Raw genomic sequence first — 144,179 nt, forward strand, 5'->3', positions numbered from 1 at the left:
GAAGATTAGCAGCGGGGTTTTTTCCGGTGCTCTTCTCATATCCAAGAAATGCGAGAACAAAAAAGGTAGTGTAAGTCACACCATCAAACAGGCCATATGCTAACACAGCCGCTAGTCCAAGCTTCGCCACTTTTGCTCTCATTTCCGCAGAGTGTACCTAATCAAAATAGCCAATACAGTAGAAGAATAATATTTTATTAGTAAGAACTTTGGGAAAATAGGTGAAGTTATAATTGTGCAAAGAAATATAGAAAGCAAAAAATAACAAAAAGGAACTATCGTACACCTAATGTGATCCACAGAAGAATTGCATGACAAAACAATCACTAGAGAATGGAACATGAAATTAGAAACTCACCATCCATTTTCCCAAGAAACCAATATCCTTTGTGCTTGATTGTTCCTACAAAAGGAAATCATTCAATTAATTGAGAAAAAACAACTTATTCAATATTGATCTTTACGAGTAACAAAAACTCATCCAATTTACCATTTAGATAAATAAACAACTGCATACACCCGAGATTAAGCATAAACATATAATCAGATCAAATTTCTATATTCTGCGCTTGTTAATGCAGTATATAATAAAAATTATTCCAAATTCAGCTAGCAAGGGCTACATTTGGTTTAATTAAGCAGGTGTCTGAGTCGCATTTTGACAAGAAAAGATAGAGAAAAAAAAAACAAAAGTAAATCCATAAATAGAATAAAATGAAACCTGAGAAGGATGGTTGTTGGAATCGAACTGTCCGACAGCAGCTTGGCCAGAGGAGCAACGAAGGATAGTATGCCTGCGTGAGGACTTGATGAATGACTTCTTCAAACTGTCCCCTGTGAATGCCTTCTTCCTCTGGACGGGTAAGAATTCCCGTTCTCTCGGAAGAGAGAAGAGACTGGGAATTGCTACGCCTACGCTGCGCATCAGATCTCACTACCGCTGCCACTGTCACTACCAGGATAGAGACTGGTCTGGGCTTACTCTCAAGTATGAAGTCTTGACCATGTAATTTCAACGAGATTGTTGAAATGGATCTGGCCCAAAAATGCAGACGGTATTATTTAGTTCCCACAACAGCGCCAGTGAACGTTTCAACATGTTCCCAGAACAGCGCCAGAATGAATCCAGCCCGTCCCATTCGTGTTGACACAAATATTAAAGATGCCTCTTGCATTTTACCTCAGACAGGATTAGCCTGAATGCGCCAGTGCATATTCCCTTCTAACCTAAGACTTGGAAAAAGAAAGACTGAATCAATTCAGAATGACGAATAGAAGCACCATGTGCTCATTTTTCATTTTCTTTCACTTGGTCTTATTTTTTTGTTTTAAAACTTTTTTTTTTAGAAACCTATTTGAAAAGTCTGTATAATTTAGAGTCTATCTGATTAGCACATTTATATAGGGTAATTAAACATCAAGTGTAACTGTGTAAGCTGATAGAAATATTTACCCAATATATTGATTGTCGTTTCGATGAATTGAAATACCAACTTTTATTGTCATATTCTGAAGCTAAGGGCTATAAAAGAAGAAAGTAAACAATTCCACACAAAAAAATGCATACCCAAAGTTATACGTGCTTCCATTTTTCTGAGTTTGTATTTTGTTTTTTTTTTACATCTCTTAATTTTAAAATTATGCTTGATTTAAGTTTTTTGCAAAACTTGATATTTATTATAATTATTGATAGTTAGCTATTTGGATGTAGTGTAACTGATTAAAATGAGATTTAAGGCAAAAAAAACAACTTCATATGTTCACCGTTTGAATTTTACTTCTGGCCTTGAACACAAACAAAGACCAGCAACAACAATATCAGAAGATGAAAAGTACTACAAATGCATTCTTCCCAATCCCAAGTAGTTACAATATCCCATATCTTCCCCTCAAGTTACGAAATTCTTATTTTATTCAATTAATCCATTGAACTTTAGTAGATTATTTTTCACATTTTTATTTAACAAAATTCTGATTTAATAATTAATTCCCACAATAATGAAATTATTAAAAGTATTCCAACAAATTGAAGATTCAACTAGGGTGTTCCTAAGTTCACCAAGCTCCTTTTGATCACAAATATTTCTCACTTAATTTGGATCTACTCCTATGTTGTTACTATTTTACATGATTAAGCAAAGTTCAATTTCTGATCAATTAATATTATGCTCTTGCTGTTGTCCTAAATGGTTATTTGCGAATAGTAATATTGACAAATATTTGCAAATGAATCTGGTAAGCTTTTCTTGTGTTTGCATTTTAACAGTAAATCTGCATGTACACAATGGGAAATCGTCATGCATACATACTCTACCTGAGCATGCCTTTGTGCTTCAAACATAAGCAATTCAATTACTGCAGTACTGTTATGCTAACAATAGTATTGACTTCCTGGTGCTTCTTGTATGTTACTAGTCTGAGAACCTAAATACATCATTAATCGATGTGGACCGTTCAATTAAAATTGGACGATATAGGTGAAAGTTTTTTAATAACAGTAGTATTGACTTTGCTGATTCATGTTCTAATATGAGGGTAAAATTGTCATATTTAAATAGAATACAAGTTCAAATCAAAACTTACCCCGCAAACTTCTTTACCTCTATAAACAATTGTGGAGCAAGTAACTCCGATCCATTTAAATTGTCCCCTCCCCTCCCCCTCTTACATACTTTATGGAGCACAGCCTAAGAGAAATTTTATACCAAGTTATCTTTCTATTAAAAACATAACTCTTCCAGTAAATATGAATAAACATGCATTTATTTTCTCTAGAAGAATAAAACACCATGTCTATTTGCTGATTCAATATAATTTTATATACAAATATAATTGAAGTGCTTGATATCTACTTCTTTGCATTTGCTTGCTGCAATTTTATGTTCAACTTTACCATCCCTACCACAGCACGCCTTACCAGGTCAGTTGACAAATGTATCCATAGAATGTTGGGTTAATGGGTCTTTTGCTTCCCCGATTTGTGAGGATGTGGGTTTTGTCATAAAAGAGTCCTCACATCTGGTAAAATTTGGTGTGCATCAGCTCGGTCTTTTTCCCCATTTCATATGGAGGCAGGGCTTCTCATGGGAATGCAATTGGTGATACAACTAAATTGCACTTCCTGTACATTTTGTTTGGACTCCTTACAGCTGGTACACACACTGCTCTCTTCCTCTGATCCGATTAGTGTTGATTGAAGCTTACACAGAGGTCATGACCATCTGGTACACACAGAGCTACTGGCACGACATCCTGCTTTCAGATGCGTTCATATCAGCAGAGAGTTCAATACTGAGGCTTGCATTTTGGCACACACAGCTCGACAAACTCAGACTTCATATGATGTTTTCTTGTACCCATCAATTCTGCCACCTGATGTTACCTAGCCTCTTATGCAAGGTTGTGGTTTTTGTATTTCCACCTATTTTTCTGGTTTCTTTTCATGTATAATACAGGGTTTGTTGTAAGTATTGTGGTTATTATAAGGGGTTTTTGGTAATTACACCCTGTTTGTAAAACCAAGGGTGGAACTGGGGTTCAGGGGTTTTTCTGTTTTTTTACAGAAACGGATATAGTGTATCTCATTGGGGGTTCAGGGGCTGCATACTGGTATTGTTTGCAGGGGTTATTTTTGCATTTTGTCAGAAACATTGTCAGCTCCCACAAATTCTATTGATGGCTTAAGTTGGCTTATGTGAATACTGGTATTGTTGCTTAGGGGTTTTTTTTGTCATATAATCAGAATTTTGTCAGGTCCCAGATATACCACAAATCACTTCAATCAGGCTTCTGGATGCGTTACATGGAGATCAGAAATTAGGGACCTATATGTCATGAATGTCATGCTTCTTGTAATAGGCTTTTTACAGATGACGCTTATGAATAAATTGTCTATTTTACATATGACGGCTTATGATGAATTAGATTGGTATTATCGAATAGGGACTTAATGTGTCATGCATGCTGTAATATGCCTTTTCATGTGCTGGTAATGCACAAAAACTGATGTAACTGCTGGTAATAGCATGTGCCTACGGGCTTCTTGCGAAAAATAAATAAATTATACGTTCAACTATTTAAATAACATTTGTAAATGTGTTCTTCGACATTTAAGCATGACACTTGTCATATTATAACTAAATTGAAAGTCACTTAAATGTTCTATCAAATTAATTGATTTTTTTTAATTAATTATTGTTAACAATCACATTAATATTTAATCTATGGATCACATTAATTTATCTCAGTTCTCAATAATCAAAATGGCGCTCTCAAAATAACACCTCCCTAAATTCAAACATCTCAGATCAAGAAAAAGAAACAATAAAAAACACTCGACAATATTCATCCTGCATTCTATATTTTTTTAATGTTAGTTGACGATTATCAACCAATAATGTCATTTAAAAAAAAGGTGTTTAGTATATATTACAAATTACTGAAATGGGAACAAAGGATAAAATTTCCCTCCACTTTTATAATAAAACTACACAATATAAATGGGATTTCCACACACTAATAAAACAAATACTTGCTCATAACGTGCATCAACCAAATTTATACACAAGCGGGTGCCTTGAGGAAAAAAAAAAAAAAAAAAATTCATGCATCATGACTTAACACAAACCAGTTACTTATATTTTTTGAAGCAGCAAACCAGTTTTTTTATTTTTAGATATAAGATATCCTGATCAGGTACTCTCCTACATTGCAAGACATGATTAGTTAGTTTTAGTGGTAATGCAGGGGTGCTGGAGTCTGGCTGAGTTCCATTCCTTGATGATGAATGTCCTGTAATTAATAATCAAAGATTTGCATTACATACCTTATTAAACAAAACAATACAAAATCTAGTTCTGATCAGTTAACAAACAAAATTGGTTTGCACTTAGCAGTTAACATTAGACTACTATAATATTTCACAACTGACAATATTCGTGGTCTTATTAAAGGTGGGTGTAAATTATTGACACTTTGCACTACAAGCTCCTGTTATTCACTCAAGGAAAGTTGTTTTATGTGGAAAATTTGAAGTAGATAGGAAAACCAAGAAAAACAAGACACAAATTCAACTAAAAGAACAATTAAGAAAATGTTCACAGTAATAAAGAAATGTTAATGATATAGTTAACGAACAATTAACTTAAGAAATAATCCAACTCAAACTTACTGAGGCAAAGTGATTAACATCACGGTGGTGTGCCTCATCAGCTCTGACAACAGTGACAACATCCTTCAAAGTGGCATTAGCTGGTAAGCGCCAGTAATCAATGGCAATAGCTGGTGCTGGCACATTCTCGATCTTTCCGTCCTCGAGGTCCTTGAGAAACTCGGTGTATGAGTGAATGGCCTCCTCCTCTAGGTATCCCGTCATACGGTGAGCAAACTTCGGGGAGATTAGATATCCCAAGAAATATGCATTGAAAAATACTCCCTGCAAGTTGCCGTGTTAAATTGTTCAGTTCTCAGCGACAATATTTATTTTGTAAATTTTTTGTATATTTGACATGTTGAAACAAAACCAAAGAAAACATTAACAAATATGTCCAAGACTGAGATTGCTTTTCTTTTTTATCTAATGGAGAAATTACACCTATCACATGTTGACATTTTTGCCCTTTTAACTAATAATTTATACGTAATGTTCTCAAGTTCCAATTCCATTGAAATCCAATCTAAAGATGTCCTATATATTACCAAAAAGTTTAGCAAGTGATGTATTATAATTACAAAATAAGAGCGACTCATAAATTTGGAGTTGACCGATCTCAATATGAACTATCCAGTGTTATTTGCAAACTACCAGAAAAAATTCACACGTTCCATACCTGAACAAGCATGACAAGGGCCCGCTCGTACCAGTAAGGATTGGCAACCTCCATAAAGGTCATCAGATGCATGCGCTCATTTTCAGCCTCCTCCAGTAGTGCACGGATCCATCCACCACTGTGCTCAAAGCGACGCAGTGAACGCAAGTGCAGCAGCATCCCACCGACCATGCCCGGAACAGCTGCTACCGTCTCCAACATCATTGCACGACATCCGTACCGCCTCTACAAAATGGAGCTAATAAGTTATATACAATAAAGCAAGCCGAAGAACAACAATCTTCACAACTAAATGGCAAATTGTTCTAATATCACTTTATATTTGAATGCTCCTAAATATCAGTTCTAAAAACAACAGAAATAAGAAACACCAATTTGCCAAATTAAACAAACATATAACTGTTTGCGATCCTAAAACTTGTTATGAGCTTCCGACCAAATGTTCATCATGCAGATCAAGCAAGAAAAGGAAACTTGTTCCTAAAACTGGCATAAAGTAGAATACATGGGTAACGATCTGTAAAGCAATTGGATCTCATACAAGTAATGAAATATCCAACTTTAAACTTACAAATGAAAGGAAGAATGCAAATTACTTCTTGTGAAATATTTAACTTTTGTATATGGCACAATATTCTCCGGATAAATTAATAAGAGTGAGGGGACACCACACAAAGCCATAGGGGACAAATACTATCAAAGGAAAAAGAAAAAGAAAAAAAAAAGTGACTTGATTTCCCCCAAGCTGTCTTTTAGTATATAATTTCCTTATAATTTCCCTTTCTCAAAAAAAAAAAGTTCCTTAAAATTTCGGCCATTTTGTGAACAAGTTTATACTATTTCCAAATCCTTTGTATTGCAAAAAAAATGATGCATATAAACTTTGATTCTCTCAAAAAAAACAAAAAAAAAAACAAAAAACTTTGATTTATTGTCTGCTCGGGTTATCCTTATATCCTATTTTGGATTGGAAAGCAATATTACCCACTAATGCCCTAACCCCCATTGGCCCACAGGCCCCACACCCAAACAAAGCAGGTTGATGGAAGTTAAAATTACGCGTCGGGTCCCGCAAATATTGCCACATCGCCCCAATCACAACCATAAATCGCATTCTTATGAAAAAGAAATTATTATACATTTCTATAACACGAGATTGCCACACTAAATCCTTATTGATCGCACCGGGTTTCTCGCAACGTGCGTAGAAAAGTCAACAAATTAAATTCCCAGTTTCTTGGGGAAGGGGGCAAAGATAAAAAAAAGAAACGGATTCCCTACAGCTCAAAATTAAACGTAAAGCTTAAATATTCTCCTGAAACTTAGCAGCCGGGCCCACAATAACATAAAAAGCAGCTCCAAGCCTCCAACTTCCCATCGAATTGCCTACGGGCTTGAAACATGCAAAAAAAAAAAAAAACTTCCCATCGAATAGAAAAACATTTTTTTTTAATCAGAGAAAATTGCCGTAGGCTTATTGGAGATTCGACGTAATCAAGCTAACCAATAAAAAGAAAACACTACTGGCCGAAACTTCGCATAATCCCATGTGATATTTTTTTTAAATAAAGAAGACGTCTGTATCCTCTCCAGTTAGCAACGAAGCGGGACTCTATATCTTGACCATTAACGGAGAATTGTACCAAGTAAAAAGCAACGGAGGTGTACCTGGAAGAAGATATCGGTGGGTACACGGAGTGATTTGACGGTCCAGTATGCGACCTTGTCCATGAGAGTTGTCGGGGCATGGTGCTTCGTTAAATCTATCGTCACATCAGCTTTATATGCATCCCATGGCTGTAATTTACACACACAGATCAAACACCGATCAGGTTAGAATTAACACTGGGGAAATCTTCAAATAAGCATATATAGACGAATAAATATTGTGTGAATAAGCTCCAATGGCCATTTCATACGAATCAATCACAGATCATAAGCAAGTTCAAGAAAATTTCCAATAGAAGGAAATGAAGCACTATCACATTATATTGAACAAAAAACTTGTCTTTAATTTTTATACCTTGAAGCAAGACCACTTCCACTCGGTGCCATCTTCCTTTACAAGCTTAGTTGGAGGGATGCCCCAATAGCTAGTGATATCCTTAGTAGATTGTCGTTCGGGGGCTGTCGCTGCCTTCCTCTTTGCCACGGTTTCCTCTTGTGCAACAGAGGCTGATGTGTTAGCGAAGCGCATCCATACCACCGAGGATCTGGTGGCAGCGCCGTTGAGAAAGGTGGTGGCAGTGGTGGTGGAGGAGGGGGAGAAGTGGTGTGTGAGGTGCCTGACGAGGAGGGAACCCGCCATTCGTGAGCTATTCATGGTGCCAAAACAGAGAGAGAGAGATCTTTGATCGAAAAAGAGAATGAATTAAATTGATTGAATACGAAATTGATATTTGGTATCTGAAGAGGAGTGGGGGTTTTATGCTTGTGCGGTGTTTTCTGATTTTGTTTCTGCTATGGATGGAAGGAAATTGAAAAGGAAGGTCAGGCGGCGTAATATAGGAAGCTGGATCAATCTATATCTGGATTGTCTGTGACATCTGGTCTGACCCGTCAAACCCGGACTAGACTGAGATGAACTATGAAATGCAACCTGCGACAAAGTCAACACTTATGTCTAAGACATAGTCAATCCTGTAGCTGGAGCTATGTCGGTTTATGTGTAGAGCTGAGTTGTGTTACGCTGCGTGCGAGTTGATCCGCTAGCACAGACCTTGGCTGGAGAAAAGTAAAAGAAAAGAAAAAATTCGTTTGTAACATTGAAAAAAATTCCGCGTTATATGTTTTGCTCTATCTGTCCACCAATTTATCCATATAGAATTTATTGTTACGTGAAAGTCCAGAATTTATTTTTTCAGTACTAATTGGAGATTTGGAGGTTAAGTTATTCGAACATTTAATATTTATAAAAGATTTTTTTTTTGGATTTTAACTTTGTGACCTCTTATACAAGTATTGTCTTTGTCACTAGATTAAAAATTAGTTTAAAAAATTCAGAATATAAATAGTGTGTGAATTAAAGAATAAAATAAATGAATACCGTTCTCATGGGTTTGGAAGCTCATCTGGTGTATGAAAAATATACAAAACAAACGGCCATTTTTATTAATATCTCTAAAAAAAAACTTAATTTTAAAAATGCCCATGTGTGCAACTTTTTTTTAAATATGCCCTGACCGCCTGGACTTCGGGCGGCCCAAAAACCCTGTGAGGCGCCAGGCCCTGGGGCGCCCCATAAGGCAAGTGAGGCGCCAGCCCCCAGGGCACCCCATGGTGTTTTTTTTTTTTTATTATTATTATTATTATTATTATATAGATCTTAGTATTTTGATTTGAAGAATTTTGTGAAGAAAAACGGATTAATCTGGACCGCACATCTTAATGGATAATTTGACTAATCTGGACCGTCGGTTAAAGGATTTTCATGCAATTGACTTCTCTGAAAATAAAATTCTCCAGCCTCAGACACCGCTCGCAGGGGGCTGTCGCCCCCCTGCCACCCCCCGCATACTCCTAGAATCAGGCCCACATACATAACATTAAGAACTTGGCATTTATTATGGTTTTTATAATATATGTATAATATATATATCCTGGAGAATTTTATTTTCAGAGAAGTCAATTGCATGAAAATCCTTTAACCGACGGTCCAAATTAGTCAAATTATCAATATAAAAGAGATTAATTTAAAATTTGAACTTTTCCACACATTATGTAATTAAAATTTTTGCAGGGGCTTGTTTATAAAAGAGACAATCTTAAGTGCAACTGCCACCAGACGGCAGACACCAGTGCTTGCGCGATTTTCCAAACAAAGCGGAATCAATTGTGGCGACTAGACTGAATTATTTGAAAGCTCTGGTAGTCAGATTAATATTGATTCACGAAAGATACCATTTGTTACCACAAGATATCTGGACCAACAACAGTGGTGTGTTGCCTCTATCAGTTGCGCAGCCCCCCTTGTGCAGAATTCGTATCCTCTGAGATATCTCAAACTTTGCGTGACTTTATAGAAAATCAAAACCGTTTAAATACGCTCCGCACGAATCTCAAAGCACACATAATACTGACCCCTACATCACCCCCGAATAGGCACCGGACACGTCGGTCACGCAAAAGTTGAGATATCTCAGAGGATACGCACTCCCTTGTGCATTGGTAATTTGGTATCGATGAGCTACAACAGAGAAAAGGCCACGTGAAAATCAAACTTGAGAGACAGCAAACTATGATGCATTATGCATAAGCAGCATAATGGTTCGTATAAAATTGAAAAAAAAAAGGATAGACTTTTCTTAAGACCCATTCAAACAGCCCGTCCGAATAAAAAGATCAGGGAAAACTTTTCTTAATAGATGGCAATTAACAGCTTTGTTTCGCATTTTTTTTTTAATTCTCAAGGTACAGTCCAGAGTGTATCGAATTAGTATGGGTCATGTTTGATTGTGGAGAAAAAATTATGAGAGTTAAATTGTTTATTTTATTTTACTCTTTATATTTAATATATATTATTGCTTAAATTAATTTATTTAGAAGAATAGATATTGGAAAATGAATTTTTGTTTGTAAAAGTGGGTTCTACAAATAATTTAAATATAAAGTAAGTTAATATGTTTAAAAAAGTGAATAGAGATGGAGTAACTTATTTCATATTTACTTATAAAGTAAGTTAATATGTTACAACATCTTGCAACAATTTAATTTTGCGATTTTTAAAGTCCAAACAGTCGATTCAAGCCGTTCAACATGTTAATCTCTACTAAAATGTGGTTGAAGATCAAATTATATATTTTTTTGAATTTTTATACTATTTATCAAGTATTTTGTAAAATTACTATTTTTCAGTTGTCCAAAATTATTTAAAAACAACAGTTTTATAAAATACTTAATCAACAGTGAAAAATTAAAAAAAAATGTAAAATTTGATCTCCAAGCATATTTTGATACACATTACATGCTGTACGTTTTGGATCGACTTTTGAACTTTAAAAATAACAAAACTAAATTGTTGCAAGATATTGTAACTTTCAAATGTTGTAAGTGGATCCCCCTCTTTTAAAAATAATATTATATAATTTAGAAATTAAATTAAATTGCAACAATATCTAATTTAGAAGTTAAATAATAAATAAATTGTTCATCACATTCAAATGCTAATACAAATAAGTTGTTCATTACATATTACGTAATTTAAAAAAAAAAGACACAATATAAGTTATGCAATCTAATTATATGAATTAATTTATAACGGCATAAGTGATTTATTTCAAATACTATTTTATTACACTTTGTTTATATTTAACAATATAAGTGCAGAATAAAATAATTATTACATGACTTACCCCACAGTCAACCATGGCCATAAATAATAAGGGAGAAAACGTTACGATGCAACACCAATTAATATCAATTGATAAACAGAAGATATACAGAAGAGTACAGACGAAGACGATGACAACTAGTAATGCGCGTCATTGTTTACATCCGCAAGTCGCCTTGACTCTATGAGGCTGTCAAGATGGACAGAATTGTGTGACCTTAATTTTTTCATTATTTTTTTGAGGTGGTGTTGTATCAAGCACGTGGGTGTCTGGAATGTGGTCCCCCGTGAATTAAAGCCGCCTTTATATTAAAAAGGCTATAACCTACAATAATGTTTTGTGTGGCAAATTAATCATCTTTGTTTAATCCGCGGCTGCTTGGAAGATTCTTTTTTACAGTTTCGGTATGTTAAATCGCGATCATTCAAATAAAGTTAACCGTTGATGTTATCTTATGTCGTCTGTCCTAAATCTTATTTGAACATTAATTTTTTTTTTCTATTTTCGTTATTTTTCAGTTAGGATATTTAGTTTAGTTTTTTTTTTAATATAAATCAGATAAAGTTTTTTTATAGAACCATAAGACGAAACTTCGGTCTGGATCTCTACAGCAAGCAACGGCTACATTTTTTTATTTTATTTTAATAGATACTGCTTTATTGTTTATCTTACTATCCATCTGTATCTAGTTTTTAACAAATCCACAAGTAAATATTTATCGAGTTTTTTTTAATTGTAAGGAAAAAAATTTAACATATATTCATTAAAAATGATCTGTAGATAAATTAAAATAAAATCATAAATATTATTTATGTAAACACTTGAATACTAAAAAAAAATATCTTCGGAATTTTATGTGTTAAAATAAATTACAAAATATAAAAAAATACCTAAATCTTGACTAATTATTGAAGTGTTTACAAATATATCATGTTAAAAAAAAATTGATCATACATTCAGAAATAAATTCTTAAACTCCTCTACACTTTTTACAATGTCATATCATCCCATTTTTTTCTTAAAAGTTACTTTTATTTTTTCAACCCACCTTTAATTATTCAATGTATTACTTTTCTTATTTTGAATCACCGGAACTCCGTGACCGTGGGGAGATGTTTAACCTCACAACAATTTATGAATCTTCTTAATTTAGATTAATTTGGAAAGTTAACGAACGTCGTAGAGGTTTCTGTATAATTCATTTACGATACTCTTTCGAGAAGTACATACAAAAACATTAAATTTGAGGTGCTTGGGAAACAAGTCAGGCTCAAATTAAATTATTTAACGGAGACCGGTCAGAGCAGGCGTGTGATCCTCTATAAAGATTCCTTTCTCATAACCGGTTGATCCTCTATAGATATTCCTTTCTCATTAATTGCGAATTTCTTTCTAAATATGGTTTTAATTATGAATCCCCCACTTCCATCCCTTATCATCCCCTATCTCTTAAACATATTTTAAAGATGATTTTTTTTTTTCAATGTCGTCCACATTTCTCACGATTTATAAGGAATTTTGCGAATCTAAAATCACGAACGTATTTTACGCAATTTTATCTTTCAAATGAGATCCATGATGACATACTTTCGGGCTCATCATCACACAAGTATTTATACCTCATCGTGCAAGTATTTATACATATACTTGTAAGTATTTATCTCCAATCGTGGACCCCGCATGTTCCCATCATCCCCTCATCTCTTAAATATATTTTAACTTCCATAAACTAACTTAACTAACTAGTTTAATTAAATTTATTCAAAATAATGTGGTCTTCTAAGTTTAATTAAATTTATATGTATAAATACTTGAAAGATAATAAATTAATACTTGCATGTCTAACTTCTTTTTTTTTTTTTTTTTTTTTTTTTTTGTTGCGTTCAAACATGCCTGTAGGCTTTCCATTGATAAAAAGAAAACTCGAGTAAAATCAATTTTTGTGATTACACTAATCATTCTCTAAACTCTTACATTCATCTTGCTAATCCTAGAATAAAGGAAAAGTATGACCTGTATAGCTCCAGTCCGCACCTTCCCTTCTTCCTTTTTTTGCCAGTAAATCCGCCAGTTCATTATGGCTTCTACTGACATGGGATATTGCAAAAATTTTGTTCCTCCTGATTGCCATCCAGCATTGATAGATTTCATGTGCCACTCTCCAATCAGCATTGACAGGTGGTGAGACCACTTAAACAATATGGAGAGAAGAATCATATACGTTTTTAGATATGAGTTTTTTTTTTTTTTTTTTCAATGTCGTTCACATTTCTCACAATATATGAGGAATTTTGTGAATCTAAAATCACGAACGTATTATACGTAATTTTATCTTTCAAATGAGATCCATGATGACATATTTTTGGGCTCATCGTCACACAAGTATTTATACCTCATCGTGCAAGTATTTATACCTATACTTGTAAGTATTTATCTTCAATCGTGGACCCCGCATATCCGCATCCACCTTCCCCAATCGTCCCTGCGTCAACATTTCTCTAACAAAAATAGTTGACCACACAGGTATAAATACTTCAGTGCATAGGTATAAATACTTGTAATACTTGATATTAATAATTTTAAATGTCAGTAGTGTCATATGTGAAAAATACTAGATATAAATATTTAGATGACGATGTATAAATACTTGTGTGACGACAAGCTCGAAAGTATGTCATCATGGATCTCATTTGAAAGATAAAATTGTGTAAAAAACGTTCGTGGTTTTAGATTCGCAAAATTTCTTGTAGATCGTGAGAAATATGGACGAGATTAAACTAATAAAATTGAAGAAATAATGGAGAGATAGAGAGTGGAAAACAATTATCATGGCTCTTTAATTATATCCGGCCTAATAATTATCCCCAAAATCTCACTCCAATACATCAAACTCGTTTCAACTGAATAAAAAAGTTAACCTGTTCCAAATTTACTCAAGGTACGGATTCATTTTTAGCTAAAATAATTAAACAGTTGTTTCAGTTGCAATACGTACTTGACAGAACCGAATTGAAATATCAAATAAGTACTTATTTGTTTTTGTATTTATTTTTATTTTTAAAAGTTGTACCAAATTCACATATACATCGTTAAAGAAATAAAGACACTGGAAGTAACAATAACATTCTAATTTAATTAAACCGTAAGGGAAGAAAAAGGAAAAAAAATCATCGGTGTGGAGAAGAGACATCTTCTACCCTTCTTATATATCATGTTTTCCATTTATGTTAATAGTAAAGTCTTATTATATATAAATATAGGTATATCTTCCTAATGTAACAGTGTGTGTTGGTTTGTTATATTGAAGATAAAATGCAAAAATTCACGAAGGAACTAAACAAAATTTAGTATGGTGAGGTAGTAGTTAGCGTGGTTGATTAAAAAGAAGTCCTTCGTTCGATTCACGCACGATGAACAAAAAAATCTCCAAAAAATATCACCAAGGAATTTGACAAAAGTATGGCGTCAATCCTGCTTATAGTCTTATACTCTAACTGCGCAACACATTGCACCAATATTGGTCGGGGTGTTCATCAAGTCCGGATTAATCGGTTTTAAATCTAACTAAAAGAGTTTGGTTTAAATGGTTCAGTTTTTCTGATTAAATAGATCGGTTCGGTTCAGTTTTTTTCGATTAAATAGATTGGTTTTGTTTATTTTTTAAAACCAGTTTAATAGTTCAGTTTGGTTTGGTCTAGAAATTTTTAAACCGGTTAGATCGAACCGACCGAAATTCTTAAACTCATCCCCCGTCTGAACTAAACATTTAAAAAAGTCAAAAATTACGACATAATGTATATTGCTTGGTTCGGTATAAAACCGGTTAAACCGAACCAAACAAGTATTTTAAATCTATCTTTAAAAAAAATAAAAAATTAACCAAATAAATAAATATTTCTATGAGTCATATTCTATTTCGGATCAACTGAACAAATTAGAATTTATTTCGGTTTATTCGATTCGGTTCTTATTTTATTCCAGTTTGATTTGATTTGATTTTTAAAAACCAAATAAAACTTTAATTTACCTATTTTAATTCGGTTTAGATCAAACCGAACTGATGAATATTAATGACTTTACAGTTTACACAAATATTGATAAATCTTATTTGTCAGATCCTCTCCAGAATCCAACGACCTACTAATTTATTATTTTATTCTGCTGATTCTTTTTTGGCACCATTATTATTTTTTTTTAAATAGAGGTCTAGTTACTTTTTAAATTTCAATGTCCGTACTCCATAGAGAACCCATAAATCCACGGAAGTGATCCCCTCAGATATTACATCATGCAGTAAATAAGGACCGGGGGTTGTTTGCATTCATCCGTACGGTGCTGTGTGTGATTTTAAAATGTTAGTTATGTATATAGAAATTCTTTTTTCTAAATTTTTTTTTTAGCTTTTTTATAAAATATCACATGTCTACTTGTTAGTTAGAACTTACTCTGTGACTGTGAAAAGTTTGAGTTCAATTCCCATCAACAACATATTATTTATTTTAATTTTAGCACTCCCTATTATAAATTTCTAGTTCCCACCACAAACAATTGGTATTTAATCTCAACCGGATAAAAGAAAAACAGTGTCTACTGTAACTATAAGGGGTCGCACTGAGATTCGTGTCAGATTAAAAAAGGGTATGAAGTTAATAATTCTATCTCAAATAACCTGAGAAAATGTTAATTCTAAAGAAAGAATGTTGTCTTTTGCCTATAAACCAACGATGTAGAGGCGGAGGGAGTAAGAGTCAATGGGAGTCAATTGATCTCCATTATTTTTCAAAAATTTTGTATTTATACACAGTTTTCTATATAATTTAGAATAAAATACTACGGGTACGGTAAATTGATCCACATTCACAGCATAAAAATTTTATATGATTGACCCATTCACGATTGACCCCCATAGTCAGAAAGTCTAACTCCGCCCTTAAATGACTGACTCTTTCTTTTTCACACATTAATTAGTTAAAAAAGAAACACATATATGTATTATTTTGATGAATATAAAAAAAAAAGTTCATGGTATAAATGATTTTTGTATCCTAAATGGTCATGTTTATGATACCTATTATAATAAATTAAAATTTCATAGGTTTTCATCTGTGCGTAGAAGGAATTGTGTTATACATGACTAATAAAATTAGTCGGAGACTTAGAAACATTATATAATTCTAAAACTAACTAATTAATTTTGGCTGGATCTACCTCATGAAGTCTAGGAGCATTAAAATAAATTGAATTTATTTTGTTTGAAGACTTAAACTAATTTTATTTTGAACATATCAGATCAATAGTTTGATTTAATTAATTTAGTCAGTTTTAAAATTATTATAGTTCGGTGTCTAATTTACAATTTAATTTTAATAATTCATATGAAATAAATAATTTGACAATTTTAAGTTAGCAAAAAGTACTCGGACTTTTAAAATCGAATCCTATTTCTCTTATAAATATAAAATATAAAATATAAAATATAAAATTGAATCTATAGAAAAATACTAGACTAATTTAAATATTTAGACATTTCCATGTCTAAAATTCTCGTCCTACTTTTTTTTATGGGAATCAAATTTTGATAAAAACAGAAAGTGTTAAATTTTTAAATCACGGTTCCTGGAATTAGACTTTAAATTCCGTTATTTCAAAATTTCTAACTTTAGAAACAATACAAAATTACGTAAGATGTTGAGGTGTATAAAACTATATAAAAAAAATTCTACAATTAGAAGTAGCATCTAAATGCAGATTTAACAAAAAAAAATTGAAAAAAAAAATTATTTGTTACATTATTCAAATAAAAAAGGTTCACATTGTTATACGACAAGTTTTACAAATTTCAAAATAATTAAAAGTAGCATCAAGTTGCAGATCTAAAAAAATAAAATTTTGGAAAAAAAAATTACTAGTTTACAATAATAGGAAAAATGTTTTACTGAGAAATATGTTATAAGGTTTATAGAATTCAAAACAATTGGAATTGAAAGTAGCATCTAGATGCAAATTAAATTTTTTTTTTTTGAAAAATATACCAATTTATAGTATTCAAATAAACAGTTTACAATGTTATATGATAATGTTTACAAAATTCAAAATAATTAGAAGTAGCATCTAGATGCATAAGTTTTTTTTTTTTTTGAAAAAAAAGTAAAATTTTGAATTTTTTTACCGGTTTACAGTATTCAAAGAAACTGTTTACAGAGTTATTTGAGAAGGATTACAAAATTCAATACCATTATAAATATCATCTAGATACATATTTAAAAAAATTGATTTCTTTACCAATCTACAGTTTTCAATGAAATGGTTTATAGAGTTATGTGATAAGGTTTATATAATTCAAAACAATTGGAAGTGATATCTAGATGCATATTTATAAAAAATTTAAATTTACCGGTTTACAAAATTCAAAGAAAACGTTTATATAGTATAAAAGTGGTTCCGATTAGTTACTAATTTTGAAAAGTTATTAGATATTTTTTAGATATAGTCATAGTCAAAAGTTTACAAATTAAGTTATTAGATATTTTTTAGATATAGTCATAGTCAAAAGTTTACAAGTGGTTCCGGTGATTCCGGTCAAAGTTCACTAGTTTTACATAATTTGTTCAATCCGTTAATTTAAAAAAATTGAATATTAAAGTTTACAGAATTATGAGAAGTGACTTATAAATATTGTTCAAGTGGCAACGGTTAGTTTGAAGAATTGGTGTTGGAGGCAATTAGCACCTTTCAACAAAAAAAAAATACAAAATGTCAAAACGTACGAGTTAAAGTTGATTGGCTCTCACTTGTACTTCCACAATTTTTTCTTTTAAACAAATATAGAGTATGCCTACCAATTTCATTACGAAACTAACATAAAGTTGATACAATTGTACTTCCACGAAATAACTCTATAGAAAAGAAAAATCCGATTAGCCGAATGGCTTCACAAGTTCACACATGCACTAGTAACGATTTTGACTTCCAATAACCAATTTTGTCTTAAAATAAGAATTAACCAGTTACATCACATCACGTCATAGGATAGGATGCCGTTAATGCATCCAAAAGAATTCATGATATCCAGTCAACTACATGATCTAATAAAATGAAATCTGAATAATTTATTTGAATTTATTTGAATCTAGTACGATTCTTAAAAGTTCATGTATATCTAAGATTGATCTGAAGTCCCTCTTACTGAGATTAATTCATACTCTTCCCATCCAAAAGCCATACACGTAACTGAATTTAATTGGGGGTTTAATATTTTTCTAAACTTATCTTTTTTATGATATAAATAAATATATATTAAAATATTTGGCTATATGGAAGTAACTATACAAACCTCTTCATGAAGGAGTTAAAATAATATAAATTATTGGGGATGGTACCAGCACTGATATGGTGGACTTTACAAATACCTTTCAAAATAAGAGTTTATAGTCCGGCTAGTATGACATCGGTCTCATATAACACAAATTCTAAAATTGATTGGATAGACTTCAAATAATTAATCCAAACCATTCAAACCGATTTACTTTATGGGTGATGCATTTACATGCACTTTTTTTTTATATATATATTTTGTAGTTATTTTAGTATCAAATCAAGTGGTCAAAGATGCTGAAAAATTAATGCATTAAAATTAACTTAAAAACCCATACATTTGACCGCTTGACTTGATAATAAATGAATTCAAAAAGTTATAAATTTTGCACGTAAACACACAACTAATGAAATAGATAGGTTTGAACGGTTTGGATTCATTATTTGAAGTCAATTTAATAGATTTTGAAATTGATGTTATATAAGCTGAAATGACACTGATATCATACTTGCTAGACTCAAGAGTTTATATAGTTGGTCTCACACAACACAATACTTACCAAAGATACTAGCCATTGGAGGATGGAATGGGGATCAAACTTGCCAATTTAATTTGTCAGAAGCTTGAAATTGTACTTGCACATCTTTTTCTGACACGTTCACTGACACAATAAGTGTGGTTTTCGCTTGGTAAAAGCCAGGATTATATGCATGAATGGCATCAGTTTGAGGATATCATGCATTTTGCATTGCACTTACCTTTAACAGAGAAAAAAATATTTTTTTATTAGTAATCAGTGTTGTTTGCTGGATTTTTTTAAAACATAGAATGATAGATGTTTCAATAATTGCCCAGTTAAATCAGTTAGATCACTTATATTTTTAATTAAATCTCTTCTTTGCTATTGGCCAGGTAACATTAAGGAAGGAGCTTAGAAGGTAGTTGAAGATTGGATGCCAGTAATTGAGGATGCTATCTCCCAGACACTTACATGCCTATAGACATTGTGGTGTATAAGTCACCAGAGCTCCCAAGCCAGCAGTGAAAATTGCTAAAGGACCATTTTTGTATTTAATTTATATCCTTAGCCACTTGTGTGGCTTAATTATTGCTACTTTAGTTCACTTTTAGATTTAGACTCATCACAAGCTGAGTATATAGCTTGGTTATTTTGTTGTTGCATATTAAAGTATTATTCTTAATTAGTCCAACTGATTATGTAATTATGGTTTCATTAACGAATTTTTGCCTCTTTAAAAAAAAAAATTGAAGTTACAAGAATACCAGCCGGGACAAATTATGTACGCTTACAAGAGTTGACTAAGTCAAACTCATTCCTTAGCTGTGTAACAAATTAAGTTAGCCGTACGTAGCTAATCAATATGTATGAGATACAAAGAGATTAACACTGTTCTTACCTGGAAAGAGATACAAAGAGATTGATCGACACAATTTCCTTACCTGGAAATTCCAAATCTAGCAAATTGTTGATGGCTTTCAGGCTTTGGCTTAGCAAATCGTCTGAATGCCTCTTCTTCGCCAACGGCACAGAATCTTGATGTTGAAGGCCGATCAATTCCAAATCCAACCTATCTGAATTGATCAATGGTTCTCTCTATCATCTGATAATTAAATGTTTGATATTCGCATGGACAATTTAATTATAGCGGATCAATTACAAAATCTTCAATTTCCACCAGATCCAAATCCGACTGATGGGCACTATAGAACCTACGAAGGATGAAATCTCTCTGCGCTCGGCCCTCTTTGGTTTCTCTTCAATATATGGAAATTTAAAAATTTTCTGGGCCTGTTGGTTATTTTTCCTTAAGCCTGTTTATCAATTAAGCTCTTAGATTGCCTTGATATAAAGAGAATTCAACACCTAAAATTTCAACCTTTTACATCAGGGGATATTTAATATCAGGGAGAGTGTAAAGTGCGCAGCTCATGAGATATATGCATGGAGCTATGCTGGTGCTAATAAAATACAACTTTTCTATGTTTATAATCATAAAAATTATCAAGTAATGTAAAAAAAAAAACTGTCGAATTATTCAATATACTCTTTTACATAATTCTGATCTCTCGAGTGTAGCAATATTAGTGAAATCTTATCTAGGCATATCATGGCGAGAACGGATGACAATTAATGTATCTGAAGCAAAACAAGGCACAAGTACATTACAAAGGCATTCTAGGAACCACAAGTACATTACAAAGGAAAAAAAAATGATAAACATATCTGAAGCAAAACAAGGCATCTGAAGTGGTGCAGTGGTGTTGTAAGAGATATAAGTGAGTGAAATTTTTTTTTTTAATTTTTCTCCTTAAGGAGCAATATTATTGTTGTTTTGAGATTCGTACATAAAGAATTTGAACGGTTCAATTTTTTCACATATCAGACTCAAAATTTGAAATATCTTAGATGATGCAAATTCAAAGTTTAGCTGTTAGGTCGAAAACTATCTAAACATATACCAAAAAATAAATCAGAAAAAATACCCAAAAAAATTACAGAAAAGTATAAAAGCAAGTTGATTATCATTGATATAGTTGACACTTCGACACATCACAAATACTCAACATAAAGGCCGAAGCCAGCCCATGAAATATTACCCAATCCAATGGCCCAAAAAAGCAATCACAGAGAACTTATGGAAAAGGATGGCCAATTGGCCATAGTGCAAAAGCGATTCAATGCTAATGATTGCCGGATCCGTATCCTCCCAGGTACCTGACTCAACACAATTGAAACGGACGGCTCAAATTTACTCTCAGCCGGTCGGGATTCGGGATGACAGAGGGGGCAGTATTATTTGTGCTTTGAGATGCGTGCCAATCCATTTTCTGACCGTCCGATTCAATTCTACTCAGTCAGGTAGCCTGAGGGGATACGAATTCAATGATTGCCCCGGTACATGAATAAGTGGTTCTTTCTCCAATTAAGTAAATCAATATATAAATCTTGCTTGTTTCAGTTTTTCCGAAGTTCCACCTCCTGCTCTCTCCTCTCAAAATTATCAATCTGTTCGGGGCTCTAGGGAATGGACGGCCGTGATCTGTCGGCATCTCAGGCAGCGAAGGAGACAAAAGGAAACGAAAATAGAGGGGAGCCCTCGTGCAATTCTAAAGAAATCGAGTGCGTTCAAAAACCATCGGACGGTCAGAAGGGGATATCCAACTGCAGCGGTCTCATGGCTGATGAGGCGGGGAAAGAGGTTAGCTTTGAATTTCTAATTTTGTAAGCTGTTAGATATATATTCGGGCATTAATAAAACACCGAAACATATGAAATTTTTAATAATTTAATTGAGCATCATATATAGCATTTAGACTGGGATGAATGGGATAGTATGAAGGTGACATCTTGCTGTGTATTAAATTGTAAGTTTTAGGCTGCCGAAATTTTTAAATATACCATAACCAAACCACCACGGTTTTTGAAAATTTTGAATTTTGATACGGCTGCATCGTCTAGATGTGGCCACTTTATAAAACATACGAATTCACCACTTTTTTTTTTGTCTCCTTCTCACAGTTCAATCTGAATGAAAAAAGGGTGACCACATCTAGGGAATGCGGCTCTAGTCGCATTGACTAGATGCGGTCTGCAAAAAGGTGACCGCACCTTGGGGATGCGGTCGTGTCAAAATTCGAATTTTTCAGAAACCGTGGTATGGCTGGGCAAAAAAGCTCAAACTCGTAACTCGCTCGTAAACAACTCGTTTAACTCGGCTCATTTACAGCTCAGCTCATTTACAACTCGAGTTGGCCAACTCGTTTAATAAATGAGCCGAGTTCGAGTTGGCCCCAACTCGCTCATTTATAACTCGAGTTGCAAATTATTGGTCACAATAAATTCCAAAATAATCAAATCCGAATCTCTAGACTGTTATTTGTGCTTTGAGATTCGTTTAAAATATGTTTGAACTTGTGTTGTAATACTATCACTGGTTAAACGAGTTATAAACGAGTTGTGAGCCAACTCGAGTTGATAACGAGCTGAGTTTGAACTTGTGTTGTAATACTATCACTGGTTAAACGAGTTGTGAGCCAACTCGAGTTGATAACGAGCCGAGTTCTAATTGGCTCTACAACTCGTTATTACCATCTCAACTTGAGTTGGCTCGCTCCTTTATTAAACGAGCCGAGTTCGAGTTGGGGGTAACTCGCTCAAACTCGGCTCATTTACAGCCCTAAACCGTGGTAGCTTGATTTATCTTTTTTGGGGTATGGTATATTTAAAAATTTCGGCTTAGATTGTGCTCTACAATGGAGGGTAAATCTCTCATTAAAGAGAAGGAAAGGGAGACGAAGGCAGACCAGAGCTGCCCACCACGGTTACTCACTCTAGAACTTAAGAAATCGGAGAGGAGAGGAAGGGGAAACGCTAATGTTGCAGGGTAACTCTACTTTCAAAGCCTCTGAAATTCGTAACCCCGATTCGGGGTGTAGACAGAGTAACACGAGCGCGTTTCTCTTTCTTCGTCTCCTGTCCCCTTCCTCTGTGCGATAAGCATCTGGAACACAGCCTTAAGGGATGATATGTTCAAGACGAGCATTTTTGACTTTTGTCTCCGTGCTTAAAGTTAACGCTATTTGTTTTTTGTTGATTTTTTGTCATTTTTATTATTGTAAATAACGGTATGCAGTTGTCGGACGAATAATATACTTCTAAATTATTAATTGAGAATAATGAAAATAATTAAAAATAATCATCCAATTAATCGGATAAATCCATAACGATTTGATCACTGTCAACGACTACTCGGCCTAAACAAACATTTTTTACAATTAACACTGGAATAGTTTATGGTCGCACGTGATTGAACATGGATTTTGCCCAACGTAATTTAATTAATCGTTTCTAAGAAAAGCTTTCAAGATATTGCAAGGAAAAATGTCATTCCGATGTTACAAGAAAAACATGTAAAAAAATGAGAGAAAATAAATCTTTTCAAAGAGTTCAGTGCAAATATCTTAAAATGCTATGGAGCCAGAATAAAATTTAGAGATCGACTAACTATTCCTCAGTCAATTTTCTCCATTCATCCCCCAGTTAATAACTACTTGTGGGGATTATTAACTAACTGAACTTCATTAATTACTTGGGGACCACCTAATATTTAATAGATTTTATAACTAACGCGTGCAAATATGGATACCTATGCGCACAAGTGTTAATATATAATATATCAAGTATTCATACCTAAGATACCAAGTATTTCGAAAAAAAAAATGGACACATCACACACACATCTTTTACACGTTTTTAGAGTTGAGTTTTTTTTTCTTTGTTCAATTTCATCAATATTTATGACGATATGTGAGAAAATTTATAAATCTAAAACCATGGACATCTTCTACGTAATTTTATCTTTCAAATGAGATCCATAATGACATACTTTCAGGTTGTCCGTCGTGCAAATATTCATACAAATATTCATACGTTGTCGTGTAAGTATTCATACCTCGTAATGCATTACCTGTGGGGACCGCTAATTAAGTGGGAGATTACTAACTACTTAGGTAACCACCTAATATTTTATAGATTTTATAACTGTCACGTGTAAATATGGATGCATATGCGCGCAGGTGTTAATATATAATATATCAAGTATGAATACTTGCACGGCGGACAACTCAAAAGTACTTTATCATGGATCTCATTTGAAAGAGAAAATTAAGTAGAAAATATCTGTGACTTTAAATTCGCAAAAAAATTCACAAATTATCAGAAATATAGGCGACATTGAAGTAAGAAAAAAAAACCATAAAATGTGTAAAAAATGAGTATGTGATAAGAAAAATTGTTTAAAGAAATACTTGATATCTTACATATGAATACTTACTATATTAGACGTTAATATTTGAGTATATAAGTATATATATTTATGCGCATCAGTTGTAAAGTTTTTCAAATATAAGTGGTCCCCCAGTTAATTAGCAATTCCCTACATTATTAATGACTGATACACGTTTTTTTTTGTCTTTTTGTGTTGAAAGTTGTGGTCCCCTCATATAATTAATGATTGGGGGATGGATGTGGGAAATAAACTGGGGGAAATAAATCTTTATTCTAAAATTTAAAGCTACGGTCTTAGAGTTGCAAATAAGTTTAGAATGCATATATAATCGGGGTCAAATTGATGTACTAATTAAAATTCTAAAATACTAAAACATATATAGCAAAGTCCGGAATAATTAAACTTAATTTAGGGACAGACGGTTATGAATTTATTATCAATGCTATTGAAAACTTCAGCTGATAGCATCCTGAACCTTATGATAAAAGCTTAGCATCCTAAATCAGTCCCTTATAACTGTTAGATAACCTAATATTGCCTAGGGTGATTTGAAAACTAAAATATTAAAGAAAACAAAAAAAAAAAAAACTAATATCATATGCTCTTTTAATGGGCATCAGCCGGTTACAAAAGCATGTTAGTTTAAGAGAGCGGGTTTCTAATGACCATCAGATTAAAATCTGTCCAATATCTAATCTAAATTGTACAATTTTTATCGGAATTTATACAAAAGAATGCTCGTAAATCCAACAGATTTTGATCCTATGCATGTTAGAACCTCTTTTTTTTGGTTGAAAGTCCGTAGATAATTATATTAATTTTTAAAAAAATTACAAAATAGTTGTTATATTATATTAGATAACGAGTGCTTTTAAAATTATTCAGCCATAAATAAAATAAACATGATTCATTCGACATTCAACTCAGAGAAAGCACTCTTCGCTGACAGTGAAATTTGACGACTCCAAAAGCAATTCAAAAAAGTTAGGGTTTTCACAGCTGTCACCATCTTTCTTCTCCCTCTACCTAACTTCCCAATTTTCACATCTTGTAATTCTCATTCCAAACACAACATCTTCCCTCTCTCTCAGTTCTATCTTCTTGAGCGAAAAGGAGAATGAGGGAGAGGGAGGAACCGGAGCCGATCAGAGTCGAGAGTGTTGTATCGTTGGAGTTCGGAGTGTAGAGTTTCCATCTCGATTGGAGCGCGATGGTGAGTAGATCTAATCGTTGTCGAAGTGCGGCGACGGTTGAAGAAGCAGATCCAGTTGTCAGGGGTGAATCTACATGTTGGATTTAATGCCAACATTGAGCATATATGTAATCTAATTATACATTGTTTACTGTCATATATAATTGTCAATTAAAGTGATCAAATAAGGTAATAGACAATTAATATATTCATTAGGATGTGGCCTATAAATGTGTAGAACAATTTAGGCAAAGATCAAATCATTGATGGACTGATTCTGAAATTTGCAATTAAGGAAATCGATTCTCCAGCTGCTGCACAAATTTTGATGCAGTTGCACGCTTTTGGATGCACATTTTTTTTAAGTTGGCATGTGGTCAGAAAATCGGTTTAGGGTTAGGGTTTGGCAATATATCGACTCTACATATCTATATATAATGATTGGTCCCCAAGGCACAAGGTAACCAAGAAAAGCACAGAAACTAAACATATGTTTTTCTCTTAAGAAAAATACAGTTCTGTGTGTCTTCTCTTCTTCTTCCACCATCAAAGAATAGAGAAGAGAAATCCATTAGGAAAATTTGGAAAGAATTTCTCAAGGACCACACCTTGCTGTCTTGGAAGACTTATTCCTCGATCCGACGACAAAAGGCGAGAATGACTTCTTGCCATTGAAGACTTGTCTCGTGCTCACGGAGACGGCTTGCTCTGCTATGGCTTTGGTTATTCCATGACAAACGACATGAAATCAGGTATTATGTTCCGCACTTATGATTTATGTTTTGGGTTTCTTTGGCATAGGACAGTCCTTAGGTTAAGGCGAGGAACTGTTTCTTCTTCTCCGGGGTGTAAGTGTTTGACCCCTAGATGAGATGTAATTGTTTGATCTCTAGATAAGGCGTAATTGTTTGGCCTTTTATGATTCCCCAACACTACAGTGTTCCAGGGGAGGCAATTGACAAGCGAGATTTTGAGTTTTAGTGGAGTTCGGGATGTTCCGATCGACTTTGCCTCTCTCTGAAATTTTTTTTGCCCCCTCTGAATGTTTGAATTGTACTTCGGGTTAAATTTAGAGTTAAAATTAAAATAAATTTCTTGAATTATAATTGATAATTAGAATTATAGGTTAGAGAATCAGAAATTACAAGTCAGAGTATTGGAAAGTATAAGTTAAAGCAATGTTTTTTTATCGAGTACCTAATTAGTTAATGGATTTAAACCCGGTTCGATATTTTTGTCCTCCTCTGACAAAAATTTTGGGTCCACCCCTACCTGTCGTAGAGCAAGATGGCGATTAATTATGGCGATCAACATCTCGATTGGAGTGAGACAGTGAATATCCGGTTGCCGTTAGAGCGCATCAGCAATGGAAGATGCAGATCCGGTCGTGGAGTGAGATGATTGTTAGAATACTATATTAGTTTATAATATTTTATGAGAATAAAAAAAAAATTTAAAAATTACGATGACATTATAAATATGTTTTTTTATTAATGAAATTATTAATTGACATTTGAAGCCGTTAACTTAAAAAAATTAAAAATAAAATAAATAAACACGCACAGATTATCTGTATCCCGTATCCCGTATCCGTGGACAGACTTTTATAATTACATGTCAGAAGTCAGAACCTCTCCTCTCCCGTTAGATCAAAGGCATGACTACATCCGTTTCCATTTTTGGGCCTTGGGCAAGCGAACAATTCCGGCCTGCTAATGTTATCCGAATTTGCCAATTCGGCTTGCTGTTTGACGGAGAAAAACTATCTCGCAGTCGCAGCCGATCGAACAACTATTGCGAAACGGAATAGTATCGACTTACGAGTGGGCATGCCGGCGGGATCACAGGTGTCGCTTTCCCTAGAACTCTTCTATGGTACGTGGCTCTCGCCTTTCTCCACCCGTCCCAATTCTCTCTCTCTCCACTTGTCTCTTTCCATTATAACACGGTGAACCGATTCAGTTATCTACTAAACCATCTGGGAGGGGAAAAAGGTGAAAGAAATAAATAAACATTTATTAATACCACCACGACCTCGCTCCTTGCTTCACAAGGAACCACTTGATTGAACAAGCCTTATTCTCTCTCTATCAATCTCTCGCCTCATGTTGGTAATTTACGAGGAGTCTCCTTCTTCCTCTTATCGCGCGTGGCTATTTGGATTCGTTGTTTCAAACGATTCCTAGCACTTCCGCATATTGGTGGGTGTTCTTTCCTCCTATTTGTATTTCCGTGACGGGATCTATTTTGCCTAGCGAGACATGGGTATAAAAGTTTGACACCTCATTTAAGCGTAGTTTAGGTTGGATTCAGTAATTTAATCGAAGATTGTTGATTTTCTCGAATCTAATTTTATTCCTTTTGCTTCTACTTGTAAATGTTTTTGGAGGAGATTTTGTTAGATTTACATTATGTAAATCTAAATTGGGAATCATAATCTATGATATACAAAGGATTAATTAGTTGCGTACTGTCTGATTTAAGCATCATTCTGACCGATTGGTCTAAGTACTGTGCCTCCTGACTAGGCAGTGGCTACTACACTCTGAGACAGTACACAATTCTTGCTATTTATTTTGGTGCTGATAAACAAATAAATCCATCGGTTGAACTTATTTTTATAATCTAAAATATTGGAAGTTGATCTCATATTGCATAGTATCAGTCACAATTTAACTAGTTTGACATGCACCTTTCGAAATTTTTGTGCTTCACCAATTTTCTTAATTACTTGCAGAGGCTGAGGTATTCATCTAGCACTGACCCCAGCTCCTTGACTTCAGATTCAATGGGTGAAGCAGCTAATGGGTATCATGGTCTTGGAGAAGAGCATGTCGCACCAGCCTCAAACAATCTCCACAAAGTCTCCATCATCCCCCTCATATTTCTAATATTTTATGAAGTCTCTGGAGGTCCCTTCGGCATAGAAGACAGTGTGCAAGCTGCAGGCCCCCTTCTATCGATTCTAGGGTTTTTACTCTTCCCCTTAATATGGAGCATACCGGAGGCACTCATAACTGCTGAAATGGGTACCATGTTTCCCGAAAATGGTGGGTATGTGGTTTGGGTCTCCTCAGCTTTGGGCCCTTTTTGGGGCTTTCAACAAGGCTGGATGAAGTGGCTTAGTGGAGTCATTGACAATGCTCTGTACCCAGTCTTGTTCTTGGATTATCTGAAATCAGCCATACCAGCCGTGGGTGGGGGTTTACCTCGGATTTTTGCAGTTCTAGCTTTAACTGTTGTTTTAACCTATATGAACTATCGTGGTTTGACCATAGTAGGCTGGGTTGCAGTCTGTCTTGGAGTTTTCTCCCTCTTGCCATTTATTGTTATGGGGCTGATAGCCATCCCCAAGATTCGCCCTTCTCGGTGGCTCAAGGTTAATCTACGTGGTGTTGATTGGAATTTATATCTGAATACTTTATTTTGGAACTTGAATTATTGGGACTCAATCAGTACCTTAGCAGGAGAAGTTGAGAACCCGATCAAAACCCTTCCAAAGGCTTTATTGTATGCTGTTATTCTGGTAGTAGTGGGTTACCTCTATCCTTTACTCGCTGGTACTGGAGCTGTTCCTCTGGACAGGGATCAGTGGACTGACGGGTACTTTGCTGATATAGCAAAGATGATTGGTGGGGTCTGGCTCATGGGCTGGGTCCAGGGCGCCTCAGCCCTGTCTAACATGGGCATGTTTGTTGCTGAGATGAGCAGCGACTCATACCAGTTGCTTGGTATGGCTGAGCGAGGAATGCTGCCGGCGTTCTTTAGCAAGAGGTCCCGCCATGGAACCCCACTAATTGGCATCTTGTTCTCAGCATCTGGTGTTCTTCTTCTCTCCTGGCTCAGCTTCCAAGAAATAGTGGCAGCTGAGAATTTTCTCTACTGTTTTGGCATGATTTTGGAATTCATAGCATTTATTGTGCTCAGAGTGAGGCACCCAAATGCACGCAGGCCATACAAAATACCATTCGGCACAGTCGGATGTGTACTCATGCTTATACCACCGACGGTTCTTATTATGGTCGTTTTGGTGCTCTCATCTCTGAAGGTGGCAGTGATTAGCCTTGTGGCTGTTTGTATCGGGTTTGTGCTGCAGCCTTGTTTGAAGCATGTGGAGAAGAAGAGGTGGGTGAGGTTTTCAATTAATTCAGATTTACCGGATTTCAAGGAAGAGGAGGAAGAGGAAGAGGAGACATTGGTTGCTTAGGTTGTTTTTACATATAGTTTTGTTTGAGGGAACTGAATAAGGCAACAGTTTGCATGTGAAACCCTTCCACTTACCTGGGAAGTCCTTGTACTTTTCATGAAGATCATCCCATATTATATTAGCCTTTCCTTTTTTTTCATCTGTGAAATGGGGTTTCTTGTTTCTTATAGAAATTAGTCTACTTTGCTATAGGTTTCTAATACTTGTAATAGAAACAAATGGTCATGGTTAGAAACTTGCAGTTCGCAAATTCCGTCTTCACCGTGTACCCTATCTCAGAATATCCAGTGATGTTGCTCTGTTCTGTCTCAGTAAAGCGGCAAGATAAGGAAGCAAAAATGTCAAGGATTATTATGTTTCCTTAACCCTAAACTCTCTCCAACATTTATTCTTTTAATGGTTACTGATACAGTTGTCTGGTACCCTTTCATATCATGCATTATCTGTGAAATGTTGTGGTAGATTTTTCAGAAACCCTACTTTTTCATATGCGTGAGACGTCGCATTGAATGGAAATGTTCAAAGGTTAATGGATGAATTTCTCTTTTGTATTTCATAGACTTTCTTTTATCTTAAGATGAAAATGCACTGATTGAAACATCTGTTGTATTGATTATTTGTCAGAGATGCATGGTTGTTCATTTACTACTTGAAGGATGAAAATCCAGAGATTGTAGATAAGCAAATCGGGCGTTGTTCATTTACTAAAAAGGAAAACCAAATTAATTGCTTGCTCATATATAACAAAAGAAAACATTTAATATCTTAATCTTACACGTAAGTTCTTATGGAAATTTTTTTTTACTACTGCCTAGAGAACTAAACTTGCTGCATTTTTCATTTTTATTTTTATGTTAGATATGCAAATACCAGTAAATAATTGTAGTACCCAATCCCACAAGCTTGTACTAGTGATAACTGTACCCCCAGGCCCCAGAAACCACCCCAAGTCCTAGTACCTCAGTAACCCGCAAAATAAAAAGAGGAATAAATGTTCTATGGGGATAAATTTTCAAAAAAGAAAAATAAGGAGGAAAAAAGCCATGATAAAACTCTGAAAAATGATACTTTTTATCATAGCGGCCTTATTGCTTGTTGATCTTCGAATATCAGTATTATAATAAGAAAGATAGTTAAATCTTTTTTGAAGATCACTGATCATGCCAAGGTTTTTATGCCTTAATTTAAACTAGTTAAGATTTATTAAATAAGAGTTGAGATTTATTGACAAACAAAATAAATTGACAGTCTCGACAACCATTAAAATAATTTTTAATTTATAATCCGTTAAAAATAATTTGCAATTTAAAATTAACAAACAACATTGAAACTTGAAGTTCTACAGTTTATTAAATGATATGAAATTTACAATTGTTGATATTTAATGGTATTTTATGAATTATCATAAGATATAAATTACTTAAAATTGATACATAACATATCTATATAGCAAAGAATATGTTGGCAATTTTTTCTATGTTTAAATTAGAGGTGCTACTTTTACCCGATTACCCGGATCCGATCCGGAACCGAACCGGATCCGACCCGGATCCGATTAATTTGGATAGGGTATGGTTTAAAAAATATAACTAATTAAATTATGGGTATGGGTACAAAATTAATAATTTAATATCCGACCCGGATCTGAACCGGAACCGATACTGTAATGGGTAGGATATGGGTATCATTTAATTATCCGACCCATAACCGGACCAGACCCGATACCCGTATAAATACCCGATAAAATATATATTAATAACTCTGCATCAAGTTTTTGTGTTAGATAATATATTTCAACTGAGCTATAATTTGATAAAACTTAACCAAATTTATGCTACTGTTTTACACTACCCTTTAATTACATCCTTAACTAGCCCTTTAATTACGTCCTTTAATTTTTGTTCTATATTATACACATGTGACACATGACACATGATTGTCAAATTTATTCTTCCATAACCAGCTTATTTTATACCTTTTTTCTTCTATTACATTCAATTCATAGATTTTTTTTTAATTATAAAAAAAGGAAATCATCATCTCCAATATTTTACTTTCTAAAAATTATATCTCCCCCATCCTCCTGAATTCAAAAGCTATTAACAAAAAACTGAATTCAATATTTTTTGTTACACCATGAGTACTCCAAACAACCAACAACAAACTAATAATTTAGAGTTATTATTTTTATTTTGCTATGTAGCATGATATATTTTATTATTTATAAACATGATTAATAGTATAATTTTTATTTTGCAGTAGTTTTTAATTTATATTGTAATGATTTATTATATAAGATGTTTAAGAAATTATAATTATATTTAAATGTAAATAATTTCTCGAATACTTTGGAGTTGTGACCTATACCCGCTCTAGATCCGAAACCGCCCCGTATCCGAACCGGACCCGATAATCCACAAACAAGTTACGGGTATCTATCTACCCAGAACCGAAAGACTGGACCCGAAATATCTACGGGTAGATAGGTATCCGGATCCGGACCCGACCCGATTTGAAACAAATAAGTATATGGATCGAAATTTGGACCCGAACACTTTTAGGGTCCGGGTCCAAATATAATAGTACCCGGACCCGACCCGATCCGATAGTACCTCTAGTTTAAATTTTATTTTTAATTTAATTTGAAAAGACGTTATTAGAATTGCCGGGTAAATTAATTTTAAATGAATCTAGATTTTGAAATGAAAAGAAGAAAACTGACCGTACCCAGCAAAAAGTGAGAAAACTCTTTCTATACATATATTATAACATTTTCCCATCCATATAGTTGTAGTAGTTTGATATATGATATAGAGAAATAGTTCAGCGAGGTTTCTTAATTTTGTAAATGTAAAATTATGGTTTTATAGTAACTGATAATTCTACCTCAAACAAAATCTCCAAACGTGTTCCTCAGATAGTTTAACAAAAAAAAAAAAAATTTCAATATTATCTAACTTTCATTTCTAGTGCTAATATCCAAACATTTAAAGCTTTGTTTATAACATTTTACAATGTTTCTCGCAAGCATTAAAATTCTAAATCTGTATAGTTTTAACTCCCAACTACTTTTGTTTTCAAACAAAAAACAGAAAGATTCCTTTCACCTACTTTTTTTTTCTTTGATCATTCTCATTCATTTTCTCGACGATCCGTGATGAATTTTGCAAATCTAAAAATATAAACATTTTTTATCCGATTTTCTCTTTCAAATGAGATCCATGAAGAATAACTTTCGAGTTATATTTGTGTCATAATTTTTTTTACAACTTTAAATCTTCGTGACTTTCAGTTTTTAATTTTGCTTCAAAATAATTTAAACTTCTGTTTACAAGCATATAAACCTCATGTACAAGCATATAAACCTTATTAATAACACTTTAAATCTCTAGAATAAAACATATAAACCTCATGTACAAAGAATTAAAACCTCAACAATAACATTTCAAAGCATATAAACCTTAACAATAACACTGCATTTACAAAGCTTATTTACAAAGCATATAAACCTCATGTACAAAGAATTAAAACCTCAACAATAACATTTCAAAGCATATAAACCTCAGAAATAACACTGCATTTACAAAGCATATAAATCCCATGTACAAAGCCTTGAAAATTTTAATGGTTGTAGACTGAGATTTAAAAACTTGAAAATTTAAATTGCTCATGAGTTTTACTTTAAAAAAAAAATGACTTTAAAATTACTCAAAAGTATTTCTTCATGGATCTTATTTGAAAGATAAAATCAAATAGAAAATGTTCGTATTTTTAGATTCGTAAAATTCATCACGGATCATCGGGAAAATAAATTATAATGATCAAAGAAAAAATAAAAAAAAAGTTGGTGAAATGAATCTTTCCGTTTTTGGCTTGAAGACAAAAGTAGTTAGGAGTTAAAACTATGCAGATTTAGAATTTTGATGCTTTCAGACAGAGGTTTACATGCTTACGAGGAGCATTGTAAAATGTTATAAACATAATTTTAAATGTTTTGATATTAGCACTGGAAATGGAAGTTAAACAACATTGAAAGTTTTTTCTGTTAAACTACTTGAAGACGCGCTCAGATATGATAGCTCGGGGTACCAAAACATTTCTCTTATAGTAGAGATAGGAGGTTGAATCATTCAACTATCTAATATCTACAATAAATTATCATCCGAATTTCAAATCTGTGACCTCCTGCATGGAGGACATTGCTTTAGCTTTCTTTGAAAAAATATAATAAAAATATCAATCAAATTAATGTTCATTAACCCTTTTGAGATTAATTGCACCTTTTCTAATTAATTAGTTCCCATGATTTATCATGTCTAACCGAAGTAACAAAATGAAGTCAACGTAAACCAACTTCAAAAGATAGGAAAGAAATGTTTTTTTTTTTTTTTTTTGTATAACAGTTTAGACATGTAAAATGCACAATACACTACCGGCGAAAATTTGCACGGTCCTGTTATTTTATATTTGTTTATGCTTATGCAATCTTAGAGAGACGTTAAAGTCGTGGTGATTTGATTACAAGATTTGAAGGTAAAAAACTGTTTGTGTATATTGATAATAATGATTCAAGTAGGGGTTGCAGTAATTTACCCGATTTTTTTATTTATATCCAAAAATTAAATCAAATTACAAAAAATAACCGAAGTATCGTTGAATTTCGATTTCTACCCAATCCGGTTATCCAATAACCGGATTTGGGATAAATGTCCGGTTATCCAACAACCGAACTCAAGAAATATAACCGGTTATTGGATAACCGGAAAGTTTTTTTTTTTTTTTTGAAAACCAGAAATTTCGAATTTTTTTTATTTTTTATATTAAAATATTAGAAATGTTGATTATATTTCTTTAAAAATAGATGAAATACAATATAATTTGATTTATTAGAAAGACTGCAACAAATAACCCGGATTAATATTTTTCAGACCGGATTTTTCGCGGCTGTAAGAAAAATTAATATATTTCTTTATGTGCTATTGGAAAAAAATAAAAATGCTTAGATTCTGAGTTATTGATTCCGGTTCAAAAGTCACTTCTAGGTAATCTAGAAAATATTGTGATCCATCTAGTAAATTTAATTAATAAAAAGTTGTTTCTATTTTGATAATTCTTTTTGAAAAATAATTATTAAATAAATTAAAGTTTTTTATTTTTTTCAAAAATAGAAACAACTTTTTATTAATTAAATTTACTAGATGGATCACAATATTTTCTAGATTACCTAGAAGTGACTTTTGAACCGGAATCAATAACTCAGAATCTAAGCATTTTTATTTTTTTCCAATAGCACATAAAGAAATATATTAATTTTTCTTACAGCCGCGAAAAATCCAGCCTGAAAAATATTAATCCGGGTTATTTGTTGCAGTCTTTCTAATAAATCAAATTATATTGTATTTTATCTATTTTTAAAGAAATATAATCAATATTTCTAATATTTTAATATAAAAAATAAAAAAAATTCGTAATTTCTGGTTTTCAAAAAAAAAAAAAAAAAAAAAACTTACTTTCCGGTTAGTGATTAACCGGGTTTTCTTTAAAAAAAAAAAAAAAAAAAACATAACTTTCCGGTTATCCAATAACCGGTTATATTTCTTGAGTTCGGTTGTTGGATAACCGGACATTTATCCCAAATCCGGTTATTGGATAACCGGATTGGGTAGAAATCGAAATTCAACGATACTTCGGTTAGTTTTTGTAATTTGATTTAATTTTTAGATATAAATAAAAAAATCGGGTAATTTACGCTAATCAAATTATACAATGTAGTGATGTTTTTTCAAAGTGGTCTACTTAGCACAATATATCGAATAAAATAAACAAAATGAAATGCAAAGTAAAATTTGTCCATTGAGAGTTTGTATTAAACCCATTGATTCCAAGTATTAGAACTTGACACGTTAATTAAAGAAAAACAAACTCTTATTTTGTATTAATTTTGGTTCTTTTATTTTCTTAAATCCAGCTAAACACTTAACAGCTATAGCTAAGATACTAGTAATCGTGTCCGTGCACAGCAACGGGAGCAAATTATGTAGTAGAAAACATTATGTTCCTTAATAAGGAGGAGAGATAATTTAAATCAAATTTATAGAAAAAAATAGTTAAATACTATATTTATCTACAATATAACACATGTGAACTCTAGTGTAATGGTAAGAATTTTGGCACCAACAAAACCCAACTGGGTTCGAATCCCGCCTTCAGCAGAAAAAAAAGAAAAAGGGTGCGCGGTGCACAGGCTTGGTCCGCAGGTGCCGTGCGTGGTTCAGAGGCGCGGTCTACGGGCATTGAGATCATATGCGGCGCAGCACTGAGATCATATGCGGCGCGACCAATGCATACTTAAGTGTTGAAGCTCATAATTTAAAAAATTCATCTATGTGCGATCTGGAAATTCAACGGCTGAGCATCATTTCGAAAAAAAATATTAATATAACATGCTAATTACACTGGAAAAAAGAAATTCGAGAACAAAACAGTAGATGCGCTGAGTACTTTTCTCAAACTAAAAGAATTTCCTTATGATAAATTTTAGAAAGAAAATATGCAACTTAGAAAATTTCAATTCAAGCAAACAAAGTAATATATTATAGTCCCGCTAATTATATAGTCTCAACTAATTATTATTCTAAAATTCCAGTAGTATCATTTCTCTATGGTCCCCACTAATTATATAGTTTTATTTTTACAATCCCCGCACTCATTCTCGCGTCAACTTTCTCTAACAAAAATAGTTGACTTTATAGGAATAAATACTTCAATGCATAGATATAAATACTTTTAGTACTTAAATATTAATACTTTCAGTATCATATGTAAAAAATACTTAGATATATATATCTTCTTAGTTATAAAATACTTTCAGTGTCATATGTAAAAAATACTTAGATATATATATCTTCGTAGTTATAAATACTTAGAAGATAATATATTAACACTTAAAAAAATATTAATACTTTGATGCGTTACTTGTTATGATTATATTTTTTGGAGTTCTCCAATCATCCCCGCGTCAGCCTTCTTCTAACAAAAATAGTTGACATCATATGTATAATACTTTCAATACTTAGATATTAATACTTTCAGTGTCATATGTAAAAAATACTTGCAAGTATAGGTATAAATATTTGTGCGACGACGAGTCTGAAAGTACGTCATCGTGGATCTCATTTGAAAGAAAATATTACGTAGATATTAATAATATGGAAAAAAAATTAAAATTATGGAGATTTTGCAGTCACTGTAGGAAGTTATCTTTCTGCATTTAATTTTCGGTGGTCCCCGCAGGTACAGTGATGCAGGTACTATTATCTTCGCGCTACAGTACCCGCACAATAAATAATTGTTCACCTCATAGGTATAAATACTTCTGTACATAGGTATAAATACTTTCGGGCATAGATATTAATACTTTAGGAAAAAAATTTAAATTGTGAAGTTTTTGTGATTCCCACAAAAAGTTATTTTTTTCACATTTAATTTTCAGTGGTTCCCCTGCAAGTACAGTGCGAGTACTGTTATCAGCTTCCAAATAAATTTTAACCTAAAATATTTGGAATTTAGACCAATTCTTTTTAGAATTGGTTTCACCATGGCAGCCTTGGATCCTTTTATTAAATTAATATCACCTAAGGTAATAAAATATTTCTGTTTAGATCCGTACCGTCCGATCAGAATAAGCACATCACCTAAGGTAATAAAATATTTCTTTTTAGATCCGTACCGTCCGATCAGAATAAGCACGAATACTAAAGAGACCCCATACATTCTAGACGGTCCGGATCTAAACAGAGAGATATTCTGATTTACCTCTATGCGACCTGACATGATTCCGAAATCAGATTCGTTGGTGTTCACAGAGATTCGTGCAAGTTAGTGATTATATTTTCCAAGTTCGTGCTCTCCTTTCGCTGAACGCTCCTCCGTTCCTCCCTCTCTCCTCTCCTACCCCCATGGCCATGGATTTCATCTGACTCAGCTCTCTCTCTCTCTCTCTCTAATGGATCCCTCCGATCCGTCAAAGGATCGATCCGAGGATGAAAAAGAACCCGAAAGAGAGAGACAAACAGGAGTAGAAAGAGGAGATCAAAGAACCAGAAAGAGATCACTGCGAATCCTGATTCGTTGTTTCGTGAGCTTCAGCTTCTCTGTTGTCGGTTCGTTTTTGTTGTCGCTTTTGGTAGGGATTGCAGCACTTTCCATTGGCAATCTATCAGCGTCTACCTCGGTTTCTGTGCCCTCCACTTGCAAAATCCTCTCCAGTAGTGAGTAACTCAATTCTTCTCAGTACTCAACCCTTCTCAATTAATTTGCGTACTTCGGATTGGATCTTTAGTTCTTCATGATTTAGCATGGCTTGGAAAGACCAATTTCCACCTAATATAAAATCAATATATTGTTATGTGCGAGTATGGGTGAAAGACACTAATTCCTACTTACATTCACAACAAATTCCTCAATTAAACACTGTTACAGATAAGTAATTTCTCAATTCACTTGAACCCCTGTTGATTTTTTCATATTTGGTACCAGGAAGTGTTTATCTGTTACTAAACCACCAGGTGTCCTTCTTTCCTATGGTTCTCTTCGGTCTTCAAAACTTTCTGTTATTCAAACCATGTGTGAAATGATTATAAGTTAGAAATTTTCGACGTTTTATATTTGCCTACCTTTTGTTTCTGCTTAGATTGACATTGTAGACCATGAGATTTTTTCCTTCCTAATTAGATGTAGTGCAAGATAGCATTTAGCAGCAGCAAATAGAAAGTGCAATTGGGGGAAGGGGCAGTTGTATTTAGTCTTTTTACAGTACTAGTGAAATTATTTAAGGTCTTCATATACAAGATACTTTTTCAATTTAAGTGGGGTCATTGAACCATAGGTCTAGCGGAGATGGTATAGTGATAGGTCTTGCCTCTCTACGGAGGGACGCAGGTTCAATTCCCGCAAAGGGCATCTTATAATAAATGGATGCCGAGGATACGAGAAACCTTAAAAATACTGCTATTGGCATTTAGGGTTGCAACAGGAGTGTTATTTTAAACATGCTTTTCTTTCCTTTGTTTTTATTAAACTCAGTTACCACATAGCAGTTTTTTTATTCAGTATGATGACATATGTTGTAGGCGTGGACATTAGATCTTCAAAAATATGCGAGCTGGGCTTGCTGAATTATAAAGCCAAGCATGTATTTTATCCTTCTGAGAAGAGAAGATTCCGGTGCCGTGATGATTATTATTGGGCCTCTATCTTTCAGGTAATAATTGCGTTCTATACTTGGTTGAGTTCTTTATGAGTTGCAATTCTCTATGTGAAATTTAGGAAGGACCATGGCTTTAGTTGGTTCCACATTGTCAATCATATGTGGATGTCCTGGACATTGTTAGATAGTTATATTGTACGATTATCTATAATTTTCTTCGTCTGGATACACATATAAGATATGGTAAGTCATAATCTATGGTTCAGAAGTTGAAGCATACATATGCTCAACATGTGGAATTCTTCAAAACAAGATTTAATGTGAGCTATTGGGGAAATGTTATCTAATATGTTACTAGCTCTCATGTTTAGCATATCTGCGAACACTTGGACTTCATCCTTATTTGTATCGATCCAGATAGAGATAAATTTCACTACCAGTTTCTATCATTTCTTAGCTAGATATACTGCCATACTTGGGAATGGATAACATCCTACCTGTTTGCACCTTCCCTAGAGTCAGTCCAGTACCTTGTAATATGGCTATCCTAAGTTACCCCAAATCTAGTAACTCGTGGGCTCCATCTTTTTGATCGTGGGGCTGGGAACAATTTGCACCTGTGGAGATGGGGACGGCTTAACATCTGTCACACCCCAAAAATTCAGAGTGATCCATGCATTTTCTTCTGCATCGACCCATGTATGGCCAATCTATGTCGTAAACAAAAGAAAATAAGCTACAAAGAAAGTAAGCTGAAGGCTCAGTAATTAGTTATTTTTCTCAATGCTGCTTCTCTATAACAGGTTTAATAAATAAATGATGCTCTAAACTAAATGCCACATAGCAAATATGTAAATTTCTTTTGCAAATTTACCGAGACGATTGGAGCCTTTTGGATTTACACTACAAAACATGCGTGAATCCCGTACCAGATTCCACACACCACTTCAAATAAATCATAAGACCTGCAATCCAAACCTTCTACATATACCATCATAAAACCACAGATTTTACTTTATAAATTAAGAACCACAAAATAATAATAGTAATAATTGAAAGTCAATGATAATACCTTTAATTGAAACATATGGTCCTGAATATACAATACACAATGAAGGATAATGCTTTGGGGAAAATATGGTGATATTTATTAAAATCAGATTATAAAGTCCTTGCAATTTTGGTGGGAAGGTCCCACTTTTGTCAAAAAATAAAAATAAATAAATAAAGTCCTTACAGTTGCTGCTCTTACTTGGTTGGCACAGAGAGGGGTAGAGCAAAGAGTGTGTTAACTTTTCATCCCCCTTTTGTACAAAAAGGAAATGACAAAATGGTCTATGGAGCAAGGGTGGGACCAATGGGAATAGACCAAACAGATATAACAAAACGGTCTATGGATCAAGGGTGGGAAATTTTAAAACAAATTATTGGAGAACTTTAAAATCTTGCAAAAAGGTCCTCAAGGTGTTAAGAAATTCCAGCTATGTGAAAATTCAGGATATAACAAAATCCCTCCCTTCACATGGAGTGGCGAAGGAGATGGAATGGTTATTGCTTTTCCCATTTTCATTTCCCTGTTTTGATAGGTCCATTTGTTTAGTTATATATATGGCTTACATCACATTTCTGTTTGTATTATTGTTATCTACAAAATTTAACCCATGTAATAACTAAATATCACTGCTCCCAGTTGTAACCTTCATTCTCTAATACAATATCTGTTTATGTAATTTGTACAATCTTTAATATACTTATTGGGGCGCCAAATCCCTATCCCTTATGAACTCGAGGATGGTGATGGAGAGTGGGAATGCAGTTTTCCCTTGGGGATGGAGATGGTATTATTGTCCCCTTACCAACTAGCCATGCTGTCTTCCCCATTACTCAGCTGGTCCCTGGTGCTATTATTATGCCCATGAAACAAGGCTTAGATTATATTTTTTCCATTATTGTCATCAAAATATAGATTAAAAAAAGCATTTTGTGCTCCTTGATTGGTGTTGAATTATGTTGTTATATTGTTTATAGGTGGAATACAGAGAATATTTCTCAGGCCAAACATTTCAAGCAGTCGCCGAGGCTCCAAAAGAGGCTCTTCCTCATTATTGTAGACCAGATTTCAACACTGCTTGGTTGGCACAATCAAAATTTAAGGTACATTATATGTATATTGTGCAAAAGATGTGGTGTTAGGATAGGGTGGTAAGAAATCAGGTTGACTTTAACCTGTCAGCTGGTAAGGAATGTTGACCAAAACTGGTTAATTTACTGGATCATGGGTTAATTTTCGTTCCTATACATTATTATTACCAAATTGCCTAATAATATTTTCTATTTGGCAAATATTTAATTTTTTTTTATTTTTCATTTTAATTGTTTGCTGGAAGTTGAAATTGTGGACATAGATCCGTTACCTAAAGCAAAAGCATTGGGGGCAGGTCTGCTCTAATAAAACCAGATGGAGGGGGGTGGGGGAGTCCACAAGCTGCCGACTTAATATTTTTTTGGTAGTAACCTTCTCTCTCCTCCCCTTGACACTTGGAATACAAAATTAAATCCGAAACATCATGAAGGGTTTCAACAGGGCCGCTCCCTCGCTAACCGTATCCTCCCTCCTACTGTAACCTTAACCTGGAGATAACAATTATTTTGGTCCCATTATACTCCAGGTTTTGTTTTTTCTTTAATTCGTTATTATTTTCTTTTTCTTTTCATAGGTGAATGAGACATACAACTGTAGATATACGCTAGGTAATTGGAAGGCCGACATTTATTCAGATGATAATCTTTTCAATTGTCAAGCGGAGGAACCTTCCCTTATAGAGTTGATCAAAAGGCTTTCCATTTTGTAAGTCTCTCCTTCTTTCTCTCATGTTTTGGTTCAATAGCATCACAGATCAGAGAAATTACTTTTGTAAAAACTTGTTTATCATAATTACCCTTGTCGATAAATCCATAATACCTTAAAGACAATAATTGACAAGAGGTCCTAAATTAATTTGCAAGTTCTTTGTTTTCTTCTGAAATTAATAATTCCATTATTGTATCAGATTTATCCAGTCCTCCTTATCCTACAATGTGGATTCAAGACAGATGCTTCTATACGCATTTATTGGTGTGGTAGCTGGTATCTTGAGTGGTTTGTTGGCTTCATTTTTTGGCATAGTTTTGCGCAAAAGCATCCATGGTTTATTCTTATGCATCTCCAGTAAGCACTGCATAGATAGAGCCTTTGCAACATGGCTTAAGCGCATTTGCCTCTTTGTTGCATATTTCTCTGCCTTAGGGTGGCTTACAATACAATATGGTCAGTTTATCGGCTTGAAACAACTTGTACTGGGTTCTGGATTAAAAGATTGGCTCATATAATTATATCTAGGTGGCTATTTTTGGATTCTCTAGAGTCGCAGGTAAGTGAGGTTGCTCTTAGCAATGGTATTTAGTGTGATGTGCAGCTACCACTAGTTTGGATAAGTTGCCAGCTGATCTTTTTAAAGAAAAATGGAAAAAAGGTTCTTTTGTGAGACGTAGTGAATGTAAAATCTGAGATATGTGGAGATTTGTAGATAACAGTAAGTGAAGGGGATGCCCTGATTTCTCAACGCCCAAACCCAATTATGAGGTCTACTTTGATTCAGTGCTATTAGATTCTCACGCAGTGTGCATTCTACCAAAATATAAGCTGGTCTTATCATATATATATATAGGGTCCGGCTAATTTGCTGCCGGCAGCATTTTAGCCAGAAGTGCTGCCACTGTTTTTTCTATTTTTTGATGTTCAAATGACAAATCTAAACCGTTAGATGTTTAATCTATATTATAATCTACTTGGAGACCAAATTTTACATTTTTTGGAATTTTTTTACTATTTATTAAGCTGGTTTGAAAACCGCTGATTTCAGTAAATTTCTGCACCGTAAAAAACAGCGGCTTTCAAACTATCTTAATAAATAGTAAAAAAATTCCAAAAAATGTAAAATTTGGTCTCCAAGTAGATTTTAATATAGATTAAACATCTAACGGTTTGGATTTGTTGTTTGAACATCACATGTGCTAATATAGCCCCGGAAGCACCTCGGTCGAAGTGTTTCCGGTAGCAAATTAGCCACACTCTATATATATATATATATATATATATATATATATATTTTATCATTGATAATTTGAGCTGCTTGAGGTAAAAAATCGCCCAAACATAAAGAAACAATTAGATCAGTAAAAATGACCTTGGTTTACTTGGTACTGAACTTTGATATTGTTTCTCGTGGTAGACGTGTACTGAGAAGTTTACATTACCAAACAACAACAATGATCTATTTTGTTGATTTTGTAAAAAAAATTGACTTTCTTAAACTTGGGAGAAAAATTATGACTGACGCCAGTTATTTCCTCTGTTGGTTTCGATGAATCCAAAGGAGCATTGTCGCCTTCCAATGAAACACTTGAGACTGGCCAAGCTTCATCTAACAATTTGGTTAATTTTTTGCGCACTAATTAATTAGCGAATCAACCAAACAATTATAGTATTATACCCATATAGTTTAAATGCCAAACAACTGACAGTGCATAAATATTTTTATAGCAGTAGAGTACATTGATAATTGAGTAAATTTTTTGAGACCTGCGTAAGACCCGGACAGGTAATTAACAGAAAACACCCATTTAGGAAAACTGATAACCACCCAAGTTTACTAGCCATAAATAACTACATAAACAGCCAGAACCTACCTGGCGGTATACCTTTTTAACGATTACAAGTTTCCATTCAGTCAAAAACAATAGAAGGAGAATAGAACATATAAATCACAAACGCAGAGCACGCACTCTTTCTTTCTCTCTATTGCATAAACAATGGAGGGAAAAGTTGTTCTTCTATTCTCGCTGCTCTCTCTTTTTCTCCTTCCTTCGACAGCCCAATTTTTCGGTTTATCTGGGCTTCCACCATGCGTACCTGTATTGTCACCATGCTTGAGTTACTTGCATTCAGATACACCACCTCCCTCCTGCTGCATTCCTCTTGAAAATGCAATGGAAGAACAGGGGGATTGCCTCTGCTCAGCTTTTAAGGACCCAAATTTGCTTACTAAGATAAAGATGACACAAGATGAGATGCTTAAATTCCCTAGCAAATGTGGTCTCTCGTTGCCGGAGAATTCGAACTGCTCAGCTTTATCCAGTGAGTCCCCCTTTCTTTGGTTCTTGTTTACTAGACTATGTGTGTGTGTGTGTGTGTGTGTGTATGCGCACAAAATCCTTTATATGGAAACGAAGCTCTCGTTAAGGACATTGGTTTGAACAGTTTAGATTTGTCATTTGAAGACGATTTGATAGATTTTGAAGAGCCGGAAGTATATTGTTGATATACTAGAGGAAGCGCGTTAGCCGTACTCTCTCTCTCTCTATATATATAACTGGTGTGTTTCATTTATGTTCTTATCCAATTAAACAAATTCAGATTCAAAATGACAAACTAATTTTTATGTAATATAGAAGGGAATTGTCCAACACTATGTCAGTATCCTCTATCAACTAGTTCTCAGATTCACTATCAAAAGTTCATCTATAACACAAAGTTTGAACATATTTAGTCTTTTGTAAATCAATGAAAGAAGACCATTTAAAAAATTGAGCACGAACACGGTTTTAAATATAATTGGCTGTGTTGTTTTTTTCTTCTTCTTTTTCATTTTGAATTATTGTCTTCTATGGCAATCCGCCTTCCAAACTTTAGAGATAAAAAAAAAACCTTCATTCTATTATCTTCCTGAATATATATACATGAACTAAAAATCATTTAGATGAACGTAAAATGATAAAAAATAATAGAAAAAGTATGGTGGATTTGATGTCCTTGCAAACATCAAAATATAAGAAAACCAAAATGGAAATTTATTAAAATAAATCTTTTATACGGATAAGAATATGCACAAAGATTATCAGTCTCTGCTTTCTTGCAAGTAATGCATTATTCTAGGTTTTTATCTAAATTATTTCAATTGCAGGCCAACATGACAAAGTTTCACCTGCTCCTAGCGACGCTCCTACTGGTAGCAAAGCTAAACTCACTCCCCCACCTACCGGTAGCCTCTCTCTCTCTCTGTTTTTTTTAAAAAAAAAAAAAAAGCTTTGCAGAAGCTGCGAAGTTGTGATAGGGGCTCAAACTCTCGACCTTTGGGTAACCACAATCCTAAGACTTTTTCTCCTAATCAAGTGCTACCGCCCATCTCATCTCTCTCTCTCACACACACAGAGGAAGCAAAGCTGAAATAAATTTTTGTTCGACCTTTGCAGCCATACCAACCTTTATTTTCTCTGATTATACTGACCTGATCATGAAAGAAATAGCAATCACAAGTTAGCATTTCTCTAGTGATTTTTGAAAAACATTAAAACAGTAAACCTCTGGAAGATCTGGATACAATTCAAGTAAAGTACAGAGAAACCAAATGAAAGAACTCTCATGTAATTAAACCAAGATGTGCCAATCTTTTTATAGATTAAAAGATGCAATGACATCCTCTTGAAAAGAGAACTCTCATAAACTCCTGCCAATCAAAATAGTCTTATCGAGTGAATTCATAGAAAAAGTAAGAAATGGAGATGTTTGATGTATCACATATGTCTCAACTCATTTACTTGGATATTTTATGAATTTTCTCCTTCAATGTGTGTATCAGGAATAATAGCTTATTAAGTAAGATGATCTATAGTTCATAGGTGTAACATTACTTCACCCTTTTACAATTACTAACATTAGCAACCACTTTAATTTCTTGAAGCAGAAGCAGCACCCTCAGATGAAAGTGGAGCTCATGGGAAATCATTGCAAAGCTTGACAATATTATTTTCGGCAGTGATCCTTCCAATAATTGCAGTTTTTCATGTTTAAGCCAATATGCTTCTCAGTTTAATACTCTTTTTTTTTTTTTTTTTTGAAAAGCCTTCCGGGGACCTAATTTGCAGTTGCAGCAGTTAATTCTTTTCTTTTAGAACAATGTGCTACTTATTTCAATTTATTTATGCTCAATTTATCTTTTAATACTGTAAATTGTAAGTATACACCATTCTTTGTTGTGCTCAAAATGAATATCCAAAAGATGATTCACTGTTTTTTTGGTTGCACAGATCTTGACAATTTCTGGAACTTCTTTTTTTTTTTTTTTGGTGTGTGTGTGTGTTGTCATAAATTTAAAATATGTGGTGGAAAAAATACCAGGTTACAAAGTATCTAAAAGGATATCTATTTCGGGACTTTGTGTTAGAAATAATACTTCGCCTTTTGAACTTTCATCTGATTGCCAGTAAAGATACCCATAGGAAAGGGAAATAACACATTACCTAAAATTTGGCATGAACGAGAAAAAGAAAACCATTGCATTTAACTTAAAAAAAAGGGACTATCAGATCCTTACAAGTACACAGGAGCATCAAGAAAAAAGAAATTAATGACTTCTCCCTTGCGTACATGATCTCAAAGTTTACAACAATATGTATATTTCCCCGTCAAAACCGAAATCTAGACAATATATAGTGTGCTCAAGGCATTTGCATGCTGGGTAGGGGAACTTGACTTCTTCCCCTTTTCCTTCTCCACCTCTTTTGCACCATCAGTTCTCATCCTCTCTGTTCGGCATTCATCAGAGCAGAACCGCATATCACTGATTAACAATTAAGAAAGAAAAATGCTTATAGATAGAATATGGCAAATAAAAACTACCACTTCATTTGGATTTCCTCGCATAATTTTAAAAAAAGGAACACTAAATAACACAATACTGTATGTTCTGGTATGGTAATGGTGCTGTTCAGAAACAGGCCTGTGCTGAATTCATCTGATGCTGATTACCAGTAAAAGAAGGTAGCTTTGTTGGCTTGGAGCCACTTCTCACAAAAGGAACATCCAAATCCATTAAGGAATAGATGCAAATTATCAGCAGCCTTGGATGAATGCTGATCAAAGATTGTGGGCCCTCTTTCAAGATCTGGCCCATTGAAGGGAATAGCACGGTTGCAGTGGTCAAATTTTATCCAATGCTTGCTCAAATTTATCACAACTGGGAAGAAAACCATTGTGCAGCTCAGGAAGAAGAAAATCATGACTATTTCCATATTTTTGAAAAGCTACCTGTAAATTATCACAAAAATGTTAGTCCCTGATTTTACTCTTAAGAGAAAAAAATGCCTTTTTTTTTTTTTTTCTTCTGTAATCTAGTGAAGCTGTGAAGAACTCAGACTATATTTTGGGGAGAAATTGAGTTGGAAGTACACATAAAATTACTGTTAAAAGTTAAATGGATAAATGTTTCAACATCTAAGTTTCCTTTGGAAATCTCAGATAATCATCATTTGTTGAAAAAATGTATAGAATTCCAACAATTCAGTGTTTGTTTTTTCTTTCTTTGTTGGAAGAATTACAAAATTCATGCATCTTCTTTCATTAATAATTGATGAGATAATGTGCATTGTAAAAAATTTAGGTATAAACAAAGAATAGTTCAGATAAGAATAAATTGATGTTCCATTGAAATCCCCTCCTGCTAAAAAAACAAGTAAGATTAAAGAACAACACAAAGAAAGAAGAAGATTTATCTGACATACTAAATTAATGGCTCACTTATTTCTATTGCATTGAAGCTTTCCAAAAAGAAATCTAGTTTTGTAACAAGTACTTAAACTATCCAAAAAGGAAATTTTCATCTCAACTTACAGTATATATATTGTGGGTAGAAGAACAGACTCTTTGATTGAACAGACCGTGAGAAAGGGAGAATTCTATGGAATTGAGGAACAAGGGAGAGGTGGATTAAAGGATGGTTAGTTACTCTGAGAGAGAGGATTAATGCTTTATATCGAGCTAACCTTGTACTCTCTTTCTTTATTCTCTGTTGTTCTTGTTTTTTCAAATTTTCCAAAAGCTTATTTTTTGAATGGCTAACTAGGCGTGACTGCGTGAGAACTGAGAAAATTAGCAGTTCGGCCCCTATTTATTGTTTATTTAATTGTACAATTCAAATTTGGGGTGATATTTGTATCTTTATTTTGGAAAGGGTGGGGGCATACTCTCAAAAACCTCAAAATTACGTACTTCTCTTGTAAAATTCATAATATCATATTTACCCTTCAAAATTTTATAAAGCATACAAATTTACCTAATTTATTAAATTTTCTATTAAAATTTATTTTAAATTTATAAAGTACCCACTTTATTTTTTACTAAATTTTTTTAAAAAGATGCAGCATATTTGAGAAATATTTAGTTTTTTCAATTAATCAGTTTTGAGAGCAAATAATTCATTTCTTACATATAATGTAAATACAAGCACATATGCTTAAATGCCATCATGTATGTCTCACAAATATAAAAATGAATCATTTATCTTCGGACTACATAGGCTATATATAGTCTATATTTTTATTTTTAATAAATAATAAAATTAGTACTTCTAATTTAAAATGAGTTTTATTAAAAAAAATCAAAAGGTTGGTTAAATTTGTTAGTTTTTTTAAATTTAGAATGGTAGATATGATATTACAAATCGTTGAAATGATCTAAGGAAAATGAAATTTCCATAAAACTACATATAATAATGAAATTCAATATCTTTGCGATCAAATACCGTCTTTTTGTATCAAGATTGGCTTCCTCAATTGAAATTCGCATCTATTTAAATGCAAAAAAAATTCTAATATATATGCGCTCTTTTTATAGAGTACAATTTTCAATAACTCATAAAGAAGCCAACAGAAAATCCTTTCTAGTGCACTCTTTATATTTTGACCTGGAACAAGGATATCATAATATACATATTACAGATCTAACTTGTGTTATATTACAGATCTAATCTGTGTTATGAATTCATATCTTTATTTTGAAGTTCAAACTGAACCATTAAACATGATCTCCATACAGAAATATACTTGCACACCAAGATTTACCTTTTTTTTAATATTTTATTAAAATAAATAGAAAATTAATACTTTAGAATGGTCCAGAATTTTTAAATCAAGAAGTGATTTTTCTACTTATCTAAAAAATATAAAATTTGGTCTCCAAAAGCATATATTTATATAGAGCTCATGTTTAATAGATCAAAGTAACTGTTTGAACTTTAAAAATAAATATATGAATTCAAAATATGAATCGATCCATAATACACATATTAATTACTATAGCCTCACTATTTTGACCTGTTTATATTACATATGAACACACACATGAAAAAGGATTTATACCACTGAAGATCCATATGCTGTGGTATAATTAAATGGCATGCACTAAATTATAAGAAATTTTTTTATTAATTTTTGGCAGTAGGATTGTGCGAGAAGATAACATGAAGGGTATATAGTCAACATTAAAAAAATCATGGGGAAATGCAACTTGGGAGGGTTGTTGGCTTAACACCGGTTCATGCCTAGTTAAAGTATTATTACACATAAGATAGATTTTTTCTATTTAAAAATTAATTTTTAGTCTAGTAATAAAAACAATATTAAAAGATCGCATGTTTGAAATTTATAAAAAATAATTCTTTGTATATATTAAATAGTTTAGTAACTTGACCTTCAAATTTTACTAAAAAAATAAACAGATTTTCTGTTGCGATTATATATATCCATTCTTTTGCAATTAATAATCTAGTATAAATAATTGTAAAACATGCAAAATGCATTGGGCTATGTACACCACGATAAATAAAGTTACGGCGTATATATTGTAATCTACGTCTAAAATTGTTAGTTAATTAAGATACATATCTTCTATTACGTACGGAACATATTAGGTACAAAATTCTGCACCAGCTTAGTTTATAATTAACAAAAAAGAAAGAACACGTAGGTTTGTTTTCTTAAAAGCTCTTTTAAGAGCTAATATCATCAATGTTGTTCATTATTCTATATCTGCAGAGTCCGAATTTGCTGTAATTTCGGGAGGAATTACAGGGCCCTGGAATTTCAATATCAACCGTTCAAATTTTTTTTACACAGATCTCGAAAAAAGTAAGTTTTTATGCACAAATCTCAAGAAATACCAACGGTTCGGATTTGGATTACAGGATCCTGTAATTCCCCAAGAATTACAGCAGATTTATTTTTTTTCATATCTGCATGTATCTTTGATTCTCGACATATATATATGAACCTTCTTTAATTAAAAATATACAATAATTCTTTTTTATGTTCGTTCACCGATTGCCTCTCTTATATTTCCAGTATACTGGTACGAAAAAAATGAAATCCATAAATATGGGAGACATATAATATTTTCACGCACGTACGATAATTAGCATTTTGAACCATAACGCCGATTAATTTATTAACAAAGAGAACCACATAATAAATTGTCCTAATTAACAAAAATCTATTCACAAAATCTGTTATATATATATATATACCCTTACTAATATATATACCAGCCACGTTAACCCACTAACCATACCAAACTAACATCCATCTCGTTCTCGTTTTTCTCCACATTAATTGAAATACATACATTCAAAACCTACCTTCTTACTTCTGTGACATGCATCTTAAGATAATAACAAATTAATAAACACGAACACAGACAGACACAGACCCACGTCCCCTTTTCAGATGCTCAATATAATCCGCTCACCAATATTAGAGAAATTGTCCGAGGAGAGAGAAGAGTACCTATCACAATTAACCGGGTACTCTCTCAAATATGTTTCGTATCTGAAATATGAGAACAAAAGTTGCTTAAAGTTTAATCAAGATGTTAAAATTTTAGATACCAATAACGGTTAGAAATGTCTTACGGGCCAAATTATTTGGGCCGAAATTAATATGATAATTTCTAAAATTAAATACGGATCAAATAGTGTAAAACTATATCTATATCCACTTTTATTTTTTGAATATGAATATGGATCGGATATTAGACGAATACAAATACGGATTAGATATCTTGTGATATATACATAATTTTTTTCATAATATATGTTAAACTATATGGTATCTCCATTATTATATTAAGCACGTAGATGTCATGATCCGCCAATAAATGTGATGAAAAGATGAAATTTCAAATTAAATATTAGTCCTTCCAGGACAAACCTAGACTTTATGACTATGGGTGTCAATCGTTAATGGGGGTCAATCATATAAAATTTTCATGCTGCGAATGGGGTCAATTTTATAGTACCCGTAGCATTTTACTCTAGATTATATAGAGAACCGTGTACAAGTACAAAATAATTGAAAAAAAATGGAGGTCAATTGACCCCCATTAATTCTTACTCCCTCCGCCTCTGGGTCCTCCAATCAAACAGTCTGGCTTTTTTTTTCTTTCTATGCATCTTTTTTATGTTTTTCTATATGTAAAAGCCTAAATTTATTTAGATCCATACTCACCCCCACGTAGATTTCATTTCTCTATTTTTTTAGAAAACTTTTCTAAACCTTCATTATTGGATTGTCACATACTTGATTTTCTTATTAGTTCTACTTTTTTTTTTTTTTAAATGTCTTTAAGGATACACAGTAATCGCTCCAAATTCTTGATTTCGTTGTATGTTATTTACCAATACAGATCCACGCGTAATAGTAATAAGGATTACAGATCTATATTAATAACAATAAAGATACAGATCCACATGTAATAGCAACAAGGATTGTAGATCTATATTAAATTATTAATAGTAAATACAAATTTTCATGCAAGAAAACTATAATAGATTGATAAAATAGTAAAATAATAAATTGAAGAATTTTATTGTGATAGAAAATACCATACAAAATCAATGTACGTATGAATTAAAATTTTGAACATATTTGCTCTCTTATAATATGTTTTTGTTCCAATCGATTTTAATATTATTTATAGATATTGTTGAATAATTATTTTTTTCACTGCTCTATTTTTTGTGAAAATATGTCATTTTTTATGAGAATATTTTTTGTTCTCTTATAATATGTCCACGTTGCAATGCACGGGTATATATCTACTATTCAGATACGAATATAATTAAAAGGAAGCTGATAATTGTATCCCAAACAAAGTATCCGCCCGCGTCCCCCAACCTTCTAGAATGTCGGCGACAAAAAAATCAAGTTGTACTTCATAAAGTGCAATAACAATACCAATTTTTCTTTATTGTATAGAATTTCGCTGCATGAAGAGAAAATTGTTAAAAAAAATTAACAAAAGCACAGCCAAATGCAGCGAAACAATCGTATAATTTAAATATATAAAGGAAAGCGTTTAATCAATTGCATTCAAGTGTTTAACTTTCATTGTAAATGAGTTAAATTTTCACTTTTTAAAACAAAAACGAATCGATTCGTCTCCGAGCAAAAATTTACAGCTCTAAATTTGAACCAATCCCCAAGCACGTCCCCGAGCATGAAATTTACAACTCTAAATTTGTACTAATCCTCGAGGTCGTCCCCCAGCACATTTTTTTTCATTTGTGCAAAATGTGCTAGGAACAGTACCTGTGAACAAGTAAAGCATGTAAACCAATATGTACTGGCAAGCAAACAACATAAACAAAGCATTGAAAATTCTTTGATTAATATCAATACATGTGAATTGTTTCAGGTTCTAAGACATGCCTAACACCAAGACCAATACTTATCAACAAGTATAAATAAGAAGTCTGCAATTTTGTACAAAAGTTTGCATCAAGAAGAATGTTATCGGGTTTTGACAATTCCATCTCCTATATATATATATATATATTTCTAGAAATATGAACAAAAAAGAAAGAAAATTGGAATACAAAGAAAAAAGGAAATAATGTACCTCCAAATAATGGATTCAATATAAGAAATGTCGAAGGCATGAAGAGGATGGAGTCAGTTCTGTAAGCCAAAAAGAAATGCAGACTTGTATATCCCTGTGCACTTCCTACAATTTAATTGAACAAGACATCAGGCTCCTGCAGCTTCATCATCATAAGTTATTATCGACCAACAAATATATTTCTGATTTTAAGAGTGCATTAAAATTTTAAGAATTATACCAAGCAAAGAGGATATAAGTCGAACAAACACATGAAATTTGAATCTGGACACTGCAAAAGAACATAAATAGAGTTTAAATATGTACCAGCTTTATACATTCATGAAGCTATTGGGAAGAACGGACCTGATGACAAGCTTTCATGTGCCCTTCAAACAGCAGCTTTATAAATCCAGGATCGCAACGGTAACATCTGCACTCAGTAACGGAGGTAGGAAGGCTATTGTCTGGTAACAAATGTGTCAAGAACAGTACCTGTGAACAAGTAAAGCATGTAAACCAATATGTACTGGCAAGCAAACAACATAAACAAAGCATTGAAAATTTGTACATATAAACATGTGTTTACAAACACATTTTAAAGCATATAAACATGTATTTACAAACATTGAAAAATCTGTGTTTACAAACATATAAACCTGTGTTTTCAAACACATTTTAAAGCATATAAACTTATGTTTACAAACATTGAAAAATCTTCATTTAATAGATTAATTGTTCAAAATGAAGACTATTTTTTTAGTTATTAAATATCAAAAGCTGTTAATTTGCATAATTAAAATTAGAACAAATCTCCCACCGCGTCCCCAAGCTAACTGGGTTTAAATTGTACTTTAAAGTACGTTCAAGTACTTATAACTAGTTTAACTAGTTAAAGTACTTAAGTAGTTAATTAATTATTGCAGGACTGTTAACAAGCTGGGGGACTAGCTCGGGGATTAGTGATTACAACTCCTCCTAACAGACTGTCCACGAAATTAAAACGTAGGACAAAACCGTGCAAAGCTAACATTTAAAACAATCAATGTAAAACAGCGATGCGTTAAAACAACGATTAATTAATTAATGGCAAATTAACAAATTTTCGTTATTAGCGGATGGTTAAACCCAGTTAAATCAATTCGGAGACAAGCTCGGATTTGATGGCTCGGGATACCAAAACATTTCTCTAATTAAAATTTAGAACTATATCAATATCCTTGTCTTATTCAAATATTCAAATATTGAATATCCATATCTATTTCCAAATACGAATCCAAATTTATACGGATAATATCTGATATATTTGCACCCCTAACTGCCTCCACGTCTCTGTATTAATTTCGATATACTGAAATTGAAACCTTGCTACTGAAAAATTGGCAACTGAAGAGTGGCGACTTTCGACCTATAGAGTCGTGCATATGCATGTCTCAATTCGGATCCGTGGAATATAATCTGATAAATCATATATTCCCATAAACAGGGAGAAAGGAGAGAAAAAGAGGCCATCACATCAACTCACGACTGCTTTCAACTTGTTTGTGTAGATACCAGTAAAAATGTTGTTGTTATTGTTGTGTGTATCTGACACGCAAGTGAGCCGAAAGAAATTTGCACCTAGTGTTGAGAAGAGCTATCATTGTGCTGCTTCATCAAACTAGTAGTAATTTCTATCTTGAATTTAATTTTACGCATGAATCTTAGTTTAGGGAATTCATAGCACCGTATGTTTAACAAAAGTTGGGTGTACCCACTGATTTCCATTAACTGAAGCAAAAGAATTTGTGGAACAGATACCAAACGGCTGGTACCAAATCCACAGTTACAAGCCTTATATTCATCACATTATTACAGACTAAGAGAACCATAAAAGGAAGTTCCTTTATAACACCTAAAGTAACTCAAATTTTGTGTTTATATCCGGACTGTCAGATCTGTTTCAGCACGAATATTAACGGAACCCCGAGCATCCCACCTTGGGCCTGATTGTCCCGTATTCTCATCATATGGTCTAGATCTAAACTAAAATTTTGAGTTACTTCAGAGGATCCGGACTCTGTTTCAGGTAGGGATTGATTGAAATTGAATTGAAATCCTATATCCTACCCAAATTTCAACAATAACTAAATGGAAAAAATGCAATTAAGATATCGAATAGATTATACTAATGAATTTTAGATACTTACTAGCACTGGAGTTACATAGAGAACCCATCCAGGATGACCTTTCTTTCCTAAGACCACTCATGCTGAGGCAAAAGCTTCTAATTGAATGACAAGGCATTTTCTTGGAAGCTATACAGTAGCCAGATTTGACAATAGAAGAAAAACAAGAGATGATTAATAGTCAATGTAAGCTAAAATAAAAAAAAAAAGGAAATATGAAGTTTTTGCAATCAATTTAATCTGAATCATGTAAAGTTGCTCCTATGAAGCCTAAACTTAATTTATGAATACCATAATAATTTCTTAAGATTATTTATCTGCACAAAAAGAACTTGCCATATGTTGTTAATTACCAAACACACACTATAATAATTCTTACATTGGAAAGAAGAAGTCACTTGCCAATCTGTCATTGTTTCTTTGATGTCAATTCCTTCTGTCAACACTTCAAATCGGTTGAAGTGGAAGCAAGGCAGCAGCAGATCGCCAATTCAAACATAGATCTCGTGGTTGGTTTTTGTGCAGATTAGAACAGAGGAGAGGACTTTTCTCTTTAAGGGAAGAAGGGATGAGTAGATGCAGCATAAAAAAGCGAGGCGCTTTCGGCAGAGTATGGAATTAGTGTTTGCAGGGAGAGGGCTATTTATTATTTTCTCAGGAGGCATTTGGTTTGTTCTATCGGAGAGGGATTCCCAGGCATTGAGATGTCATTTTCGCGATTACCATGTTTGGTTAGAAGCGAAAGGGAATAGACATAGGAATCACCGATTCCCTCGTCATCCGAATGCCATACTTTATGGCGATTCCGATAGCCAGAAAAAAGATGGAATTTCTTCATTCCCGCTTCACGGCAATCACAATCAAGTGCGCCGTTTCTAATTTTGTTCTCCAATTCCTGCTGCTCCGATTATTTCTGTGAAGCCTCTCTCCACTCCGTCTCCTACTCTCCTCTCTACTTCATCTCCAACTCTCCTCTCCTCTCCGTTTCCATGTCTCCTCTCCACTCTCTTCTCAGATTACAGTTTGTTCTCTCTCAATCTCTCTTCTTACTCTCTTCTTGCCGTTTCAATTTTGTTCTTACTGCTTGCTATTACCTTCCACTGTTGCGTTGTTGTTGGGTTAATGGTTTTCTATTTTCTATATTTTATATGCTCATTTTTTTTTCAAAATTACTGGCCAATAATCAAATCCCTTTTCGCATTATTATCTGATGAAATTTTCTTCTCTTTCCTTACTTTCATGACCCCACTAATTTGCACATTTATTAATTAGGGCTCTAGAGATTTTGTGTTCTGCACTAGTGCACTCTATGAATTTTTTTGTTTGATGCATGAGGTTTTGCCACTGTTTGAAATTTTTTAAATGTCTAATTTGTCAATTTTAACATGAGGTTTTGTCCCTGTTGGTTGTTTTACCCTTTTCTGAACAACCATACTTTAGAAATTCATTGTGTACAAATGGCTAAAAAATCATCATAAATAGAAACCAAGTGTAATGGTTGTTTGTCGGGATATATTCTATCTGCGTGGGCTCCAAGCCTTTCGAGCAATCTGGTTACTAGCACTTTACTGGTACTGGTTTCATATACCGGGTTTCCAGTTCAGTACTGTTTCTTATTTTCTCTGTTCACTCACTGGTACCGGTTCATTTACCGGGTGATAATTTATTACTGTTTTTAAGTTTATCTGCTCACTTACTGGTACTGGTTCACATACCGGATTCTGATTTAGTATTGTTGTACTTTAGAAATTTAATTTTCCTAGTACGGATATCACTTACTGATACTAGTTTTAATTTTTTATTTTTCAGTCTGCTCTCTACTGTAAAGACTAGCTGACAACAGAAATTATGTATTGTAACCACTTTCTATGATTAATGTATGCCCGGGGGCTTTCCTTAAAAAAAAAATGTAGTACTGTTTATTTTTACCTATTGTGCCTAATGTTACTGGAACCACTGTCATTAAAGTATAGTCGTTGACCTATGATTTGGTTTCGGCACCTTAAATTTGACTCTTGTTGCTTCATTTTCCTGGCTTGCTTAATAAATGGATTTTAAATTTGTAACTTTTTAATGGTGAAATCATTAACTTCATAGTTGTGTGCTGGTAATTTATTGGCCCTGTTTGGTATCGTTACAAATATAATATCTTTGACTGTTAACATATCAGAAAAAAATAGTTATATGTTTCGGCATCTAGTTGTTGCTTTTTATTTTAGATCTGCTTTTCTATCTTCTTTTTATACTGTTCTGTCTGTTCTTAGTTGATAATAAAAAATATTATAAGATTATTTCTTAACTTATTACATAAGAATTATCTAAATATAACGTGATTGGTTCATAGTATATTTATGCGCACTAAATAAGTTTTTTTAGATAATATTTAGTTAATAATTTGAAAGTAGTGAAGATATGTCTCAATAGCTATTACAATAGCCATGTGCAAACCAAACATAGTAATAGTACATTCTTTCGAATGCTGAAGCGATAGCCATGCGGAAACCAAACATGATAATGACACATTTCTTGAAAATATATTCCCTGAAATTCTTCTATTTCCTGGAATGATCTATAGTGCAAATTAAATGGCCCTAGTAGCACGACCAATGGAACTTCTAACCTGATGTGTCAATCGTGGCTTGGCAAAACGGCCGAGTTCGACTTGACTCGGCCAAGTAGGAACAGTATATGTCGTGGCCAAGCTGATATTTATCGGAGTTTCTTTCCTGAGCGATCTTTCTGTCGAAAATGATTTAAACCGGATTGACTCGGCAGAGTTTTCAATTTCTTCATCCGAGGTTTTCGATTTTTTGTCCGAGTTAAGACCGATTCTTCATTTGATTTAAACAATTAAATTAATTTCTCTCCAATTCTGACCGAAATCACTAACATTCTTGACCTGTCAGCATCATCTTCATAGAAGTCGGCACCAAACATAACTGTGTCCTGCATCAATTGCACCATAATACAAAATCTTATATAAACCATAAATATTCAGTATTATATTGGTCTTCAAGTGATGAAACAGAAAAGTTCGAGAATTGATATTCTAAAAAATAACTTCAAGCATCTAAAGTATATTTCGTCTAAATTACGAAAAGTACGTATACTTAATGTATTGAAATAACAATTAAATCAATTACATACCTGCGAGGCCTCTTGTTCTCACCACTCATGCCAAATTGGAGGAGAATTCTATTCTCCATGAGTAATGATGCAGCCTCATGAGTATCTACATAGTAAGAATAACAAAAAAAAAGAATTATAATATATTAAGAACAATTGTTCCAAGGACCGAAAAAAAAAAATTTGTAGACTCGCATCATCAAACTGTCATTTATAATATTTGGATTCAATAGAAGGATTTACAAAGCAAGTATAAAATAAACTATGGAGTTGATCATAATATGCATTCTGCCTATAAGAGAAAGGACTTGCTCCTTATATTAATAATAAAGTGATTGAACATTTTCAGCAAATTAAAAAAAAAAAAAAGAAGTTATTGCACTGGATATGTTAGATGAATAGGAGTTCATTTTTCAACATTTTCTCTATATGTGCAACAGTATACATTCATCAATATTCTTGAGTATGTTTAGATCAAGAAACAACGTACATCATCAAAAAGGAGAGTCTAGTTTCCCTTATATATAGAAATATGATTCTTTGAAAAGATATCATTTCAAAAATTCATATTGTGTCCGTGCTTTATGACAAATAACATTCCTTAATTATATGATATTAAAAAATAAATAAAAATAAAGACATAACCCATCAATTATCAATTAATCTAAAAATTCCTTAAATGACATTTAAAAAATGGAAAGAATCATGACCAAAAGAAAGACTAAATAAACTTGTGCTGAGTACGTATCTAAATAAATTTAGACTTCTACACGTAAAAAATATATCAAAAAGATGCATAATATCAAAAGGATGCATAGAATTAAAAGAAGACAGACTATTTAATTGGAGGGTTGATTCAATCCGAATTTCAAATAGTGATTGATTGATTGAAATTGAATTGAAATCCTATATCCTACCCGAATTCCAACAATAACTAAATGTAAATGCAATCAAGAAGTAAACAAGATTATAATATTGAATTTAGATACTTACTGGCACAGGAGTTCATAGAGAACCCATCCAAGATGACCTTCATTTCCTAAGACCACTCATGCTGAGGCAAAAGCTTCAGATTGATTGACAAGGCATTTCTTGGAAGCTATACAGTAGCCAGATTTGACAATAGAAGAGAAACAGGAGACGATTAATAGTCAGTGTAAGCTAAAATCAACAAGGAAATATGAAGTTTTTGCAATCTATTTAATCTGAATCATGTAAAGTTTTTGCAATCTATTTAATCTATTAAAAGAACTTGCCATATGTTGTTAATTACAAAACACACACAGATGCCGATCTATCGTTGTCCCTCAGATGTCAATTTCTTTTGTTAACTCTTCAAATTGGTGAAAGTGGAAGCAAGGCAGCAGGAGAGCCGATTCAAGAATAGATCTTGTGGTTGGTTTTTGTGCCGATTGGACTAGAGGGGAGTATGCCCTTTAAGGGAAGAAAGGCTGAGTATATGAGGGAAAAGCAAGGAGATGCAGCATAAAAATGGGAGGCACTTTCCGAAGAGTATGGAATTAGGGTTTCCGGGGAGAGGGCTATCTATTATTTTCTCTAGGCAATCACAGCCGTCCGATTTGGTGTACGATTCAGCGAGAAAGATTCCTTGATCTGTCAACAAACATGGACTGCCGATGAGATGCAGCATAAAAAAGGGAGGCGCTTTCGGCAGAGTATGGAATTAGGGATTGTAGCTAGAGGGGTATTTAGTATTTTATCAAGGCAATCACAGCCGTCCAATTTGGTGTACGCAGCGAGAAAGATTGCTTGATCTGTCAACAAACATGGACTGGGGTTATGACTTATGATCAAGTACTCAACATATTGAGTGATGGACTTATTGCATAGAAGATTTGGGTTTGATCAGTCTGAATTAACCGATCAATGCCTAACTATAAATATTCATTAAGTCTCGTGTCCAGTAAGATGATACCTTAAGAGTTGAAAGTTGGTGTTGAAATATTAACTGGAAACTAGCAATGCAATCAATGCAAAAATCAAATTACTACTCATGTAATTTTCTTTATGCAATTGTTAACTAGGAAGCTAATTATTGTAATTAAGTCTAAATTGATAAAAGATACAATTTAGCTCGATGTAAGTGTACTAAGTTAAGAGAAGTGCAAGTAAGCAAAAGTAACTTTTTTAGTTACCCCAAAAAAAAAAAAAAAATGAACAGAGTGCCACAGAAGGTATCCTGTCTTTAATAATTTACAATCAATGTTTATTCTCAGTCACACACACTAGCATTTCTTTGTTTGAAGGAGCATATATTTACCTTTTCCAAATTTTAGAAGTTGCATTCTCTTTGCTTCCTTTTCTTCCATGGATTATTTCTTAACTCTCTTCTCAATTCAATCATTTCCTGTGGCTGGTGCCTCTTCCCCTGCTTTCAGTTCAGCTCTGCATACATCTTAACCTCAACAAAAATTAATTTCAGTTTTGAGATATCAGAAATGTGATTTATACTACATATATCACACCCATAAAGAATAATGAAATTTAATGCAAGCTTTATCATTAATCAAAAACTTGAAATTCACATCTGTCCGTGTTTAACAATTTTGTATGGAATCAAATAACGTTCAAATTGTATGAAATTTGATGCACCTAAGCTGTAAAAAAATTTCTTTAAATAATTTGCAATATATTACCAAATGTGTCAAGTTAACTTATAGTTAAGGCCTTAAGGGCTCGATGCCTTATATTTAACTTGCAACTAAATGTGATTTGGAACCTATGCTCCAACTCCCATTGGAAAAGTTCTAAGAATGATACAGAACAAGAATTCAAAGTTCTTCTTTTTCTTTTATTTTACTAGAAATTCACTCTGACATTCAACAGAATTTTCCCCACAAAGAAGTTTATTTTATCCCAACCTTTTTTTAATTCACATGATCTGTAAACCACAAAAACATACAAGGGGGTTGCAGCATCTGAACAAAACAACAAAAAGAATCTGCATAAATAAATCAATTAAATTTCAAATAAAATTTTGATATGGGACAACCAAAAAGAGGAACACAGAAGAAAAAAGCTTCACCAGCAATCATCAACAAATGCCAGAACCCTTCTCAACTGTACCCATCCCATGGAAGTCAGGCTTGATCGACATCAGGTCAAAAGCCCTCTCATCGCTGCACCTTTGCCTGCTCTTATACCATGGCCCCACCACAAGGCCTGAACAATTTCTTTTGTCAACCACTGCTCCAGCATTTCTCTCATTATCAATGGCATTCAGCCGGATACGTTCAGCTCTGGACCCAATCGTTTGCCCAAGAATTGATGCAGCAATAGTAAAAACCATGGCAGCCTTCGGCATATTCACTGACTTCCTCAGCATGGCAATGAATGGCACTGCAGCGTGAATAGCCACAAACCACTGTAGTGAGAATTTGACAGTGTGTTCACGCCAGATGCCGAGAGGAACATTAGCAACCATGCCTAATAGACCTATTGATAAAATTTTAACTGATAATGACTGGGGTCGGAGGTTTTTCACAAAAGCTGTTTTGGCAAGGGCAGCCCGGGCTGCAACTACAGCTGGAGGGCACCGAAGTATCCCACCTGGGGGAGGTTTGATTATATTGGATACGAGTGGCAGGACCCTGCTCATGGCGCCGTATGACTTGGCAATCGGGCACTGGCCTTTTTTAAACCACTCGTTGGTTGGTAATTCGTGATTTGATTTGTCGCCACTTCTCTGTAGTGGAGATTAATGGAGAGGTTTAGTAACTAGTTCTACGTTTGTATTAAAAAAAAAAGTTGTATTAGGTATGGATTTCTGGCAAAAAGTTCCTGACAACTGCACCTTTACACAAAAATAATATATTACATGTAAATGGGATCAACTAACATAATACATACAAAAATTTAGGGGTGTATGATTAAAAACACACTGAAACAATGTTATATAAAAAGATAAGTTTTAGCCTTCACATGACTTGTCATACAGGTCCTATTAAATTATTGAAGAATTCTACAGTAGTTATGCAGCATATAGCATAATTGTGATTACAAGCATTAGAACTACAATGTTCTTTCAGATACAACACAGTACTGAAAGAGCCTGGCAAATGGGGCATCTAACCTGATGTGTCAACCAAATTGCTTAACAAAGACACTGATATAGTTTCTTGGAAAGGTGTATAGCACGTATTCAATGTTACTGATTAAATACTTGCTGATAGAATAGGCCTAGTAAATATTGTCTTAACCTTTGATTTCTTCTTGTTCTGGGAGAAAGAATCAAACCCGAAAGGGCCACCTGTACCTAAACCCGACAAACTAATGGTTGCTGCTTTAGCAGCCAATGGATTGAATTGTTGAGAGCTATCAGACTTCAGATTATCAAAGCTCATGGAAGATGAACCTGATGGGGGGACAACACCACCTCTCCCATGGAACAGCCTTAAAGCAATGTTAAAATGGGGCCCATCTATAAAAATCGGGCCTCGCATCCCAAGCACCTTAAAGAGAGAACAAAATGAATAAACAGAGTAATTAAAGAAGAGCTCATTATTTTGTGCTTTATAATTAGCACTAAGAAAAGTGTTAATCATCTAGTATAGCACACATTTCCTACTACGGTCCAGTATACCATTTGATTCAAGTAATATTTTGATCCAATTCAAAAATTGGGCTGAATTTTAGTCATCATAAATCAGTCCTAGTTGGAATACATATCATATGGACAAAACGAACGATTCCAGTACAGTTAATAATTATTATCATTTTGAGGGAAAGATTTTCTCTTGAGTTAATGAAATTGGTCATATTCCATGTCAGAAGAATGGAAGTTGTGCATAAATCGTGGAATAAAAGAAATTACAAAAACTTACACGGATACCCATGTTTGTGGAAGACGAAAAGGATAAATCAGTGGTTTCATTTATGTTTCTCAAGAAAGGGCATCTCTCAATGCCAAATGACGTGCAATTACTATCAGAGCAAGCTGATTCGACAAATATATTTGCGAAGGGGTCCATTTCAGTACAAACTCTTACAACCTGGAAAGAAAAACGGGTGTAATTATTATTTAGAAGCTAGAAAAGTTTTGGCTGGTACAGACCAGTACCAAGTCTGCTTGATAAAGTGTGGTATAAATTAAATGCTGAATATACATTTTGAACCTACTAAAACTTAGCTCCTTCATGTAACTAAACCTCAATTAAGAAAAACATCTAAGAAAACTTAAACAATAGAATCTTGGATGATTCGTCCGTTTGAAAAATCTATAGCTAAGAACAGTTCCTTCATGTTATAATAGAATCTCCCCGATTTTTATAATTTGAGTAAACCATTACGGTTCAGAACTAAACTACAGTACGCTATAGTTAACGCTCTGAAACTGTAACCGACTTCTCAAAAATAAGACAGAAGCAATACAATATCGAAGTGTATAGATATTGCATTAGAGCTCTAATAAATGGACATACGAATTGAATGCAAAAGTTGGTAGTAATTAATAAATTTCTCATAAAAAAAATCAAAAGAAGAAGAAAAAGGGGTTTCGAGAATTCACAAAAAAGGGTATATACTTGAATAGAGATATTACTTACTCGGAAGAAAAGAGAAATCGTGTGGAGCGCGCGTGCTTGCCTTCTTCACTTTCTTCTCTAAATTTCTCTTTCACAAGTCGCATTTATTAATGAAGAAGGCGACTGGTTGAGCCAGTCACCACCTTCTCAGCCGCTGGCTTTTCCCGGTCTGGTTTGGTGCTTGCCACGAGCTGCTTTTTTTTTTTTTTTCCACCCAAATGCTTTAGCATTGTCTGAATTAGGAATGACCGTAATCAATCCTTTCTCCGTTAAGTTGACCGTTGACTCTTTGCAAGTACTACTGAATCATGAATACAACTATGGTGTTCATGAATTTAACTTTAAAATTTATCATATTAATTTTAAATGATTAATTTAAATTGTTAAAATAGTTCTACCTACGAGTGATACGTTTATATATAAAAAATTTAAAATTTAAAATTAATTATGTATAAAGTCAAGTGGTCAAAAGACATTCAAAAAATGAATGCATAAAATTAATTTATAAATCTTCTAATTTTGATCACTTGATTTTATACTAAATTAATTCAAAATTTTAAAGTTTTCACATGTAGATGCATCACTCGTAAGGTAGAATAATTTCAACGGTTTAGATTCGTCATTTGAAGTCAATTCAATAGTCATAATTTAATTTTAAAAAATTGGGTTCTAATGAAAATCATGTTTAGTTTAATAATTAAATTATTGTCTTATATGTGATAATATGTTCGAAATTTGGTGTCATATATAGAAGTGAATTGAAAGCTCTTAAATATCATATCACGCTCATAAAAAAAATTTAAAAAAAAAAAACAGAAAACGAAAAATTGATAAGGATAAGTAGCCAATAATTTTCTCCTTTTCTTTCGAGGGTGAAGTTTTTGTTCAAAGACTTCATGCACAATTAATGGAGATCAATCAATCTCTTTTTTTTTCAAATTGTATTTATATATAATTTTGTATATAATTTACAGTAAAATGTCATATATTATAAAACTAACTTTTATTCTCAGCATGAAAATTTTATATGATTGACTCTTATTTACATTTGATTCTTAAAGTTTAAAAATTTGACTTTGCCTCTGATAAAATCATATTCAAAGTCGGATCTAAATTATTCTATTAGTTTCAAAATCCATGCTGACGGTTTAGCTCGTTAGACCTTTTTAAATTTATTGAGTTTTGCATCATTCGTACGAATCTTAACGCATATCGGTTTGAACCCAATTTAGAATAAAATTAATTTGTCCGAAATTCTTTGAACAAAAAACCCAATTCTTCTCTTAATTAACTGTGACTCTAATTAAGCAGCCAGTGTTTTTTCTGTGTGCGCCTTTGTCAAAGTGCCTATAATAGCCCACGGGAACTAATTAAACAGCCTCCAAAACTAAAAACTATAAACAGCCTTTGCTGGTGGTATCCATCTTTCCCTGGTCTCGGTATAATTTGCATCTTGATGCATGATTCGAACTTCATAGACTGCACGTAGATGTATGCATCACGGTCAATGAGCATTCTATTATAATTATAAATGAGGCATTTATGGATTATGGGTTCTTGTGTAGTGCGTTAATTTATTATCGATAATATGTAAGTTAGATAAGAAATGAAAAATTCATGCATTCTTCGACATACGTTTTGTATTATTGAAAATGACAATAGGTTAACTATAGTATATTCCTTTATTTAAGATCCACATCATTTTTTTATGGTAATTAATTTTTTTGTTTATTTTTGAAAGAAAGATGGAGGTTATATCTTAAAATTTATTATTACAATAAAGAATTTATTTTGTTTACGTTTCAAACTCATAATCTTTGACATGAGAGATCTTTAATTACAATCCAGCTCTAAATAGAGCGATGTAAAGCCAAAAAATTAGTACGAACGGAAGCAAGCAGTAGCAAGAGAAATGATACTTTTACCTGTATTATTATTATTATTGTTATTACTATTCTAATACTATACCAACTCCATCTCAAGTTCGCTAAATATCCAAAAAAAAAAAAAAAAATGTAAGGTTAGTTCCTAATAGTTCAATCTTAGCAGCATCATAAGGATTGTGGGTAAAATCCATGTACAGAGACCCGGAATCAAAACCCAAAAGAGTACATGGTTTTTGGGCTATATATCGGGCCAGAAAATCCCTGTATAGAGGCACGTGATTCTATTTCAAAATGTATTTAATGCGACACTTTGGGCTTTCCCCCTTCGCATGAAATAGCTCAGTTATTAGTGTAGAACTAGGGTGTTCTTAAGCTCACCAAAGTGTTTGGTGAGCTTGATTTCAAAACCTGTCAAATCGGTTTCAAATGATGAATCCGAACCGTTGGAACCCGCCTATTTTACGTGTGATGCATCTACATGTGAAATTTTTAAACTTTCGAATTAGTTTAGTATAAAGTCAATTGGTCAAAATTAGAAGGTTAATAAATTAATTTTAGTGCATTCATTTTTTGAACATTTTTTGACCGCTTGACTTTATACTAAACTAATTCGAAAGTTTAAAAATTTCACATGTAGACGCATCACACGTAAAATAGGCGGGTTCCAACGGTTCGGATTCGTCATTTGAAACCGATTTGACGGGTTTTGGAGTCAAGCTCACCAAACACTTTGGTGAGCTTAAGAACACCCCTAGTTCTACTCCAGTTATTAACAAGGGAGGGGATTTCTTTTTAAATGTAATCTTGATAATATAATCTGAACTTTTGGATTACATGGTGAGCGCGTGAGATCAAACAATTAATCGCTAAGGTCATATTTAATTGTAGAGTAAGGAGTAAATTTTTTAATTGTTATAAAATAAATATAAACAAGCATAAGAAGAATAAACAAAATAGAGAGAAAAAAGATGGCAATCTCTTTATTCATATATTTCTCATATGTGTATAATACAAGATTACAAAGCCTCTATTTATAGGCTACAAATTGTAAATGACAAACCATCTAAATAAATGGAGAAATAAATTTCAATAGTAGTGGCCATCAATTCCAATTGTAGTGCATGGAGTAGTGGAGAATAAATTGATGATTTTGAGAGTTACAACATAAATGACATCCACACATTTATAATATATTTATAACATTAATAAATATTTAAGTAGTCAAATAAGAAGTAAAATAAGAGTAATGTGAAATAAGATATGAGTTAATCTAAAGTAACTTACTCTTAACTTTTTAGATTAAATTAACTTACTCCACTTATAGAATCCACTGTTATAAGTAAAGACACATTTCTCAACATCTTACTCCTTCAAATAAATCAATTTAAGTTATAATTTATACTATTAATCAAAGTTTAAAATATGAAGAGTAAAATAAAGTAATTTAATTCTTTTTAATTTTACTCCAGAATCAAACATGACCTAAAATTGTTACTTCGTGGGCATCTCTCATCCTCTTCCAGCTTGTTCCCATCATTTCTTTGGATTCATTATCTTAACGGTGAGTTTTAATCCAGTCGGTTTGTTATGTATCAGCAAAAAATTTAAAAGAATTATGTGTATTACATGCTTGAACTGAATTGGTCTAGATTCTGATCAAACTTGTTGGATTTAAATTCAAACGGTGAGGTAATGCAGAGAATTTGGACTCTATTTCTCCCCTAATTCGCTTTCACGAAGCTATGGCAAAATTTATGTAGTAGTTAGGCAGACTCCTATTTTACTCAAAAGGTTCCTCAAGTTCATGGCGGAATTTCAGTTGATAAACTTTATTTTGAATAGAATTTGATCGGTGCTTTCATAAAAAATAAATTAATAGTAAAGAGGTTAAAGTTCAAATAATTTAACAAAAAGTTGAACTGGTTTTGATGGAATTAATAATAAATATATTTTATTATTTAGTTTAGGAGAGTCAGTATTCAGTTTATCTGAATTTATCATGAGTCGGTTCAAGTTCATGATAGTGATAATGATAATAATGATAATAATAATAGTAGCAGTAGTAGTAGACGACTAGTAGTAGTAGCAGATAAAAATAGAAGACACTCTTTTGAAAAAATCAGAATCGTCTCAAATATCTGAGATACAATTAGAAAAGAACAATCTGAATTTAGTTCCAATCATGCCAAAAAAAAAATTCATTGTCTATTATAAATATATGAAGTCTGTTTTGAGATTTGTATCAAAATTAACGAGCGGTCTGAATTTTTTAATTATAACTTGAGAGGATACTGATTCCCCTTTGAGAGCTATATATATATAGGATTGACAGTAATTAAGCCATATTAATAACATCATTTTATTTCTAAAAGCGTTAAGTGTAGACTCTCTTAATAATTTTGTCTTAGACTCTCATTATATATAGGTCCGTTTTACCCTGCTTGGTACATTATCGCCCAACATTATAAAACGATAAGAGAAATGACTACGAAATTTATTGGTCATTTATGCATTTCTAGCTTTCTACATTACATAAGCTGACATCAAGTGACATGGCATTACTTAATTACTACATTATCTTAAATCAGGTCAGGTCTTCCAAATGGACCAAATATAAGGATGACCTGATAGAGCCGACAACTCAATTTAATTCACCCTACTTAACCTGACAAGCATGGGGCAACATGGATGGATGAATGTCGGGTTGAATTCAGATCCAGTGCAAAACCCGACTGTGTAGAATGATATCCGAGTCATCCGTTTTAATGTGACACGAATCTTGAAACGGAGCCGAATTGATTTGGCTCACAACCATTAGGGGCAGGATGAATGGAGGGCAGGATCAGATCAGGTATTTGCCTCTCAAGTACACGTGTCATGATTGATAATTTGGATCCGAAATTCTTCCTCCGTATCTGATAAGGTTGGGATAAAAAGAAATTATTTGAAGAGGGGACCTGGTCCTAGTATCTAGAAGAATTAATATATAAAAACGGGATATTTTTGGTTTTATGAAGGATAGAACTGGAAGAGTTCCAATGTAGAGAACAAATTTTTGTCCAAACCAAATATTTGTCATTTTTTATTTTTAAATGAAGAAGAAATTCACTTAGTCCTGCTTAATTATTTATGCAAATGATAGTTGTGCTCATATTTATTTAATAGTTGTGTTGTCACTGAGGTACTAAATTATCTGTCTATTGTGTTTTATGCTCAACTCAATCTATATGTCAAAAAAAATTGCAATTGAAATTGTCTAAAATTAAAGTAAGATTAAGAACATGATAATTTCCCGTATGAAATGAATATTCATTATTCCGTAGTTTGTGTTTGGATTATTTTAATTAACTTGCATGATTAAATAGAGAAAGGTACTAAAAAATATATTAAAAGACCGTAGCATTTTGTTACTCCTGGATCCTGGTTGGACTTGAATCTCTCCTTGGGAGTAATTCAAATGAACTAACACTACTTTGTTGAAAATATGAAATCTGTCGGCCAACATTACATATGTTAAATATTGGAGGGGTAATTTGTAAATAGTCCGATTATATTAGGTTTTGCTCCAGCAACACCAAAACGTGGCGCCACCATGTCGGCTTTATCTGCCCAACTAATATGGGGCCCACTCCTCATTAAGATTTAGCCTATCCACTCCGGTCTCCAGAAACGTGTATTTTTTTTTTAAATGTTTAAAGTAATATAGAAAAATAGATAGATAGTTTTGATTTTTCCATTGTATAGAAAGAACCAATCATTATTTAATAATTGTCTAAAAACAAATTAATAATTCAGTGAATCAAAAACTCAAAATACTCCATCTATTTTCCGATAATCTTTTTTATCTATTAAGTTTTTAAATAAAATATTCTGTATCTAGTCCGACTCCTCCCTCCGTGCAATGCCACCTACATATTGTTGGTGTCGAACTGAACTTTGATCCATTCAAGGTTTCATAAAATAGTATCAACAAAAGAATAATTTAAAGGGTTGTAGGTACGGTTAAAAGTTTAAAGCTACTCGAAATAGCACAAAAACGTGAAAGAAATAGAGTGAATGATTGACCCTCCGTTTGATTAATTCCCATATTTTATTTTTAATATATTGATATTTACTGATGAAGTAAAGTACGATTGAAGAAAAATAATATTAAAAAAAAAGTAAAAACAGGTGTAAGAGATTAAAAGTCTCCAAGCATTATATCAGATTCTAAGAGTGATTTGCTAACAAATAGTCAGAAATATTATTATTTGTTAATTACTGGTTGATAGTTATATTACAAACGCCCATTCATTATTTTTGAATGAGGGGCAAAGTAAAAAAATAGCCAACCTTCTTTTATATACATGATTTTTGAATTGGAGTAAAAAGAAGATCATACAATAAAAATTTGGTAGTAATAACTATTTGAAAATTTAGTTTATACGGCATAAGATTTGTATGGTTTTAATCGATTTATCTAATATGTTTGTAAGTATAATAAATTTTAGGAGTGGATATATATTTATACTTGTCCTCGTAACGTAATAGCATAATTATCCGGTAAATGGAAAGAAAGAGATTGGAATAACATTTTTGTGAAATTTTATTAAATTATATTCTAGCGAGAAATTGAATCACTTGTTCATCTTTATTCACATTCTTTTAGAAACATGTGGAGGAAAATTAGATCAAACCATTTTTTATTCTCATGATCTCTTGCTGCATCCTCTTCTTAAGTTTTGAATTATCTGTACTTATATATAATTGTCATGGAGATTATCATAATATCAAATTACTTAATTTAATATCCTAATTATAAAAAAAAATACCCTTAGCTATTGAAAATCATAATGATTTTTACTATTTTTGTTCATACTATTAATATAATTTACCCGGCTAACTGAGAAGAAAATTTTAATTTATTATACTCAGACAATTTTTGTTTTATTTTTTTTCTAAATTTTAGTATATATTAATTATTAGACTTTAGATTATTAGAATTGATCAATAAATAATAACTATTAATTAGAAAAGTTGTATTGTGAACTAGTTTAAAAAAATAAGTGTTCTAAATAGCGAGGCTATAACGTTTTTGGACCTTAAACGCTACGCGCACTATGAAATAAAAGTGCGTTATTTCAGCTACGACCGCTATAGTAGAAATAGCGGTATGCTATTTGCGCTACGCGCTATAGCGCACACTATGCTACATAGGGTTTTATATAAAGGCCCAAATTGAAAATTTATTTTAAAAATCAATTTTTTCAAGTTCCAGATTGATTTTGTTTTTAAATAGAAAATGATAGATAGTTTATTCCATGATGCCTATGTTTTTTTTAATAAAAAAAATATAATTTAGCTTAGGTTATTTGAATGAAAAAAGATAAATAGTTTATGATATTATTGGTGATATTTTGAATAGTAATTTGGACTTTATACTGGTTCAATATGAATATTCTAATTCCTTAATAAATTTTGTGTTACTTATTACTCTATAAGACTTTAGATAATATTGATAATTAGTAAAAATATAAAATATATTTTTTTAAACAAAAAACACTATGTAGGATAGCTTGCGCTATAGCTACGCTATTCGCAATAGCTTTTTTTCTGGCCTTTCCGTCATAACGCAATAATCGCTATTTAAAACCTTGAAAAAAAAATACGGGTTTCCATTAATATCTATCTCATTCGCACACCATTCCAATGATACAATCGAATATTCTTTATCTTTTTTTTAGGTTAGATGGTATTGTACGATCGAATATTCACTTTAGTACATTATATAACTATTGTAGTATATATTCATGAATATAATTTTTTTTGTAAATTAAATTATGAGTTTCTATACATGAAAAAAATACATTAATTCCGTACATGTGACAATCAAAGATATCGTATTCGCAATACATTCACCAATCTCCAAGCCTAGAATTGAAAACATAGTGGATAATCTCCGATATGATTCAAAAAAGTAGATATAAATATATAAATATCTATGTGGATATAAATATAGATATTATTTTAAATTTTAATTATCCGTATTAAAACAGTAAACATATACCATGATATTTAATATATATTATAAAAAAATTATCTTATTTACCATTATAATTAAATAAATATTGTGAAATTTAATATTTTTTTAATTATATTTATATATTTTTAATAAATATATGATTCGATTCAAATAATAAAATCAAATATATTGATACAATTTTATCCGATCCGTTTTCTCCCCTACCAAGCCGAGTTTTTTAAAAATACCCAAATTTATAAATATTTTATTATAAATAACCACATTTTTGTCAAAATTTTATTTTTACCCAAACTGTACAGATTATTTATGGTTTGAATTAAAAATTCAAACCGTAAATATTCCTTACTGTTTGAATTTTTTTTTTATTTAAAAACTCAAACGGTATATATTCCTTACGGTTTGAGTTTTTTTTTTTTTTAGCCCAAATTTGCACCTATGGTTAACATATCAAAACACCTTCAAAAATCATGAAAATTTACCGACATGCATTCTTGACTTCATAGAATAAGACGGTGAAGTTTCATACAAAATCTCAAAACAGATCGTGAGATATCGGCTCTCAAAAATTGCCCGAACTACTGAAGGAGTGCTTCTGAGCCCGAATTTGCACCTCTGATTAACATATCAAAAAATCTTCAAAAATCATGAAAATTTACCGACATGCATTCTTGACTTCATAGAACAAGACTGTGAAGTTTCATACAATATCTCAGAATAGATCGTGAGATATCGGCTCTCAAAAATTGCCCGAACTGCTGAAGGAGTGCTTCTGAGCCCAAATTTGCACCTCTGATTAACATATCAAAACACCTTCAAAAATCATGAAAATTTATCGACATGCATTCTTGACTTCATAGAACAAGACTGTGAAGTTTCATACAAAATCACAATCTGTTATGAGATATTGTATGAAACTTCATAGTCTTGTTTTATGAAGTCAAGAATGCATGTCGGTAAATTTTCATGATTTTTGAAGGTGTTTTGTTATGTTAATCAGAGGTGCAAATTTGGGCTCAGAAGCACTCCTTCAGCAGTTCGGGCAATTTTTGAGAGCCGATATCTCACGATCTATTCTGAGATATTGTATGAAACTTCACAGTCTTGTTCTATGAAGTCAAGAATGCATGTCGGTAAATTTTCATGATTTTTGAAGATTTTTTGATATGTTAATCAGAGGTGCAAATTCGGGCTCAGAAGCACTCCTTCAGCAGTTCGGGCAATTTTTGAGAGCCGATATCTCACGATATGTTTTGAGATTTTGTATGAAACTTCACCGTCTTGTTCTATGAAGTCAAGAATGCATGTCGGTAAATTTTCATGATTTTTAAAGGTGTTTTGATATGTTAACCAGAGGTGCAAAGTTGGGCTTAAAAAAAAAAAAAAAACTCAAACCGTAAGGAATATATACAGTTTGAGTTTTTAAATCTGCACAAAAAAATTCAAACCGTAAGGAATATTTACGGTTTGAATTTTTAATTCAAACCGTAAATAATCTGTACGGTTTGGGTAAAAATAAAATTTTGACAAAAATGTGGTTATTTGTAATAAAATATTTATAAATTTGAGTATTTTTAAAAAAACTCGGCCTTATTTTGCAAGATATTATTGTGAACTGGGCCCATGATATTCATTTCTTTTTCTTTTTTCTGAAAGCCTCAATTTGGTCACTAGACATAAAAAGTTCCTTTGCAAAAATATCACCGCCAGCGCCAGACATCCTACTTCCTCCGCACATACAAAAACTACGAAACCCATACTAAGAACACGTGGCTCGATATAAATGGTTCTTATTCAAGAATTCTTCAAGCAAAACCTACGGGCTACGGCAGAACGAAATCACGACTTTCCACTTCAGTGAACGCCTTATTTCCCTCCATGCCCCTACGAGAAAATAGAATCCTTCTCTTCGGACAAACCAACGCTGACCATCTGCTTGGAAGGAGCGGACCAGAATATACTGATCTCGCGTATATCAATGTGCATGCGAGAAAATATTTCATGCCATAGCAAAAATAAATTGTATGGTTGCTGTAGGCGGGTCACAGAAGAGAGACTAGACGCCTTTACCTAAGGCGTGGGAGGCGTAACAGCGAGCGAGAAGGATAAAGAGAGGGAGAGAAAGGAATAGAGAAGATTGTTATGCGTGAAGGCCTGTGAGGTATCTGATTCTTTTCTTCTTTCTATTAAATCCTCCAGAGGTTTATTCAAAAAAATCCACCAGAGGCATTTCTCTCTTGTGATTAAAGCTCGGTGGTTCGAGATTTATTGTTATATTTTAGATCTCATAGAATTAAGATTGGAAATCGCCAGATCTGATCAAGGGTGTACCTAGGGTTTCAATTTTGGTTATTGGATCTGTTTTTCCAAGGGCTAGCTAGTTGTTCTCCTTTTGTTTAGACAGATTTTCTATTTTAAGTGTGGCAGATGGAAACCTCAAGGATCTCATGTAAGTTTTATATACTAGTGAATGCTGTTTGTTTGATATGTTGCTTGGATCCACAGTTTCTATGCACTTTAAATTGGGATTTTATATGTTTAATTCGTAACGAATCGATTTGCAAATGTAATTGACTGTGTGCCTTATTAAGGTTGGCTGGTGAATCAGTTTTACTAATTAGTGGTTTAGAAAAAAAAAAATTTACATTTCAATTTAATAAAGGATCCAATTTAGATTGATCTGTTCTACTATTGTCAATGTACCTTTGCAAAACAACAAAATGCTGAAGAAATATTGATTAATGGAAAGAATCATGCATCCTTATTGGATTTAAGCATTTCAGAGAGAGAGAGAGAGAGAGAGAGAGGGGGGGGGGGGATTAGAGAGGCAAATAATCGAGCTTCTCCAAACCCTGACAAATTATTGTTGATTCTCAGAAAGAAAAGCTGGTTAAACCTTCTGCAATTGCATGTGCAATCTTTTCTGTGCGCTACATCATTATAAAGCAAGTTTGACTTAATTGATCCTTACATTGTGTAGGCTTTGCACAAGTGTGAAATTGGGAGCTACAAATCATTTCTCGAGCTATGGAAAGAGTGTTATGTTGGGAAAGCCGTTTCACATGCCTGTACTTGTTTTCACGTAAAGCCCCTAGTAGGCGCTTCCTAGCTCTTGGAGATATCCATCCTGTATCTCTTGTCAACTATACTTAGCCTTCTCTTTCATGTTCACCAAGGGAATGCTTCTTTCTTGTCTTTCTCTACTTGGTGTTGGGATTATTACTCCATTTCATGCAAGTAAAGATACCTATCTCTATTTTTTATTAGCTTTTTGCTGATAACATATTGATAATTGATGCTAAGAACCTCAGAATAATTATACTAAAGGACAGTATCATGTGTCCCTCTCATCTCTTCATTGTTTCTTCGGAAAGTCCAAATGTACAATCTCGCAATAGAGAAAGTGAGGATGGTGGGGTTAGTGTGGGCATTATCCATGATCAATAGATAAAGGGAAGACATGTGGTGTACTTTTATGCACAGCATATGAATTACAGATTTTACTGTACGCTTTAAGTTAATATTCATTTTCCTTCTTAATGCAGTGTATTGGCAACATCAACTCTGCCAGTAGATTTTGTAGAGTTCATTGATGATATAATCTGTGGGGTATGTTTAATGAACTAATATTTAATTATGAAGTAGTACTATTATGTTAACATTTTGTGTAATACAAAATAGCGTCTCTATGTAGGTGAGGGTATGTTTAGTAGAACGATAGCTTGGGTAGTTCTTTCAGGACAGGCTTGGTACCGGCACCATAGTGGTTGTTACCACAGAAAAGATGTTTCATTTACTAGACTAACTCTATGGAAATGAGAATATAAGAAAATTCAACCATGGAAAAAATGGCCACTTTACAAAAGGATATTAGTTAATATTGGCATATTTCTCTGTTTTCTTATTTTGTGTTTTGTGGGATCTATGAGTGAATTGAAGGCTTAAAATGGAAATACATGTGATGACAAACGTCTATTGTATCAACTACTAAACCATTCTTACTTTGAATAATCCATGGTGTTGAAAACCTTTTAAAAGATTTTATATTTAATGCTGATTTTTTTTTTGTAATTTTCAGGATTAAATTTGTTCTTCTTTGTTCTCCATAGTAGTCGCTGATTTCTCCATCGACGAACAAGGAACGTCACATGCTTGCTTGAGAACTTTCTCAGAGTTCTGTTCATCTAAAATTCTAGTTGAAAGTTGCCAAAATAGTGCAAGAATTGTTTGTTTGGTTGATATACATGTATGATAAGTTTGAGTTTTAGAACCTACTATCTCGGTGAGTTCATCAGACTGTCAAGTTTAGTTGGCTTGAACTGCTTGCTGAGTCAAATCTAGTATTGGCAGTCTGTTTCATACGGTGAATTGTGAAGTGGTGCCTGTTTTGGAAGTCATACTTGGTATTCTGATTTTTTTTTTTAAGCTTAGAAACCCCTCCCTGTCAATCACGTCTCTTTTGATTCTCAAGGCCATTCTACCCATAAGAGAAAGGAGGTGTAGTATTATTCATCTGAACGACATGGATAGGTATGTTGGTTCCTTTCAGAACTTTTTTTATGCCTAATTGATTTTTTGTTAAGTATTTAGTGTCAAGGGGCTAGTTTTTGTTGGGTTCCTGGTTATGAAATGAAGGTGTGCAGACACACTAACAAAAGCATGAGCTAGAGTTTTGGCTCTGCATTTACCTTCCTATAATGCGCCACTACAAAAGAATTTGCCATGTTCAATTTCTCAATAAAAGGACTGAAGTTGTTAAAAAAAAATTGTTCTAGACAGAATCTGTGTCTGTTTGTACGTTCCAAAGGGGCATCCAAATGAAACCAGAAAATTTATCTGACATATCTGCTGTTGGTTTTTACAGATATAAGGTAATAAAGGAGGTTGGTGATGGAACTTTTGGAAGTGTTTGGCGTGCAATTAATAAGCAAAGTGGTGAAGTTGTATGTTTCTAGAACCTTTTTGATATATCTAATTATGAACTTTCTGTTTTAGATTTTCTAACTAAAATGTTCTGACTGTATTGCTTGTTAAACAATTTTAGGTCGCGGTTAAAAAAATGAAGAAAAAATATTATTCTTGGGAGGAGTGCATGAACCTTCGTGAAGTTAAGGTGCCTTTTACATTGCGAATTATCTAGTTCTTTATGAGATATTTTACTAATTTTTGCTAATGTTTTTATCTTGCTTGTTGTCTGTGAAGTCTTTACGCAGGATGAATCATCCTAACATTGTCAAGCTGAAGGAGGTCATAAGAGAACATGACATATTGTACTTTGTGATGGAATACATGGTAAGGATTGAGTATTGCATTTCCAGTGTCTTTGACTTATTTTAATGTCTTTCAGTTTCTCACTCTTTCTTTGGCTGCACAGAATTACTTACTGGTTAGCCTATTTTAAGTTCCAACTTGTTCATTATCCCAAACTAACATATAAAAAGTTCTTGAAATTGCATTTGAAGATTTTTTTACTATAATTTTTTAATCTAATTATATACATTTCAGGAATTTAATTATATTTGAAATGTAATATTTCAGGACTACAACTTGTACCAACTAATGAAAGACAGAGGGAAAGGATTTTCAGAGGCTGAAGTAAGGAACTGGTGCTATCAGATTTTTCAGGGTCTTTCTTATATGCACCAACGAGGGTTTTTTCATCGTGACCTCAAGCCCGGTATAATTCCAGCACTTCCCTTATGTCTCACATCTTTTATACTTGAACACAACAACTCATCTTTCATACCTAAGAATATGATAAATTGAAAACAATATGATTATATAATTTACATTGCCATGAGTATTTTGCAATAACTCATTCTATCACTGGAAAAATGCCATTTTTGACAAACCTGAAAGTCTTGTCATGTTAGTTTTCTTTAGGATAATCTTCAGGTGTATAATACAAGTATAAGCTTCTGGTATAATTTTTTAAAAATTTTCTTTATGTATTACCTAGTAATGTTCTTTTTATTTCTGGGTTTCAGAGAATTTATTGGTTAGCAAGGCCACTATAAAGATTGCAGATTTTGGTCTAGCTCGTGAAGTTTCTTCACTTCCTCCTTTTACAGAATATGTTTCCACTCGCTGGTATGAATCAAACCCCCCCCCCCCCCCCCCCCACACTCCCTCCCCACCAGCACCACCCACCCAGTCACACACACAGAGAAGAAAGGGAACTTTTTCCCATTTTGTTAAATTTCCTTACTATTATTTTTTGCTATACAGGTATAGAGCACCAGAAGTGCTGCTACAGTCTTCTGTTTATGACTCGGCAGTTGGTGAGTTTGTTCAAACCTTACTATGGTAAGAAAGCATGTGCAGTTAATTGTATCTCATTTTTTTATTCATCTTTCTATTTCCCTGTAGATATGTGGGCAATGGGTGCTATCATGGCCGAACTGTTCACACTGCGTCCCCTTTTCCCTGGGTCAAGGTAGTTCCCTTTAATTCATGTATCGTCACTTCTTCCTATTGACTTGTACATTTTATGTGATGCACTGTGTTTTAATTATGGAGTGGTGTTTGCTCCAGCTTTTATTCTGTTGTTGATGTTATTGATGTGTTGACTGCAGTGAAGTGGATGAAATACACAAGATTTGCAGTGTGATTGGCAGCCCATGCCAGGATTCATGGGCCCAAGGCTTGCAGCTCGCTGACGCCATGAAGTACCAATTCCCTGAGGTTGTTGTTTCTCAATTCGACTTAAACTATGTGATCTAAATTCTTTGTTCTTCTTTTAGTAATGATTTTTTATCCTATCGGACATGCCACAGTTGCACATTATAGAACATTTCTTTTATTGTAGGTCATATCAAATCTGATATCTGTATGTAGTATTTTCCATCCGTGTTACAAAATCATAGGACTATGTAAATGTGTGTCATACTGATTGCATATAATAAAGTCTGGTATTTGTTGCATTGTCTGAAATTTCAAACTTACATAGGCCATTATTTTGTGAGGTCTGAAGCTTGATCTATTAAAAGTCACACTGAAGTTCTCTTTATTGTTGTTTCTAGATGGGGTGTAGTAGTCTCTCGGAGTTGATTCCATCAGCCAGCAAAGATGCCATTGATCTTATCTCAGTAAGCTACGCTAGATTTATCTCTTTTGGGATTGATGTGCACCTGTGGAAATTCAAAATATGTATAACCTGTCAAACAAAACAAAATATCCTCCATGCCCTCTCTGATTTACTTTAAAATATGAACACATAATCCCTCATTCCTTGCTATTTTTCTACAGAAATAAGAGATGGTGTGTATGATGTTTGACACGTTATACATGAAATATGAGATAACTTATCTTGCTTTGCAATAGGGCACACGATTTTGATGTTATGTACTGGGATAGCAATTTTATATAAATGATATATCTGTTTTATTCACGTGATATCATTACTTTTGCTAAGTTACTTTTTCTAAACCTAAGTATTTATTTTTTCAGTTATTGTGCTCATGGGACCCTTCCAAGAGGCCAAAAGCCTCAGAGGTCCTCCAACATCGCTTCTTCCTGGTAAAATTTCTAATCCATGCTCATCTCCTAACATATAAAGTAATAACTATTTATTTGCATGTGTATCTATTGGTACTCAGATGCACACTGAATCATTACCAACTAGAATTTTGAATTTTTTGTTGTCTCATTCTTTGTCGTGCTGGAATGTAATATTTTCACGACGCCAATTGAACACAGTAAATAACATGTTTGGACACTGAAATAATTGTTGCATCTGATACTTGTTTTAACCAGATATCCTAGTGTAGCTCAAGTTCCTCCTTTATAAAGTAGATTTTTATGAATTTTAATTTGTCCTTACACAGCCATGCTTGTATGTCCCACCCACTCTTCGGTCGAAATCTGTTGGAGTTCCCAAGACACCGCCTTCAGGTTTTTATTTCTCTTTGTAATTTCATTTGTTCGCCCTACAAATCCTATAAATTCCTCTACATAACAGGAGCATTTTATATACACCATACAAAAACATGGGAACATTTACTGTACTAATCTGTTGTTTTCCGCAAGTACCTGTCCATTCTTCTCCCTCAGTTGTGCAAAGTAAAAGAATGGGTGTAGTTTTGGCATCCTTACAAGAACGTAATTACTGTCAGAATTAGTGTCTTAATTTATGAAAATATCCTACTGATTTAATCTGTTTTACTTCTAATCATTATTTTTTATGTATAGGAGTGAAAGGTTTTGAAGGTAGGAGGTACTCAACGGGGGGTGCCTTATCAGCATCCAAACCTGGGAGCAATGTTTTAACAGTCAAACCCGTCATTTCTTCTTCTAGAACAGGTACTCTTCCAGTTTGGATGGTTCTGATTATTGGATAGTATGATATTTTAGGCATTTATTGTGCTTAGATTTTTATATGGACGTTTTTATAGTGATTACTCAATTGAAGGGTAGGATCCTGAAAAGAAAAACAGAAAACCAATCAAATCATCAAAAATCTGCTTTAATTTTACCATATTCTGGTAGAGTACATGCTTGCAAAGACTTGCAGAAATTCTGTGGGATTATAATTCTTTGTTACCATTTTTTGTTAATAGTTGCTCACAGATGATGTGTAATCAATTTTTTTTTCTTTTCACAGCTGTACAAAGAAAACTGCAGTTAGATCGTCAGGTACTCTCTCTCTTTCTAGAAAACCTGGCAGTGGCTGCCAAGGGCTCCCTCTCTCAAGCTCAGTTATTTTGTTAACATTTTGTTTCTTAAAATTATTGTAGGATTCAAGAAAGAGCTTAGGAGCTACTGAGAACAGCAATAAACTGCCTAACTACAGATCTCCAGCCAGAAAGAGCTCAGGCAATATTTCCTTTCCATTACCACCAAAAAGACCTTTTAATATCTGATTTTAAGCATGCCGTACTCATTCCACTTAGGTTTATGTCATTTCATGTTTTTGTTTGCAAAATGTTAAATCTTGAAGTAATCCGTGAAACATCAGGCAGACCCTCATACATTAGCAAATGCTGCTATGCTCCTATACAGGAACACTAGTAGTAGTGTCTATCTTCTCCATTTCTTCAACAGATGCCCAAATTCCTTTTTGAAGTACTTCTCTTATGTGCATCTTGGAGAGAAATTTTTTATTGGTGTTTTTGTAATGAGTTCAAATCCGCTGCGATCCTCTTCCTCTCTCTCCTCCTCTTTTAAAAGAGAGATAGAGAGGAAAACAGGATCGCAGGGTCCTGCTATCTGCTGAGAATAACAGCAGATTCAGACCCTTTCTTAATTAGCATGGTTTGAGGATATTGAGATGGTGCAATCTTGATACTATTTATGATTCTTAGTTGCGGTTCTGATTGTCCCACAGCCCAATTTTTGTGGGGATATGCTTCATGTTTTGTACTTTCCCGATGGATCATACTCAAAATTCAACTTTGGGTTCATTTGTTTTGATAAAGTTGACTAATATGAAATGGTAATATTGTACAGGAAATACAGGAAGGTCTAAGAATGGAAGTGATGCCATTGGAAAGGGAAATGTACCTGATATACCATCTGGTAAGGTGGTGTCAAGCGTAACACACAAGATGTCGAAGGTGTCTCTTGGGTCAGTAGGTACCAAACCAATACCACCATCCCCTTCATTGATGAAGGCTGGGGGTTGGCATGGTCAATCCAGTGACATCCCTTCTGCTAGAAGGTACACTAGAAAGGTCATTGGTTGATTGGTACTGGTTGAGTTAAGAAGACCCGCTGTCACGTTACATGTATTATATTTGTTTTATGTATTTTGAGTTGTGTTCTAATCTTTGTAGATTTATCACTAATTGATTCTATCTATATTTGAGTTGTTGGGTACTTGGAAGGTTTGCTTTACTAGGTTTTTGAAATAAAAAAGAATCTAATTTGTGCTGTTTGTTTGACGATCTGATGGTTCATATATTGCTTCGTCCGATTATTTTATTATCTTTTTACTTTGGTTTAACCTGCACAAACCGTAAGGTTTTATTCCTGATTGCTACCCAGTCTTAAACTTTAAATTAAATGATAGGAAACCCTGTTGTCGACATTTATATTTCCTGCTGACGTTTCAATGATTGACAATTAAATCGCAGTACATAATAGGTTTTAGTGCAGTAGAAAACATTTTTTTTTAAACTTAAATGAGAGTACATCTAATTTGTTTTGTTGTCTTTGTCTGGATGGATCATGGGTGAACTAATTGCTGATTTTATATTTTATGTAGTCTCAGTAATTTGTTTTGTTGTCTCTGTCTTGATGGATCATGGATGAACTAATTGCTGATTCTATAAAGATAAGGTTTGAAGGCATGATTCTCTGAAATTGTTGTCGAAGCTAGTAGTCAAAGCCACCTGTCCGACATTTGTGGAATTGCTTTCTAGTTGACGTAAACTAACTCGATGAGAAGTTGCATCAGCAAAATTCTTCGTACATTTTTTTGGGATGTGTAAGACTTCTTTTCTTAAAGCAAAGTTCTAAAACACGACTAAGCATTTCGGAACATAAATTAATACAACAAAACATGTTAATAAACACAGAAAAAACAGGGGTCAAACCAGGACAAGCTCTGGTACTAATCCACACAAGCAAACAGCATCAATCTAAATCCCATCGTCCGTTTCCTCTTTCCTTTTTTCTCTATTCTATGCTCCTATTTCTGTTATTTAAGCAGTCAAAAGCAGGTTAGAGATACTGTGCTTGTATTCTCTCTCTATTTTCCTCCCACCATAGCTTAGCCCGCTCCTCGCCAAATTTCTCCCGGCTGCATTGATCCAAAAAAGTAGAAGATTGAAACTAGTCATCGTGTAGACAAACAAATTTAGAGTGATTTTTGAGTTCACATCAACATGCTATCAATCGAGTCACTTGCTCCATTTGAAAACAAACAAAGCAAATACTCCTTTTTTATATAGTACTTGAATTTAAAAATTGAGTTTTTATTAAATTTACAACCAAAAAGTCTATATTTTGCAATTAAAAAAACACACATAATATTTTAATAAAAAAAAAGAGATCTATTGTTACCTGAATCGGATCCGGCGAAGCTCACGAGTACCATCACCAAGCTCCCTGATAGTGACATAAACCCCTGGTTGATCCTCCTCAATCCACTCTGTTGCATCCAAATCACTTGCATTGCTCACAGAAACAGATGCTTCATCTCTTGATGATGTTGTGGCTCTTGAGGCAGCATCCATTGCCAGAGCACCAGTGGCAGAAGCAGAGTTCAGGTTAAAGTGATGGCCAAAGATGTGATCTGTTGGATCAGGAACTGATCCAGATGGGGCATAGTACATTCCCTTTCCACTGCAAGATGCGGTGGAAGAAGGTCGGTATGTGCTCCCAGCACGTGAGCCCAGCTCCTTTCCCAGTGGTGGAGTGATTGCTGGGCTCTCTCTTGTGGAGCCCACTCGTGAATAGAACGATTCTCTCTGTAGGGAAAAATACAATAATGAAATACAGCATGTTACAACGCAAGCACAGGGGGGCTATTAGCCAGGATTGTGCAATACTTGTATATTTGAAAAAAATAGTTTAAGAATGGAAGTCCTTGAATGTACATACCTATATTATATAATGTAACCAGGCTTAAAAACTTTTTATAAGTCATGATAGAATAACTTAACTACTTTGTCATATACATGAAAATTGACATCTGGAATTCCATTTAATTTTTACATTACTTGAATGTATGAAGAATTGTACTATTTGCAACTAGAGGAAGTGATGCTGAGAAACTTTCGACAAAGGTATGTGCAAATTGTAGGTTCAGACAAAGAAAAATACAAGTGCAGGTTGAATGTATAATTCGTTTTCAAACTGATCTAGAATTTATTTGGTATATATCACTATGATTCATGCCAGCGAGTTGCACCTTTCGAGGACTTGACTGAATAAAAGGGAAAATACAAACAGTAAGTATGGGTCAGGCTGCTCCCTAGTTAGCTAACTGTGCTTAGATTGTGATGTTATGTTAAGCCTTAAATGTTTGTGTCCCAGAGAGAGAAAGAGAATGGAATAAAGTAACTGAACATGTGGTTGTCTATATATGCATGGTTAGTACATATGAAAAGAAAAAAAAAAAAAATACAAATGATAAACAAGGAAACAAAAGTATAAAAACAAGGGTTGTGCACTGCACAGCTGGAGGCAATGTCAGAAGGTTTAGAATATACCCAAGGAAACACGTTGCAACCATGAATATGATGACACAAGTACCATTATATTTATATCTTCCTATTAACTTCTAGTATTATTTTAATATAATTTCTTACTTGAGCATAAAAAAATTATTGTTTGCAACATGATATATAGCAACGAAGAAAACGGATAACAAAGAAATAACTCCTTCCGAGGCACGCATCTATGCATATGCCCATCAAGGCAAACGAACTAAATAAAAAATCATGGTCTATTTAGTGGCACATAGTGTACTGTGCAGACTCTGAACTCTTCTAAAAATATACTACATTCGTAAGCCCTGCAGAAAAAACAGCATCTCTATAAAGGCATAAAGAGCCAACAGCCCGCTTAGGAGTTTGCCACAAGATGCACATGCAACAGAAAACTTGGCTTGAAGTATGACATGCTAGAAGTAAAATGAAGTAATTACAAAATATAGAGCTATATGCAACTATGCAACGCTATAAGAAGAGCTTATGTGTGTTAAAAGAACAAAAGCAGCAAAGAACATGCAGAGTCTGATGAATCAAACCTGGCCATCATCAGAGCAAGGAGGTGTAGGAAGACCCTGCCGGCTGAAACGCTGGACATTGTATAGCTCCACTATTCGGTCATAGTTTTCCCCCCACCACCTCTGTGCTTGCCACTTGTTAAACATCTCCCGGCTGCACCACAATATCATTTTACTGTATACTTTCTTAAAAATAGAGATAAGATGACTGTGCTTGTTAATAGTGGTACATGCAGTTGTTAACACTGATTATGCATGCACCATACGACAATGCAGAATTCGGATGCATAACAACAGCAATGCAGTGGTAACATGGCACTTTCATGTTAGTAGAAAAGCGATATGTCACCTGTATCACTTAATATAATTATCACTTGTAATAAGCATAAAACTATATAGACTTGTATAAATATTAGAAAATGACAAAAGAACAATGAGAACTTTAATATATATCCCTACAATCAATATATATAAAATGTAATATAACAACTATAACCTGAAACGGATGCGCTTCAGGTCATTGCCTGCTCCCCCAGGAAGAGAAACAAATGTAATCTGAACACCCGGCTCTATCTGGGCCGTCCATTCCTTCGGCTCTCCATTGTCCTCCACAACCACAGCCTCATTCTCTTCACGTGGGACCAAGCCACTCTTAGTAAACCTGGGATCACTGTTGAAGTGGCTGAAGTCCCACGCAGGTGTTGTGCCGGAGCTTGAACCGTGCATGTATGTGTAGCTGCTGCCTGGATAGGACCCAATCCCAGAATCTGACAAGGAACCGTCGTCTGCACCAGAGTATGAGCCGGTACGACGGTGGTGGTATGTTGGTTTGGTTCTAAAAGAGGTGGAACCAATGCCACCTTTGTATTGTCGGCTTGATCCAGAGAATTTTAGTACCATGTCCTTTAGCTGCGTTTTAATGAAATGTTAGTTTTACATCGAGAAGCTGTTAGGAAGTAAGTGATTAGAAACAAATGAGTAAATATATTAATGAACAAATTGAAAACACATCCGAAGGTAACCAGTTGCATTTTACATATATATAATCATTTATCTGCCTGTTGTAATGTTTTTTATCCTCTTTTCACAAAAACATCTCTCTATTTACTGTTATTTACAGTTTACTTTAAAGAGTGTAAACACAAAGTAGAAATAACAAAATTGGTATTATATATATAACATTGATGGTTGGTTCTAATATTCGCTGTCTTCGAAGAGTTCTGAAAAATCGTCTAGATTTTATGTTATTGCCTTGAGTTAATAAATAAAAAATTATACCAACTAAAGTTTACTAGGGTTAGGACTTAGCTTTATGTGCAAAGATTCACGTGCAAGAGAGATAAAAGTAAAGACATTTGATTCTGTAGGTGGCTTTATTTAGTACCTGTCCCCTTGTTCGAATCCCAACGAAAATTCAACAAAAAAAAAAAAAATCCCAATGAATATGGCCTCTAGGCTCTAGCCCTCTGCAGGGTACAATAGTAGCAAATGTCATATGTGGCGTGTGCATTTCGCCATAATGTGTAGCAAGTCATCGATAGCACATTCAAATGATTTGGTTTATTTTATTTTAGTCGGACCAAATTTTTTGTTTTTGTTAAAACGGTCCATAATTGTTTTATTTATTTTGCTAGATTCAGTTAAGATTATGATAGTTCAGTTATGTTTTCGATGTTAACTTCGATTTTGATAGTTAAAATCAATTAAGCAAATTTGTAACACATCATAATTTGTAATACAATATTGCACATATTAATACGTAAATTAGCAAATTTGTAACAAATCACAATTTATGAATTAAAAGTATTATACTGATTTGATTTTTAATTTAATTGATAGGGCTATTTAGTTTATTTAGGTTTTTATCTTTGCAAATGAAAAAATAATGTAACCAATAAATAAACACCCTCCCCATTTGCGGTGTTCAACCAGATGTGACGTGTATACACAACAATAATTCTAACAACTTCAGCGGTCTATGTGCCAACATGACTCTTGACATGACACCATCCCAACGCAATGCTTGCTTTGACCACAATTTCTTTCGGTCTACCTCTTCTGTTTTATGTTTGAACAAATAGTTGATTCCGTACGGTAAAGCACTATGCTTTCTCTTTTCCACTATCCACTATCCACATTATTAATAAGTAAATGAGTGTTACTAAAGATAGATAATTAACGATGTATTCATAAATAGAAAATGTAGTGGTTTACTTTATAATCAACGGTTTCATCTGTTCATCAAATCAAGGGCTAACGAGATATTAAAGTGACTTTACCATTTATTATCAAGTTGTTTTGTCTAATAATAAACGAGATTTGAATTTGCAAAATGAAAAGTCTGCTTTCCTGAAACCACAACTAATTATATTGAAGGGGGAAACAAACAAGAAATGAGAACTACACTGAATCTGTTCTTTTTCTGTTTAACTTTAATTTGTTGTTATACTTTTAAAGATTGCTGTCCATGAATAATGGAAGAACGTAACAAACAGAGAGCAACAAGACATTGAAGCAATAACTGACAAATGCAACTTATGTCTACTTTGGACAACTAATGGATAAAGAGGAAGGACAAAGGCAGAAGGCATCTGGTTCGGCCCAGGCTACGGTCTACCATCTGACATGGGGCCCACCTGGAACATAGAAGATGGGCCTACCTGCGGCCCAATGCTAGCACGAAACAGACTACCAGAGAGTACATATATGCACGCTTTCTTAGAAGATTTTGCTTCCCCAGCACGCTTTTTGATGCACTTGTTGAGCCCGTTTCAACTGGCCCCACTTCACAACTTCCTAGATTCCTCACCAGTCTACCCTGAAATTTAGACCTCCTTTCTATATTCGCCATAGAACGACTTACATAATTTAAAATTCAGACCCTCTTTCTTTATCTAATTCCAACTTACGTTTGATATTAGATCCTATTAAAATTGGGAATAATTTCATTTACGTGAAAAAATAGATTGATTTGTACAATATTAAAACAATGCATACATTATAGTAGCTTAATCAAGAACTTACAAGGGAAAACTACAGGTTCCCTAGTCCCTACAAACGGAGAGGAAATGGAAAGGAAGATATACAGGCAACTGACAAGCGTGCCTGTGTTGAACAGAACAGGCACTTTGCTTCTCAAGCGACCTTATTCTCAAACAAATAAAGGAAACACTAGGCCCGGCCCAGCCTATATCCTATCAATAGATAGATGCCAGACCAGACTAAAGCAAACGTTTGGGCTCTCTCGTAGATCTGGGACCACTAAGATAATAGAAAAATAAAAAAAGATGCCGATATAAATAACCCGGCCCACGGCCCGCTTTATTCTTTCCGTGCCAAATGGGGTAGCATTCGATGTTTCAGGCTGCTAAAACAAGCAAAACAGAACAACCGTGGCGCCTCTTTTGTGCTTCTTTAAGGCAAAGAGCATAAATGGGAACGAAAGTGGGTTTTAAACCCCTTATCTCCCCTCTGTCCTTCCCTCTATTTTATTGTGTCCTTTTTGAGTTTCTCTGATTCTCCCTATTCTCTCTCTCTATCTCTTCTTGCCTCGATTGGGATGACGGAAAGGGACCTCCCATCCCGTCCTTCCTCCCTTGACCAACTTTTCTTTTTCGTTTAATACAACACCTGACCCAACGTTTTACTTTTGATTTTGATCACAATATTTTACTCGGATCTAAAAGAGTCAAGTACCCTACCCCCTATCAGTGGTTACTTCTGAGCCGTACATAAAAAATAAAAGCAGAAAACATTGAATTTTAAATAGGTACATTGATTTCAAACTATTAACTGTAATATCAAGTCAAGTTATTCATTTATGTTACTGATCTATTTATTAAAAACTAAAAGCATTAGAGCAAGACTCATAACAAATGAATCGACAAAGAAATTATAATGTACTATCACTTGTCTTCTCTTCTCTTGTTAATATTTCTACTTTTCTTTTTTTATCTTCAGCTTGTGCAATTATTACATGACCTGATGATGACCACCCTGTTTTGGGTTAATGAAATATGCAGCAAGCATTGTTCCTACTTAATAGACAAAGGAACTTACTTGGGATGTAAGAGATTTTACTGCCCCAGGAGTAGCAGCGGATCTGGAGCTGCCTTCTCCGGTTTCTTTCGAACAAGCAATGCACGCCAGCATCTCTCTTTTTAGCGATCAAACCCCTATAAAGAGCATAATTGAACTGTTTACACTTCGGATAAAACAAAACCCAAGATCCCGATAGAGAAACAAGCAATTAAAGAACTAAATGAACAAAGAAGAGAGGGACAAAAAAGGCTCATCTACCGACATTCGCAATACTGCACCTTAACAGCAACAACCCACTATTCATATTAATATTTCATACCCTCTGTGCGATTCCAAATATATTTTAATGGCTCTGCAATTATTTGTTATAATTATTCCTAGAATTTAACTTGATGCTCGTTAAATAAAAAAAAAATTCGAAAACATTATTCCAGAAATACTTGTCATTTTCAGATTTAACTTAAAATTTACTTAAAATAATTTCATAATCCGTCATGGATTCTAGGACATATTGATACAAAATTGCAGAGGAAGTGACATCAAAGTAGAGTTATACATATAGGGGTCCCATGCTTTCTCCTTGGGTAATAAAGGACCACTCGCATTTACACATCCTGACAACTTAATTTTGCAATATAGCAGTTATACCAGAATAAACAAACAAACAAAAAAAAACCAATAAACATAATCAAGCACCATTTGAGTATCTATAATTAAGGAAAGAAAATTCGAATTAAAGGCGATAATGGCATCTTGACTTGGCCACTTAAGAATTGACTGGAACAAAGGCCTCTCGACCAAAAGAGACACAGCCTTGAATTTAGAAGAGACATAATTATGATTAAACACACTAGGTCTGAATGCACACAGTACACGTATGCACCCAGAATAGTACGCTCCTACAATTTTATATTAATTTACTAATTTAAAAGCAGCAAGAGAATGAACGGATGGACGAGAGAAGGTTCTGAAAATAAACATGAGCACTGGCATCGAAGAGTGTTGCAAAACTCAAAAATCGTATAGAATAGTAATTGTGGGGCCCACTGAGTAATGTTGTTTTATCCCCCATTTTTTTTTTTTTTAGTTCCTTTTTTTTTTCTCTCTCGTGCGGCTGCTCTTGTATGTATGCGTAAACAATGTTCTTAAAGCTAGAATATAGGAGAGATAGCTTCTGCTATGCTAACGGGAGGCAAGAACAGAACCAAACGACAAGCACGTACAGTTCACCTCTCACTCTCTCAGTATGAAAAAAACTAGTAAATGCATCAAACAATGATGAAAATTTTAGAGTTTTCACGAATCGGGGGAGGTTTTCACAAAATAATCTTATTTCTAATAAAGGAAAAAAAAAGAAAGAGAAAAGAGATCAATGGAAAACAAAGAACTAGTAGTCGGAAAATTCTGAGATTTGATTATTGCGATGGCAGAGATGAATTAGAGCTTCTACGAAGAATTCAGATAAGAAAATCCTAATTCAAAATTGAAAACATAGCTGATATTTCTAAAAGAGTGAAAACCAGAGTATAAGCACTCAATTAGACATAGGAAAATTCACTTTGCATAGTACTCGAGAATTTTTCAGACTGAGATCCCCAAATTTGAATGTTACCAGAGAGATAGAAATGGCAGACTGGAGACATATATACTTACAGCTCAATTGCTGCAGAATCTTGAAAAGGGTGAACAAACAGAGGTTGAAATTTTCATCCGTCAGGGATAACTAAATTGCAGTGCTCAAAGAACAGCACAAAAGCTAATGTGAAACGATCCGAATTAAGAATGCAGTAAATAATGGATCGAAGTTCAAAGCTACAATTCAGAGAGAACGATTTTGCATGAAATCTTAAAGCGAGAAATGCATCTCTTACCTCTCTTTTCTCTTTGGTTGTGATAGATAGCTCAAGGAGTGCGATTCTCTCTCTCTAGTGTATTTGAGTGAAGACGGTGGTAGGCGAATCCAGATCTCAGTAATATACTCGGTGAGATTTTTTAACTTTTAACCCCTCCTAAAACTGGAAAATTGTTCGTACTCAAACACTAGCTTACTTTCCGATCTCCTCTCGAAGTAGCTCTTATCTCACTTTTGTGATTCTATACTCTCGCTCTGTTTCTTTCTCAGACAAAGACGAAATCAGGACACTCTTCTCAAATCCCAATCTCTAAATCACAGCCCTTGAGGTCTATTTATACATAGCTCCGCTTCATAGCCCCCTCCATTCGTTACCTTTTGATCAGGAATCAATCAGAGCCGTCCGTTATTAATGCAATACCAGTTACGAGTTACGACCGGTCTAATCGACGGATAGATGCGTCCCATCAAATGACACCGTACGGTATTATATACTGCATGCAGTACATGTTTTTATTCTCTCCAGTTACATCGCGAGGAACCAATCAATCTCTGTAACGAGAATCTTTGCTCCTGTGTATCATTATCATACAACCATATCACTTCTTTAAATAGCAAATATAAATTGCATAAAAGCTATGAAAAGATTTACCAATATTAATGAATCAACATGTAAACACTGACTTAGAGTGGAAAAAACGTGCCGTGCCGTGTTGTGACTAACACGTCGTGACTTTGGTCTCGTGCCGTGACTAAGTGAACAGTGACTCGTGCCGTGCCGTGACCAAAATATCAAGGGGTGGTCACGGCACGCAAGTCACGCCGTGACTCGCCTGCCGTGTCCAAACGTAACTAATCACGTTTAACTATTTTTTTCATAATTTAAGTTAGTTTCTTCAAGATTCACCATTTGATTAAGACCTAACGGTCATAATTACACGTGACTCGCGTGCCGTGCCGTGTCCGGATCTTTCGCGTGCCGTGCCGTGCCGTGCCGTGACCAAAATATCAAGAGGTGGTCACGGCACACGACACGCGAGTCACGATATGGAACAATAACACGTGCCGTGCCGTTCCGTGACAGAGCCGGCTCCGCCATGCCATTTTTCCCACACTAAACACTGTATTAACTTTTTAATTATGACGAATTAAGTTGCATAAGTAAATACTATTTCAAAAGTAAAAAAGAAAAGGAAAAACAAGAAAGAAATTGCATTAAATTAAAAGAATCTTCGTCTTGTTTATCATACAACCGTATGGTCCATATCACTTATTTAAATACCAAATATATAAATTATATAAAAGCTATGAAAAGATTTACTAATACTAATGCATGACATGTGATGATGTGATCGCTATCTTTATGACGAATTAAGATGCAAAAGTAAATACTATTTCAAAAGAAAAAAAAAAGTTCATTTAAATCAAAGCATGATAATGTATATTTTTCTTGCAAAATATAAATTACTGAATCTGTTTTAACAGTTGCCAATCTAGCTTTTGAACGAATATCAATTATAGTTTCTTATTACGAATGTCAACTATACTTTAGATAACTTCAACACACATACAAACTTTTGTTTTCGTTTCATGACAGACGTGCAGCGTTAAAAAATTATGACATTGAATCTTGATTCAAAATGTGAATAAGTATATCAACCAAATTAATTTCAGGAATTAAACACATGAAATTTGGAATTTGCACCTTTAACGAAAAAATGTAAACACTTGTAACTTAAAATTGTTGCAAATAAATCCTTCGCAATCGTGACAAAAAATTAAGAAATGAATTTTGAACAGACTTGCATGCATACAATATATACAATGAAAAAAAAAAAAAAATATCCAATGTTAATAAATAGTTGAAGATACGACAATTAATTTGTATACTAGCAATTCGCACCAACGAATACGAAGTAATGTAAGTGTTGTCATATTATTCAAGACTAAATTTTATATTTTTAAAATACTTTTACGATCATTTTAGATGAAAATAAATTATAATATAAAAAATTCCCAGTCGTTGGAAAATTCCTAATCTAAAAAATTTACCAACCATCCAACGGCAATGGTTTTCTTCTTACGTAGAAAATAGTAAAATAATAATTCTAAAAAAGAATAAGTAAAATGAATTAATTGCAAATTACCAACACGTTTAAGTTCACATAATATCCCAACTTAATTCTATAAAAAATGAACATTAAATATTTTCCCAAGAAAAAGCTGTTCCCATCTTAATTAATATGCTAGTAAAATCTGATTATATTAAAATTGTATTAGTTTGGTAACATTTGAAAAATACATTTCAATTGTTATATTTTAATTATTCAAGGAAAAAATGCTATGAAACTTAATGATACGTATCATTGCCAATGACGTGTACAGAACTAAAGTTCATGATGAAGGAATTAAGTAAAGATCATTGATAACTATCACCAAGATGTACACAATTTAGCTCAGGCTAGTAACTGTGGCACTGTGTGCAAGTTTGGTGCGCAGAAAGAAAGTAAACCTGCTCCATCTCAATGATCTCATGGATGCAAAGTTCATATTTCACACAGCAAATGGTTGCAGCGGAAAATCAAATAATTACCGGACCCACGCAGCCCTCAAATACATGATACGTGACACGTCAAAGCAGTTTTTATTTAGCAATGAATTTGAAAAATAATAAAATATTCTCAACTACATAGTATTCGTCAGTTTTAAATATTATATTTTACTTTTCAAAAAAGGAAGTAGGTCATCTCTAAATATTATATTTTACTCTAGGGACACTCAATATTTAATAATACATGGTTTGTATTTTATTTTACAAGTGAGCTAACGTGTGCTAATCTCACTAAGAGAGTTTGGTGAATTAAATTCCTAAAAATTATCGATCGGTTTGATTTCAAACAATAAATTCAAATTATTAAAACCAATTTAACGTGATATGTGTATATGTAAAAAAAATTAAATTTTCAAATTCATTAAGTACAATTTTTTTGAGAAATTTGAAAAATGTTAAATAAAGACGCCATATATATCCAAGTAAATTGTGCAATAAATTTTCATACAGTCATTCTCTGCTCAATTATCCCATTTGAATAAACTGTCCAGTGCCAATTTGGGCCAACTTGAGAAGATCTAATATCACCTGACATGCCATAAGTCCGGCGCACGTGCGAAAGGGCATTTCCTGCATATACCCCAAAGGACGATCCGGGCCGTTGGTAAGATATTGGTGACAAATGGCGAGGTGAGAGGCTATAGTAAGGGCTGCAAACGAATCGAACCGAATCAAATTTACTCCAGTTTGAGTTTGGTTTGAATTAATTTCGAACTAAATTTGATTTAAATTAATTTTAAATCGAATTTTTTACGAATTCAATTTTGAATATTTTACGAACTTTTTTACAACAAGGAAGAGTGGTCGTAGTCGCCGAAAGCGAGAGATGAAAGTCGTCTAGAGTTTTAGAACTGAGAGCGATGGTTACGACTTACAAGTTATGACTTATGACTGGGCGGCTTTATGTTTTAACTTTTAAGTCATCAGCGAACATAAGTCATTAGCGAAAATCAACGATTCACGTTACTTTGAGATTCGAATTAGAATAGTTTGTGAACCTATTTCAAACAAACCACGTTCAGTTTGAATTTGATTTGAATTAATTTTGAACTATTTCGAATCAAATTTTTTATGAACTTTTTCGAATCAAACTTGAATTGAATCACAAACTACTACGGATTTTTTGTGCAGCCCTAGGCCATACCATGTGCAGGCAAGAATCAAGATGCTATGTGGATCGTAGACGTGATTCACGTGAACGATAATTGATGATTTGAGGAGAATGAAATCAAATCTGACGGCCGACATTTGATCGAAGGACACGTATCAGTTAGAAATAACGAAACATATCAAACAAAAAGGAGAAAACGAAAGGACTTGGAATTGAAACGCAAATTAATGTGAGAAGAGGTACAGGAAGCGAGATATGACATCTTGCAGCTTCTTTGTTGACCTGACTTGTCCTATCTATTTCTTCTCTCCTGTGCATGGGAGGGCGTGGTGAATTTTATTCTTTTCCATTTTTAAAATTTTAGAATTGAAAAAAAAAAAAATCAAATCTTCATAAAAGAGATTTATTGATTTTTGTCTTAAAAAAGTGAAACCGCACCAAGGACAAGCTGATGAAACTGCACCGATTTTACAGTTTCAGTAATTTTTGGACAAATTTATAAGTCAGAATGAGATTTAATATATGAAAAATACTGAAACCACACTATTGATGCGACCTCAGAAACTTGCACTTGATGAAACAAAAAGATAATCAATTTATTTTGTGAAGATTATAATTTTTTAATTCTATATAAAAAAAATCGGATTCTTTTCTGTACTTGTTATTTTGATTTTTTTTTTCTTTTTTTTTTTCTTTTCTTTTCTTTATGGGTTGGTTAATTTTTAAATAATGGAAAGTTATGGTGGAAGTCCCTTTCAAAAGGGGTAGTGGTGCAACAAGGACAAGTACAGATTTGATTGAATTTGGCATGAAATTTTCTTTAAACTAGGAAGTTCATCCTTTTCAGAAGCAATTGTCAGCAAAAGAAATGTTTATAAATGATAAATAATGTTACTTTTTTTGCGTGCTTTTGTTTGCTTTGACGATAGTCAATGGTTGTTAACTTGTGAAATTTACATGGTCCAAATCACATTTTAGCGGAAAAATGAGAATTTGTAAAATTCTCTAGATTTGACATTTTGCTTAGCCGCTAAGTTGCTATTGTAAGCCTTGTAGCTCTAGCCGCAAAATTTGACATTTTGCTGTTGTCGTTGCTATAATCATCATATTATTTTAGTGTGTTATATATATAATATTAATTTTAATTTTCTTTCAAGGTTTGCTTTCAAATTTCTAATACATAGAGGGGGACATTTTATAGAACCGAATTTGCATACCGGGATGCAGGTGTGTACTATGCTCACAATTCACAAATAATATTTGATGAGCACAACTTCAAAATTGACTTCCTACGATAGATTTAAACTGCTGAAACTGATACACTTTACAAGTGATAAATGTAAATGTATAAATTATAAAAAAAAAAACGAATTTATATAATATATAGCCAAGCGGTTAATAAATAACTATTTTTAGTTATTTGAATATATTCATTTTTTTTATCATTTTTTGATAGCCTGACTCTATACTATATTAATTTGAAAATTTTATATGCACATACATTACTTTTGAAATAGATTAATTTCAATAATTTTAAATTCATCATTTGAAACCAATCTGATAAATTTTGAAGTTATATAGAATATGCCACACACTAACTTTTCTGAATATGCACATGATGCATGAAACTGAGCTTTACTAGTTCTGATAAAAACCAAAGGCACAAATTCTAAATCTATACCAATCAATCATGTTTTTAGGTTTATGAGGATTATTTAAAATTCATTTCATCATGTGCATATATGCAAAAAAAAAAAAAATTGTAATTAGCTTGTTGTTTTGTTTTGGATAATGTTTTTTTTTGTCAGACAGCCAAATTTATTGTAATTATAGAAAAATTACAGCAAATTGAGGTTGATGAATTGCTAATAATTGCAAAAAAAATCTTACAAAGCTTAAAATAAAGAGAAAAGTTAAAGTGCTTGTACATTTTTCTCATGTACATCAAAATATTGAATTCTCAAGGGACTAATGAGAGATCTTCAACTTCAAACTTGAAAATTTTAAAACAAAAAGAATATCTTGCAAAATTTCTCCAATGTGCAAATTTAAATTCACCCAGCAGTGTCTTGTCCTATCCATATCTGGTCTTGTTGAACCACAAGTCTTCCCGCTAAATGACAAAATTGTACTTTTTCAGCATGTGAGGAAATATTATGTGTCAAGATTAAGAATTTATTAACCGAAAAATTAAGTAAATTGATCCCCGTATTTATTTAAAAAGATTTCTACAGATATTTTTAATTTAACTTTATCGGAGTAGGAGAATAATGGCTGATTCCGAATTCGTTCGTGTATTTTTCACACGAAGCGAAGTAGAGAGTAGAGACTGTTGCATAATTTGCATTATTTTATTAAAAAATAAAACTAAATTGTGCCTCTTTGACCGATTCGTTGAACGGTCTGTACCTTTTTTCTTCTTCTTTTTTCATAATGGAACGGTCTGTCTGTACCTCTTTAATTCTTTTCTAGTGGGTTTTATGAATTGCATTTAAATCCATGCAACATGCGTCGTCCGACACCGTTATGCACTTCCACTTCTGCACGACTGCACGTACCAGTAAAGAGAACGAATAAAATATATATTTAACTGAGTTTCAATGGGAAGAATTATAAATAAGAGGGGGGAACTCATGTATACTCCTCAAAAACATAAATTTTTATTTTTTTTTCTAAAAAGCAAAAGTCCATTTCATTAGATGAAACATGCCAGTCTTACAAGGATAACAAAAACGCAGAGCTTAATGTGAGAATTGAGACATGTAAACCTCCAAAAGCAAGACATCATAGGTTCGGTTTGCTAGGCACTAAGCAAGCAAAAATGTAAAATATCAACAGAAACTAGGATAACTACTAAGCAAAAACTTCAAAATTACGTATCTACCCTCAAAACTTCTGAAACTTCCAAAAATTATGCATTTTATAATTTTAAAATGAGTTCAATATAGAAAACAATAAAAAGTTGTAAATTTGTGAGTTTTGAAAGTTTAGAGGGGTGAATATGTAATTTTGAAATTTAGAAGGGGAAGCCCTAAATTTGAAGTTTTTAAGGGGTATACATGAAATTTCCCCAGAGAGATAGGCCAGGCTCATGAATTAACAAAGTTCATATACTGAGTACAACTAGGGTGTTCTTAAGTCCTTGGTGAACTCCAGTCTATAACCCATCAAATCGGAATCAAATAACAAATTCAAACCGTTGAAACTTGTCTATCTTATGAGTGAGGAGTTTACATGTGAAAATTTTAAACATTCGAATTAATTTAGTATAAAGTCAAGCGATCAAAATTAGAAAGTTAATACATTATTTAATGCATTTATTTTTTAAATGTTTTTTTGACCACTAGACTCTATGCAAAATTAATTTCAAAATTAAATTTTTTTATATGTAGAAACATCACTCGTAAGGTAGGTGGGTTTCAACGATTCGGATTCGTTATTTGAATCTAATTTGACAGATTTTAAACTTGAGTTCACAAAAAAACTCAGTGAACTTAAGACCACCCTAGTTCTACTCTCGTATGTTTTACCCTCCACAATTCCTCTCTTTTTCTCCAAAGAAAAAATAAGATAAAAGGCATAATTATTCTTTCCCGTTATACATGATACTTCAATAGACAAATTTTGTTAATATCCTTTAACTTAGCTGATATATTTAGTGCACTGCTTTATTTTTTTTTAAATGCATGTGTACCGATCTGTACGTAACCGTCATAAAAAATTTGTTTGAAGTTGAATTTTGAAAATAAGCAAACAGTAAACTCTTCACGGGATGATGCTATTTTATTACTCAGAACAGTTGCAACTTATTTGTTTTGAATTTCAAATTTTTATTTTTATTTATAATCCCTCGTTTCATAATTATTTTAAAATATAAAAGGGAGTATTTCACGTATACCTCTCAAAAACCTTAAAATTACGTATTTTCTCCTTTTAATTTCATAATATCATATAAGTACCCTTATAAATTTGAAAAAATCACAAATTTACCCAATTTAATATATTTTCTATTAATACTCATTTTGATATCCAATTTTATCCTTTAATAAAAATAAAAATATGTAGTCTCAGTAAAAAAAATATGTCTTCTAATGGATTAGTTCTCGAAGACAAATGATCCATTTCTCTACTTGTGAATCTGACATTTAGACATATGCTTGTATATGCATCACAATTAAGAAAATGAATAATTTGCTTTCAAAATTGACAAATTAGATGACTAAATATTTATCTTAAATAGATAAAAATATATATTTTTATATTTTTAATAATGGATACAATTGATATTTTATAAATATAAATGAGTGTTAATAGAAAAGTTTATAAATTGGATGAATTCATGAGTTTTACATTTAAAAGAGTAAATATGACAATATGAATTTTAGAGTATAAAATATATAATTTTGAGATTTTTGAGGGTTATACATGAAATTCCGTCTAAAGTAAAAAACGAAGTTGCACTGTGATGGCTTGACGACTGTATTGGTCATGTTTAGAGGTGTAGTTCCAAGTTCCAACCCATGTCCCAATGTCTGTCATCCGTGTGTGCCGGCATAGTTAAAAAATTGAATATAATTTTGAATTTTAGTTTATAAACCTTTTAGTTTTGATCTTCTTAACATTATACTAAATTAATTCAAAAGATCAAAAATTTCATACACAGATGTATCACTTGTATGATAGATGGATTTTAACGGTTCAAATTTAACGTTTGAAATTAATTCAATAAATTTTAAAGTTGAGTTAACAAAGAAGTTTGATGAACATAAAAACACCATAATTCTACTCAATCAACATAATCAAACACAAAATCCTTATTCTTTTAGCTGACCATGTTAAATATTTTTTTCTTTTTTTTCCGTTCATATATTCTTTACTTTGACCTTATTTTTTGTTTTTTTTTTTAATTGTTGAGACCGACTGAAACCTTGATCACCGCATAACCACATGCGTTGAATATAAAACTGAACAGCGAAAGAGTACCTTAATTCATCACTATCTTGTGCAAGGGAGCACCACCGATTCAAAAAACGAATTCACAATGTCTTGTATTCTAGTGGACCAAATTATATATACAACTCAAATAACCTCTTGACTATTCTAGAGGACCATCTTATATTACACATTAATACATAGATCACTGTTAATTGAGCGTAGAATTGACAGTATGCAATACATAATTATTTTAAATATTAGTTCAATGTTGAATTAACAATCCAACATTAATTGTCATTAAATTGAAATCTGAGACGAAATGCACATGTAATAATTTTGTAATTTTGTAAGCAATGAAATTTTCTTAGTTTATTGCAAAATTTGTAGTGATATGTTGGGGTCAAAGACTCACTAACAATGGTAAAAGTTGATTTTGTTGTGTTGGGCTGTTAGTGATATGATTCTCAGAGCACATAACGAAGTCCAGAGAATATGAATGATGTATCCCACCTAAATCAGCTTAGATCAAATCAAAGCACAATACTCTGTTCAAATCTATGACCTTTCACTCAGGTATTGTTGATTCAATCTGTCAAATCTCCACATGCAAAAGGATGTTCCTACTGTACTACAACATTTAAAATTGGAATATCCTTTATACGAGAGAGAGATTTCCGTACTGTTCTTCTCACTGGAATATAGGGGTGTCAATGGGGGGTCCGGATCCCCTAAAGTAACTCAATCTTTGAGTTTTAGATCGGGACCGTCCAATTCGAATATGTTGCTTGAGATTGCTTTGAGATTTGAATTAATGTCTCGGGATGTGTGTACTCCACTTCGCATAGATCATTTTGGTTTCGAATCGGACGGTCCGGATTTAAAACCTAATCTTTGGGTTACTTCACTGGATCTGAACTCGTCAATGGTACGATATGGGTCAGATGGAGGTATTTTTATATCCATATCTATTAAAATTAAAATTGATTTTATCTATACTCTATCTATACGCATTGAAATTGGCTTCACTCTATCATACCCTTACTCGTTAATATTATCGGGTAACACAATGGTAGCGGGTGAATAACGGATAATATTAATATAATAATTTATTTTATTATATTCTATAAATTAAATATAAAAAATTCTTTCATTTCACACATATGTAGTTGCATTACTAATAAAAATATAAATAAATGTGCAATCAATTTCAACTATATTGTTTTTTTTAATAAAAGAGAGAATGTAAGTTCAAATATGACAGTGTACGTAAGTACTTTATTGAAAAATGAAAAACACAGTTTAGGAGCATTGAAATGGAAGAGTAAATTTAGATGTGCTGCAAATTGAATTTAATATATATTTAAATTTTATAATTATCTTAAAGAGTAATGGGTACGAAATAGTCATTACTTATACTCTTATTCATACACATATTCAATAAGCTAAAGAAAAAAAATCCTTATTCATATCCATCTTATCAAATATGATGAGAATCAGATAAACAGCTAAAAAAGACCATTAACACCTGTACTGGAATATAAGCAAGTTTTGGCGCTATGAAATTTTTACCATGCGAGTGGAGTGCGTATCTTCAACGGTCCATAAGGAATATATTTATTTTTACCCAAGCTAAATTTTACACGGGCATGTCTTATCTTCACGGGGACCTTTTGACTTTCAAGCCAGATTAAAATGGACGGTTCGGATCTTTATCTACGGGTGCGGTATTTTATTAGATCCGAACTCTTGTGCGTGGAGGTGATACCAAATTTGTGTACCATAGTACCATACTAATACTTTAATTCCGTTTTAAAAAAAATTGACTATGTGATTGTCGCCATGTGTATCCTATACACGGGCACTATATGTAGGAAGTAGAATTACTGTGTTTTTAATCTCATAAAATTTATTGTTGAGTATTACTTTAAAATCTATCAAATTAATTTTAAATGTTAAAACCAATCTATGTTTAGATTCAAATTAAATTTTTTTTTTGAATTAATGTACATATTCAAATAAGAATCCTTTTTACCGTTTTAGAATGTATCTCAATATATTATGAGCAGATCTGTTGGAGACTTCTGTAGGACAAATTTACATTAAAAAAAAGAAACACAAACAAGAAGAAGGAAAAGATAAAAATCTGAACCAATTAGCCTACTTTTTGCTTGAGATTATATTTAAAACAAAAGAATTGTGAATTGACTGATACTTTTTCTTCTAGCAATTACACAAGGACAATGGGACCAAATTAAATCATTACTCAGCCAAAGAAGCATCTCTCTCTACATCTCCGCCATTTAATAATTACCAACGTAAATTCAAACTGGACAAAATGTTACTTTAGCCACCCTGGCACTTGATTAAACTTGATTGCTTGGTTTCTGAGCAAACTAGCTTTGATAAAGAAAGAAAGAAGCAAAAGCTAAAGAAAAAGGATCTACAAGCGCCTAGAGAGAGTAATATCCTGAGAAAAAAAACAAAAAGAACCTCCTCTGATCTGATGCGCTTAATTAATACGCCAGCTAAGTGTATACGTAGGTGGTATAAAAGGCAATTCCTAGAGAAGCAACAGCAATAAATGCTACTTAATTAATTAAGAATCTTGCACATGATATAATGAAAAAGCACATTATACAATTAATTATTTTGTGAAAGAGACTACTATCTCTAGTCTCTAGAGCGGCGTCGCTTGCTTGATTCGGCTTCCTCGTCTTTTCTTTTTCTTTCTATCCATCTATCTCTCTTTCTCTGGATCTGTTTAATTCTTTTATGATGATGGAATTTGATTCAGTCTTGACAGAAACATTTACTTCGGAAATTTGCTCCAGTGTATACCTCTCTGTTTCTCTCTGTTTTTTGCGCCGTTTAGAAACCTATACTACATTAAATCCTAAACCTAAAGGAAATCAAATAAACATGAAATACAATGAGGCCCTGTTTGGCAGCTTTATTGGGAATAGGAATTAAAAATTTTGAACTGAAAATTATGATTCACGTGGGAAAAAAAAATTCAGTCTGAGTGAATTTTTTTTTTTCACATAAAAAGTAATTTGTGTTTTGCTGTCGAACAGGGCCTAAAGGAGTTGGCTACGGACTACAGTGCTACGCGTAGCATAGAGGGTCTCTGTGCAACGGTTCAATATTTGAGTTTTCAAAATCGTAATGGTCGATCCGAACCGTTCAACATGATCTTCATATGAATATGTACTTGCAAACCAAATTTCACACGTTTAAGAATTTTTTCACTATTTTTTTAGATAGGTAGAAAATCACTTGATCTGACTGGTACAGAATTTTCAGATCAAGTAATTTTCTACCTATCTAAAAAAATAGTAAAAAAAATTTCTAAAAAATGTAAAATTTGATTTGCAAGTACATATTTATATGGAGATGATGTTGAACGATTCATATCGACCGTTAGAATTTTGAAAACTCAAATATTAAGCCGTTGTATAGAGGCCTTTTATGCTACGTGTAGCATATTAGCATTTTCCTACAATAAAATACGATAGAGAGAGTGGTTACGATAGGAAAAATAATGAAAGATAACAAAAAAAAAAAAAAAAGTAGGTGTCCAAGGAGAACAAAAAAAATGTAAGTTTACATACTTCCTTGTATTTTAATTATGCATTGAAGTGCTAATTAAAATCCACCGAGATGTCTCTCGGTTGTTATACAATGTATAATTGCCATGGACAATGTAATGGCGTAATGCCACAACGACTTGTGAAGTGATTTGTCAAGTTAGCTCTCTATCATTTTTGTGGTTGGTGATATTATGACTGTATATACAATATATTTGGCTTTTATATTGGATATGACCGTTGATAACAACTAAATTGATACTTCATGATAGTGGTTGAGTTTTAAGATCTCTAAGATATGTCAAATTAATTAATTATTAAATTTTTTAGTTGATGAATAAAGTTTTTTTATTGTCAAATTTAGTCATTTTTGTAATTTTTTTTATCAATGTACCAAATTAATTACTTTATTACGTGCGCATCTATAGATATGTTCATAAATATTGTTGATGTTATATTCTATATGATAGTATTTAATTTAAAATTTAAATTATTTCTTCAAATATTTTTTATTTATTTTTTAAGTGAATTTCAAAAAAGAATTTTAATAAACTAAAATATTAGAAAGCGTCACTGAAAAGGATCTGAAAGGAGTACACTGATCATAAAGAAAATTTACCCATTTTCTATGTAAAATATTAATTTCTTACATTAAAAGATGTGATATTTATTTTTTTATCTCTGGGGCATATCTTATCAGGGACAGAGATGCAGCTCTTTCAAAGTTATTTGGGTTAATAAAAGATACTTAATAATTACTTATTTAGTTTTCCTAAATTATCCATTTTTTTTTCTTTCAAGGTTATTTGGGTTATTAAAAGAGGTTAATAATTACTTAATTAGTCTTCCTAAATTCTCTACAATTTTTTTCTAGTGTGTACATCCTCTTGCCCTCTTGGTTAGTCTTCTCAGCAATAACAATGGAACCTTTTTGGTGTTATCATTTTAAGAGAATTTTTTCTTGTAACTCAGGTTATGATGATGGAATTTGAAAGTACATTAGCCTATCATTAGCAATAACATCTGAACCGTTCATCTTGTTTGCCATTTTTATTAATATGGAGAACAAGATGAACGGTTCAGATTGACTTTTTGAATTTTGAAATTTCAAATTTGGACCGTGTGTATTTCAGCCCACCGAAAGCACATTAGCCTATCTCTATATAATATATGTATACGTATATGTATATTTTTTGGGGGGTATTAATAAAAATGGCCGCAGGTTATGTATCCCTTGACTACATTTTGAAAGTACTTGTACTTAACATACTAGTTTTTCATTTCTAAATTTAAAAATATTTATATGTAATCTACAAAGTATTTATTATTATTTTTCTTTTCTGAATAATTTTGAGAATAAGTAAATATACAGTATTTATGTTCTTATTTATAGAAATGTAAGTATAAACACTTTTTGGAAAAATTCATAAACAATGGCAGATCTTAGTGCATTCTAAAGGATGCTTAGCCATCCCTATAATTATATATTTTGAAATTATATTGACTTTTTTTCTTAAGTTTTTATATAGATTTTTTTTCTTAAGTTTTTATATAGTGGTCGTGCTTCATGAAATGTCAAATGTGTTTTTGTAGTCTAGTGGTTAAAATTATTCATTGTGTTTTGTGAAGGTTTGAGTTTAAATCTCACATATCACCAATTTGTTATTTCAAGGAGATTCTCATAATCATAAATGGAACTTTAATTTGCTAATTCGGTAAATACTTTTACAATTATTTTGACAGTTATTTTTTTTATTTGGTTATCATGACAGTTATTTTGATGAGAAAAAACACATAATAAGGCAGCTTGCTGATAGTTATTGATTGTTAGGATATTTTATTTTAATTAATCGATCCATATATGTAGATATTGAGACAAAATGAGCAACCATGGCCGGGCACCTCTATGAATTTTTTTCAGAAACCATAAATAAAAAAATAAATTTTACCAAACAACCTTCATTGCTTTGTTTTTTACAAAAATTATAAGAACCGATGTCATTTCGGTCCCTATTTTTTGGACCGAATTGCCATTTAGGTCCTAGAAATTTTCATATATTTTGAGAAAATAATATGTTGAAAAATTGTGAAAGTGACTGGGACCGAATTGCCATTTCGGTCCCTATTTTTAGTTCTTATGATTTTTGTAAAAAAATAAAATAATCATGTTGGTTTCTTAAAAATCTTTTTTTTTTTAATTATGTTTTATAAAAAAAATTCCACCTCTATGGTTCTAAAATTTTAGGACACTTATGTGTATATCCAACTCAAATTTCAACTATTGTGACAGGTTCATAATTTGAGAATAATTTTAATAAAGTTTAAAGATATGAATCTAGTTTGAAAATCTCTTCTTATTCCAATAATAAAACTAATATAATAAATTATTCTTATTTTTACAAAGCAATCAAATGTAATTTTGCTCACAGACAATATGGAATACATAGCGTTGTTGTTTTTATAATTCATCAAATTTGAGAATAATTGGGCGAGGTGCCAAAAAGGAATAATACGGATATTAATATATTAATTATTCATAAATTTTGTCATTTTGATTTCCAATGATGTTCAAAACATGCTCACCTTAGTTATTTAACAAGAATTATATCTTCGTGCAATTTTGTAAAAAGTTTCACATTATATCATATTTTTTACGTTTGGAATTTGACTGCCACACACATAATTTTTTTTGTTTACAATCTTTTAAAAAACAATCAATCACTTTTTTTATTTTTATTTCCATATTTACTATGACCGCAGTTTAAAAGTGCGGTACTAACAGAGTGGTACCGCAATTTAAAGTTGCAGATCCAGCAAGTATTGTATTAATTTGGGTCCGCAACTTTAAATTGCAATACCATTCGGTTGGTTTACTACGATTCCGGTAACTATAGAATTTTTGAAAAAAAAAAGATTAATTTAAAAAAAAAATGGTAAATAAACAAATTTCGGCTGCCGGGCCGGTAACATGCGAATATTATCTTTCAAATATCCATGATATACATTTTTTATTAAAGAAATAAACTTTGCAATTTCAAAAAGTATATATTGTCAAACAATATGAATACATATAATGCTCCCCAATCTGTAAATAAATAGAACTTCCAAAAGAATAATCCGAAACTACAAAAATAAAATACAATTAATGTTTTTTTTTTGTTGTCTTCTAACTAAGACATAATGACACATCAATTTCTTCAAACAACAAATTATCTCTCATTTCCCTTCTGTATACATTCTTCTCAATGCGAACTTTTAAAAATATCATCCTTAATATCTAAACTTAATTTCTCATCAATTGAAATAATAGACAATTTTACTAAAATATTGAACAATTGGGATAGTTGACGACTTGTTTGTAACTCTTTGAATAAATATAATTACCTACGGGCTTTCGGCCGAAAAAACAACAACTTTAATATTCTGTTTACATTGCTAGATATACATGCTTAATTTTGATTTCACATTGTTATGATATTATGTATATCCTCTTAACAGTTGTTAGATATATTTAATTAGTTGTCAGTGTAGTATAATTATATCTTCTAAGAGCACAGAGTAAGTCCGATGGGCATCATACATATTTTTAGATCCGATGAGTGCTGGATCTGTCGGTCGTAGTTTAAATTAAAGTTATGTGCACAAATCTTGAAACACACCAGACAGCTTTGGGTCTACCATATTTAGAAGTACGTCAAATGTCCATTAAACCTAACACTATTCTCATTTTTTTAAATATTTTTTAAAACCAAAATATCTCATATCATTTTTTTTTGTGGCTCCTTCACGTAGACATACGAACTAATCTCTCTAAGACATAATCGTTTGTATAATAGATATGTGCAAACTTGCTTTTCTGGCAACTAATTCGCTGTTATATGCATCAATCTTGTTTTTTTGCTTTCTAATGGGCTTTTGGTCTGGAAAAACTCCAGAGAAAAGGACGGTGCATGTTGTACTAAACTGCTAATAGTGTAAGATGTAAGGGCAAAAAAGAAGAATATGAAAAGATTCTTTAAAAAACAGAGCCTCCGATAAGATGTTTTCAAGATTTTCTCATCCCGAAGTTTATTTTTTGTGGTTTCAAAAATAAAAATAAAAGTTTATTTTTTGTGGCTTCACTTTGCTTCTCCAGCATACTAACCAGATACGTAATTAATTTGTAAATCGAATTTTTGATCCTACCGAATCAAATTCAAATTATTTATTTATCACTGTGTTATCTAGTCTCTGGTCTCTACAATTTGCAACATATTCATTTCTCTGTTGAGTGTTGAACAACTTTTTATTTTTTGTTTTTCTTTTTATTGGGGTGGGACCGGGGGACGAATCCATATCCTGTGCAATAATCTCACAGTGTAGAATGAAATCTGAAACGTCTGTTTTAATCTGACACAAATTTTAAAATAGACTCTTTTATAATTTAACTTTAGCTCGATCGAGAATATTTTATCTCTTACAGTAACTCTAAGATTGATAAGATTGCATGTGGGGCTATTAATTATTTGAGGTGGGTTTCAATAGTTAGTATTTTTTATATCTCATTATATCTTATATTTTATATCTTTATTTTTAAAATTTAAATTATCAATTCAAACTGTTCAACATGATATCCAAACTAAAATATAATTGGAGATAAAATTTAATAATTTTTGAAAATGTTTTACTATTTTTTAAGATTGGTAGAAAATCACTTTTTTTTGTACGGTAAAAAAACAATGAGTTTCTACTCATCTTAAAAAATAGTAAAAAATTTCATTCCCATGCATATTTTAGTATAAATATTATATTGAGCGGTTCGAATCAATGGTTTGGACTATAAAAAAAATATATAGAATATGAGGTATAATGAGATATAATGAGGTATTGGACCCTCCTCTAATTAGTTATCCGATAAATCCAATATGAGTCTATTTGATCGTTGAACGAGTGAGATACCGCTCTAAAATTTATAATCTGACCCCATATGATCTATTTAATTGTGATTTGTTGAATTTAGAATGAAATTTAAGACCAATTAAGATTTATAATACATTAATATAGGTTTATTATATGTTAATTAAGATTACGTTGTAAAAATAAATAAATAAATAAAATAATAATAATTATAAAATTAAATTACATGGGTAGGGTCAAGTTAGATCCGTGATCCGTTTGGTTCGGATTCGGTTAGGGAGAATCACTCGGTATCTAATGGTTAATAAAATGTTCATAAAATGGTCGATAAACTTTAATATCGACAATGTCTTTTTTTATTTTATTTTTATATATTTCAAGAAATATTAATAATGAACATGATACCATAAACAATTTTCCAATCATATGGATTGATAATAATCTAATGCATTTTTTTAGCACTATATAAGGGATAAAGATATGAAATCACATGTAGTACAAGATATTAAATTATAAAGCATGATATTTAAAAGCTTGCTTGGCCTACAAAATCTAAAGATTATGCTTGTCCGAGAAAATATGAAAATGACGATCTGATTCTCAATCATTAAAGTGGATAGTAGCGTAATGAACCACGTCCATCTCGTCTTGACAGCAGCCTTCCGACAAATCTGATCCTCAGCCCAATTTTCGTCAGTGATTATGATTAGGACCACAAACAGGTTGAGTCGAGTCGAGTGAAGCAAAGTTTAAACTCGACGCATGTCGATTGAGCTGAGTTGAGTTGAGACAAATCAGCTTTGTTAATAGCTCATTCATATCGTTATAGAATAAAAGAAATTCTTCAATTTAAGTTTCTTGTAACAAGATTCATCCGTAATCATGGAGAAAATAGTTGTAATAAAAAATAGTTTCATCATCTTTTTGTAGTGAGCTAATGTATGAATCTAATTAACATAAGTTAAACTAAAGCAAGCTTGAACTCAATCATACCAATACGAATCATAATCAAGTGAGCTAATTACAATTTTCTTTTGTCAGAACTATCGATAATTATAAAAGATTCATGCCCGTTTGCAGAATTACCGCTCAATCATATCAACTCCATATATATGAAGTTTCTACACAGTCTGTCTCAAATTTGAAAAAAAAAAGAGAATTGTAATAGATTTAACGAGCTAATATAAAATAGTATTTTTTATGAAAATAAAATCCTCATTGGTTAGGTTTCATTTCTAGCTTACTCGAGTACATTTGGAACTTTAAGTTTTTGTTATTGTTATTGCATAATTACTGCTCAGTATATATTTTAGAAAAATAGATTAGTAAAAAAATTTCATTATAATTTTATCTGAATTCGTTTTCGTTTATCCGAATGTGTCGTGAAGTATCCCTTAAATTTTCTCTGATTTTTACAATATTTTTTACACTTATTTTTTTGGACAATTCTCTCTACATGATACATTGTGTAATGGACTCGTTTTGGTGTTCTCGCGGTGAGAAACAGGAGATCATATACTAAGGACAAAAGATTTCTGCATTGATTTTCTGTTGCCCCATCCCTACAGTAAACCGAAGCGCTGAAATAGTTTATAACAAACCCGCCACACACAAGAACACATGGTTATAGTTCTTGAGTGCGTATCCTCTGAGATACCTCAACTTTTGCGTGACCGACGCGTCCGGTGCCTATTCGGGGTTGATGCAGGGGATCAGTATTATGTGTGCTTTGAGATTTGTGCAGAGCGTATTTAAACGGTTAAAATTTTCCATAAAGTTATGAAAAGTTTGAGATATCTCGGAGGATACGAATTCATATTGGCATACCTTCCCCAAAGGCCCAAAATACTTAGCCCAGGATTTAGTCGGATTTTGTGACTTTTATCATCCGCAGAGCAGATTATTCTTAACTGGGCCTAATTTGTATAAAGAGTACCTCATTACCAAGAAAATTGAATTGGTATCCTCTGGCCTCTGCATTACAAAAGGGAATCTTTTGAGTTAATAAATCTTGACCATCTAATTTGTTTTAAGTTGTAACCAAAAAAAAAAATTGTTTTAAGATTCGTGCAGACTAAATCTGTACTAATATTAAAGGATCCCTATATCATAAGTATAAACCGGATTGACTCCGTTTAAAATCAAACGGTTGAGATTTATTAACTCAAAAATTTCCTTTTTGAGTTAATGCAGAGGATGTGCATTTAAGAAAATTGGGGTCAGTTTGGTGTCCGGTCGGAACTGGTCGATATACATTAAGATTCACAAGAACAACTTTAAAATTTGTGTTGATCAAGTGCATTATTATATGGTTTGAATCAATGGTTTGGATCAGATTTCAGTTGATAACTCAAAGTTAAATCATTTGAATAATAATAGCGATGCAGTTTCGGTTCAATTCATTTTAGTTTGGTTGAACTGGATATAAATCTCGCAGCTGTTACAACAGGGGCAATTTGTGATTTATAAAAATATATTAGTTTATTTAATTTGTGCTTATCAGAATCTACATGTATCTGAGATTCTAGCTAGATAATGGCAGAGAATAATTAATATAGGTAATTCCTCCATGACTCAATCTTCACCCCTAACATAAAAAAAATAAACGAGCTTTATTCAATTTAACAGCTATAGGCAACAATATGTCACCTCATACAATTAGGAGCAGCACAATGACAAAAATCATTAACATCTTACAAGTAATCACAACTAGACATGAATCGAACAACAAAAATTATATATATACTTAATTAAGAAATAACGAGGAATAATCGTCGCAGTCGATAAGCTGGTCAAGTGCATTGAGCTGTGATTCAAAACACATCTCATTTTGTTCCCATGCCAGGTCACCGGCATCCGGACATGCAAAGCCATAATCCTCTACTCCTAACTGATCAACACTGCTACTTTGGCTGTTGCTTTGCTCGGTGTCAGGCATTGATGAAAAATTGAAGAGCTGAATGAATTCGAGGTCGAATCCTGATAGCTCTGCGGATGAATAAGGCTGTTCTATGTTTGCGTGCTTCTCGCATCCGATGTCTTGATTTATTTGATGCGGAGTTGATTCATGATGAATGTTCATGTTCCCGGTGAATGATCGTAGGTAACCTTCTGAAATCGGCTGATTAAACTTGCTGTTCAGATCATCAATTGTAAGGGGATTTTTGCTCAAGTGAGTATTCCAGTGGTTTTTTATCTCGTTGTCAGTTCGACCTGGTAGCCTTGCAGCTATGAGTGACCACCTGTAAAAAAAAAGAGTAAAAATTCCAAAATAAGAATCATTTTCAAGTACTACACAAGAACCAAATTTCCCCATCAGGTCAAGGGTAAAAAAAAAACATTGGAAAAGGATATACTTTTACCAAGGGAATCCAAAAGAGCCCACCCCGTATGGAGTGAGGGGGGTGTCCGATGGGCATCGGACCAAATAGGGTTCGATGAGGGGTTAAAACCGTCGGATCTGCTTTAAGATTCGCACTCGCAATTTCGCGTCTGCTTTAAAATCCGTACACACGAATCCTAAAGCAGATCCGACGGTTTAAACCCCTCATCGAACCCTATTTGTGTCCGATGCCCATCGGAAACCCCCCTCTCCCCCCCGTATGATGGGCCTGGCCCAATTGAATTCTAGTCGTGATTTGGGGTATTTCTCAATTAACAGGTTTTTGGGGTTATGTATTTTGTAGGTCAAATTGGTTGCATAGAAGAATATAATTTGTTTTTCATAATTTGTATTTTAGTCAAAGGTAAAATTTATATGTTCACTTTATGTACGATCTGTATATTTTATGGAGCTGATTATATATTTCAATCATGGCATCAACTTCTAATAAAATTAAATTTCAAAAGGTTTTTTTTCTCAATAGCTAAGCTAATTAAACAGGCTAAATGTATCGCACTAACTGCAAGGATCAAATATTTGCTAAGCGAATTCAGTAAATGTTATTATAAATGAATAAAATTTTGCTCTTTTTGTTTTTTGTTTTTTTACCTATTGCCAAGTAGGTTGTGGAGGCGAATGATGAGATCTTCCTCATCCTCAGAGATATTTCCTCTCTTGATTCCTGGCCTCAGATAATTTAACCATCTCAGTCTACAGCTCTTACCGCACCTATTTAGACCTAAGATAGATATATCATCATATAAGAAATTACATTAATAGCAGTTATTGAACTTCCGTTCAGTGAAATATTTTCAACTTTTAATGGTGTCATGATGCGTTTTTTGAATGATGTTGCATTTAACAATTCCGTATATTCTTATAACACTGTAAAGTACTTGTAATCTTAATGGACTATGCAATTATGATGTGTTGTACAGGTACGGATAAAAAAATCACAAATTTTATTAGATATGCTTCTCTTATCCTTGACTGCACAAAAACTTGGGGAATTTTGGTCAATCCAAGAAATTATTGTATATCATCTCATGGCAAATGTAATTTTGCAGAAAAAATGTATTATATATATATAGAGGTTGGCTAATATCAAATCGATTGTCTAGCTAATTGTTTATGAAGGGAAACATGTCTAATTATATATATATTTAATTAGGCACTTACCAGCTTTGGTTGGGAGAGTGCGCCATTTTCTATCTCCATGTAACCTAACAAAATCCATGAGCCTCTTATCCTCCTCAGCTGTCCATGCACCTCTATTCACCACCTCCTTATACTTGTTTCCTTTCTTATTCACGCTGCCTCTCTCTACGTATACCTTCTTCCCCATTGTATAGCCAGTGGAATTTAATTATGAAAGGGAGGAGAAATAATATATAAATAATTTGTTGAATGAATAAGGGAAGAAAGAGAAAGGTGTGAGATATGGGCCAGAAGGGAAAGATGAAAGACAAATAAATTATACCCTCATATGCCTCCCTCTTTCGTCTCCTTTTATACTGTTTGAGAACCTCTCTATGAATGCATGTGCATCTTATCCAGCTACTCTTCTTCTCACGTATGACATCACATGCATAGCTAACATCTCACTTTCTCTCTCAGGGAATTGTACGCATGAATGTACCATAGAAACAGATAGTCCAAGAAGACGGGGAGATGAGAGACCATTTTTGGCTGCATATCAGCTTACTTTCAGTTCAGGAATTCTCAACTTAATTGTTGAATTTAAGAGCATTTAATTAATGAATTCTCTGAACAATTTAAGAGAATTTAATTAATTATTTAATTTTATTGTATATGGCCCCTAGGCAATAATGCAGATAATTTTGGATCTTGCTTGGTCTATTCACCATAAAAAAAATTGTTTTCCTCAAACATAACACACTCTGATTGTTAGGTTGATTCCATAGGAAAATGCTACAGACATTATTATCACCCGTCATTAAGGTAATATTCACAAAATTGAAAGCAAAATTATCAAAGCATTGCATTTGCTATAGTTAAATTTGTCGCTCTTCTTTTGATCAACCAAATTTACCTTTCTGTCACGTTCTCATTTGTGAGAAAATATAATGACAATAGGGTCTTCTTAGACTGAATTTGCAGTGCGTTATTGTGTCTGTTCTAATTTTAATTAATTTTGGGCATACTGATTATTCTAAGATCATCAAAGCTAACAGATAATTAAGTTTTAACATAGCCTTTCACAAATGTCAAAATTTTGTAGTGCTAAATAAAAAAGATACATTAAATATTATGTATTAAATTCTACTTGATCGAATTCATTTACAATGCATTATGTGAATCTGTTGATTTTTTTTTTTTAAATTCCAACAGAGGCTGTTAAAAATGAGAAATCTGAATACTTTTGTTAATTTAATAAAGGGGGAATTTCACGTATACCCCTGAAAAACTTTAAAATTACATATTCTCCCTCTCTAAACTTCAAAAACTCGCAAATTTAACCATTTTGTTGTCATTTATATTAGGGATCGACTAACAGTCCCCCTATATCAGTCCCCTAAACGTCCCCCCCACTAACAGACAAAAAAGTTGTGACAGAGACACTAACTGACTTGGACAACTGGCAACCAGCAGGGCTGATTATGATTATATTATGTGTTGACAGGTATAGTATTCATACCAATGGAATTAAGTATTGTTTTTTATCAATATTATTGGTCAAACATAAACAATAACTGTTGGGGACCAACACAGGCTGCTGGGGACAAACACAGGCTGGATCTGTAACCGTTTTTTGAAAGCGACGTTTTCGGAAATTGCTAATTTTGAAAGCAACTTTTTTTGAAAGTGACGTTTTTTGAAAGCGAATGCATATACTAATTGTTAAGTATTCATATCTAATCCATATAATATTCACTTGTACCTACTGATATATGATCTGCTACTAAAATCTACATCCATATTTAGAAAATATTAATAATTGTACAGATATGAATACTTCTATAGATATGCATGTTTATGTATGAAAATATTCATTTCTACCTAATGATATATGAATAGTTAATATGTTAAAAGTTAACATCAATAGGAATAAATAGTCAATATAAATGAATTATCATATATTGAAAGTACATATGAAGCATTCATATGTATCTCATGAAATATTCATATGCTGTCAATATACTCTAAGTATTCATATCCAACAATATAAATATTGATAACCTAATGTGTGGGTATTCATATAAACATGAAGTATTCATCCCTAATCAGTTATTTATTCATATTTAGACAATATACAAGGAATTTCAAAAGTTAACTGAGGAAGTACTCATATATTATTTTAAGGTCAGAAGTATTCATATCTAACAAATTATGTATTCCTATAGTGTTAACTATATAAAAGAATACTTATTATTTGAAAGTATACATACACAATCTTATAAAGTATTCATATCTATGTACCTACATAATTCAAATTGTGCAATGTACAGTATTCATATAAAGAAACAGAAATATATAGCCACAAAATATCAAATTTCATTACACATGAAAAATCTTTTTAAACTAAACAATTTGCTTTACACATCTGAACTTTTTCTACCAAACTATTGCCACAAAGTAAACACAAAACACAAGTCTTAGTACCAGTTAACCAAAAATTAACAATTTGCTACAAGTTAACCACAAAACAAAAGTCAGCTTAACCCATCATCAGACAAAAATAACAGACAGTTTACAACTCACATATTTGGAACAAATTTTAAATCATTCCTATCATCAACAAGAATACGAAACGCTAGTAGTAGACGCTCTTTGCATATCATGGCCTAAATTTTTTGACATAAACATGTAATTAGTATAAAAAAAAAATAAACAGAATGAAATCATATAATTATCTGAAAAGGTAAAGGGAACAAAAATAAACCTGATCAAAATCAAAAGGCACATTTCTGCTAAGGCAGTCCATTATTCGAATCAAAAAAATTGCACAGTCATTTGAATCTTTTTGAGTTGGACAATCCACCCAAGTATAATCCACATTATTCCACTCTTCATCTCCTGATTAACAACAAAAAAAAAAAAAACAAATCCTATGAGAATGATGAAGTATTCATAGAGAGAAAGATTAAAATTCATACAAGAAAAATGAAGTACCTAGCCTCCAAGACAAGAAATATTTGACCCAATGCATTGTATTTCTGTGTGGACCAAAGTAATACTGATTTAAACTCTGATCTTTCAATGAGTTGTACAGAAAAATCTTTTTGTTAGGCAGATCAATGGCTGCAAGAATCCAATGTTTTTGTGCACACAATAGGACAAACAACCACTTTGCCCTTTCAAATTGCTCAGAAAATAAATTCCTCTGTGCAGGAAATAGCTTCATCATTGGATTTACAGGTCCAATATCCTACAAAAATTATAGAAACAATCCGTAATGATTTCAAAAATATTCATATGATCATAGTAAAAAAATTTAAAAAAAATTATAAACAATTTACCAATGCTTTTCCAGTCAAATAAAACCATTCCTCGTCATTTTTGACAGGTGTGTCCCTTTGAAGGAGAAATGCTGCAATCTCGACAACCTATAATGTTAAATATGTACATATTAAAAGGAATATCATATGAAATCTATCATGTCAAAATATTAATATATATATAAAGGAATATCATATGAAAGAATTTTAAATCATTTGTACTTGTATAAATATTCATAACTAAGTATTACCAAAATAGTTATTAATAATAAAAAACCCTAATTAACTAAACTATAAAGGTATTCATATAAATCATCTAAAATATTGGTATAAATGTAGTACACAATCCTTCAAAACAAACCTTAAAAAGGAAATGCATACCTCAGGACCAATATCGTTGCAGGAGAACAACAAATCTTTGAAATGATCTGGAAGCATAAACAAGTCAGCAGCATTGTTCCTAAAAGGATAGTCATCATCCATAATACTTCCTTTAAAATATCGAACCACCCAATTGTCCAAGATATTACTCACTGTATCACTCACCAAATCCCTGTTTTCATACTCCCACATTTTTCTCGGCAATGGAACTTTCTCAGTTAATTGGACAAAGTCAGGATCAATGAACAAACTGTCATTGCAAAAGTCCCAATTGGGATGATCCTCAAGATATCTAAATGGCACTCCTTCAATCTCATCAATTTCATAATGAAAGAAGCAAGCCTGAATCCAATCTTTAAAACACAAAATTTCCTTGGCATCATCATGAATAAAAACTTCACCAACAAATGGATCTTTATCAACTTGGTTCCTTTTTGGCTGAACTCTTCGCTTCACAATTCTTTTCAGTATTACAGCTTTTTTCCGTGCTGGGCTCTCTTGCTCTTGGGAACTTATCTCAATTATATTACTGGTGAGATTGGAGGCTTCTTGTGTAACACCTTTCAAGCCAGCTCTCTTAATATGCAGCTTTGGTCGCCCCTTAAATTTACTTGGCATCATGGGTAAAATCTGTTGTTCTTTGGCTGCTACTCTTTCTTTGTCTAGTTTGGGGGGTGGAGGGGTTAAACCAATACCTAGACTAAAATGTGGGTGTTCTTCACCAAGATTAATAGGAGAAGTATTCATTGCTGAATCAAATCCTTGTTCACCTTTCCCTTCCCCTCCAGCAATACCACCTTTGTCACCTTGTATATCTACTCCGATATTCTCTTCTGGTGTCTGCAAGACTGCTTCTCCTCCTCCAGTCTGTTGGTCAACTTGTTCCTCTAATTCTTCCTGTCCTCCTGTTTTGAGAAATGCTTCCTTGCCTACCCCTTTCTTTTCCTCAACTTTTTTTATATCATCTAAAACATTTTTTACAACATCATCCGCATCTTTGCCACACATTTCATTTGTATTCGTAGGAATAACTCCACCAGAAGGCATTCCCAGTTGTGGTTCTAACGGTTTTTCCACATATTTTATTCCTCTTACATCTTGTGCGAGCTGCACATCATCATCTGGCTCACAATATTCTTCATCAGAACGTGACTGTACAAAGCCAACTTCCCCATCAGATTGAGTTCTTTCATCATCCCCATCTTCATCTTTTGCTTCCATCTTCCTTTTTTTCACAGGAGCATCTTTACCAATATCTGGTGTTGGTGTCAAATTATATAACACCCTGCTTTTGAGTGGGCTCTCAGGAGTTTCATCTATCAATTTCGCAGCACGCCTCGTATAAACAGCCTTTGGAGCATCAGGTTTATTTTTCAGATGTTTCTTTTCATCTTTGATTGGAGGTAAACCTTGTGCAAAAAAAAAAATATAAATTATCGTGATTTCAAGTATTAACATTAGGGCTTTGTAGTATTCAAATCTATATGTCTTCTACACACTATATCAAAAAAATTAAATAACAATTGTACTATTACTTCTTAACATAAGAAGTATTCAGACTTATACCTAAATAAAATGACCTTTTCAAAAAAACATTTACAAATTTGGTTTATGTAGTTGGAATTATTGATAAAACACAATAATTAAACTATTAATTCCTAACAAACAATGTATTCATATCCATACTTGGAATTATTTATTAAAAAGTACAAGTTATTGTGTTTTCAAGTATTACCATTAGGGCTTTGTAGTATTCAAATCTATATGTTTTATATACACTAGCTCAAAAAAATTAAATAATAATTGTACTATTAATTCCTATCATACGAAGTATTCAGACTTATACAAACAATGTATTCATATCTATACTTATATTGGGTGTACACCTATAAAACATAGTCAATACCTAGAATTTTTGCTTTGCTAGGAGGTTTCTTCTTATCTTGAGAAGCTCCAGTCTCCTTCTTCAAACCTTCAATTTACATATGAATTAAATTAATTTAGCTATAAATATAAACTTCAATTAAAGAACTATAATTAAATTAATTTAAAACAATGATTCAATAGTACATGTTTTATACACAATATTATACATAATATTACTTAATAAAAAACTATACAATGATTCAATAAAAGTATTGACAACTACAACTAGATATATTTACCACTAAACATCAAAGGCAATACCTGATTTTTTACCTTTGTCAGGTGATTTCTGCTTATCTTCAGAAGCTCCAGCCACTAAATATGAATGAAGAGTAATGATTATATTATACTCATAACTAAAAAAAAATGAAATCTCAAGTATTCATAATTATAATTACAACAATTAATTGTAACATAAATTCAACTAATTTGCATTGATTAGAAAAGACTTACGTCGCTGAATTGACTTCTTCTTAATTTCATGCTTCCATTCTTCATGAGCAACTTGAGCAATCACCTTCTGCTCTGATGACGGAGATAATTTGGGAAGATCTGTTGAGCATTCTTCCACATACTTGAGATCTTCAATCATATGAGGTGCACAACTACCGGCAAGCTCATTGCAAATTTGATATTTGAAGAGCATATAAATTGGTGTCATTTCAAGAACCAACTTGTACAGATGCAGATTCTGAGTCTTCAGCAGTTGCTCAGCCCTATTGAGACAACTCACATAAAAGTTGAACACGAGACCTTCCATCTTGAAAAGTAATTCAGACGAACTCCACTCTAAGGCATCTGCCTTGACATCTGAAGTCTTTACAAGATCAAGTTTTCGATTGAACGAATCTCGCCTCCACCCTATGTGCAACTTCCAGTTGAAAAATCTTGGAATGTGCCCTCTATAAATTCTTATCCTTGGAACCTCAACATGTTCAAAGAACCATGCCTAAAAAATGAATAAAAAAAAAATACAAATCAGTTGCATATAGTATTCAAATCCTACATGATATAGTATTCAACCTTACATAAAAAAGATAATTACTAAAAATACAACTTACAATTAGGGCTATTGCACATCCTGGTAGGGTCCCTGACACTTTTTCTTGATTCCCCGGATTTGCACCAACTACACTTTCAGGACTATCTACTACTGCTTTTCCTGCCCTTAGCTCATCTCTTTTCAACTGGCACCAAAGAGCATTGTTGGGAATATTTTCCATCAGCATTCTGTATACTCCTTCACCCCAATTATACTTCTTTAACCGGTCAATATTCTCCACATACGGGAAAAGATGGATTGGTACATTACCAGAAGTTTGAGGAAATAGAATCGTGGTGAAAATGTACATCACCAGCAGTCCAACAATTTCTTGTGCTGTTGAATTGTTGTTGAGGATTGCAGCAATTATTGTGTCCTCAAGCTCCTTCCGAGTTATCTTCTCATTCCTTCTTTCAAAGAACTTGTGACGCAAATTTGAATTTGTAAGAGACTCCCTCTTGTATACTACCACTTCCCCTTCAAATCCCAAACCCATAACAAGTGCAACCTCATCAGGTGTAAACTTCAGAAGCTTATTGCTGTACCAGAAGCCACCTTTAACACTATCCCACATAAGTAAAATAGAATGCAATATAGCATTGTTCGCTTGAGTTTTGTTGGGGAATGCAAATAAATGCATGAACGGGGTTGTCGATAAAACCTGAATTTGTTCATGATTTAATAGAGGCATCACTTCGGAATGAAAGAAAAACATTGCCGACTCAACGACGCATCTGTTCTTGATACAAGAGTCTGCTGTTCTTGGTTTGTTTATTCGAGGATCACCTAAAGAAAAAAATAAAATAAAATAATATTAGTCATAAAAGTATTCATACAAACCAATATAAAAATTCAAACAACAAACAATTGTTGAAAATAAACCACAACTTAGTAATATTCATTCACAGCATAATATTAATAATAAAGATTTACAGGCACATCTTACATGGATACCTTACTATGTTAAATAAATCACAACTTTGTCATAAAGGTACTCATAACAAATGTCTGAAAATATTCATACAACCTTAGTCATATATTGATCTAAAAATTTGAACACATTTTTCTTATGAGTCAAAATTAAAGTAAATAAAACACATCTTCATATCAGTGGTAAAGTATTCATACAACAACAGATCAACAATTGTTACTTACAAATGATACCAAAGTATTCATTATAACTGTGTAAAGTATCCATGCAAATAAATTGTTCAGCATGATACTAAAAACATGCAAATCTAATATTATAAATTAGTATTCATACTAAAAAAAATCAATACTAAAACAAATCAACAATTGTTACCTACTGATTATAACAAAGTATTCATTATAACTGTGTAAAGTATCCATGCAAATAAATAGTTCAGCATGATATTATAAACATGCAAAACTAATATTATAATATAATATTCATACTAAACAATAACATGCAAATTTTCATTCAAACCTAATATTGATACTAAATATTACCATGCACATCTTACCTTTCTTGCGACCTGGTTGGCCTCCCCTACGTCGTTTCAATGATAGGGCTTTATCGTGAGAAGGTGTTTGCATATCCTCAGAAGCTGTCAATATCAAAGCATCTGGATTGGTAGACATAACTAATTCTGCAAAAAGTAAAACAATAAAAAACATAAGATTGAAAATTCCTACTGAATTGTTTAAGATATCAGAGAATCTGGATTGCTCTATACTTAAATTAAGTAGAAACATAAAATCTGTTCCATTTAAGATTGAGAGTTCCTATTGAACAAAATTTGCTTTGTATAACTTAAATTCATGCATTATTTACCCTTATTTCATTCAATCCTACTTCTTATAAGTATTCAGATCTACTTAATCTATAAAATTCCGTGACAATATAAACAAAAAAAGTATCACACCTTCATTTTTATCCACTTCTTCTTCCATCACTGGATTCTCGGCTGAAATAATTCGAAGTACTTCGTCCCCTGATGCTTGATCGTCTTGATTTGAACTAGGCAAGCTGTGGATTTCAACTACCATTACTGATGAACGAAAATAGAAGAAACTGGAAAATAATAGAAAAATAAACGGATGAGAGGAAGAAAATAACGAACGCTAAAACCTAGGCGAAGTAAAATAGCACTTGAAATTGAAGAAAAACGAATGAAATTGAACAAAAAATTCACCCGTCGGAAAACCCTAGGCGCGAATGAGTTCTTAGAAGAGACGGAGCGAAGAAAAAGAGTAGAGTAAGTGAAGAGAGTGAGACTTTAGTCGGAATGAGTTTCGATTGAACCGACGCGACACATAGCGCACCTATGTTTATGCGAAAAAAATCATAAAAATGGCGCTACCTAAATTGTTAAATTTCAAACAATTAAGTGGGGACCATATAATTAACAAAACGTCTCCATTTGAGTACAAAATCATCTCCATTTGATTAACATAATAAACATTAAAAAAAATCATCTAATAAATATTAAAGTATTCATACATAATAAAAATAATATTGACAATTTCCACAAAATTGAAATATCTCATGAAATATATGTTTCCAAACATTAAAAAAATGTTTATTTATGTTTCCAAACATTAAAAAAATGTTTATTTATGTTTCCAAACATTAAAAAAATGTTTATTTATTATTATTTTTTTACGTAATAATTACATAACAAGGTATTCATAACTACTAAAAATAAAATTAATATGACATTGGGATGCTTCTAAAAATAATTACAATCATGCCATACATTGGATAGTGTTTTATAGTGTTTTCAGACAACCTTTGGGTACACCTTGGAAGAACCCATTCGATAGTGTCCACGCAGTCATTACAAGTATTCATTTGTAATAAAGTGAATACTTGAATACCAAAAAAAATTTCTTTAAATCTAAATAAGTTTACATACGAACAAATATTATTAATTATAATCAATTCCCATCAGAAGCAACACAAGTATATATATATATAAAAAACGAAATATTCCTTTTGTTATAACATATGATGTGTATAAAATTTTCTAATTGATTAAAAGTAAGTATTCTGACCTATAAAAAAAATATTAATAAAATTCTGATTGAATGATATTCTGACATATACACAAAATGATAAATTTTTTTTAATTCAATTAAGTAACTTCCTAATTTTGGTTATCACTTTGGATGATATTCTCATTGTGAGATTTTTTCTCCTTTGAAATTTTCTTCTCCCCTTTATTATTCTTCACATTCTGAATTCCATTCACCTTGTCAGAAATATTCTCATTCTGTGCTATGATTTCCTTCTTCATCTTTTTATGTTTCTCGATTATCTTTTTTATGGCAACATCCATTGCATTCTTAATGGTTTTCTTTCTTGAACGCCCCCTTCGCTTCGATTTCTTAGGTGGTAATATTGTTACAATTGGTGGACAGTTCACAAATTGATCGACAGTTCTACTGTGTTGTTCATCCAGAAATGTAGAGCTCCGACTACCTTCAAAAAGTGCATCACGTATGGCCTCCAAATCTATAAGGAAATTAGCATCTAATTAATAAAGAAGTATTGACATCTATTATGTCAAATATTCACAGTTATGTAGTAATCAATACATATATTAGACCTCTTGTTTCATTTTGAAAAGCCATAATACTTTGGTCTACAAAATCACAAACTGTTGATTATATATATAAACCAGTATTCATACATGAAATATAAAGTTATTATATTTTTACCTCTTGTTCCATTTTGAATTGCCATACTACTATGGGATCCTGTTACACTTCCATTCATGCCACCTACAACATAGTTAAGTTGCATTAATTGATTAACAAATTAATGATTGTTAAACATAGACTTAGAGAACATATGTAAAAATATAAAGTTACTACAATTTTAATTACAGTTCCATAAACAATCAATATTTAATTAAACAATCAATATTAATGCCACCAACTGTTCATTAAACAATCAATATTTAATTTCAAATTTATTAATTATGTACCAAAACTAGTATTCATACAAACAATAGAAAACTAACTATAGTTGTACCTATTATTTCGTTTTTACATGCCTTACAACTTTGAACTCCAAGAACTATTATTCATGTATGAAATAGAAAGTTATTATATTTGTACCTCTTCTTCCATCTTGAAATGCCATATTAGTGTCGTCTGCTGTTACACTTCCATTCATGCCATCTACGCCAAATTTAAAGTGTACTAATAAATTCAAAAATATTCATTGTAAACATATAGTAATAATATGTGAAGATATAAAGTTACTATATGTTTGCCTCTTGTTTGATTCTCAAATGCCATATTAATTTTGTCTTCAATTACAGTTCCATTCATAGCACCTATAAATTCATTAAACAAAATATTATTTAATAGCCAAAAATTTTTTGGTTATTAACATAATCTAGTATTCATATATGAAATAAAAATTAATTATATTGGTACCAATTGTTTCATTTTGAGATGCCGTACTGCTTTGGCCTACTGTTACAGTTTCAATCATGACACCTACAACTCAGTTAACATACATTAATTAATTTAAAAAGAAAAAATTGATTACCTACATAACCAAGTATTCATATATCAAATAGGTAATTATTATATATGTACCTCCTTGTTTTGAAACATCTTTGTTCTTCTGTTTTGTTGTTGTAGATTTTCTTTTCTTTATCACTCTAGGAGCACTTTCATCAATTCCAGGATTAACATTGACATTATCATTTTGTTGGCCACCAATTTTTGCTAAATTTAAAAAAAAAAATAATAATTTAATTTTAAGTGCAATAAAATATGAATAAAAATGCAAAATATAACTTATAATATACCTGATATTTTGTTTCTCAAATCTTGTAAACCTTGATAAACTTCATTATGCAAGTCTTCATTAATACTGCCCATATTGAGCAAATTTTGAATGATTCCATTTGTTGACATTGTCAATTGATAGAGCCTAGACATAACAAAATTAACATAAATGTTGGGCAGTTGTAATAACAAGTATTCATAAAACTGACAAATAAGTATTCATACAAACAAATTATACCTGTTCTGTTCTGGTAAAGTAGGATGTGTCGAATCTATTATCGTCAGATTTTCACGATGAATATCTTTCCTCCACCGATCCACAATGTATTTTTCATCAATAATAAAAATCTTTTCATGTTTTAGAACCTGGATGGAATGAGAACACAGCACCCCCAACACCTCAAAAAGTCTACAAATACAAAACAATTCTTTTGATGTTCTCTTGTATAAAACCTGGAAATTGTTCTGCCAACAATCAGAAACAACATACAGTACATCTCCATCTTGTTCGTTGACAAAATTGCAAGATAAATTCATACATAAAGTGAATTGATCTTGAACTTTGAGGAAAATTTCATTTGTATATGTACTTTGGTACTGATACTCCATTGGTAGCTCAGAGTTCACTTTATGGGCTCGAAACTTTGAATCGTGATCAGCAGTATTCTCTCTCTGCCATATATTCCCTAAAGCTTCTTCAAAACTTGAAACAAAATGCTTAAGACTCTCTCTCCTTGTCAAGTATGCATTTAAGAATGCATTCATACTCTCCACCCGTTGTGTAGTTGTCATACCAGCCCAAAATTGCGTACTCAAAAAAGCAGGAACCCATCTTTCTCTCATTGCATAAATTCCTTTGAACCATGCATCATTCTGCTTGCCTACTTTAACCATTAGGCTTAACCATTTTTGCTCAAACTCCTGTCTAGTCTGTGAATCATATACAACAGACTTTACCCATTTAGTTTTCTCACTCTTATTACCTACATTCCCCCATTTTGTTGGTAATTTGTGTAATATATGCCACGAGCAATATCTATGGACAGTTTCCTCACCAAAAACATGCTTGACACCTAACTCAATACTTGGACATTGATCTGTCAGTACACCAGCTGGTTTCACATTGTTCATACATTGCAAAAACCTACAATAAAACAATTAATAAATACTTATTAATTGAGATGCAACAAACAATATAAAGTATTCATATTATCACAAACAATATAAAGTATTCATAGATACAATATATAGTATGCATAGCTAAAAACATATGTATTCATATTATCACATGACAGTGTTAACATACATATTTATTAATTTAGTACCAACAATGATGTAGTATTCATACCAAATGAACTATGAATTCATATTATAAAATGAAAGAGTTTTTACCTGCTCATGCACCATTTATAATCATCTTCACTTTCCCTTCCAAGCAAAGCGCAAGCAAAGATAATTGTTTGTCCATGGTGATTAACACCGACAAATAATACTAGTGGCATGTCATACCTGCAAACAAATACTTTTGTTAGTATTCACACCATGATTTAAATAAATGGTGAACTATATTACAAAAAAAGATTAAATTATAAGATCATTACCTATTGGTCAAGTATGTTGCATCCACAACAACAACATCGTGAAAATATTTGTAGGCAGCTCGACTTCGACCATCAGACCAAAAAATGTTCCATAAACGACTATCACTTGTACAACTGTAGGTATAAAAAAAGTTGCGATCAATCGTTTGCTTGTTTTGAAAGTACTCAAAAATGAGATGACAATCATCTCCTCCAAGTGCTTGTAATTTGTTCCTCCTGTATTTATCTATATGGTTTCGAGCATCTTTCTTTGTAAATGGACACCTTAGGTATCCACCTGCACCTTTTATTACCAGATTTATATTAGCCGCCACAGACAACCCTTGTTCTTCATGAAAATTCAACAAATCTTGTAATCTCTTTGGGATATAACGATAACCCGAAATTAGAAACGATGATTCGGGCTGTAAAATATGGTTATGCTCAAGACAAACTTCTACTACAACCCATGATCCAGTAATGTCAGTATTTTTCAACTTTATACAAGCCTTACAACCTGTCCCCACAACAGCCCTCCTCCTCTTTGGTATACGACCCTCATTACTTGTTTTCGGCTTTTTAGACTTGCTGCATGCTAAAGTATAGTGCTGGCTTAGGTCTTTATTCTTATGATTTGACCTTTTGAAAACACCAAAACCAGACTGCTTTCCAAATAATTCATAGTACTTGCATGCTTCTTCCAATGTTTCAAACAAATCATCCACAACAGGTGGGCTTAAATTATGAATTCGATCATCCCCATCACTTATAACATCATCTGTTTCAACCTGATCATCTACGCTACCATTAACATCTGTTTCAACTTGATCTTCTAAACCATTCAGTTCCTCAATAGCTTCAACATTCAAATCCCAACCATATATATTCTCTCTCACACCAACATCATCATTCAACACTTCATTAGCACGATACTGCTCTTCAAAATGACGATATATATCAACCTCATCCATTTCTCCATTTGAATTTTCTAACCACAAATCATCACCAGCCTTTTCATTAAGATCAAAATCCATTCTGTTATTTTATTTCAAAAAAGAAGAAACAAATGAGTACAACATAATGAAAACATCAGGTATTCATATGAAATTATTCAACTATTAAGAAATTAGTATTAATAACAATAACATTGAAGTATTCATATCTAATACTATAAAAACAATAATGTAGTACCAATATAAATGAAGTATTCATATCTTACACTCTAAACAATAACAAGAAGTATTCATATCAAACTATTCAAGTATTAATAAATGAATAGTAACATGTATATGTACAGTATTCATAAAAGAATACTTATTATTTGAAAGTATACATACACAATAATATAAAGTATTCATATCTATGTACCTACATATTTAAAATTGTGCAATGTACAATATTCGTATAAAGAAACAATAACAACAAGTGTTCATATCAAACTATTCAAGTATTAATAAATGAACACTGTACAAGGGTTAAATGTTCATATAACATAAAAATTACAATGGGATTAAGAATACCTCATGAAGTATTCATATAAACAATAACAAATATTAATTGATAACATTTGACATATACACATATAAACAAATTCACTGGTAAATATACACAACTGTTACTATTATAAATGAAGTATTCATATCTTACACTCTAAACAATAACAAGAAGTATTCATATCAAACTATTCAAGTATTAATAAATGAATAGTAACATGTATATGTACAGTATTCATAAAAGAATACTTATTATTTGAAAGTATACATACACAATAATGTAAAGTATTCATATCTATGTACCTACATATTTAAAATTGTGCAATGTACAATATTCGTATAAAGAAACAATAACAACAAGTATTCATATCAAACTATTCAAGTATTAATAAACGAACACTGTACAAGGGTTAAATGTTCATATAACATAAAAACTACAATGGGATTAAAAATACCTCATGAAGTATTCATATAAACAATAACAAATATTAATTGAAAACATTTGACATATACACATATAAACAAATTCACTGGTAAACATATAAAACTGTTACTATTATCATTATTAACAATGAATGAACAAGTATTCAGAGTAACAATAGAATTACCATAAAGTATTCAGAAATGAATTTAATAACCTAAATCAAACACAAATCGCACAATACAGCAAAATTAGAAAAAAAAAACAAAAACATTACCTGACAATTCAAAACGTCTTAATAGATTTATTTGATATCAATGGAAAACGCTTCCAATAGCCTCCTGAGAAAACATGTGCAAGACCGCCTGAGTCATGTACAACAACGTCGGAGAGATCAATGAACGATGTCGCCAGAGAGAGGATCACGCGATGGATCGAGAGAGGAGCGCGCGCTGGATCGACAGAGGAGCGCGCGATGGATCGCCTGAGAAATCACCTCGGATCGACAGAGGAGCGCGCGATGGATCGCCAGTGGAGCGCGCGATGAAATCGCCTCGAGAAGGAAAGCTCGGAGGAAAAGGAAATTTCGAAATTTCAAAAAAAGAAATGTTAATAAATGAACTGGCGCCGCCAGTCCATAATGACAGTTAGTCCAAGATAACTGATTCTTAATTATTGTCAATGATTGCTAACTACTTTTGTTAGTTAGAAACAGGGGGACACTTAGGGGACGGGAGCTGGGGGGACAATATAATTACTCTTTATATTAAACGCCATTCTAAATTTATAAAATACCTATTTTACTCTTTTATTAAAAGCATAAAACGCCCATCTAACTCATATTTGAATCTGAAGGGTTCCTCTACCGTCCGATCTGCACACATTGCATTAAGGTATGTGCACGATGCTTCAATATCCATGTGTGTTCGCCTCAAGACTCGTGCTTATCTAGCTCGCATGGATCTTAAAGTAATTCCGATCCACGCTCATCACATGATGATATGTGCGCGTCACTTTAATATTTGTGAGTGTTCACTTCAAAATTTGTGTTGATCTAGCACACAGATCTTAAAGCGGTTCGGAGGATAGAGGAACCTTTCAGATTCAAATTTGAGTCAAATGAATGTTTTATGCTTTTAATAAAATAGTAAAATGGGTATTTTATAAATTTACAATGAGTTCTAATATAAATTAAAGACAATAAAATGAGTAATTTTGTGAGTTTTTGAAGTTTAGAGAGGGAAATACGTAATTTCCAAGTTTTGAAGGAAAAATACGTAATTTTGAAGTTTTTAAGGGGTATACGTGAAATTCTCCCTTTAATAAAAAGGCAAAAGATAAAGCATTAATTTCTACTATAACATGAATAATGTTTACATTTATTGGTAATATGTGCTTCTTTGCTATTTAATTTGATAAGCGTGCATCTGTTGATGTTTTTAGTTGATTTCGGCCACATCTTTATATGCTAAAATTACCAAAACTGATACATATATACATATATATATAAGCTCTATTGTACGTCCTTTATCGCTTGTTACTAAATTTATTCGGCTATATAAATCAGATAAATCAAATATCATACAATAAATTCTGCTGTACACTACTACATCAAACGTTTCCATATACAGTTTAAATTATATACGGTTCTACTGAGTGTATGCTTTTTTTTTAAAAAAAATGCTAACTTTTTTTGCCAAAACACATCATACACGGTTTTTAAAGAAAATCGCCATCCTATATGGTTTTTTTTGTTTGTTTTAAAAACTGTGTATAATTCATATATTTTTTTTAAAAATTCAATGAAATCCTAGATCTGAATTCAAATTAATTAAACACTAGATATGGATAATAAGAACACTAAACTAAATTGCAAAAAAACTATGAATTTAAACACAACACATATGACATACCAAAAACATCAAATTTACCAATATAAATAACATTTATAATTACATCAGAGTCTGTTTAAATGATTGTTAATTAAGCCAATTATAAAAAAATTACGTTGTTAAATAACCAGTTACTCAGCTTTGCAATTGACTCGGTATTATTTTGTATATTAAGACATAGGTTGACGTAACATTAGATAGATGCGAGGGTGCCGTTGTTGTTTCAGTTCCTAACCCAGCAGAGAAGACCTGACAAATTCATTTATAATGCGTTGTGTGTGTTCGTTGAAGAGACCGAATCCTCTGCCCCTTCCTGCCCCCAGAGTCACTGTTGGTGGGCCTCCAGTTCAAAAATTAACAGTGACCGGTCCCTTTAACAGTGACCGACCCCACCTGGCAGTGACTGAGGGGGCAGAATTTTCCTGCACCTGGGAGGCAGGTGATCTCCTTCCTTCGTTGAAACTCTCCCCATTTTCTATACTTGTTGCCTACTATAAATATCAAACAAATACATGTATATTATTAATCAATTTTATTATATTATTTTTTTTTGTAAAGTTTCTATTAAATATGCACATTTGTCGGTAATATATGTCAACTAATATATATTATTGGTTATACTGATTCATCCGTATTCGTCAATTATTCATTCCGTATCTGTATCTATTTAAATGTTAATTTGATTTAAATTTTCATCTCCATCTAAATATTAGTAATAATTTTAGGGATTGACTAACAGTACCCCATATCAGTCCCCTAAACGTCTCCGCAATAAAAGACAAAAAACGTGCGACAGGGGACCACTAACTGACTTGGACATTAGATAACTGCCGGCAATCTGCAGGGCTAATGTGATTTTTCATCGTTGACAGGCATAGTATTCATACCTATGGACTTAAGTAGTCTTACTTATTATCTATAATATTGGTCAAATATAAACACAAACTGTTGGGGGACCATTAATTTTGGGGACCAGTAACGACCAGGGGGGCCACTGACGACATCTGACAGCCTGGATTGGGGACCGCAACCGTCTGAAAGCGACATTTGCCAAGATTGGAGACCACTACAGCGAATCTATACAATGAAGTATTCAAATCAAACTAATGAAATATTAATATCTAAATAATGAAGTATTTATATCTAACAAATGAAGTACTCATATGTTAACAACATGAAATATTCATATCTAATTAATGAAGTATTCATACATATAAGAAATAATATATAAAATTTTAAATTAGACACCTTTTCTGGGACATCTCTTCCAATACCTCTTCAATTCACTTAAAATCTTTTTTTATGGTAAGTATTTATACCTGACATTAACACTATTCATATTGAAGGTATAAAGTATTCATATTTAACAAATAATGAAGTATTTATAACTAATTAATGTAGATATGAAGTATTTATATCTAACAACATGAAGTATGTATATCCAACTAATGAAGTATTCATATCTTGCACTCTAACAACCTTTGCTGGACTAGCATGGACTCTCTCCAATGGTGCACCACGCTCTCCCCACCAGATCTTGACGATGCACCACGCTCTCCTCGCGGGATCTCGACGGTGCACCGCGCTCTCCTCGCCGGATCTCAACGGTGCACCACCCCGAGAAAGAGAAGAGGCAGAGGCTGTGAAAGAGGGGTCAAAACAGTTATAAAGACTAACTAGAATGAGAGAGATAGTTACCATAAGTAGTTAATGGCCAGAAAAACTGTTAGGGAACTAGAATGGGAGATGAAATCATTACTCATATTTTTAACCGTGTCCGTTTCCACTTAATAAAATACGGATACATTTTAACACTATCACGCGTCTGAGTTCTGAATCTATGTTTATTACTAAATATTGTAAAAAGGTAGTTCTTTCCAAATAAATTGTATAGATTATACTATAGCAATACATTTTTTTTTGGGTGTTTCTGTAAGTTTCGTCTTTGGTGCCCTGTAATCTTTGCGTTGAAAAAAAAGGCGATTTTAGAGTGCGCGTGTGATTGCGACAAAAAATTGGTTGATGATAACGGCCACTACAGATTTATAGCACCCGCTCATCTATTTTTGTTTTCTATTTTTTATTTTATTGAAGTTACTAGCCTCTCTTAAGAGTTCATTATTATTAAGTTATAACTCGTTAGGAAGGAGCTATTTAATGTGCAAGAATATGAAGGATTTAAAAAAAATATTAGCAAAATATTTTGTTTATCAGTTTTTTTTTTATATTTTTTTATTGAGATATTTGATATAAGGAAAAAGTATAAGAGACAAGGAAAAATTATTGTATACATCTCAATTATAATGACGGAAAATTGTATTTTCGGGCAAAATATTAGAAAAAAAAAAAAAAAAAAATTTGAAGAAAAATTTGAGGATATAAGAATCCGACATTATCTAAAATTTGAATATAAATACTGGACATAAATATTGATTGATGTATTTCATGTCGATAAATTAGAAGGATTTCAAAAAAATATTAGAAAAATATTTTGTTTATCAGTTTTTTCTTTTATTGAGATATTTGATATAAGGAAAAAGCATAAGAGATGAGGAAAAAATATTGTATACATCTCAATTATAATGACGGAAATTTGTATTTTCGGACAAAATATTAGAAAAAAATAAAAATAAAAATAAAAATTTCAAGAAAAATTTGAGGATATAAGAATCTGACATTATCTAAAATTTGAATATAAATACTGGACAGAAAATATTGATTGATGCATTTCATGTTGATTAAAATTTATCATTCGTCCACAATTGATGCGGTCAGATTAGTAGTCGAGTAAGACCTTGTGCCTATGTAGATTCATGGAGCTGCTATAAGATTCGTGCGGAAACATAATGAATGGTTGGAATTTGACCTGAGGGCGTGAGGTACCTGAGGTGATCCGAATTCCTGATTCTACTCTGTCAATTAGAATTAATAACCTTTTTGATCTAATTAGTCGTTTTGAAAGAGTTGCATGTTTGGCCAACTACCCAGTTCGTTGGAGAAACAAATCCCCACAGAGCCCACATGCCCGCCATGTTACTGTTTTCAGTAGGACCATTAAAAAAAATTAATTTCTGGCGTTCGCCATACACATAGCTGATCCCTATCGATTTTTTTAATTAATAGAAAAATAAATAAATATCGAAACAGAGGTAGAATTTTGTGAAATTTTGAAATATAGGAAAAACATGATAATTTATTACGTGTAGTTAATTTAAATCATAAACCCTCATACTTGCTAATTAATTAAAAAAAATTGAACGTGATAAATTATCACGTCCAGCCAGAAGAGTTTTTTTTTTTTTTTTTTTTTTTTTTTTGCTTTTGTGCGTGATAATTACATTCTTTTTTACTTAGACATGGCCAAGTGTTTATATATATAATGGTTTCATAGTCAGTACCAACACATCAACGCATGCTATATTCCTTCATTTGAGATCAATGCATGTACAACATAGATTTGATTATGAGATTAATTTAAAGAGATAAAAAGAAAACCTCTTGTCTCACAAAAGGAAAAAAACTGCTTCTGGCTGGACGTGATAGACTATCACGGTCAGAGATTTTTTTGTATTTTTTTTGTATTTAGTCAATTAGTAAGTGCAGGTTTTTGATTTAAATTAGCTGGACGTAATGGCATATAACGTCCGCTGAACGTGATAAACCATCACGTTTTTTTATATTTCAAAATTTCATGAAATCCTACCTCTATTTATCTTTTTTCTTATTAATAAAAAAATCGGTTGATCAACATGTTTTTTTTTTAGATGTATTCCATTCGTTTATTTTATACTTCATCAGAGTTTGAGGGACAAAAAGTGTCCGCTACAGAAAAAAAAAAGTGTATTCCGTTCTTTTATTTTTCCATCCACTCGAAACAATATTTTTTAGTAAAGGGAAATTTTTTATGCACATTTCTCCAAAAAAAGTTGAAATTATCTATTTCCCCTTCTTAAATTCATAATATCATATTTACCTTTTTAAATTTAAAAAACTCACAAATTTACTTCATTTATGGTCTTTTTGTTTAACTCATTTTAGTTTGCAAACTTTTCATGTTACACTTTACTAAAAATTAAAAAAAAAATATATGTAGCCTGTGTTAAAATCCAGACTGTTCAAATCTTTTCTACACGAATCTCAGAGCAAATATAATACTGCCCCAGTGTCCTGTACATTCCGAATAGGCAACAAATTTAATAGGGCCTAGCTTATTTCAGAAGATACAGACTTGTATGAAATGTTTTTTCTAATTAGTCTGTTTATGAGGACTAATTAGGTCTTTTACACAAGTGTATTTATTGATTGTCATTTTGTATGTATCAGAATTAGAATTAGAGAAATAAACTATTTGTCCTCACTGGCTAAACAAGTCTTTTATACATGCTACACATTTTGTATTTTTTTTAAATAAAGGATAAAACTAAATACTTTAAAATTTAAAATGAGTTTTAATAAAAAAAAAAAAGTTGGATAAATTTGTGAGTTTTTGAAATTTAGAAGGTAAATAAGATGTTAGGAAATTTTAGAGGAAAAAATACGTAATTTCAAGATTTTTGAGGGATATACATGAAATTTTCCATTATTCGATATTCACAAAAAAATCTCTCATCGGGTTTCAAAATTGTGACCACCAACACATAAGATATTACCTTTAGACGATGCTAGTTCACATGACTCTGCTCTCGGAGTCACAACTGGCTAAAAGTACAAGAATAAATTAAAAAGACATTCTCAATTCCGAAATTCAGGTACCGACTGAATCGAAGCCCAACTATATATATATGAATCATCATAAAAGGATTCATAAAAAAATCATGCGAGTAATGATAAGCTGCATGAGTGGGGGTGAACTTGGTTATTTTTAGTGGTGATTGCTCATGCCTCATGCTAATGTAAAAGAAAAATTCTTTGATGAGTAACATGATTTCCTCCTGCGGTCCAGAAATAACCTGTTGGGTGTACCTAGGCCTGACAGATCTAGAATGTACCTCTCAGTCTCTCTATCAGACTATCATAACCAGGAGTCCAGGACCACTGCAAATATTCTTCAGTCCTGATTTTACTCTTGAGATTTATTTATAAAATTACATAAAACAGAGAAGCCAATAGCATCAAAACTAATAATTTAGCAAACATGTCATATTGGAATCTCTGATGAGAGCAATGTTATTATGACCATACTGGACATCGAATCGATAATGCTTTGAATTAACAGTTTACTAGTAAACCGCTATTTTTTTTATAACAATAAATTTATAAATAAACAGAAAGATTTTAATCCAAACAAAATGCAAGTATTAATTCTCGACTAATTTCGGCTAAGTGCATTTGTAATGACCGGTGGCTATGTTTGGATGTACTGAGAATAGCGTTGTTCCGATCCATTCAAACATACTCAATTGTTATTCGGAACAGCGAGAATAACGCTGTTCCGCTATTCCTACAAAAAGTCGGAATAACAATTGGTGCTCTCTCAAATGTTCAATCCCTCCATCACTATTCTTAATGTTCAATCCAAACAACATTTTCACTATTCCGAATAGCACCACATCAATACTATTCTCACACTATTCCAAAAATCACTATTCTCATCTACTATTCTTAAATAGTAGCTATTCTAGAGTGCATCCAAACATACCTTAAAACCAGCAACAAAGTTAAAAGATCAATAGTTGCAATGCAAAGGCTGAGCAAATTGCCATTCGACGTATTTATCAATAATTGTTGCAACACTGGAAATACGAAACGGTAGAATAGAGATGAGAGTTCGACGTGCAGCATATTACTTTGCCAAATATTCGTCAATAGACGAGTACACATTAATAGTTATATCAAGTAAGAAATCAAATTACTTTGAATAAAAAATACAAAATAGGAAACCATGAAGGTTTTCAATTGCTTAATCACTCACTCAATATTTATTATAAATATTTAAATTGTCAAGTAGATTAGCTAACCGTTGAACAGAACAATGCATGCGTCAACAATATAACAGCTTAAAATTTATAACTTCATAAGAAAATTGTCATGTTAACACGACTTGGCTATATGTTTCTAAGTAATACATACTTATTAATCAAATGTATTTATATATTAGTCAAAACGTCAAAGTTTCTAATACAACAAAAAAAAAAAATTCCAACATATAAGGTAGCAAACCAGACTTGTATTTTCATCACCATCCTAGAACAGTGATGACCAAGCATGGGTAATTTGTATAATACAACACTTTTTTTGTTGTAATTTTTTGCAAATTTTAACCATTGTATGATTGACAAATATATTCAACCAATTAACAATTAACTACTATTTCTTAACATTAACTGTTATTAACATGTAACCATCTAAATTTAACAATAAAAATGTTCAAAAGGTGGACACAGATTTGGATGCACTCAGGTAAAACTCCAAAATAATCATATAAACCAACTTCACAAGAAGGTTGAGAAGAAACCAGTAGGATGATATAATCACCTTCTTGTACTCTTAACTGATTAATTTTTTGATATAGAAAGATGGAGTTCTAGCCTACGGCCTACCCACTTCTATTTAATGTCCATAAATTACTCTCCATCCGGGTTTCAAACCCACGGCCTCCCACACGGAGGGTGTTGCCCTTTGCCACTAAATTCAAAGCTGGTTCTTACTCTTAACTGATTATATTTCATGTTATATTTCCCAAAGTATATGCCCGCCAAGACCAAGCACAGATTAATGTGGGACAAAAAAATGTAACCTATATTTCCCAAAATATACTTCCTGAGAAGAACATTCCCTATAAATAAACATCTTTATGAGCAATTGTATCCTATCAATTAACATACACGTGAATACACGAGAGCAAAAAAGCACATCCCCAGATCTACCATTGGGAAGCACGAACCCCAGAACAAATATTTTGAAACAATGACTATGCACATAATCATCAAAAATAATGAACAAGGGAAATTCAATCAATAGGGTGTTTATCCTTGTCAACTTGCTTAGAGGTGTACTGTGCAGATAGAAGAAGCAACGAAAGAAATGCACTTGCCACAAAAATTGCATCAAACCAGCGGTGGTAGAAATCAAATTGTAAATCCCCTCCCAAGACATCCGTAATAATCTCCCTAAAATGCAGGGTATTAATTGCTAATACTGATAATAACAGTAGCAAAAGAAAGAACACTTAAAAATGGTGTATACCTGTATTCTGAGGCTAGGCTTTTGCGAATGAGAAGGATAGAGGAAACAAAGTACATTCCCATTATCTCTGCCAAGAAAAGAACCACGTTTGTGGTTGAGCCACTACCGACTCTAGAAATCGCAAAGAAGAACTGCATACATGAACAAAAAATTATAGAATAAAAATAAGATCACTTAACATCTTTATTTTTTATTTCTTTCACCAGAACTATGTGCTAATTGTTTCCCAGTTGGATTGATTCGGCAATGTGCTCAACTTATCAAAAGGACATATAATTATATTGCCCAAAATCAGTCGCAGACTGGACTAATGCATCACTGAGTTGCTTAGAGTCAGTAATAATAGAGCTTAAATATTGCTTTTTTGGGTGTGGTATGTAACTTGATAATTAAACCATGATTAACCATTGGTACAAGGTCAAGTCTGCTAAATATCCCCAACTGCTCATATATAGCAAAAGCTTACCCTCTCTTCTATTCAACAAGATTCTTGTATCCAAATGTTCAACTAAGACACGATCAAGCACAACCCAATACTGATTAAGCCCCAATCAGATTCAGTTTTGCTGAATTTACTTCACAATCTAAACCTAACTCAATTAACAGTCATGATAGTCTCAGTCAAAACTTAATTTTGCCTTCATTTACCTCAGTTATGTAATTGGACAACAAAATATATATATATAAAAAAAACGAGACAGAGATACGCCAAATAAAGAGTAATGTTTTGTACATAATTTCAGCTACAAAATCAATAATAGAATACAATGAAGAAGGAAAATAGAACCTTCATGACATTTCCAAGAAAACCACGAACGGACATCACAACCAGCATACCGATGAACATCAAGGATACATACTGTCATTTAATAGAAAAATTCACATCAATATCTCTTATGAGAACTGATTAATAATAGCTTAATGTACAAGCTCTGCACATTGTTTTATCGCATTTTACTCGTGTTCTAATCATACACCAGTAACACCATTATAAAGTATGAATCTAGATATGAACTTGTTAAACATGAAGGCACAAAAAATAACAGCTATGACTTTAGTTTAGTCCAATTAAAGTGGAGGTTAGATTCAGTTTCAGTATTGCAAGAATAACAAGTGCATACTTGTGACAGGAGAGGGGCATCTATGCCAATGTCAAAGTATTGCAAGAATATTTTGATCGTCATAGTCACTGGATCCACCGAACCCGCCTGTGACAAACATAAATTATTAAAGGCTACTTGGTAATGCATATAATCAATATTTCCTAGTAACAGTAATAATAATGTGATCATAGCAATAGAAATAGTAATAATGAATAATAACAATAGCAACAATAATAGCATTACTACTGTAGTATTGTTATAACTAATACCACTGATAATCATAAATTAATCAATGATGATGAATTCGCTATGAAAACACAGAGTTTGTCATCTATGATACTCATGCTTCCATGTGCATTCCCAACAATAGATAGTGCTTCTAAATTGCATAAAGCAAGAAAGTATTTACCTCCTTAAATACCACACTCTGGAGGGACTGCAAAAAAAAAAAAAATCAAAGAGAAAAAGGAAAGCAATTAGTATGGAGTCACTAGGTTACACATTACAAAGTAGAAGCAGAATCCATACTATCTAGTTCCTAAACTAGCCTAATTAAGTGAATCCCAATAAGCATGCATGTGTGCCCACACACAAGCCTTGGCAAGTTTGATGAATACCATAAAAATGAAAGTTGGTATGTGCAACCAGATTGCCTTGCTAGATTAATATAGTTATCCTTGGCATCATGTACCTTGATCATTTTGTAAACACAGTAGACTGACAATGCATATCCTAACAAATTTTGCAGATGTCCTCTCCATGTCCGAGAAAAAGCTGCAGCTATCTGATTTAAAGATGAAAAAAAATTCAGCACCTCATTTTCATCATACAAAATATAATATGCTTGGATATCAATAATATAATATCAATTAGCTGCTCTGCAATGAGCAACTGTTTTCCTATACACAGTGACATTTTATGCACAGAGTAAATTAACAAGCTATGACAATACGGAAAAAAAAAACGAAAAAGGAAAATTATTAATAGGATGTTGTAGTAAAAATATATTCACGTGCATCCCCGTAAAACATCAAATAACACTCAACTGCAGTGCAAGGTTAAAAGATGGTATACAAGTACAAAATTGCTGCCCTTTCTCATGAGGCGAACACCAGATTTACTGAAGAAAAAATTAAGGCTGAGGCATGGAGGATAATTTATCTTTTGTAGAATTTTATGGATTATTCATCTCGGGCACTTACTGTTGTTTGAAGACATGCATGCTCAAGGCTGTGTAGGTTCACACTAGAAATTACTTTGTGTGCATGTGTATACAACTAGATATAAGATGAGAGGAGAAACCTTAGCTTGACGAAGTTCATACAATTCAAGGAAGAGTTGCTTAGATAGCTCCTCCAAAGCTTGCACCTCTGCTTCTAAGCTCTTTATATCTTTTAAAATAAACATCCAAATAAGGGTTTGTGTGAATATTTTTGTTCCTGAGGTAATTATAACAGTAACATAATTTTTCCCGGTTCTTACAAGTTACAATCAACCACCATGAGTATTAATATTCCGCTGATTTGAAGGAAAAAAATAAAACAACCTGAATTAGAGGCTACACTAATATCTTAAGTTGTAAGACCAACTTCTGCCAGACATAGGCTATTTAAACACTGATTACTTCACATAAGTCAGCCATAGTCAACACAACTTGACAAAAGAGTTCTTGACCACCATAAATTTTATATGCGTCCTCAGTAGCAAAATATTGAAGTTTTGGAAGTTTTTATTGCAAGAAAAGGAAACTGGTCATAATAGTTACAACAAAAAAGATCAAAACAAATCCATAATTGAACCAAAGCATTATTCATCCACATCCATTAAAATAAAAAAATAGCATAATAGAAATGTATTGAGAGAAATAGGAATCAAAATTTGCAAAAACTTTAGTTACTTATTAATCTTTGAAGCTTCAGGCTACAGTAAGCTTCCTCACCTTAATTAAATTCTTTGCATGCATGACCATAAGAGCCCGCTGAATTTTAGTATGTAACATTTCAGGTTTAAGTATTGCAAAAAAGGACCAAGGTGCCTTGCCAAACAGGCAAATTAAACCCATATATCAACATGCTTGCAGGCAACACCGATAATTGTTGGGATAGTACAAAAATAACAAAATTAAGAGAAGCCAGATGCTTTCAGTACTTATTATGAGAACTGGTTGCATTATGTGGAAAAGCTAGGGCTAATTTTGTCACATCCTGCTTAACTTATGGTTAGTATTGTAGTGCAAATTGTAAAAAGGAAGGATTCTTGGTGTTTGCAACTATAAGAAACTTCAATATTCCTTCTGAAATGGATAATTTATTGGGGGTAGTTGGATAAACAAAGACAAATATTCGAATACCTTGCTCAGTTTGATCTTCTTGAACTGAACGCACAACTGTTCCGACAATGCGCTTTAGGAAAGATCTAGCCTTTAGCTTCTGAAAAAAATCCACATGTATTGAAACTAGTGTTATTTATTTTCTTAATAACCTTGAAGGCACTAATTGGTACTTGTATTGAAATGGATAAGTTCAGTGCAATGGCAAGTTATACTAATTGACCAGCTTGCGTCAAACAAACTTTAGTGTACTTTCATTTTCTAAATTTTTTTTTTTGGCACTCATTTCCCTAACCAGATGTAATTTTACATGTTATGCTACCTTAGGTACATGGACAAATGGTGTTTCTTTGCAAGCTTAACTAAAGTAAATATTATATGGCAGAAACCTGTCATCTATTTGCTCATTTTGAACTTGTAAATTGTAATAGACAAGAAAAGACATGCCTCCTCAGATCCCTGGATACGCTCCATCTCAATTTGAGAAAGAATAATCTTCTTCTTCTTTGTTATACTTGTCTCTATTGACTGCATCAATTGCCTCTCCAAAGCCTTTATGTCTGTTTCATCAATATCCCTGCCAATTAACTATTTATTCTTAATAATAAGGAGTACATAATAAAAAACTTGGACAGACGTGACATGAGAATGTGTAAAATAAACCTGATGAAGAGTGACAAATAGCTATAAGGGAGATTGACAGCTCCAAAACCAGAGAGCACAGCCATGACCATTACACCTATTACCCCAATTCTGCTTACCAACTGTGTCATTGTGAAGAATCCTACAATTACAAATAGAAAGTTTATTTTTTCCTTTTTTTTAGTAGGCTTTCAACGGTACCTGTACTGAAGCCACTTTATACATGTTAATAATTTACATTTGAGTTAAAACCTGAGTTGAACACAAATTTCCTCCAACACTCTTCAACTGACAACTGTGCATCAAACCTAAACTTAACCCATGTCCTAGCCTACTTTAGCCTCAATTCACCGTTAAGTATGATTCGTGTGAGTGGTAATGACATTGCCAATCATTTTGTATGTCAGAGGTGCAGTGAGCCACAATTCATCATAATTAACCCTCAACTCAACCCAAAGGTTGCCTCACTGAACAATTCAACTGTGCAACCAAACTAACTGTAATTAAGGTTTGAAAACCTCAAATGCTCAATGAAGTTTAGACAAGCCATGACTTGAAATGTTAAAATTCTGGTAAAAGTACCAAAGAAAGAAATAGATATTAAAGTTTAGAGTTAGAACCACTTTCAGGAGAAGGCATGGGAAAGTGAATTCCCATGCGCCAAAAGCCATACAGAAATGCCAGCAAAAATAAAACTGCTCCGGTACCAGCCCTTTCTCTTCTAACCCCTGAAAATTCAAAAATTTAGCTCAATGTGCTTAAATCACTTATGCCAAGCACAACAAGACAAAAAAACACAAAACAACTTCCTTAACATTCTTTTCGAAAAAGAACTTTGGAAGCAGCAAGTAATGAACCCAAAACGTGCTCCAAGTTGCTGATCTGAGACATAGTTGGTGATTAAACTTAAATCCTAATTTACGGTTGAAAATCAACATACAAAAAGTAAAATACCCAAAAAAGTGTGACCATGAGATAAGTAATTGTCTCTGTTAACATGAACTTAAAATGTGTTGTGTAATCTCATAAATGTAGACAGTAAAGCAGCATTACTTGTACTCAACAGATTTGTTTCATGTTTTACAGCACCTACTATCATCTAGTTTTCAAAAATAACCCCATATAGGTATACAATAAGTTCACATTTCCCACATTTGCAATTAGAACCCAACAATTTTAGGTGGTCTGGATAACTAATTAAGGAAAAGAAACAAAACATGGCTAAGATATCCCAGCTAATCCATACAATGTAATCAAATGACTCCATACTAACCAGTTTAAACTCAACATGTAAATCCATCTGGCTTGATTGTGGTTGAAATTGAGCATAAATATGTTGCATGGGTACACATATGAGTGTCATATCCGATACGATACAACATGGATACAGAAATACATAAACTTTATAAAACCAATGATACAATATGTCTTGCATATGCTTGTCATATTAGTTTTAAATTTTTTTTTATTTTGAAAATTATAACAATATTTTTATTTCTTTTAACAGTTAAGAATACCTAAGCTTCTAAATATATGTATGCATATCTCAATCTTTAGTTTGTAAAAATATATACAAAAAAAAATTAAAAGTTAAAAGGATCTCACAATTTAAGAAAAGTTTTTAGCTTTTTCATGCATGGTTGCACAGGATATTTGTATTGTTGACCATTTCCATAAGTCAAAATATTTAAAACAAGGGGATATGTCTCCAATACGAATCGTATGAGTATCGAGTAGGTATCTGTATCAGATACATAGCCAACATGGAGTTAAAGAAAAAATTATGTACCACTATTGCGAAGCATTATGTAGCAATGATAATAAGGCAAGATGAAAACAAGAAGCATTATCAAGCAAAAGAGATCTATCTTCCAATTCATCCATCGAGCCCTTCAATACAGAGGAAAAAAGTAATTGATAAAACTTTTTAGAAACCTACAAAGCAGGAATAAGAAAAAACACACACACAAAAAAACAGAAAAATGAACCAGTGTTTGCTTGGATACAAGATCTCACAAGGAATTAGCGAGGTCAGGTACTGGTACGAAATATTTAGTAAAGTTTCATGTTTTGCATTTTTTCCTAGTTCATGACTGATTTAAGTCAAATAACACAATTGATGGTAAATTGAGGCAATACTACAACTTGAGAGTCAATAAGTTTTAAGTGATAGAAATTTGGATCAAATGTCAATCAAAGGAACAAATAAAACTTATTCAAGGTGCCAAGCATCAGTGCCATTTTAGTGTGGTTATAGTGATGGTATGCGCAGTTCTGTACCAAAGCCAGTGTGGTCCTGCTGGTACTGGATTGACAAATATTTGCAGTTCAATTTATTCTTTCTGACATTAATTTCATTTAATTGCACAACTTCTGGTTCTAATTGATATACAATTTGATCACATTGAGGCTTACTTGCATCACTGAACATTACTATGATGTTAGTAAAATGATCCTAGGTTACTTGCTTAACCTGGCAAAAGTGATGCTGCACAATTGATGCTTAATATAAAAAAAGGAAGTGCAGTACAGAAAAAATAAAAACAGATTGGGTACTCTTTGGAAAGAACATGAAGGATCTCGAAGAGAACGAGCTGAAAAAGGTTGCAAGAGAAGGCGAAGACTAGACTGAAGAGAATTTGTACAAGTGCTCTCTTCTCTTCGTACTCCTTGTACAGCCTACGATTCAAGAACCACAGACCCGCCCACCCCAGTAGACCCAGCGACGACGCCACAACAAATCCCTCGTACACTCTCCACCCCCACCCCATTTCTATACTCCTCTCCAATTCTATCCCCCAGATCTACCTCTCATATAGTAATACTGTGAGTCTCTTCTCAGTTCTGTTCTGATTTCTTCTGATTTGGGAATTAAAATACTTTTACTTTCTTTTTTGGCGACTGTCAGGAAATAAATTAGAATCAAAGGAAGGGGAAGGGGAAGGGGGACGAAGAGTTGAAGAAGGCTACGTAAAAGAATTTGGGCCGAGTCGCTACTGCTTTTTATAATATTTTCTGTTATTATACAATGGGCCTTGAGCCTAACTTAATAATAAATAAAGCCCAGTAAATAACGGGCCACATTAACCATGCTTTGGTCCGGTTTCTTTTCTTAGTTTCTATTGGAGTCAATAGGCGACATTCTTTAAAGAGGAAACGGCTCGGAGATACCTACGAAAAGAATAAAGCATTGCCTATCGAACCATAGATGGGGGTCCACGATCTCACAAGACAACATGCAATGTAATTTACCTTTTGTTATTCTAAAGCACCTAAGCGAAAGATTGGGAAAAAAAAGGAAGCGAGAACATGTCCTTTTTTATCACGATAGAGTGCTTTTGACTAGGCCTTATTTTTTAGCAAAACTGATAGTATGATGATTCCTGTGTTGTGTTCGCTAAACTCAATTCTTTTACTAAAATAAAGGTTACTGTCAACTAAAAGTTTATCACTTCATGCACACATAGATAGTGCACGAATTTAATCAAAACACTAATTGAGTATCATCGCATGACGGTGCAGCAAGGGTTAATTTCGGTAGATGCCAAATATTGGAGGCATGCATGTTGCAAGAGTACATGAGCGAAGAATAAAGCAACACATATCTGGCCAGCCAAAACCATTAACCCTTTAATGGAAAGATACCTTCCACGAAAGCTTAAAAAAAAGGTGCGGTGAAGGATGGGAGCAAGTATGCTAGAAAATCAAAGTCCTCTGGAATGGTTCATTAATTTTAACAATAAAACCTCATTGCGCATTGGCTCTATAAGATTGGTATTAAAATTTGAACTGGCAATTGCAATAGGTGAAATTAATGGAAGCATTGCAGAGGATTGACACCTGCGGTTTGCAGAGGATACAGCTGTTATTTCCTTCCCGACAAAATACTTTGGAAACTTTGGCAATATCCCTTATAATTGAGTTCTACCATACTTTTCTAAACTCACAAGCTTTCATCAATACACAACCCCTATGACCCCCTTCAAACTTCCAAAAGTTCCAAGAGAAGTAAAGGTCCCATGGAGATGGAGCCCATCAATGTACCAAAAACTAAAACAATTATCGCCTACAGGAGAGATAGCCCCCACCACATTATTCACACATCTAAACCGTTAATTCTGCATTCAGATCCGTGCAGTGTTTAAAGTTCACGCGGCGCTGAGAAGATAAGTTTCCCATCCCACACATACTCTTGTGTCTCAACTGGGGAGGAATTATTTAGGCTGGTATCAGCTCCTTTGTCTGACTTGATGAAGCAACTAATGCATTTCTTTCATTTCATTAAATGAAGAAAGCTCATAACTTTTATATTCGTATTTATTACTAATAAAACTGAACTGTTTATTATTCATTTCTACCATTTGACAAGTTGATTTTTCAAAATGTATTAAATTTAATATAAAATAAATATAAATCATAAAAATATCTATAATTTTAATTTTCATCCAAAACATGCAAATGCTAATAATTATATGTTTCAGTTACGCA

The 144,179-nt window shown here is 32.8% G+C and overlaps 11 protein-coding genes and 3 long non-coding RNA genes across 22 annotated transcripts in view; 4 read left to right on the plus strand and 10 right to left on the minus strand.

Annotated features, from left to right (window-relative positions):
- LOC144558849 (uncharacterized) overlaps positions 1-977 on the minus strand; it is a 3,315-nt gene extending 2,338 nt beyond the window's left edge. For all 3 annotated transcript variants that reach the window (XM_078307752.1, XM_078307754.1, XM_078307753.1), the window contains exons 1-3: positions 722-977; positions 359-403; positions 1-157 (exon numbers count right to left, since the gene is read on the minus strand). The exon at positions 1-157 is cut by the window's left edge and continues 14 nt beyond it. In XM_078307752.1, coding sequence (XP_078163878.1) covers positions 1-157; positions 359-403; positions 722-925 — 406 coding nt within the window. In that variant the 5' untranslated portion in view covers positions 926-977. The remainder of the gene's footprint in view (positions 158-358; positions 404-721) is intronic.
- Positions 978-4,343: 3,366 nt separating this feature from the next.
- Positions 4,344-8,303, minus strand: LOC144557835 (ubiquinol oxidase 1a, mitochondrial-like). The gene is made up of 5 exons (XM_078306450.1): positions 7,852-8,303; positions 7,497-7,625; positions 5,829-6,053; positions 5,171-5,434; positions 4,344-4,791 (listed from the first exon to the last, which is right to left on the minus strand). The coding sequence occupies exons 1-5, from the start codon at positions 8,149-8,151 to the stop codon at positions 4,732-4,734; spliced, it is 978 nt and encodes a 325-aa protein (XP_078162576.1). The 5' UTR covers positions 8,152-8,303; the 3' UTR covers positions 4,344-4,731.
- Positions 8,304-21,480: 13,177 nt separating this feature from the next.
- LOC144557908 (polyamine transporter PUT1-like) lies at positions 21,481-30,236 on the plus strand. Of its 3 annotated transcripts, none has more exons than XM_078306559.1 (2): positions 21,481-21,694; positions 28,213-30,236. In XM_078306559.1, the coding sequence occupies exons 1-2, from the start codon at positions 21,521-21,523 to the stop codon at positions 29,680-29,682; spliced, it is 1,644 nt and encodes a 547-aa protein (XP_078162685.1). In that variant the 5' UTR covers positions 21,481-21,520; the 3' UTR covers positions 29,683-30,236. The 3 variants fall into 3 exon arrangements, with proteins under 3 accessions (XP_078162685.1, XP_078162686.1, XP_078162688.1); XM_078306560.1 differs by lacking the exon at positions 21,481-21,694 and adding an exon at positions 27,219-27,350; XM_078306562.1 differs by lacking the exon at positions 21,481-21,694 and adding an exon at positions 27,379-27,676.
- Positions 30,237-37,518: 7,282 nt separating this feature from the next.
- Positions 37,519-42,533, plus strand: LOC144558382 (exopolysaccharide production negative regulator). Its single transcript, XM_078307225.1, has 5 exons — positions 37,519-37,952; positions 38,814-38,944; positions 40,919-41,044; positions 41,608-41,738; positions 41,941-42,533. Exons 1-5 carry the CDS (start codon positions 37,688-37,690, stop codon positions 42,257-42,259), a joined length of 972 nt encoding a protein of 323 aa, XP_078163351.1. The 5' UTR covers positions 37,519-37,687; the 3' UTR covers positions 42,260-42,533.
- A 1,073-nt stretch (positions 42,534-43,606) lies between these two features.
- Positions 43,607-45,977, plus strand: LOC144557909 (non-specific lipid transfer protein GPI-anchored 9-like). Of its 2 annotated transcripts, none has more exons than XM_078306563.1 (3): positions 43,607-44,066; positions 44,893-44,970; positions 45,670-45,977. In XM_078306563.1, the coding sequence occupies exons 1-3, from the start codon at positions 43,742-43,744 to the stop codon at positions 45,777-45,779; spliced, it is 513 nt and encodes a 170-aa protein (XP_078162689.1). In that variant the 5' UTR covers positions 43,607-43,741; the 3' UTR covers positions 45,780-45,977. The 2 variants fall into 2 exon arrangements, with proteins under 2 accessions (XP_078162689.1, XP_078162690.1); XM_078306564.1 differs by having other exon boundaries at positions 43,609-44,066; positions 45,673-45,976.
- Positions 45,978-46,251: 274 nt separating this feature from the next.
- On the minus strand, positions 46,252-47,742 carry LOC144557910 (uncharacterized). The gene is made up of 3 exons (XR_013512818.1): positions 47,598-47,742; positions 46,737-47,015; positions 46,252-46,548 (listed from the first exon to the last, which is right to left on the minus strand). It is a non-coding gene; the product is annotated as an uncharacterized LOC144557910 (long non-coding RNA).
- Positions 47,743-50,553: 2,811 nt separating this feature from the next.
- On the minus strand, positions 50,554-55,456 carry LOC144558486 (uncharacterized). Its single transcript, XR_013512927.1, has 3 exons — positions 55,185-55,456; positions 54,827-54,934; positions 50,554-50,587 (listed from the first exon to the last, which is right to left on the minus strand). It is a non-coding gene; the product is annotated as an uncharacterized LOC144558486 (long non-coding RNA).
- Positions 55,457-60,980: 5,524 nt separating this feature from the next.
- Positions 60,981-63,670, minus strand: LOC144558419 (uncharacterized). Its single transcript, XM_078307268.1, has 4 exons — positions 63,496-63,670; positions 62,776-62,943; positions 62,152-62,403; positions 60,981-61,637 (listed from the first exon to the last, which is right to left on the minus strand). The coding sequence occupies exons 2-4, from the start codon at positions 62,920-62,922 to the stop codon at positions 60,987-60,989; spliced, it is 1,050 nt and encodes a 349-aa protein (XP_078163394.1). The 5' UTR covers positions 62,923-62,943; positions 63,496-63,670; the 3' UTR covers positions 60,981-60,986.
- A 9,579-nt stretch (positions 63,671-73,249) lies between these two features.
- On the plus strand, positions 73,250-81,249 carry LOC144558132 (Protein kinase superfamily protein). Of its 3 annotated transcripts, XM_078306871.1 has the most exons (20): positions 73,411-73,540; positions 73,784-73,828; positions 74,360-74,616; positions 74,925-74,988; positions 75,458-75,909; positions 76,244-76,322; positions 76,424-76,492; positions 76,582-76,671; positions 76,918-77,056; positions 77,367-77,469; positions 77,608-77,660; positions 77,749-77,815; positions 77,955-78,063; positions 78,402-78,467; positions 78,829-78,897; positions 79,206-79,272; positions 79,570-79,680; positions 79,982-80,013; positions 80,115-80,193; positions 80,827-81,249. In XM_078306871.1, the coding sequence occupies exons 5-20, from the start codon at positions 75,902-75,904 to the stop codon at positions 81,060-81,062; spliced, it is 1,377 nt and encodes a 458-aa protein (XP_078162997.1). In that variant the 5' UTR covers positions 73,411-73,540; positions 73,784-73,828; positions 74,360-74,616; positions 74,925-74,988; positions 75,458-75,901; the 3' UTR covers positions 81,063-81,249. The 3 variants fall into 3 exon arrangements, with proteins under 3 accessions (XP_078162996.1, XP_078162995.1, XP_078162997.1); XM_078306870.1 differs by lacking the exon at positions 73,784-73,828 and having other exon boundaries at positions 73,250-73,540; positions 74,360-74,612; XM_078306869.1 differs by lacking the exon at positions 73,784-73,828 and having other exon boundaries at positions 73,299-73,540.
- Positions 81,250-81,766: 517 nt separating this feature from the next.
- BRX (DZC (Disease resistance/zinc finger/chromosome condensation-like region) domain containing protein) lies at positions 81,767-90,284 on the minus strand. The gene is made up of 6 exons (XM_078307601.1): positions 89,965-90,284; positions 88,112-88,227; positions 84,549-84,961; positions 84,074-84,206; positions 82,384-82,790; positions 81,767-82,120 (listed from the first exon to the last, which is right to left on the minus strand). The coding sequence occupies exons 2-6, from the start codon at positions 88,202-88,204 to the stop codon at positions 82,042-82,044; spliced, it is 1,125 nt and encodes a 374-aa protein (XP_078163727.1). The 5' UTR covers positions 88,205-88,227; positions 89,965-90,284; the 3' UTR covers positions 81,767-82,041.
- Positions 90,285-109,678: 19,394 nt separating this feature from the next.
- Positions 109,679-111,919, minus strand: LOC144558478 (transcription factor MYB3-like). Of its 2 annotated transcripts, none has more exons than XM_078307320.1 (3): positions 111,647-111,919; positions 111,077-111,149; positions 109,679-110,327 (listed from the first exon to the last, which is right to left on the minus strand). In XM_078307320.1, the coding sequence occupies exons 1-3, from the start codon at positions 111,810-111,812 to the stop codon at positions 109,832-109,834; spliced, it is 735 nt and encodes a 244-aa protein (XP_078163446.1). In that variant the 5' UTR covers positions 111,813-111,919; the 3' UTR covers positions 109,679-109,831. The 2 variants fall into 2 exon arrangements, with proteins under 2 accessions (XP_078163446.1, XP_078163445.1); XM_078307319.1 differs by having other exon boundaries at positions 111,077-111,206.
- Positions 111,920-122,898: 10,979 nt separating this feature from the next.
- On the minus strand, positions 122,899-123,400 carry LOC144557987 (uncharacterized). Its single transcript, XR_013512829.1, has 3 exons — positions 123,285-123,400; positions 123,067-123,191; positions 122,899-122,983 (listed from the first exon to the last, which is right to left on the minus strand). It is a non-coding gene; the product is annotated as an uncharacterized LOC144557987 (long non-coding RNA).
- Positions 123,401-123,446: 46 nt separating this feature from the next.
- LOC144558038 (protein FAR1-RELATED SEQUENCE 5-like) lies at positions 123,447-125,660 on the minus strand. Its single transcript, XM_078306745.1, has 4 exons — positions 124,648-125,660; positions 124,439-124,555; positions 123,500-124,190; positions 123,447-123,455 (listed from the first exon to the last, which is right to left on the minus strand). The coding sequence occupies exons 1-4, from the start codon at positions 125,658-125,660 to the stop codon at positions 123,447-123,449; spliced, it is 1,830 nt and encodes a 609-aa protein (XP_078162871.1).
- Positions 125,661-135,173: 9,513 nt separating this feature from the next.
- On the minus strand, positions 135,174-142,592 carry LOC144558133 (GPCR-type G protein COLD1). Its single transcript, XM_078306872.1, has 13 exons — positions 142,248-142,592; positions 141,481-141,581; positions 140,312-140,419; positions 139,713-139,833; positions 139,497-139,626; positions 139,071-139,149; positions 138,023-138,111; positions 137,412-137,504; positions 137,130-137,156; positions 136,739-136,825; positions 136,405-136,476; positions 135,618-135,748; positions 135,174-135,541 (listed from the first exon to the last, which is right to left on the minus strand). Exons 1-13 carry the CDS (start codon positions 142,460-142,462, stop codon positions 135,382-135,384), a joined length of 1,413 nt encoding a protein of 470 aa, XP_078162998.1. The 5' UTR covers positions 142,463-142,592; the 3' UTR covers positions 135,174-135,381.
- Between the last annotated feature and the right edge of the window lie 1,587 nt (positions 142,593-144,179).

Source organism: Carex rostrata, chromosome 8, assembly GCF_964058835.1.
Source record: "Carex rostrata chromosome 8, lpCarRost1.2, whole genome shotgun sequence".
Classification (NCBI taxonomy): domain Eukaryota; kingdom Viridiplantae; phylum Streptophyta; class Magnoliopsida; order Poales; family Cyperaceae; genus Carex; species Carex rostrata.

What these genes read in the sequence shown, in the direction of transcription:
- LOC144558133 (XM_078306872.1), bottom strand. Translation starts at nt 142,462, where the DNA reads ATGGGGTGGGGGTGGAGAGTGTACGAGGGATTTGTTGTGGCGTCGTCG. An exon ending in GTATCCAGGGATCTGAGGAG is followed by an intron (nt 139,150 to 139,496) that starts GCATGTCTTTTC and finishes GATTTTTTTCAG; the next exon opens with AAGCTAAAGGCTAGATCTTT. An exon ending in GTGTTTACAAAATGATCAAG is followed by an intron (nt 137,157 to 137,411) that starts GTACATGATGCC and finishes TTTTTTTTGCAG; the next exon opens with TCCCTCCAGAGTGTGGTATT.
- LOC144558132 (XM_078306870.1), top strand. An exon ending in ATAAGCAAAGTGGTGAAGTT is followed by an intron (nt 76,323 to 76,423) that starts GTATGTTTCTAG and finishes AAACAATTTTAG; the next exon opens with GTCGCGGTTAAAAAAATGAA. An exon ending in TCATCGTGACCTCAAGCCCG is followed by an intron (nt 77,057 to 77,366) that starts GTATAATTCCAG and finishes TCTGGGTTTCAG; the next exon opens with AGAATTTATTGGTTAGCAAG.
- LOC144557909 (XM_078306563.1), top strand. Translation starts at nt 43,742, where the DNA reads ATGGAGGGAAAAGTTGTTCTTCTATTCTCGCTGCTCTCTCTTTTTCTC. An exon ending in GAACTGCTCAGCTTTATCCA is followed by an intron (nt 44,067 to 44,892) that starts GTGAGTCCCCCT and finishes TTTCAATTGCAG; the next exon opens with GCCAACATGACAAAGTTTCA. An exon ending in ACTCACTCCCCCACCTACCG is followed by an intron (nt 44,971 to 45,669) that starts GTAGCCTCTCTC and finishes AATTTCTTGAAG; the next exon opens with CAGAAGCAGCACCCTCAGAT.
- LOC144558419 (XM_078307268.1), bottom strand. Translation starts at nt 62,922, where the DNA reads ATGGACCCCTTCGCAAATATATTTGTCGAATCAGCTTGCTCTGATAGT. An exon ending in CCACAAACATGGGTATCCGT is followed by an intron (nt 62,404 to 62,775) that starts GTAAGTTTTTGT and finishes TCTCTCTTTAAG; the next exon opens with GTGCTTGGGATGCGAGGCCC. An exon ending in AGAACAAGAAGAAATCAAAG is followed by an intron (nt 61,638 to 62,151) that starts GTTAAGACAATA and finishes TCTCCACTACAG; the next exon opens with AGAAGTGGCGACAAATCAAA.
- LOC144558038 (XM_078306745.1), bottom strand. Translation starts at nt 125,660, where the DNA reads ATGGATTTTGATCTTAATGAAAAGGCTGGTGATGATTTGTGGTTAGAA. An exon ending in GCAACATACTTGACCAATAG is followed by an intron (nt 124,556 to 124,647) that starts GTAATGATCTTA and finishes ATTTGTTTGCAG; the next exon opens with GTATGACATGCCACTAGTAT. An exon ending in TATAAATGGTGCATGAGCAG is followed by an intron (nt 124,191 to 124,438) that starts GTAAAAACTCTT and finishes GTTTTATTGTAG; the next exon opens with GTTTTTGCAATGTATGAACA.
- LOC144558478 (XM_078307319.1), bottom strand. Translation starts at nt 111,812, where the DNA reads ATGGGGAAGAAGGTATACGTAGAGAGAGGCAGCGTGAATAAGAAAGGA. An exon ending in CACTCTCCCAACCAAAGCTG is followed by an intron (nt 111,207 to 111,646) that starts GTAAGTGCCTAA and finishes TATCTATCTTAG; the next exon opens with GTCTAAATAGGTGCGGTAAG. An exon ending in CACAACCTACTTGGCAATAG is followed by an intron (nt 110,328 to 111,076) that starts GTAAAAAAACAA and finishes TTTTTTTTACAG; the next exon opens with GTGGTCACTCATAGCTGCAA.
- BRX (XM_078307601.1), bottom strand. Translation starts at nt 88,204, where the DNA reads ATGCTGGCGTGCATTGCTTGTTCGAAAGAAACCGGAGAAGGCAGCTCC. An exon ending in CTTGCTCTGATGATGGCCAG is followed by an intron (nt 82,791 to 84,073) that starts GTTTGATTCATC and finishes TTTTCCCTACAG; the next exon opens with AGAGAATCGTTCTATTCACG. An exon ending in CTTCGCCGGATCCGATTCAG is followed by an intron (nt 82,121 to 82,383) that starts GTAACAATAGAT and finishes GGATCAATGCAG; the next exon opens with CCGGGAGAAATTTGGCGAGG.
- LOC144558382 (XM_078307225.1), top strand. Translation starts at nt 37,688, where the DNA reads ATGGATCCCTCCGATCCGTCAAAGGATCGATCCGAGGATGAAAAAGAA. An exon ending in TTGCAAAATCCTCTCCAGTA is followed by an intron (nt 37,953 to 38,813) that starts GTGAGTAACTCA and finishes CATATGTTGTAG; the next exon opens with GCGTGGACATTAGATCTTCA. An exon ending in ATTGGGCCTCTATCTTTCAG is followed by an intron (nt 38,945 to 40,918) that starts GTAATAATTGCG and finishes TATTGTTTATAG; the next exon opens with GTGGAATACAGAGAATATTT.
- LOC144557835 (XM_078306450.1), bottom strand. Translation starts at nt 8,151, where the DNA reads ATGAATAGCTCACGAATGGCGGGTTCCCTCCTCGTCAGGCACCTCACA. An exon ending in CCCTTGTCATGCTTGTTCAG is followed by an intron (nt 5,435 to 5,828) that starts GTATGGAACGTG and finishes GGCAACTTGCAG; the next exon opens with GGAGTATTTTTCAATGCATA. An exon ending in ATGTTAATCACTTTGCCTCA is followed by an intron (nt 4,792 to 5,170) that starts GTAAGTTTGAGT and finishes TATTAATTACAG; the next exon opens with GACATTCATCATCAAGGAAT.
- LOC144557908 (XM_078306559.1), top strand. Translation starts at nt 21,521, where the DNA reads ATGGACGGCCGTGATCTGTCGGCATCTCAGGCAGCGAAGGAGACAAAA. An exon ending in CTGATGAGGCGGGGAAAGAG is followed by an intron (nt 21,695 to 28,212) that starts GTTAGCTTTGAA and finishes AATTACTTGCAG; the next exon opens with AGGCTGAGGTATTCATCTAG.